Genomic DNA, 129,463 nt, shown 5'->3' on the forward strand with positions numbered 1-129,463 from the left:
GTGGACAACAGTTAGAGACTGTTCGGTAGCTCAGCTCTGTGCCCTACCTCCCTCTTTATCACCTTCTCACAAAGATAAAACAGTTAAACATTTGTGTAGGCAGTGGGAAATGGCATGCTGAGAAGTACCGCCATACCAAGGGGGGAATGCAGGGCCACAGAGAGTGGTGTGGGGACTGGGTACTGTAGGTGGTGGGGCCCAGAAGCGCAGATATGGTCACATCCCTACAAAAAGTTTGAAATATTAATTTATGGTTCCACACAGGAAGGGGGGGGGAGGGACGAATTGCTCCACCCCCGCTAACCAGGTGCAGGCAGAGGAGACTGCTGCTGTGAGGAGAAGCAGCTTCCCTGTTCCCACCTCAGCCCAACACTCGCTGCTAAGGAGAGAGGATGCTGCTGATGGATATGAGGGGGCTGCGGATCCTCCAACAAGCCTGGTTAATTTGTACCCGCTCTCCCCCTCTCGACTACCCTGGGGAGATGTATCAAGCCTTTGAGAGAAATAAAGTGGAGAAGTTGCCCAAAGCAACCAATCTGCTTATGTTATTTCATAGACTGTGCTAGATAAGTGATAGAATGACAGCGTGTCAGCTGCAATCTGTCTGAGCCAATTTAAACCCTGTGGTTGTGGTAGCAGTATACCTTTAAGAGTTATGGTATGTTAGTATCAGACATTTAGATTTAGCCTATAGGGTTCCTGGGGGGTGTGGCCTTGATGGTATATTAGGACCCTTCAATGCCCCGCCATCCAGGTAAACGGGCTTCCTGCTTGGGTTCTGCTGGAGCGGGGCTGGACGAGAGCTGCTCGGCTGGCAGTCACGTGGCCCCATTAGAGGCCAGATACTGTCGGGTACCCCTCGAAATTTGCATTCCGCTTTTGAACTTCCTGACATGGTTCGGGAGAGTTTTAAAGGAGGTTGAGTTAGGGAGAATGTCTGACCCTTTCACTTTGCCTCCTGTGGTGGACCTTGTGCTTTCTCCGGTCAGTGTCGTTCCAAAGAAGGTGCAGGGTAAATACCGGTTGATTCAACATCTTTCTTTTCCGTGCGGCAGCTCGGTCAATGACGCCATCCCGGGGGAACTGGCTAGTGTCAGGAATCAGTATTTTGATGATACCATCGGCCTGGTCCGTTCTTTCGGTGTTGCGACTTTACTAGAAAAAATCAATGTTGAGTCGGCTTTCCGCCTGTTGCCCCTGCATCCAGACTCTTTCTGTTTTATGGGTTTTCAGTTGCAGGGGGAGTATTTCATAGACAAGTGTTTGCCTATGGGATGCTCCATCTCTTGTTCCTATTTTGAATGTTTTAGTACATTCCTACCCTGGTGTGTTTCTGCCGGCACGGGGGAAGTGGGTCTGGTTCATTACTTGGACGATTTCCTCTGTATCGGTCCGGCGGGCTCCCCTCTGTGTGCACGTTTGCTTTTTTTGGTGCAGGCTTTATTTGCAGAGCTAGGTGTTCCCATTGCTCATGACAAAACAGAGGGCCCAGCCACGCGCCTTTCCTTCCTGGGTATAGAAATAGATACTGCTGTGGGTTGTTGCCGGCTTCTGGACGATAAAGTTCATAAACTGCAAGCAGCTATTGCTTCTGGGCTGCTGGCTGGGAAGGTGACGGTACGGCAAGCGCAGTCTCTCTTGGGGCTATTAAATGTTACCTGTAGGATTATTCATATGGGTAGAATTTTTTGTCGAAAATTAGAAAGGGCCACGGCGGGTTTGCGTAAATCACATAATTTCTTGCATCTGTCCGTGGAGATAAAGCGGGACCTGCAGGTTTGGTCTGTTTTTCGAGCAGATTTTAATGGAGTTACAATTTGGCCTCAGCCAGCGCGCAATAATTAGAAGTTACAGTTATTTCCTGATGCTGCTGGGTCGTCCAGTTTCGGGGCTTACCTAGATGGGACATGGTGCGTGGCTCCATGGCTGTTGGGTCGGGGAAGTTTTGACCAGGAATTTGCTTTTGCTCGAGCTTTTCCCAATCATAGTGACTGTGGAAATTTGGGGGAGTGCCGCGCAACTCTAGCATACTATACCTGGGGGTAGTACAGGCTATAAACCGTCAGCGGTCATCCTCCCTTCCGGTTTTACACCATTTTCCCGTTAATTCTGTCTGTAACACCAGCGCCAATGTGGGACTCCGCAGAGGTGAGTATAATTATATAGGTGCATGGTGTGCATTGTGGGCCCCCTGGACCCAGGGGGCCCATGTGCACTACATACACTGCACCCATTATAGATAAGCCAATGTGCCTAATGCTGGACTGTAGATAGTGCTTAACCATTTTCACCTGGCTGAATCTATGCTCACAAGATGCCACTGTGATTGGTAACATTAAGAAGAGGATGATTTCCACATTCTTATAAGCGTCCCTTGGGGAATACTTATTTATACATTATAGTGCATCTGGTTGGGTAGCTGACTACATTTTAGAGATGTGCACAGAGGCGCTGATTCAGAGCCGGATGCTCTGACAGAGCTCTCGCTCTGAATCAGGGCCGTAGTTCCTGATTTTCGAGTGGGCTCCTGGCCGCTCGCATAGCTGTGGGTGACCACAGCTTGTGATGTCAGTTGGGCCGGCCCCAGACGGTAGGCATTCCCATGGGAACGTCTCCACCTGGCCAGCCACTCCCACCAAAGGGGCGTGCTGTCACTCACCAAGGACAGCACGCCCACTTTGTAGCGAGACCCATAGCAACGGCTTGCCCGTCGCTATCCGGGTCTCACGCATGTGCACGACGGAGCCGGGTCCGTCGTGGGCATACGCACTGGCCCAACATCGACCCACTTGCGAGCAGGTCTGAATCAGGCCCAGATCCCCATGTTTTGTCAAAACCACCTTGAATTGTTTTGGTCTTTGATGTCTTTAAAATTGATCAAAACCTCTAAAATAATGCAATTTGGGCCTGTTATTGTCCCTACAGTATTATTATCTTTGATTTCATTCATGTAGAATCATATCAAGTCAATTTTGACCACCTCACAATATTGTTTTCACCAATATTGGCCAAAGGCTGCAGTGAGTTGGCTGGTTAAACTTAGCTACAAAGCAGCTGCACAAACACATGGTGTCACGCATCAGATGTATATAGGCTGCTGGAACTTGGGCCAATGGGCTAAGGGTAGCGGGTGAGTGGAAACGGGAAGGCAATATATACGTCTTCTTCATACATCTCTCCCAGGTGTTGGCGAGACCTACCCCTGGGCGCAGAGTCTAGTCCACTCCATGGTATTCACCATTGACCCCTCCAAGTGGGATGTGGGTTTTGCTGCACCAAGTGAACAGGTCGCGACCCCTGAGGCAGGTACCTGGGGAAAACACAGATAGATATGAGAGGACAATATAGGCACTGATGAGCAAGGATGGTGCTCCAAAGACTGATATGTGAGTTGCACTGGTAATCAGCACCTGGTATGGGATGCTGAATAGCGATGGTAATCAGGACTTGGTATGAGACGCTGAGTGACAATGGTAATCGATAGTTGGTATAAGCTGCTGAGTGGCGATGGTAGCCAGCATTTGGTATAAGACACTGAGAATTGATGGTAGTCAGCACTTGGAATGAGACACTGAGAATAGATGGTAATCGATAGTTGGTATGGGATGCTGAGTGGCGATGGTATTTGATAGTTGGTATAAGATGCTGAGTGGCGATGGTAGCTACCACTTGGTATAAGACACTGAAAATCAATGGTAGTCAGCACTTGGAATGAGACACTGAGAATCGATGGTAAACAATAGTTGGTTTGAGATGCTGAGTGTCGATGATAGCCAGCACTTGATATGAAACACTGGGAATCGATGGTAATCGATAGTCGGTATGAGATGCTGAGTGATGATGGTAGTCAGCACTTGGAATGAGGCCCTCCATTCGTCGTAAGCCCGATGGTCGCGACCATCATCTGGCCACTTGCAAAAGCTCTGGGTGGTCACCCACAGCTTAGCGAGCGGCCAGGAGGCCGGCTAAAAAAAAAAAGTGGCCGTCCTCATTCAGAGCGAGCGCTCGCTGAGACACTGAGAATCGATGGTAGTCAGAACTTGGTATGAAACACTGAGAATCGATAGGGATCCTAATCGCAGCGTTGCACTGAGAAATGTAGACACAGGAATACACTGAGAATTTGTAGGGATCCTAATCGCAGAGTTGCACTAAGACATGTAAGGAGAAGTAAACACAAGAATGCAGCTTGATAGCTAAATTGGTAATCAGCTTGAAGGCTGACACATGTAACACAGAGAGCCAGCTAGAGAGCTAAGCATCACATTAAAAGGAACTGTTACATGAAACACTGGAGTTCTGCAAGAGAGCTAAAGTAACACGCTGAGAATTAACATGGGACCCTGGAGGTCAGTGTGAGGGCTGAAACAACACACTGGAGATACTTTGTGGAAAAAACCCACAGAGCAAAACAATCACTGGAAAGGTTAAGTTGATCAGAAGTTTCCTGTTCCTGGAGTCAGACTTAAATACCCTTAGGTAGCGGGTCATTGGATCAGAGGATCAGCTGATTGACCGCAGGACTACCATTGGGGAATATTAGTCAGGTGATATGGACCAAAATGACTGCTCCCATGCCTGGCACCTCGGGAACCAGGACGCACAAACAAAAGCCTTGGCAGACCCTGGGGAGAATACTCAGCCACCACTCACCTCTACTCTCAGCGACTGAACATCAAAACCCAAGAATGCTGGCACGGAGGTGAATAACAGCCTATCCCAGGCCACATCCTAACACATGGCAGTTTAAAAGAATATAGCACATCTGTGAAACAGTGGCAGACATCATGGTAGTTTAATAAAGTATATGACCCTATAGAATGTTATTAATCAAGAACTAATTCTGACTAAGCCTAAACGTAAAAACCTAGTAACAAATATATTATATTTTTATTAACACAATTCTCCAACCAGCAAATCACAGGCCTCGGTCCAATAAAAATTGATAATTGTAGAAAGTAGAAACAAAGTACAAAATACATAGTAGAAATTGATAATGAATTAATAAGCTAATAACAAACTTCTACAAGCAGCAAATCACAGGCCTCAGGGCAGTGCATGTAAATAAAGGAGTAGTATTTAGATTGTGGTAGCCAGGTAAAGCATTGATTGATTATTGGTTGCAGCTATAAAGAAAAGTACATCGGAGATATGGAAAAAAAGCTTTAAAAAAATAAGCATCCAGATGTGAGTTTACAAACACACTGAATCCAACCAACAAATCGCAGGCCTCAGGACAATAGAAATTGATCATTTTAGAAAGAAAAAAGTATAGTGTACTTGTTTGTATGGATAGATTTGGTCACTTTGATGCTTTCTTTTAGATAAGAATAATGTTTAGCGCCGTAAAAGTTTGTTAGACTTATTGCATTCTATAATACTGCGTTGTCTACCTATGCTAGCAGTAAATTAGCAGCTAATGCAAAATAAAAGGTAACTAAAATTAGGCTGTACTGCTATAATGGATGATTAAGTGTTTCTGGATACTAAATAAGGATTATTAGCACATGTCCATCTAAAATGTGATCTGAAAATGATAATTGCTAATGTTATTTTCTATAAAGTAACCTGCAAATTGTGAACACATTGATTTAATTATAATTTAATTAGACCTTTAATTAATTAGACCACCCAGTTTCTACCACTGAGAGTCTTGTACAATTGCCCTTGTTTGACCTTTGACATCTACCTGATGGAAGAGTGTAGATAGATGTACATTGTTTCTTTAATCAGTCTGTCCATTTATACCAAAATGTATTTGTACTGTCACAGTATATATTAAAAAGAAAGAAATAATGTTAAATTCACTATTCTGTTTTGTTTGTTTTAATTCTCTTTGATCGGGGGGTTTTGGAATTGGTGGGAATTTTTTTATTTGTCTCAATTTTTTCTAAGAACGTATCCAGAGACCAAATAAAATATGGTCTTGCGAGATAGCGAACATCAGTGCTCCAGTAAAGTACAGTAATATACTATGCTGTAAAACACACACAATCTTGGCAAAGCCCATAATGAATAGTGGTGCACTATGGAAAATTTTCCTTGAATTCCCCGACCCACCCATATGTTGTATATTAAAAAGAACATGCACAGTTTAACAAATCAGACACTACAACGACAGGGACTGACACTTTTGTGGCTGAAATGCTTGGTTTGTGTGGGCTCCCACAAAAGAAAACAATGGGCTTAAGGCTAACAGTTTTGTTAATCATTGTCACAGTTGGAAGTTGTCATCGGCGTCCTCATCCTCACCCTCATCACTGTTGTTGTTAATATCATCATCACAATATTAGGTCATCCTCACTGGAATCCACAGAAGTCTCTATTTCTTGAAATTGGCGACAAAGGCCTTCCTCATAGAATATTTTGTTCATTTTCATGAACATCAGTTTTTGGAAGTAGCCTACTATGCTGATCGTGCATAACGATTCCTGTGTTAACTAAGTACACACTGGATGTAGTGGCGTATCTATAATGGGTGCAGGATGTGCAGTGCACATGGGCCCCTGGTTCCAGGGGGGCCCACACTGCACACCCTGCACCCATATTTTCTAATACTTACTGCTCCAAAGTCCTGTGTTGGGTGTCGCAGCCCTGCACAAAGTGCCAGGAAAATAGCCGCCGCAGCCATATTCCCGGCATTTTCATGTGCAGTGGGGAAAATGTCCAGGAAAATGGCGGGCGCACCATTTTCCTGATGACCTGCGCATGCATAATAGACTCTGGGCACAGACTAGTGCCCAGAGTCTACTGCAGTGGTCACTCTGCTGCCGGCCGCCAGAGAGAGAGGAGGGGGCCCAAGACGGGGAATGCACACGGGCCCCCTTCTCTCGGATGATGGGCAGCTTAAATAAAGCTAGTTTGTACAAGGGGCTTCACATAGTTTGTACAAGGGGCTTCACATTGTCTTTTTTTCCTCCCAGTATTCAAAAGGACTGTGTGAGATGCTAATTTGTACATTATCCTTAAAGTAATCCTCCACCATTATATTGATGTTTACTGTATCACAGTAAAGGTGTTTATATATGTAGGCATTTATTTTAAGCCTGACCAGTTGTCATAATGTTTCAATCTCAGGGCTGGATTATAGGCGGGGCGACCAGGGTGGTCGCCCAGGGGACCCCACACATCAGCAAATATTGCCCTGGACTGGGCCACTCTGGACCATCCCTGGCCGGCTCCGTGCAGCATCTCTTTGTCTCCACCTCCACAGTGGGTGCCAGGCCATGACTAATGATCGGGCGGGGCCTAATGCAGTGACATGCCTGCCCCCATCAGAAACCTTATACTGAAACAGCCAGGTAGTGTGTGTGCTTGCGCATTCTCTCTCTCCCACTGTCTTCCTCTTTCTTTGTCTCCCTCCTCTCTCTGTATCCCTTTCTCTCTTTGCATCCCTCTCTCTATCCCTCCTCCCCCTATCTCTTTTTGCCTCCATCTCACTTTCTCTCTCTCTTTGTCTCTCTCCCTCTATTCCTCCCCCCTTTGTCTCCCTCTCTCTCCTTCTCTCCCCTGTCTCTCTTTCCCTCCATCTCTCTGTCTATCCCTCTTTGTCTCTCCCTCTCTCTCTCTGACTCCCTCCTTCATTCTCCCTCTGTCCCTCCCTCTTTCCCTTTCTCGCTTTCCCTCTCTCCTCCCTCATTCTCTCTCTTTACCCATCTCCCTCTTTCTTCCTACCTCTCTCCCTCTCTCTCCCCCTCTGTCTCCCTTCCTCACTCTGTCTCTCTCCATCCTCTCTTCCTCTATCCACCCCCTCTCTCTACCTCCCTTTCCCCTTCCCTATTTCCCTCTCTCTTGCTGTTTCCCTCTGCCCCTTCCCTCTCTCACTCTCTTTCCCTCCTTCTGTAAGGTTCTGGTTTTGTTGTGGGCCCGAGGTGGTGATAGGAGTAGACACTGAAGCAGGTTTTATTGAAAATGTGGAACTTTTAATAAGTGGTTTGGTAGACATGAATATGATAAAAAAATTAAAGTCCAGATGTAGCACTAAGTGCACTTGGGAGCAGTGGTGAAGTAATGGGAGAAAGTCTAGTTAGTGACAGGAAATGGAAAATGTCCAGGTAGTAACTGGTTAATAGAGAATGTTCAGGTAGTGGCAGACAATGGGAACTGTCCAGGTAATGACTGGTTAATAGAGAAAATGTCCAGGTAATGACAGGCAGGGAAAATCAGGTGTAGTGGTTGAAATGAAGAATGCAGGCTGAGGAAGAATCATCCAGCAGAGTGTCAGTGGAGGCAAGGTGCAGGGTGAACAGCAGACTCAGGTACTCAGGCAAGGGGAAGGTAATGGAGGATGCAGGGTAGTCCAGCGGGGTTGGAGCAGGCAGGCAGGTAGCGTTTCACAGGAACAGGTGGTGAGCACAGGGAACTCTCTGAGATGTGCTGAGAAACAGGTTGCACTGGCAATGAAGTGAGGCTCTGAACCTCCCTAAATACCAAGTAATGTGCCATGACTGTACAGAGAGAGCATGTGACAAACCAGGATTGGGCGATTAGGTCACGTGACCTGAGGCAAGATGATGGCGCCCATGCCGTAGCGAAACGGAAGCACCAATAGGCCTCACCAGCCCAAAGTGACAACATGCCCGCACAGAACCATGCACAGCCAAGGCCCCTCGCCAAACACCAGCGCCACCACCAGACGCCCCCCGCCACACTGACCTCACCCGTCGACCACCATGCCGAGATACTCTGGTCATGACACCTTCCCTCTTTCCCTTTCTGTCTTTCCCTTTCTCCTGCTCTTTTCCTCTCTTCCCCTCCCTACCTTTCCCTTTCTCTCCCTCCCTCTTTCCCTCCTTTCCCACTCCCTCTCACCCACCACTCAAAATCCTGCATTTGCCCCTGGCAGTATATTAGATCATGTCTGCAATCCTGTGGTAGTCAGTTCCCAGCAGTGTAAAGGACATGATGTAGTATGCTGCAACCTTAATGGTCATTTGAGAGTCCAGAGCCAAGATAACAAATATAGTAGTGGCTGAGGGGGCCGTGGCAATTTTACTGAAGGGGCCCCCACAATTTAGTTTGCCCAGGGGGCTCCCACAAGCCTTAATCCAGCCCTGTTCACTCTGGTGTGCTGAGTTGACTCATCCTCCTCACTAGTGGGTCTTTGGAAAAGGTCAGTGTTTCCCTGGCAGCAGCTTTTGCAGGAGAAGCTGAAGCAGGTGATGTTGTGTCATATCCCACTTGAGCTGACAACTTGCTCCTATGGAGCTATATGCATCTCTTAAGATCTGTATCAGATAGAAAGACATTACAGTAAATAGAAGTAGGAACTAGCATAGTTGCCATAATGCAGTGATCCAATTGCAAAGCTTGGCAAACCTTTTAATCATTGCAGAATTAATAAAGAACTTGATCTACAAGTCCAACATACTTAGCAGAATCTCTTATTTTCATCTCCTCCTTCAGCATCTCTCGATGCTTTTCCAGTAGCTTAATTAAGGGTATGACCTGACTCAGGCTGGCAGTGTCTGAATTCACTTCATTGGTTACACTTTTAAATTATTTCAGTAGCTTGTATAACACGGGGTGTAGAAATGAGGACTCAAGACAGACAGCTACTTGGTAATGCAGAGTCTTTAATAGCAGCAGACACTGCACTTTAGCACAAATAGGCTTAGGCCTGGACACTCAGACATATAACAAACAAACAAATTAAGATAAATCTCCCAGCATACCCAGTGCTTACTGGTCAGTATGCTGCAATGGCCTGCGGCCACAATCTGCCATACTCTTTTAGCACAGCCAATCATCAGTCCCTGGCACTACAAGACTTTGGCCTTCTAAACTGCCCACTTGCTGGCATCAGTGCCCAGAGCAGTGGGCGGTTGAGAGTTTTAAACTCTTCCTATTCTCCAGTGATGTTTCCATCTGGTTTCGTGCAACTGCGAAAACCCAGATATCCAAATCTCCCTTGCTGCTACAAACTGGACAGGCTTTACTCTAGATTCCCTTGGAGGGAGCTGATCCCTCAGAAATGTAGGCAGTTCAGGTATTCTCCAGTGTACTGCATTACGGTAACATGCCGCCTCTCCCTATGTCATGGCTTGATATGTACATTTGGAAGGCTTGTTGCTGTTCCTCCAGTCACTGAAGCATATGAGGGGTGGAATTCCACCTGGTTGACGGCATGGCAAATTGAATAGTTGTTGCAGCTGCTGCAATCTTCTACATGCGGTTGCTGAATATCAAAAACTGACAGACATTTTACGGGCCACAGCCAGAATGTCCTTCACAGACCTGTAATTTTTTTAAGAAATTCTGAACCAACAAGTTTATCGTATGTGCAAAACATGGTATGTGTTGAAATTGACCCAGTTATAATGCTCGTAGAGTGTAACATGCATTATCGGAAATGACAAATCCAGAGGAGAGTCCTATACCGCTTTTACACCAACTTAAAAATCCCGGGTTGATGCATGTGCATGCGCATCATCCTGGGATTTTTGTCAGTGTAAATGGATCCACTCGGGTAGTTTGCAGGTTGATAACGGGTTGTTCCCATGTCTCCATGCAGTGTAAATGGCGCGATCCATGTCACGATGACCTGGATCGTGCCGCATGCCGCCCGATTGGCCGACTTCAGTGGCGCTTAGCGTTGACATCATTTCCAAGCATCCACTGCAACCAGAGCCGGGCCAACAAGCATGGAGCAGCGCACTCCACCCGCCCTCCTTGCCTCTGGACAGCTGCTTAGTGAGGAAAGAGGGTCGGCAAAAGGAGGGAGGGGAAGAAGTACTGCTCACCTGCACCAGAAGAGCTGGGTCAGTGCTTACTCAGCTGGTCTGTCCTGAGTCTGATCTGGGTTGGAAACAAGTTTTTCCAACAGATTGACGCCGGTACGCCAATGATACAGAGAGTAGCCTGCCTGTGAATGAGCTGGCATTGTGTGTTAGATACAACCTGTGATGGATCAATAAATTGATATCAGCAATTGCCATTCTGTGTATTACTAATCTGAGTTGCAGGTATTGGATTAGTAGTTAGAGGGTAAGTTGATTCTTGTAGTGCCATGTTAGAGGATCCAGGGGTGCCTCCAGGTGAGTTAGCTCTCAATTTAGAAATATATAAATGTACTAGGTTTATAAACCAGGTACATTAACAGGTGGTTTTTACACAGGGCTAAACAGGTACAAGGCAGTTTCTGTGCTGAATGCAGCCTGGAGCAATTAGGGTATGCTGGGTGTTGTAGTACACCAGATGATGACAGTGCCTATGTTTCTATTTTTCCATCAATACATTTTAATTGAAAAGGGGTACAGAAAAAGAAAAGGGGAAAGGCAAACAACATAAAATAAAATCAAAGACACAAAAGTAAACAGCAGACTAAATATCTGGGTCCACCTGTGGAAGCTCATTTAGCTCAAAAAGGAGAGGAGGGACTCTGTGGGTTTGAGGGAGGAGAAGGGGCACCCTTGCCTTCCATTACATATAGGTGCCAGGGGTGCCATTTCACAATGGGGGACGAAGCGGCCATAGAATACTCAACTTCTCTCGTCTCCATGGAATTGTGTTTTCATTACAACCTTGGCAAATGGAGGAGGTGACTGGGACTTCCAGTGTTGGGCTATAGTGGCCTTAGCAGATATCAGGATATGACCAAGTACATAACGGTCCAATTTAGGGACAGATATAGGATACCAATGGAGAAGAGCGAGAGAGGGGTTTAGGATGAGGGTGAGACCTATGACATGTATAAGAACAAAAAATGTATTCCCAAAAAGGGCGGAAGAGATGACAATCCCAGAATACATGGAAGATAGAACCTTCAGAGTGGCAGAGACGCCAACAAAACTTCAAGACTGTAGGCCAAATTCTATGTAACCTAGAGGGGGTCAAATATAATCTATTTAAAAGTTTTACATACATTTTGATGTGGTTAGTACATTTAGATAAAGGAAAAAAAGAAAGGTAAATAGTCTCCCACTGGAGTTGAACAGGAGTTTTGACCAACAAGGCTGTAGGAGATAGTAGATAGTACCAATGAGATGTAGCACTATGGGAGGATGGTTTAGATAATTGACTCAATATTTGGCTCTTGTGGTGTCTGGAACACAGTGGGACCTGTATTCGTCAGGGCATACCAATGTATGAGTTGACGATGGTAAAACCAAGCTGAGGGACCTAATGGATATTTTGCGCAGAGATCTGTATATGATAAAATAGAGGACAAAGTAAAAAAATCCATCAGGGACTCAATACCCAGGCTCATCCAGTAGGACATATTAAGACTAAGCAATACTTTGTCCAATGCCCGGAGAGAAATAGTTCTAGTGGGAAGAGTAAAATGAAAACGAGTTGGGAGGTTAAGATCCCAAACTTTTAAAGTATCAAGGACTGCTTTAGGCTATAGTGAAAATTGCGGTGTAAGTTGTTGGGGTAGCCATAGGAGGTCTGGGAGAGGAAATTGCCAGAGAAAAGCGTGTTCTAAGTCTACCCAGGGTTTGATAGAAGGGGGAAGGAACCAATCACATAATTGGGAAAGAGGGTCGCTTCATGATATCTGGTCAAATAACAGAGATTAAGGCCTCCCTGTGGTTTAGAACGAACCATACGGCTATACGCCATTCTAGGGGCTTTACACTTCCACACATAAGAAAGCATCAAACGGCGCATCTGATATAGTAATTTACAAGGAAATATAGGGAATGGCATGGAATAAATACATTGTCAAAGTCAAATAATTGAATATGATCACTTACAATTATTATCTGATGATATAGTCATCTATGGGGGTCATTCAGACCCGCTCGCGAGCGCAGGATGCTCGCAAGCGGGTCGATGATCCCCCACTGCGCATGCGCACGATGGAGGGAGCTCCGCCGTGCGCATGCGCTAGACCCGGCGAGCGACGGGCTCTCCATCGCTCCGGGTCTCGCACCAAAGGGAGCGTGCTGTTGATGTTGATTGACAGCACGCCCCCTTTGGTGGGCGTGCCGGGGGCATGCCTGCCAGACGGAGGCGTTCCCATGGCGTTCCCATGGGAACGCCTACCGTCTGGGTCCGGCCCCATTGACATCACTAGTGATGTCAGTGGGAGTGATTTTGGCTCTGATAGTGCCAAAATCACTCCAGGGCTTGCGGCAGCGACCATCGCGACCATCATCATGGACGCTCACATATGCTGTGGGTGGTCACCCACAGCAATGCGAGCGGCCAGGAGGCCGCTCCATTTTCATGGAGGAGGGCACTGATTCAGAGCGAGCGCTCTGGTCAGAGCGTTCGGCTCTGAATCAGGCCCAATGGTCGGATGATGTGTTACTAGGACGCTACTTTGCATCGCACAATCCAATACGCACAAATGCGAATCCACAACACACACATACAGATGCACATATGCGAATGCATACATATAAAATGGTTCCCACACATTATAGTTAATAACCAGAGTTATTAAAGGTTTTGGGCCTGATTCAGACCCACTCGCGAGCGGCTGTCCGCTCGCAAGTGGGTCGATGTTATGGACTGAGCATGCGTACGACGGAGGGAGCTCCGTCGTGCGCATGCGCCAGACGCGACGAGCGAAGGAAAGTCCTTCGCTCGTTGTGTCCGATCAAAGGGGGCGTGTTGTCAATGTTGATTGACAGCACGCCCCCTTTGGTGGGCGTGCCGGGGGCGTGCCTCCCTGATGGGGGCGTTCCCACGGGAACGCCTCCCGTCAGAAGCCGGCCCACTGACATCACTAGTGATGTCAGTGGGAGTGATTTTGGCTCTGATAGAGCCAAAATCACTCCGGAGCTTGCGGTTGAAAACCTCAACCGCAGGCTCCGGCTCGCAATTTCGATGGTCGCGATGGTCACGACCATCGCGGCCATCACAATGCACGCTCGTATAGCCTGTGGGTGGTGACCCACAGCTATACGAGCGTCCAGGAGGACGCTCCATTTTCATTCAGAGCGTGCGCTCTGCTCAGAGCGTACGGCTCTGAATGAGGGCCTTTGTTAGCTAATAATTATGATGTAATATTTACTTAAACGAGATCTAAGGTTCAGAATACAGTGGACATGTCATGTTTGGTATCATAATAAATCCCTGTTTATTTGCAGACATCCGTTTCTATCGGCAAAGAAGTCGCATCATGCGTCCGCTAGTTATGGATGATAGGGAGTTATTGAATAGAATGTTATTTCTTGTCTGTAGTGTTGTAACCAGTATTTAACCAGTTGTTTGGCTGGAAAGATACACAATGTGACTGTTGGAGAACTGATCCATACCCCTGATGACACCGTATGAAATGACTGGTTCGTGCATGCATATTACAACCCATACGCATGCGCAGTTGTGCGAACATCACTCGGAGCGAACGAGCGGCCACTTACGAGCGGCTCTGAATCAGGCCCTTAGTTTCCTCCTCAAAACCCGACCGTGTCACACACACTGAGGAGACAGAGCAGGCTTTCCTTAACCTTAAGGATAGTCTGACAAGAGCACCTGCCTTGGGAATACCAGATTATGAAAAACCCTTTGAGTTATATTGTATGGAAGCTGATGGCTGCACAGCAGGTGTCCTCACACAGAAACATGGTGATGCTAGCAGACCTGTAGCATACTACAGTGCACAATTGGACACTGTGGCAGCTCCCAACGTGTTTAAGAAGTGTAGCTGCAACTGCTCTTCTGGTAAGTAAGAGCGAGGACGTAGTATTAGGGCATGATACAACTGTCTATACACCACATGCAGTATCGGCTTTGTTAAATTCTGCCCAAACCAGACATGTCTTGTCAGCAAGGTTCATGAAATGGCAACTAGCTCTCATGGCACCTGCAAATATTACAATTAAATGGTGCAATACGTTAAATCCAGCAACGTACTTACCATATGTGCCTCGAGATGCACAAAGGGTGGAGGAAGGTGAGTGTCTGGTTGAAGGTGAGTTTTGCAGGTATACTGACACACATGATTGTATGGAATATTTGAATCAGACCTTTACTGCAGGACCAGACATACGTGACACACCATTAGAAGATGTAGATTTGATGTTTTACATAGATGGGAGTTGTCATAGACAGACAGATACAGGAGAATTATGCACAGGTTATGTTGTTGTAAATGACGAGGATGTTTTAGAAGCTGAACCACTTGGTCGACCTCACTCGGCCTAGGTGGCTGAACTGGTGGCATTAAGGAGAGCGTGTGAGTTGGCAGAAGGTAATATTTACACTGACTCTAGGTACACCTTCAGGATAGTACATGATTTTGGGGCTCTTTGGCGTCTTAGGAAATTTATGACAGCAGCAGGCACATCAGTATCACATTCACAACACATAAAAGGACTTCTGACAGCAATCCAGCTACCAAAGGCAGTAGCTGTCATCAAATGCAAAGCCCGCACATGCGAAGAAGACCCGGTGTTAATGGGCAATAACAAAACAGATGAAGCTGCAAAATGGGCAGCAGAGTTACCCCATAAATATAACAACTAACAAAGTGATGGTCTTCCAGACATTAGACACACTGAAATTAATTGAAATGCAAGATTTGTGTTCTCTACAGGAAAAGGCGGTCTGGAGATCGAAGGGATGTGGTTGGGAGTTATCTGGACTCTGGAGAGATGGACAAGGTAGGCCTGTTGCTCCCAAGGCAAACTACCCAAGCTTGGCTGAGGCAGCGCATGGTCTGACTCACCTGGGAAAAGAAGGTATGTGCAAGTTGGTCAGAGCATATTGGTGTGCACCAGGCTTTTCTTCTCAAGCTGGAAAGAGAGCAATGTCCTGTCTGATTTGTTTGAGGAAAAATGTCAGGAAGACAATACCCACCGAGCCATCCCATATCCCTCCGACAGACGGGCCTTTTCAGGTAATACAAATTGACTTTATCCAATTACCACCTTGCAGGAATCTCAAGTATGTATTAGTTTGTACTGATGTATTTTCTAATTGGGTAGAGTCATATCCAGCTGCCACTAATACTGCTGTTTTACTGCTAAGAAGATTGTTCAGGAGTTTGTATGCAGATACGCTATCCCTGGAATCATACAAAGTGATAGGGGTACTCATTTCACTGGTGATGTTTTCCAGAACATGTGTAAGCTTATGGGTATCAATAGTAGAGTTCACACCCCCTACCGACAGCAAGCCAGTGCCAAGGTGGAGAGGGTAAACGGTACTATTAAGAAAAACTGAGTAAGATCATGGCTGAAACTGGATTAGGATTGCCAGAAGCCTTACCGCTCATCCTCCATCGCATCAGAACCACACCTAGACCTCTTAATCTGTCCCCCTTTGAGATACTGTTTGGGAGGCAACCTCATCCGATTATAAGTCCACAGGATGATTTGAAGAGTAATAATGAGGTTACTGTGCAATATCTTATAAAAATTAGTAGACAGCTGAAACAATAGCAACAGAAACTGAAAATGTTATTACCTGATATGCCATAAACAAACTGTCATGATGTTGAACCTGGAGAATATGTTATGATCCAAAATTTCTTATGCTCAGGTTGTTTGACAGACCGGTGGGAAGGGCCTTACCAGGTGTTGATGAAGTACCACATCTTTGAAGGTAGCAGAAAGAGATACCTGGGTCCCTTCCACTCACTGCAGAAAGGTCAACCACCCGAAGGAAGTACAAGGCGAAGTCGAGACAGACAAGGTGGACCTATTGATTGCGAGTCTGTTCTGGGAGAACTAAAGACTGCAGTGAAAACACCTCAGCCAGAGATGCGTACAGATTACTATTCCAGCAATGAAGTGGCGATCTGTTTCTGTTTCTTTTTATTGTTCCAGGGTTTTTCTCATTCTTATTTGCTTCAGGATTTCCTATTTCTGTGATGGAGGACAGATGGCTGAGAGGGAGGCCGATAGTGATGTCGATAGAGTGGAGTCAGAGGAGAGAGCAATAGAACGATCAGGGCAACCTATGGTCAAACTCAGTTCAGGGATTGTTAAGAGATCTTTTAGCCATGGAACTTGGAGACAGTGTGAGGGGTTATTGTCTGAGGAATATTGTATTTATGAGTATTGTGGATCCCTAGTTGATGAGAAATTCATCCAAAGATGCCAGTCCAAGAGTAATCTGTATTTGGGTGGGCATCCTTTAGAGGATTACCATTCCTTAGTGGGTAAGGTCTTAAACCCTACTGAATGTTGGGTGTGCACTCACGTGCCTCAGGGACAATTTAATGTAGGATTAGTACCATTCCCATTAAATTTCTCTGAGGTCCATAGACAGGAAGTATAATATTACCAGGTCCCCTAGTTTAAAGCTGCACCAATACTTCATAGATCGGTCTTTGCTGTGTCTGACATAGGAACAAACCGAATGTGGAATCTATTGGAACATTTCCTATGGGGTATTGTCGAAATGTTATTCAGGCTGAAACGTGTCTTGAGCAGATGGGGACAATAGGCATAGGTAGTTTTGTTAAAACTCTATGTGATATTGTGCAGGATCATAATATACCATATGTCCTCCCAGATAATGTATACTATGTTTGTGGAAGAAGGGATTTTTCTTGGTTATCTCTGAGTTCCAAGGGTTTATGTTTTATAGGTAAATTGGTCCCAGAGGTAATGACCCTTTGACATGATGAAATGATTGGTATCCATAAAACCGGACCACCTCCATACATATACACACAGTATGAACATCATGACAAAAGAAATATGATCCCTGGTGAAGAACATACAGCCACACAGTTGATTAGTGAAACAACTGACTTCCAAATATTGGTAGCACTAGATCCCACCTGGATCCCAACTCTTTATTTTAGATACATCCAAGACCTGGCTAAATTAATAGACAACATCACTGAGATGTATGATGACACTTTCAGGTATACGGGTAAGGAGCTACAGGCTTATAAAAAGGAATTTGTACAACATAGGCTAGTGTTAAACTACCTTACAGCTATTACTGGTGGATATTGTGTGACTTTGGCCACCCAATTTGGTGTCAAGTGTTGCATGTATATCACCAATAATACTAGTGACCCCAAAGATGTGATTGACCAGAAAATGGATGAAATCCTACAACTGAAGTGGGAATTTTGGAAGGACCATAATACTTCCTTGTATGAGACTGAGATAAAGGTAGAGAAATGGTTCTCGTGGTTAAACCCTGTCAAATGGTTCGCTGGTCTGGGAGAGTGGGTACTCTAATGTAGTCTCAATTCCCCCCCAAACTTCCTTTATAGGTTCAATGAAGTCCCACATCCTACCAATGGTCCCCTATAGATCCGCAGATGGCGTATAAGGGTTGTTTTACCCTTTCCTGAAACGCATTATTGACGGTTCAATGACCGAGTTGTGTTATACCGTTTAGAACATTGAATACTAATTTATTATGCATGACTAAAAAGGTTAAGAATAGAATGTGATAGTTTTATGTTTGCTTTCAAAGGGTAGACTGTCAAAGTCAAATAATTGAATATGATCGCTTACAATTATTATCTGATGATATAGTCATCTATGGTCGGATGACGTGTTACTAGGATGCTACTTTGTGTCGCGCAATCCAATACGCACAAATGCGATTCCACAACACACATATACAGACGCACATATGCGAACGCATACATATAAAATGGTTCCCACACTTTATAGTTAATAACCAGAGTTATTAAAGGTTTTGTTAGCTAATAATTATGATGTAATATGTACTTAAACGAGATCTAAGGTTTAGAATACAATGGACATGTCATGTTTGGTATCATACTAAATCCCTGTTTATTTGCAGACATCCGTTTCTATCGGCAAAGAATTCGCATCATGCGTCTGCTAGTTATGGATGATAGGGAGTTTTTGAATAGAATGTTATTTCTTGTCTGCAGTGTTGTAGCCAGTTTTAACCAGTTGTTCGGCGGAAAAGATACACAATGTGACTGTTGGAGAACTGATCCATATGACCAGATTGACCAGAAGCAAGAACCAATGAGAACCTGTCAATTTGTCCCTTTGTTATCTCTGAAACCTGTAAGCTATATAGGCTGTGTCCTGACCTCAGTGTACAGACATCTTATTGCTACCGCAAACTTCTGGATTGATGACTGTATACTGGGACCAGTGCGCACGCGTATGTATGGGCTGTACTTGTAGTTTATTTACTTGCTTTTTACTCTAAATTGTGAAACTTACATCGTGCAACTCCCCTTTTACATAAATAAGTTTTGTGCTTTGGAACCACACGATTAGACTGGAAAGCAATTCTTTCTTAAGCGACTTGCACTGCAAAATAGCGACTGATAGGAAGCAATAACATCAATTTATGTAATAACATCATCTTAAACGCCGCTATACGGCCCAACCAGGAGATCTCGTGGTTCATCCAAGAAGATTATTGGGTCAAAGGGGAGCATAATTTGCACTAAAAACAGCGTTAATAGAAGAGGGGATAGAAATTCCCAAATAAGATAGAGTGCAAACCTTCCAAGTAAAAGGAAGCGTCCCTTTAAGGCTCGGAGGGACAAAGGGGGAATATTAATAGGTAATGCTTCAGTTTTCATAGCATTTAATATATAATAAGAAACTGCGCTATAATTGTCTAAAATAGTATGGAGGGGCAGCAACGAGATCTCCGGGTCGGTTACAAACAATAAAAAAATCATCTGCGAACAGACATAATTTATGAGAGGTATCATAAACAAAAAGCCCTGGAAATTCAGGATTGATGGATTTTTTAGGCCAGGGGTTCTATGGCTAGCACAAATATTAGGGGGGAAAAGGGACACCCTTGACTAGTGCTGTTAGGTATTAAAAAAGGTGAGGAGAGAAAATGTTACTGAAAACATGAGCTGAGGGGCTAGAATAAAGGGCATTAATGGATCGAACAATGTCACCCTGGAATCCATATTTAGATAATACCTGGCGCATATAGTCCCAGTGGAGTCGGTCGAACGATTTTTCAGTGTCAAGAGAGAGGAGAAATTATAATTCATGGTATGATACCCACTCTACCAAATCTAGAACCCTATGTGTATTATCTGGAGCATGACGCCCGAGAACAAAGCCCACCTGGTCAGGGTGTATCAGTTGTGGAAGTAAAGGATTCAAACTGTTACCTATCAACTTAGCATAGATTTTCACATCCGTATTAAGGAGTGCAATTGGTCTATAGTTTTTACACTCGGAGGGGTCTTTGCTGGGTTTTGGAATGATAATAATTTGTGCTTCTACCATTTTGGGTTGGAAGAACCAACATCTGAAGCATCTGTGAATAATTTTAGGAGAATTGGGGAAAGGACTTCGGTAAATACAGAGTAGAAGGAATTCATGAACCTGTCAGGGCCAGGAGTCTTACCCCTGGGTAATTGTTGAATTACCACCTGGATTTCTTCCAAGGACCAGGGGGTGTTCAGGGATGCCAGGCTATCAGCATCTAGAAAAGGAAGAGACAAATCATATAGGAAAGATGAAATAACGTCAGGAGAGGGTTGAGGAGTGGAGGAATCATCACGTAAATTATATAATTTTGCATAATAGTCCGAAAATAGATTAGCACTGTCAAGGAGGTTAAGACATTTCGAACCAGATGGAGTTAGGAGACATTTAATTCTATTACGTGCCTGGCGCCCACAAAGCTTACGTGCTAGGAGATGAGAAGCTTTATTGCTGGACGTATAAAATTATGGCAGAGATGAGCAACAGCTAGTTGCATGCACGTCATAAAGAGCTTCTGGAGCTGTGATTGCACCTCCGGGAGTTGTTTACATATTGCTCTAGTGGGGTGGGCCTGATTCTGAGACTCTAAAGACCGTAGAGTAGACTCCAAATCACTTTGTTTATGAGAGCGAGCGTTAAGTTGGGTTCCCTTCTGGATAGAAGTACCACGAAGGACTGCTTTTAAAGTGCCCCAAAATGTGAAAACAGAGGTATCAGTAGGAGAGTTAGTCTGTATATATAGCATGAGAGAGTCAGTAAAGGCCTTCAGAGTCTCAGGATCCTTCAATTGATATTCAGGGAGACGCCAAGGACGGGTAGGAGAAAACTGATGGCCTATAGCCCAAATCCATAAAACAGGGGCGTGGTAACCAAGTAATATGGAGGATTTTAATCTTTTTAGCAGATTGAAGAATTCTTTTATCCAAGAGGATAAGGTCTATTCTAGAGTAACTGTTATGGACTGAGGAGAAAAAAGTATAATCCTTCTCATCTGGTTGGTGGGTGTGCCAGGCATCATACAAATCGTACTCCGCAAGTAATTTCTTAAAAGCTAATGAGGGGCCTATGTCGTGAGGAGAGAAGGGATGGCCACGGGGAGAGGATCTGTCTATTTTGGTATCAAGAACTAATTTAAACTCACCCATCAAAATAAGTGCTCCTTGACGAACCTTAGTGATTTACTCAAAAGTGTCTTGGAGAAAAGGGACTTGACGGGAGTTAGGGGCATAAAGAGAAACTAAAGTGACAAGAGTATCCTCAATTTTTCCAATGAGAATAAGAAATCTGCCATTCCCATCCTCAATCTTTCTGTGCAATACAAATGGGGTGTTAGCATTAAACAAAATGGCAACACCATTACGTTTAGACAAACTATTAGAAGTATAGCATAAAAGGTATCTATGAACTTTAAATATGAGAGGAGCCAAGGATGAGAAGTGCGTCTCCTGTAGAGCAACAATGTCAGCTCTGTGGTGGTGAAAAGTAGAGAGAGCCAGGTGCCTCTATTGTGCTGAGAATTAAGTCCTTTGACATTTAGCGAAGAGACTTTAACCTAGATGTACATGTCACACAACAATAAAAAGAAAAAAAAATAATGCATAGAATTATAGGAGAAAAATAAAAATAAAAGACAAAAACACAGGAAAAGGACAAAAAACCCATAAGGCCCAGTATCTCGGGCCACAGTAGTTGCTGTAAGGGAACAATACGGCAAAATGGTTAACATGTGGGGGAGGACTGTGTCAAAGCCCACCCATGAGACCTATTATAACATACTGTACAGTATAAACATCAAACATTAAATCACATCCTCCATTCCTCCCAAACCAGCATATAGAGAAATAATTTCAATACATACTATAGCATGGAGACAGGCAGGAGAGGGAGAAGAAGCTAGAGAAATAAAATAGCGAAACCACTTAATATAAGTAGCATATTAGACATGGATCGTAAAGATACATTAAACCTCAAACTGGAAATACTCATAGCTGAAAAGACCAAAATATAGCGTCCATAATTAAGATCCAGAGCTAGTGATGGAAACAATGCTTTGGAGAAAGGACCTTTTCTACAAGAAAATAACTGAGAAATAGTGAATTAGCCTATAATGGTTCAATACAGAGCAGGTCCAGATTCACCCAAAAAAAGTCCTCAAAAAAACCCCAACACTGGAGAGATCCAAAGGGGAAAGACAATACAGTTTCATCCCACACAAGACCAATCCGGTTGAAGAGGGGGACCTTGGGATGATGAGGGAATAGAGACAGTGATTTCCCATTCCGGCATCAATTTGGCACCAGCTTCCAAAGATGAGATAAACGTGGAGCCATCCTTCCAACCAAGAGCTTTAGCGGGAAACCCCATCGATATTGTATATCGTTATGCCGAAGTGCTTTTGTAATAGGTTAAAAGGTTCTGCATTTATTGATAGTGTGGACTGAAAAATCAAGGAATAGTTGGAGATTGTTGAGAACTTCCACATCCTCCGCCTCACGAGCAGCCCAAAGTGTATCTTCCTTGATATGAAAGAAGTGAAGCCGCAGGAGGACATCTATTGGAGAACCTGCCGGAGCTGAGCGTGGCTTAGGGCGACGATGGATACGATCAATCAGCAAATCCCGAGCCTCTATAGAAGACAATAATTTCTGGAAGATATTTGAAGCAAAGTTCTGGAGATCATTGTTGGATACAGATTCCAGGACACCCCTGATTTTAACATTGTTTCTCCTAGATCTGTCCTCCAAATCTGCCAATTTGTCCTTAATGGAGGCCAGTTCTGTCAGGAGTGAATTATGAGATGTAAGGAGGTCGTTGTGAGAGGACACTAATTCTTGCCTTTTTGTTTCCAGGTTGTGGGGCCGGACTGTTGGCATACTTAGGTCCCATCCCTTTCCTGGAAAAGTCAGCGAAAAGGAGACGGGGCTCAATGACGCAAATAGCGCCATTTAGCCCCGTCCCCTCCATGCGTACCCATGAACTTCCCATTAAATCTTCCCATCCTGCCCACTTTCTAGGAAGTGGGCAGGATGTGGGAGATCTGCCTACGCTTCCGGGGGTGCTGGAGGACTACTCGAAAAGTCGTGAGTCTCCCACGACTTCCGGGAGTGTAGGCAATTATGATCTGTATACAATTTTGTCTCTCAAACACTCAAATCTGTGTGGGGATGTACAGTAAATCATGTGATTCAATTTGTACCTCAAAGAAAGAAACATATAGAACACAGCAAGTCTGCACGGTCAGTAACACCTTCCCACCCGGAACACAAAACTTCATGCAGACCCCAGATAGGTAGGTAATAATTGTAAACTGGATGCTGAATTCCTGAAAACCTGTTGAACAGATTGCCCTCGATGAGTGCTGTAACTACTAGACACCCTTGATTCCTGCTTGCTGTCAATCATGGGAACTGTGCACATGGGATACTGCAGCAGCTGCACTGGCTACAGTCTGTCACATGTCTGTGACTGTTGTACACAGGGCCTGATTCAGAGCTCTGAATCAGGGCATGTTTTTTTTTTTTCTCCAGCCCGCTCACAAAGCAGTGGGTGACCACCCACAGCTTGTGCGAGCGGCCTGGAGTCCGTTGCGATTATCACGACCATCGGGCTTGCGACGGGACCCTGGGGTAGGGTCTCAGCTCCTGCAAGCCCGAGTGGACTTCCTGCTCTAATAGAGCTGGAAGTCCACTACTGACTTGACATCGGCAAGTGTGTATGCACTTGCCACATGCCGGGTCCAGTTGCGGGCGATGTCATGCTGGGTACACATCGTTTAATGTATACCCAGCTTAAGAAGGGGCCTTGATTTGTTAAGGGAAGTGAGGGGAAGCTATTCCTAAATGTTGCTATGGGGCATGCAAAGTCCTACTTATGCCTCTGGGTGCAACTGTGTATAAGTGCAATGGAAACAATTGTTCTATTATTAGGCATTTTCTGGTTTAGGGATAGATGTATAAAACCTTCTAAAGAAGACAAATGGAGATGTTACCCATAGCAACCAATAAGATTATAGATAACATTTATTTAGTACATTCAATAAAATTCTAGTTATAATCTGATAGGTTGCCATGGGCAACTACTTTGCTTGTCCTCTTTAGAAGGTTTGATACTGTATATCAAATATAAAAGAGGCCAAATGCAGTACAGGTTGAGTCTCCCATATCCAAATATTCCGAAATACGGAATATTCCGAAATACGGAATATTTTCTGCATGACAGAGATAATGAAAACTTTGATTTTTTATGGTTCAATGCACACAAACTTTGTTTAAGGCACAGAATTATTAAAAATAAAGTATAAAATGACCTATGGGCTGTGTGTATAAGGTGTATATGACACATAAATGAATTTCATGTATTTACACAAACTTTGTTTGAGCCACAAAATTATTGAAAATATTGTATAAAATTACCTTCAGGCTGTGTGTATAATGTGGATATAAATCATAAATGCATTCTGTGTTTAGATTTGGGCCGTATACCTAAGACATTTCAATATGGTATGCAATTATTCCAAAATACGGAATATTCCGATATCCAAAATACCTCTGGTCCCAAGCATTTTGGATATGGGAGACTCAACCTGTATTTCCATCAATAGATGTACAGACAAGAGATGTTTTGTGCATAGGATAAAAAATCCCCCATCTTCAATTAAACTTTTACCTCACGTCCATTTAATGCTGATAAATCATGTAAATAATATTAGCAGCTTATTGTGAAAATGAATGTAAGAAAATTACTTTTATGATATGATTATATATTGAGAATCATAATGGGTTAATCTTACCAATGGCAAAAAAACAGTTTATAGATACCAATAGTCTAATATACTAATTAAGGCACAAGTAGCACATAATACAAAGCCAGGTTTATAAGATACGAGTCCATGGACTGCTTTAAAAACAGCCCATTGAAGGACAGATTATTTCGCGAAGCTTCTCTATCAAGTGAAACCTTGTAGCAAGAGACTCTTTAATTAATAACATTATGCATTATGGTGATGATTGCTAAAGAATGAATATACAGATAATAGAATAAAATGACTGCTGTCTTGGTAAAATGCCATGTGATTTCTCCAATGTGAATGGCATTGAGGCCAGGCTTTTAAACGGTGGTTTTTCTTATTATCAGGAAAGAGATGAATGTAGGTCGCAGAGTACTAAGAGTTTCCTTAGCACACAGCTGTGGTGCGCTGCTCTGTGCTCTGTCACTGGCCTTTACACATACACTCAGAATTATTATATTTTATTATGACAGAAATATATTTTATTTACAGTAACGTAACAACAGCAATGCAGCATTTTTGAATACTCTCCATTACAAACAGATGGATATCTTTAATTATAATAGACAAAAGTGTGGTCAGCACCTTTTCTAACCCAAAATAGTATCCAACTCAGTTTTAAAAATGTTATATCACATTTATTGCATATATACAATAAGTATGAGAGACAAAATGTATAAAACACAATCCAGTACACTGTATGTCTGTACAACATAAGCTAAAATAAATCAAGAATCTTCACAAATGTGTAAAATATAGCAGTAATTGGTATATACAATACCCTATGGATGTAGTGCGTAGCAGCAGCTGGATATCCTATAACGTTTTTTACCTTTCGTATCTCATACTTATTGTATTCATGCAATTAATTTGTTTATCATTTTTAAAACTGAGGGGGATATTCAATTAGTTTCGCACCCGCGATACTTTTCCAACTGCCACACTTTTCGCCTACTTCGCGTGTCTTGTACGCGGAAACTTTTCGTTTGCACCCCTGCTATTCATCGTATTCAATTCCAAAGGACGCGAAAGCGTGTCCCGGCGTAACTCAAACATGCGAAAAGTGCTGTCAGTTTCTTTGCAAAAGTGGTCTTTGTATAAGTGGTGAAGAATAGCATTTAGCAGTTTTTTGTGGAGAAAATAACTATTCCCAGCAAATTTGGGGTACTTGAAAATGGGTGCAGCATGGTTAAAATTGCTACAGTGATGTCTTAAAAAGCGTTAAAAAGGCATCTTCAGCAAGCACCTGTAATCCTAAAAATACCTCCCCCATACTTGCAGACCCCACCAAAGTCTATTTCTCTAGTTTTTAAGTTTGTACCCCAACTTTGTACTTTTTCTCCCCCTTTTTCAAAGTGTTTTTTTTGGGTGTTCCTCTTTTTTTTTTTGCATTTTTAATAGGAGCAGATGAGGCAGGAATACAAAATTAATGTGATGCAATACATAATTCATACACATTACAATAAATGGGCAGAAAGTGTAGATAATAAGTGCCAATTTGTTTAAAGCCTTTTAAATGCAAATCGAACAAGATGCAAATATGAAAAGTACATACTACAGTAATAAACATTCCCCTTCCCAAACAGAATGGAAACATTCTATATTTAAAAAAAAAAAAAAAAAATGTTCAGTGCACTGTAGTACTACCATTCTATTGGAGCTGTAGCAGTTATAATACATTAGCATAATTGCATGTATCCTACATGCATCCGTATTTTAAGCTCGCAACCTGCCCCAGTGTATGAGTTCCTGCAAGTCATTACTGTGCTTTGACCCATCCTCTTTGGCACAAGGAGCTGTAAGTGAAAAATGCAGCTGAGTTGGCAAAAGACAAGCCTAGCAATAAGAAGCTATTTTCATTGGGCTAGCAGAGACATACATTTATAGTTTGCAGCTGACCTTCTTAGGGGGCATAAAAATAATTACAGGTGTCTTCTACTGTATATATTATGCTATCTAGATTTGGTAGCAAAATTATCTCACGACAACAGTACTTTAAACCTCATCTGGCAAACAATTTGTGACAAATGCTGTGCATAATGCAGCAACAAATAATTATATTACAGCATTTATCAGGCGAGTACTGTAGCACACTGCTGGTTCTCTTAAGGGAAAAGATTGTTAATAACGCTTTACGGTAGTAATGCGTGCTGCATTATAGCTGAATTTTTCTGCACTGATAGGAGGTGAAAGTGTCATTAACAGCCAGGAATGTCTGACACATAGGGCCAAATGTAATAGGGTGAGAGTTTAGAAAATGTGAGAGTTTAGCAGTAAACTCTAACATTGGTCGAGTTTTATATACAAAATGGGAAAACATCTGGATGAGAGTTTAAATGGTGAGAGTTTTTTGAGTCTGAAAAACAAGCGAGTTTAAAAAGTGTGAGCAAATCTTACATTTTCTAAACTCTCACCCTATTACATTTGGCCCCTAATGTGTTTCCTGACCCCTTCAGTGCTAAGAATGAGTGGGAATATACAGTACCTCAGAAGTGATAAGAAATGAGGCATTAAATAATATCAACCTTATAGAATGTAAGCTCTTTTGAGCAGGGCCCTCTATCCCCTTGTGCTTCTCCCTACTGTAATTTAATTTATCTATTACTCCCCACTAGAGCAACTAACACTTGGCTACTTATGTGGGCGTAAAGGTCTCTAATATAGCAATGTTTATTATACATGTCCATGTCCTGCTTTGTATTGTAAGTCACTGGTTACTTATTTGTTTATGTACTTTGTAAGGCGCTGCGGAACACTTGTGGCACCATATAAATAAATGATAATAATAAAAATGTGTGACCCCCCCCCATACATTATTATTGGTCCTGTTTAAAAAAATCTAACCATTTTATCAAATTAATATTACTCCACAAAATTAAGATTAATCACAATTAAGGATAGTCACCTAGTACTTTACATCAAGAAACTGTAGAGGGAACACTTGTCATTTACTTTTGTATATCTCAGTAAATATAAAAATGTGTATATTCTGGAGCCGGCACTCCACTCTTTTTAGATATCAGTCTGGCAGCTGTGCATGGAGTGCTAGAAGGAGGCACCACTCATCTTCCCCTCACAGCATTCACTGGCTGCCTGACTTCCATACACAGACTCTCTACTCCTCCAATCAGCACTGTGGATGCTCGGGGGTGTTCCTTGAGTCCTGCCAGGCCCTTCACCATTAGAAAACTGCACATCTCAACTTGTGCGCATATAACCTTCTCCACCCATGCATCCCAATCTGTGTCAGTGATGAGAGAGCCGGAGGACAGAGATGAAAGGAGAGGGACACAAATTAGACTAGAGAGAGAAGGGGGAAGACAGAAGAAAGACAGGCAGATAGGGGTAGGGGATAGCAGAGATGGAGAGGCTAGAGAAGACCTGTCATCACTTGCAGCCAGTGATGTCCCCATCACACTCCCCCACACACTGGGCCTCATTCAGAGGCGGTCGGAGGATGCAAGCGGTCGCTCAGAAACTGGGCGGCCACTTGCATCCTGACCGCCCGCCTCTGTTGCGGTCGTTAGGCTGTGGGTTAACACCCACAGCTCTAACGACCGCTCGGGGGATGGTCGCGATGGTCAGAGACCATTGCGACCATCGGGGCTTACGACGAGACTCTAGGGTAGGGTCTCACTTGTCGTAAGCCCCGGTCTCACGCATGTCGGTCGCAGCGGGTCTCACGCATGCGCACGAGGGAGCCGTGCGGTCGTAGACCGTACAGCCGCCTCTGAATAAGGTCCACAATGTGTATGTCATAAAAGCAAAGGAAAAGTTGTTGTTTTATGTGCCCTGGCTTCTGCCTGTTGGCATCATTGATTGTCAGTACACATGTGAGAGGCTGATATAAGATGTGTCAGTACACATGTGAGAGGCTGAGATAAGATGTGTCAGTACACATGTGAGAGGCTGATATAAGGTGTGTCAGTACACATGTGAGAGGCTGATATAAGATGTGTCAGTACACATGTGAGAGGCTGATATAAGGTGTGTCAGTTGCTATTCTCAAGGGTAAATTCACTAAGAATCCAGTTTGGACGAGGTTGCATTCTCGTGTGTTTTACCTGTTTTTATAACTCGCAAATTTATAAATGCCAAAGTTGGGTGAACAAGCAGGAAATGAACAGGCAAACACGTGCGAATACAAAAATACATCGAAATACACCATCGAACTAACTCGCAAGTACTATTCATGGGAAGCAATAGAACTTGCGAATTTACCAAGAATCTTGTTTTCAAACTTACATGTAAAATTTGCAAACTCACACCAAAATACACTTTCCAAATAGTCTGCCTCCTGACCTGCGGGTTTGCATGTGTTCACAGGTGTTTCAACTTTCAATTAGTATGGGAACTCAATGATGATGCCTATAAGAGGGGACTAAATTTGATGCATTGATTTGTGTGAATCAAACATGGCTGAATATCCTAGTACTGCTGTACACTGCTCATGGCTGGGATTTCAGACACTCTACCACCAGTCTGGGTGGACCCAGGAGTAAGAAACTGAAAAGACTCAGAGGTGTTTGAACCTGAACGCATTGGCCTATGGCAAGGTCATACCGATGTTCAGGCAGAACTTTAACAACATATTCCATTTGTATGTCCAAGTCAAACTGGACCTAGACCCTGACACGGTACATTCCAACTCTGTCTGCATAAGCTTCTGGCTGAGTTGCACTTTCTGGCGCATGTTAATTTTCAGTCTGTCACGTGTTCAGTTCTCAGAATATCCCAGTCAACATTCTCACGGTACCTAACTCAGGTAATCACGGCATTTCAGCTGCTAATGGATACTTACATCTGCTTCCCTAGCCAGGAGTCACAGTGGCATGCAGTCACGGTAGCTTTTTATAGCATTGTGGGCATGCCCAATATCCTGAGGGCTATTGACTGCTCACATTTTCAGCTGAGATTACCTAGGGGCAGGGCACATGTCTACCTCAATAGGCATCATGCTCATTCGACAAACGTGCAGGTGGTGGGATTGCATGACCTCCTGCCAGGAGCGTAACTAGGTAATTAAAGGCTCCATAGCAAAAGCTTGTAAAGGCCCCTATGTACCACCCAATGATGAAAAATGTATACAACACATATAACTTTTTCATGGAAGATGGCCCCCCTAAGCTCTGGGCTCCATAGCAGCTGCACCCCTTGCACCTATGGTACGCCCATGCCTCCTGCACAATGGCCATGTTCTCCTCCACAGAAAATCCACATCACTGGTGTCTGTACTGCTGATTAGGGCCTCTTGAGCAGCACCTTCCTCCACCTCACTCTCTCCTCTACCCTGGACATATTCCTGTCTCCTGTCCCCCTCCCTACACAAACACAAAACACAAGCAAAAAAGACAAACTAACACAAACCTCCACTGCTACTACCCACACACACACACGCACACACACACACACACACACACACACACACACACACACACACACACACACACACACACACACACACACACACACACACACACACAAACACTGACAGGACAAAAGCAAAAACACAATCAAGACAGAAAAATAAGGCAAACAGATGAATAACAAGACAACAAATAAGCACAAAACAACTTTCACAGACCAAGCAACAATCAATTCCACTAGCCAAAATCTCTCCAACACCACTAAACACACTCCTCAATGTCCCTCTGCAAACATCAACCAACAAAACCCTCAAAGTTTGGGCAATTTGGGGTGTTTTTATATGCTTGGGAAGTGTGTTCATGACATGTGACTGCTTCAACCAACACGTTTCTAGGTTGATAGATGCATTCTTGTGCGTGATATAAAAACAAACTTCCATGCTCATGTTTATTGTCACCTGTGTTGAGTCTCACATGTGTTTGGGACAAAATTCACACTAAAAAACTTATTTGCCTTCACCATCAGAAATAGGATTTAGCCAAACTCGAATCTTGTAAATTTGCGAGTTTAGTCTGGGAAATCCTGTGGGTGTTCGCGCGAACCTGCTCGAGTTTATTCTCACCAAACTCGATTCTTAGAAAATTTACCCCTTAGTCTCTCACTACTTCGGCATCAGGCCTGTTGAGAAACATTGTGATTACTGGCTGTAAGTACTGTGCTAATGTTGTTTTGTGGGAGGGTTGCTAGATCCCTCCACTCTAAGGGCGGGATGTACTAACCGTGTGGTGTACATCCCGCCAATCACAACACCGATACTAATCGCATAGCTGTTGCGATAAGAGCTGCCCTTTGCGAAGCTGCCGCCGCTGGGTGAGGGGGTCTCCTCTGGTATCCTCCCCTCCAAGCTCCGGGAGCTTCCTGCTGGTGACTTCTACAGGAAGTCCCAGGCTCCCCCTCCTACCTTTTAGTGGCCAATTCCTGGTACCCCTGGCTGTTTGGTATTAGTGTTTTAGAAAGGCTAAAAATAGCCCCTATATTTAAATATTACTAGTGTGTACCCCCTTTCAATTCATAAAGAATAAATGTTCCCCTATATTTTTAATTACTTATATGAGTACCCTCAGTGAAGTATACATGCCGCTTATTTTTCACTAGTTGGATACCTGGCGTTGCCCGGGTTGAAGACTGGACCTTGAAGTCTATCTGCAGCCTTCACTTTTGACATTGTCCTCAGGTGTAACACCATTCCATTGATCCTGAAAAGGACTCCAATGTTTGCTAACATGGTTTCAGTCCTGAAAAGAACCTATCTATGCATTTATATAGATTATTTAGACACTGTTACCTCAACACTGAGGTATAAGCAATGTTGTTTGTTTTTCCATCAAGAGCCAGAATAAAAAGGCTGTTGGAAGCCCTCACTCTTGAACATACCACATACAACTGCCCATGGGAAAAGCAAGGAGTTTGCAGGTCATTACCTGCTACATTCAAAGACTGACCTTGTGCCTTATTGATGGTCATTGCAAAAGAGAGTCGGATTGGAAATTGCAATCTCTTGAATTCAAATGGCGTGTCTGTTGGTATGTGGGATGTGAGGAATGAACACATCCTCTCCACAGTACCACATACTGTTTATGATAGTGGCTTCAATGTGATGGGCTTTGAGAGTTATTATGCAAAGTCTTGTACCACTGCAAAGATTTGGATCATCCAGTTTCTAAGCAGCATGATTGGGACACCGAACTTCAAAAGTAATTTGTGCAGAGGCATTCCTGGTGGTTTCTGGCAGTTTAGAAATTCAGTTGTATAATGCACAGCTTGGTCTGGGTGAGTGACAGTGCCATTTGATCTAAAATTGACATATTAACCTGGCAGTTCCTGTAATATTGTCTCACTGATTTTGTTTACTATTTTATTCTTTGGTGCCGTAACAATGCAATTTAGGAGTAAATGACAGTGGAGGCAGGCGTATTCTCTGACTATTTGGAATGGAGTATATCAGGAGCAGAGTAACTTACAGGACAGAAATCAGTATAGCTTCTCAAATTACTGTGGTTTCAGAAATCAGTGCAGAACAGAAATCACTGCAGAACAGACATCATTGCCAAGCAGATATCTCTGCAGACCAACATTGGAGACCATGGCATATATGCTTGGTGGAAATGAGTAACTGTCAGTGCAGGGGCAGTGTGACAGTTGATCCTCTGACTCACTGCTCTTCCGCTGGAGCTCTGCCTGCCCCCCACTGGTATATATCAGGCTGTGCCTTCAGATCAGTGCAGTTTTAGGCACTGGAAGACATCCTGAGCGAACTTGGCTTAACTAAAATCAGAGACTCTGCAGCCTACTTGGTGGGTACCATGTAGACCTCCATGGCCCTGATGGATTTCAAACATAGCCAAAAACCTAATCCTGGTCAAGCTACACCACCATGCCAAATTTGGTGGAGCTAGGTACAAAACTTTGGCCGCGCCAAATTAGTAATTTTTTAATTCCCCCCTCCCCATCATCACATAGTAAATTATTATTATTTTTTTATTATTTTAGAGCAGTGTGTGACTCTCAACCCTGAGGTTTTCCTAACAGGTCATACAATATATATTTATATTGTATTTTATCATTAGTGTTCTCGGTGGGAACATTGGTTTTTTACATTTTTGCAGCGAGCTTGCGCCAGTGTGTGCTCTTAAATTTTGTTTTATTGTATTCCTAACAGGTCATGTTTTGAGGATTTCCGTCTATGGAAGCAGGTGGGATAATTTTGTTTATGTTCAAAACATAGCGCGCCATATCAGGCTTTGTACCTGGAAAGTTCTCACACACTTATTATATTATACTTGTTATGAGTACTTTCTCTCTTTTTTTTTAAAGATTATTCTTAAGGCTCATACACACTAGATGAAGTGTGAATTCACTGATTTTGGACGCATGCATACACACTTGCCGATGCCGACAACGAGGAACGACGGGGGAGGGGGGGAGTGGGGCTATGCATGGCATCATTCACGATATCCCCAGATTAAGCTTCATGTTCAGACAACTGGGGATATCATTAACGACCATCGGGAGCGCGCATCGTTCGTCGGTAAGTGCATATATACACTGTACGATATATCGCTCAACGATATCATTATCGTTCATATTGTTCACAATTATCGTCCAGTGTGTATGCGGCCTTAAACAAAACACTTATACAATTGTGTATATCTATGGCATATTCCAAAGACTGAAATGTTTGTGCACATAAAAAGAAACCAAAAAGTTTATTTTTAGACTTTTACATTTTGGGTCTACACACATTAAGGACCTCATTCAGAGTCGGTCGTTGCAGCCGCACGGTTGTACGCCACCGATGTTCGCTAAACTGCGCATGCGTAAAATTAGCAATGCGCGTACGCAAACTAGCTATTGCGATCAGAAATTGCTCTCTCCTTCAACTTGGCCAGGTTGTTAGTTTGAGTGACAGGATGAGGCGTTTGTGGGTGGTAACAGGGGAAGGTGCTTGTGAACGGGGGAGTGGAGATCCGAACGCAGGCGTGCCTGACTATGCAAACGGCGTTTTATTGGAGTGCATAATTAACTAAGTAGTGTCATGGCACACATGTGACATGGGAGGTTTTTACACTGACTTGATCGTAGTGCTTAAGAGAGGGTATGGTCAACCTTAAAGTCTACGACCAGCTCTGATGGTTCCCGATGGTCTCGATTAATTCTTATATGCCCGGAGATGACGTGTAATGGGAATGAGAAGGGGGCGTATTTTTAGTCTTACGGCCGCATCCTCCCCTCGCTCGTCCAGCTAACGATCCCATCTTAACGACGCAACTTGCGAACACTTCATTTGCATATCCGGGCCCTTTTACCTTACGACCGTGCGGCTGCAACGACCGACTCTGAATAAGGTCCTAAGTCCTTGATTCATAGTAGCTCTGCTCAATCAAGCGGTTAAACAGTCTAGTCTTGCACTGTACATCTGCTCGAGCAGAAGGTGCCTGAGCTTGGATATGTATCTGGTAGCACAAAACATACATTTGCTGTTCCATCACAGTATGCTGTACATTTTAGCAAAGTCTTTCACACGTTGTAACTGTTATTATCATAAATAGCAGCTTAGTTTCATCCAGGGAGTAACTAGGTATTTGTAAGCCCCATAGCAAATTTTTGTAAGGGCCGCTATGTACCACCCAATGGTGAAATATGTATATTGCACATGTAACTTTGACAAGGAAGATGGGCCCTGGGCCCCATAGCAGCTACACCCCTTGCACCTATGGTAGTTATGCCCATGGTTTCATCACATTCTGGTTTCTTCCAATGGTCGACTCATGAAATCTTGGATGGCTTGGTGCAAGGGTAACCACTTATTTATTGACATCTTCAGTGCTGTGATCCAACTGGTAAAAGAAACATGATTGGTATTGTTAAAGTATAATGTAATTGAATGGTATTTTACCTATGTAACATCTGTGCTGTTAGTAACAATGATACCAGTCATGCCCCATGCATACTGGTCCTGCCCACAGGTGTGTGTCTTGGATACCCCTATCTAGAAATCCTGTGCTTTCTCTGGGCCCCTGCCATCCCCTTATCACATTTTATGCTCCCAACTCTCCCTGTTATATCACTTACAGTATTAAGGATATTCACCCTCAGATCCACTTCTCCCCCTTTATTCCTTTGTCACACATTTTAATCTCACTCACACTACAGCTCCATGCATGTAAAGAGATAGAGCACATGCTCGGCCATTGATTGTCTCTGATGACATCACTGGTTCTCTGCACAGCCTCCTTCCATCCACCTGGCAATGTGTGAGGATGAGAAGCAACCTCCTGACCCCTCCTCCATTGGTCACCAAAATAAAATAATAGATGATGGAGGAGGGTAGAGACAATGAAGGCCTCCCCAGGCAGTGTAATGTAGGCCTGGCCTGGAGGACATATGCTTCCATGCCCCGGGCCCAGCCTGTCCCTGGCTGTACTCCCTGCTACCATGGTAGTTCTGCCACAAGATATTATATACTGTACATATAACAAATGTGCTTTAACTCAGAGGTATTAATCAGCTATCAGCTTGAATCACTAATGTAAAATGAATCAAAAAATATAAGCAAGATTATGTTATGAGTTAGAGCACATTGGGTTTGATGTACCAAGCCGTGAAAGGAGTGGAGATGTGGACCAGTGGAGAAGTTGCCAATAGCAACCAATCAGCTTTGACCTATCACTTTATAGATTGTTCTTGATAATTGCTACCTCCAAGATGATTGGTTGCTATGGGAAACTTCTCCACTGGTTCACATCTCCATGCTTTTCACTGCTTGAACATCTACCCCATTGTGCTATATGTACCCATTTGCTTACTAAGCCTGAATATAAGGAAATGATAAGTATACCGTTTGTTTTCAGCTGCATTTCCTGCACTGAGATAGAATGTTTTAAATTCCTCAGATGGAGGTCTAAGTTCAATTATGCAGCGTCTAGTGTTTAGGGACTGTTCACTGACAGTGTATCCTTGCAAGTAGATTCCACCTGCAAATAAGATAGAGAACACTGATCAATGAAACATTAAGTAATAATATATTTGCAATGTAACAAAATGCTATGCCCCTACCTGTAAGCGTATTCAAGTGCAATGATCTAAAATAAACTCAAGTTTAAAATAGTATTCGCCATTTTCTTGGTCGACTTCTACCTACAAATTATATATTTAGGTGTCGCTATATATAAAAGCATTATATATGTGCTATAAACAAGATTTAAAAAAAAATACAAGGAATTATACATATGTATTTCTCACATATTAAAATGCAATTAATTCTTAGGGGTATATTTACTAAAGTGAGAGTTTTTAGAAGTGAAGGTGTTGCCCTTAGCAACCAATCAGATTCTAGCTATTATCTTATAGAAGGTGCTAGTTACATGTTAAGTAAAATCTAATTGGTTGCTATGGGCAACATCTCCATTTCTAAAAACTCTTACTTTAGTAAATATACCCCTTAGTATATTGTTTTGAAAGTTGTTTTTACAATTACTGGTTTAGACATTTTCATTCTTTAAATGTAATGATTACATTTTATTTTTTAGAGATGTGCACAGACCCCATGTTTTGGCAAAACCACCCTCAAGTGTTTCAGTTCAGATTCAGTTTTGAGTTGCTTTAACATTGATAAAAACAGCTAAAATAATGTCATTTAGACCTGTGTACATGCAATCCAAAACCGAGATTCGGTTTTAAATCCGAGTTCAAAATTTACAGCAGACCCAAGCCGGGTATCTGTTCTACTCAGAATCCCAAAAATTATCCGAGGTGGGACTCGATTCGACTTGGAACCCCTAAGTTCGGGTGTGTACGATTTTCAGGAAAACCGAACCGCCAATCTTCAATTTTCTTGACAACTTTTTTATTTTGAATCAAATAGAAACTGGTAAAACCTATAATAACATGCAATATCACAGGCGGATGCCATAGTCACACGTGCTGACATTAGGGGCACTGTGTCACAAATGATCTGGATTTCATTCATTCCAGATAATCTCTTTTATGCAGGAAACACCATTGATCACGTCACTGTATTTTCCTGAGTGTTATCAGGGTCCTGCTGTGATGCGTGTGGGTAGAGATACAAAGGACACTGTTTCCCAGATGTGTTTAATTATCACCAGATGTGTCCTCCCTCCCCATTGCTCTTCCATTAGAGAAATTTGTGTAGCCCTGGTTGAGAATCGCTGATCTAGAGCAATAGTGCGTCATTGTTCTGTGACCTCCAGGTGTCAGTATATCATTGTTCTGTGACCTCCAGGTGTCAGTATATCATTGTTCTGTGACCTCCAGGTGTCAGTATATCATTGTTCTGTGACCTCCAGGTGTCATTATACCATTGTTATGTGAGCCCAGGGGACAGTGTGTCATTGTTCTGTGAGCCCAGGTGTCAGTATACCATTGTTCTGTGAGCCCAGGGGACAGTATATCATTGTTCTGTGAGCCCAGGAGACAGTATATCATTGTTCTGTGAGCCCAGGAGACAGTGTGTCATTGTTCTGTGACCCCAGGTGTCAGTATATCATTGTTCTGTGACCTCCAGGTGTCAGTATATCATTGTTCTGTGACCTCCAGGTGTCAGTATATCATTGTTCTGTGACCTCCAGGTGTCATTATACCATTGTTATGTGAGCCCAGGGGACAGTGTGTCATTGTTCTGTGAGCCCAGGTGTCAGTATACCATTGTTCTGTGAGCCCAGGGGACAGTATATCATTGTTCTGTGAGCCCAGGAGACAGTATATCATTGTTCTGTGAGCCCAGGAGACAGTGTGTCATTGTTCTGTGACCCCAGGTGTCAGTATACTATTGTTCTGTGACCTCCATGTATCATTATACCATTGTTCTGTGAGCCCAGGGGACAGTATAGCATTGTTCTGTGACCCCAGGTGTCAGTATACCATTGTTCTGTGAGCCCAGGGGACAGTATATCATTGTTCTGTGAGCCCAGGAGACAGTATATCATTGTTCTGTGAGCCCAGGAGACAGTGTGTCATTGTTCTGTGACCCCAGGTGTCAGTATACTATTGTTCTGTGACCTCCTTGTATCATTATACCATTGTTCTGTGAGCCCAGGGGACAGTATACCATTGTTCTGTGACCCCAGGTGTCAGTATACCATTGTTCTGTGACCTCCAGGTATCATTATAACATTGTTCTGTGAGCCCAGGTGTCAGTATACCATTGTTCTGTGACCCCAGGTGTCAGTATACCATTGTTCTGTGACCCCAGGTGTCAGTATACCATTGTTCTGTGACCTCCAGGTATCATTATACCATTGTTCTGTGAGCCCAGGGGACAGAGTGTCATTGTCCTGTGACCCCAGGTGTCAGTATACCATTGTTCTGTGACCCCAGGTGTCAGTATATCATTGTTCTGTGACCCTAGATGTCAGTATATCATTGTTCTGTGACCCCAGGGGACAGTTTGTCATTGTCCTGTGAACCCAGGTGTCAATATACCATTGTTCTGTGAGTCTAAGTGTCAATATACCATTGTTCTTTGAGCCCAGGTGTCAATATACCATTGTTCTGTGAGTCTAGGTATCAATATACCATTGTTCTGTGAGCCCAGGTGTCAATATACCATTGTTCTGTGAGTCTAGGTGTCAAAATTCCATTGTTCTGTGAGCTCAGGTGTCAGTATACCATTATCCTTTGCCCCGAGGGGTCAGTGTATCATTTTTATAGTCATATAGAAGCGCTTGTAGCCATGTATAGCTGGTGCATATAATATTATTTGTTTTAACATATATAAGTACACTCTAATACAACGGACATTTGTTAAGCAGACCTGCAATGTTTGAAAGACAATTCATTCAATACGTAAAAACAAGCAAAATGTATATAGCTCTTTCTGTGAAAATATGTGTGCTTGAAAGTTCCCCGTAACTGACAATGCGATTTGTTTAAGGAGCAGCAGCGTGTAGTCACTCGTCCTACCTTACCTTAGCTGCGGTATCTTCCGTTAACAGCCTCGGTCTCCGGTAATGGTTGATACGGAGTCAGCTGTGTGTAACCTACGTTGGACTGACGCTTACTACTTCACTCGCCAGGACAGCGTCCTATCCTCGGCTCTTAGCAGAGAGCCGCCACGTCTTTCACTACGGGATTTATAAGTCTCGATACCTAGCGCTCACTTCTGTGGTGACGTCACGCTTCCACCAATGCGTTTCATCATGTACGTTTTTCAAGGTGCCTGAATAGTGAACTTTATCTTCTTTTATTCCTGTGGGACTGCTTTGATTGGCTGATTTGCTTTGTAGATTTAATTGTCTCAGATCCCACTCCGTTGGTTTAAATAAAGTTATGTGTATTTAATTAATGTAAAAATGGAAAATAAAAATGGTGTACTGTATTTGACAATGTGTATAATAAAAACAGATGCAAAGCTAAAATAAAATAAAAAATAGAATAAACTAAAAAATATGAATATAAACACAGATTGCTAAAATAACTTCTTGCTTAGAATTATCAGCAGAATGAAACATTGTATTAAAATTATTGTCAGGTCCATTTATTCTTAACAAGTACGGGAGAATACAGTCACAGTGTTAATTTCTCTATTTATGAATATAAGCAGAACTGAAATCCTACAGTTATTTAAGTACCTGATGTGTTGTTTTTAAAGGAGATATAAATGAAGGTTGGTGAAATGTACCATCGGTTAAAAATACCAGACAATTAAAAGAACCAATTGTTAAAAGAAATAACAGATCTGTTGCATTTAAAAGATCTGTGTAAATAATAAGGAATATGTATGTAAGTATTAGAACTAATTACTTATACCTTTAGAAAGGCTCCCAAATCAAAATCTAAGTTTAAACCTTTCAGGTGCAGAGTTCCCATTTTAAATGTCCACTCTGTCTCTGATTTTTAAATCTTATCTTGATACTGTCCCCCTCTCCAATCTCTTTAAATTTTTCTAATCGCCATACATTTCATTCCTCTTTGGTTTTTCTTATGATGTAATAGGAAGTGATTAGAAACGCTGTGTGTTGTTAATCCTTTTTTTATATTATTTACATGTTCTCCACCTCTTGTTTTCAATTTTCTAATAGTGCGGCTTATGTATTGGAGGCTGCAGGGACACTCCAGTAAGTACACAACACCTTCTGTATTGCAGTTCAAATGCTGTCTGATTTAGAATTCTTTGTTCTTTGCATTTGAACAAAAGCCAGTTGTTGGTTTTGTGGTGCTGTTACCGGTTTCTTTGCAGGCTTTACAATTTAAACAATAGTGAAATCCTTTCTGATTAGAAATGAGGTTGATTCTTTCTGGAGGTACACAGCCTGCAGTGAGGATGTTCTGCAGTTTGTGCTCTCTTGTAAATGATCCTGGGTTAAGGTGTAATTAGGTCTTTTAGTTCTGGGTCCAATTCCAGTAAATGCTAGTGTATTTTTAAGCTTGTTTCAAGACCTTTTGTGTAGCTGTTGTACTGGGTGATAAAAAGGGTTTTCATTGGGCTTTGTTCTTTTTTCTTATTGTATTGTAGCAGATCTTCTCTTTGAATTTTTTCAACTTTATTCAAGCTGTTTTCTATTGGTTTTTCCAGATAGTCCCTTTCAAAAAATCTTTGTTTAAGGAACACACTCTGTTCTTCAAAGACTTTATTACTTGTGCAATTTCTTCTGACTCATTGGGACTGTCCCCCTGGAATATTTCCAATCCATTTAGAGTGGTGGTTACTGGAGGAAAGGAGGTAATTATTGCAGTCTATCTTTTTAAAAAAGGTGCAAGTGTGTATTCTGTTGTCCTCTATATAGATTTCTAGATCTAGGAATTTTATTGTACTTTTGCTATTGTTGTGGGTGAACTTCAGATTTAATTGGTTATTATCCAAATAGGCGACAAACTGTATCAGTGAATCTTCATCTCCATCCCAAATAAAAATGACATAATCTATGAATCTCTTCCAATGTTTGAGATGGTTCTGAAATGGGTTGTTCTGCCATATATTCTCATCTTCCCATTTGGCAATGAAGAGGTTCGCGTAACTGGGTGCAAATCGACTGCCCATTGCGGTTCCAGTTGTTTGTTTATAAAAATGATTTTGATGCCAAAAATAATTATGGTCTAAAATGAATTCCATACTGCTCATTAAAATGTTAATTTGCTGATTCGGGAGATTGGAGAGGTGGTTAAGGTAATGATATGTATCGGTATGGCGGATACAGGTATACAGTGATTTGACGTCGCATGTTACTAAGAAGAAGGATTCTTTCCATACGATGCTGCTTAAGTGTTGTAACACAGATGTAGTATCCTTAATATAACTATTTTGTTGAATTACCAGTGGTTGCAAGAACACATCCACCTATCCTGTTCTGGGAACCTAGGGATCAGTGTACCATTGTTCTGTGGAGTTAATGTGTCATTGTTCTGGGGACCCAGGGGTGAGTGGATCATTGTTCTGTGACCCCAAGGGACAGTGTATAATTTTCCTGGGGCCCAGGTGTCAGTGTATAATTGTTCTGGGGGCCAAAGTGTCAGTGTACCATTGTCTGTGACTCCAGGGGTCAGTGTGTCATTTTCTTGTGGCCCAGGTGTCAGTGTACACAGGGTCAGATTAAGACTTTTAGAGGCCCTAAGCACTTAAACTAAATTGTTTCCCCCATTTATATTTTGTTCTCCCCCCCAAAAAACAAGAAAAGTTATCGCCAATATTCTCGTCAATGCCTTTAAAAACCTCCAAATTTGGAGAAGAATGATCATGTGAGCCTTGGTGGACCGAGTGGCAGTTTACCAGTTACCAGATTCTAACTTTGTTGTATTCCCAAGATCAAGGTATATCAATAACCTCTATTATTACTATATTATTATTATTTTTATTATTGTATATAGCCCCTTTTTGTGGAACCTGGTTCAGCTTAGGGGTGTGCACCGGCCACTTTTCGTGTTTTGTGTTTTGGTTTTGGATCTGGATCTTTCTTCGTGTTTTGGATCTGGATTGGTTTTGCCAAAACCACCCTTCCGTGTTTTGGGTTCTGGGTTTTGTGTTTTGGATCTGTATTTTTTTGAAAAAAAGCATAAAAACAGCTAAAATCACAGAATTTGTAGGTTTTTCTGCTCCTATGCTATTATTAACCTCAATAACCTTAATTTCCACTCATTTCCAGTCTATTCTGAACACCTCACACCTCACAATAGTGTTTTTATGTCCAAAAGGTTGCACCGAGGTAGCTGGATGACTATGCTAAGCGACACGAGTGGGCGGCACAAACACGTGACCCATCTAGGAGTGACACTGCAGTGGCAGACAGGATGGCAGTTAGAAAAACTAGGCCCCAAACTGTACATAATGCAAAGAAAAAAAGAGGTGCAAGATGGAATTGTCCTTGGGCCCTCCCACCCACCCTTATGTTGTATAAACAGGACATGCACACTTTAACAAATCAATAATTTCAGCGCCAGGGTCTGCCACACAACTGTGGCTGAAATGATTGGTTCGTTTGGGCCCCCACAAAACAAGCTGGCAATTAATGTGTCCCTGCACAAACTGGCTCTACGGAGGCAAGATGTCATCCTCATCCTCCTCATCCACCGATTCCTCACCCTCTTCAGTGTGTACATCCTCATCCTCACAAAGTATTAACTCGTCCCCACTTGAATCCACCACCACAGGTCCCTCTGTACGTTCTGGAGGCTGGTCTCCCTGGAAGAGCTGATAATTCATTTTGATGAACATCATCTTCTCCACATTCTGTGGAAGCAACCTCCTACGCCTTTCGCTGACAAGGTTCCCGGCTGCACTAAACACTCTTTCGGAGTACACACTGGAGGGGGGGCAACTCAGGTAAAATAGAGCCAGTTTGTACAGGGGCCTCCAAATTGCCTCTTTTTCCTGCCAGTACAGGTATGGACTGTCTGACATGCCTACTTGGATGCTGTCACCGATGTAATCCTCCACCATTCTGTCAATGGTGACAGTATCATATGCAGTGACAGTAGACATGTCAGAAATTGTTGCCAGGTCCTTCAGTCCGGACCAGATGTCCAAACTTGGTCCTGCCTGCCCTGCATCACCGCCAGCGGGTTGCTTAGGATACCTAAGTTTTTTCCTGGCAGCCCCAGTTGCGGGAGAAAATGAAGAAGGAGCCGTTGACGTGTCACATTCCGCTTCAGCTGACAGTGTGTTCACCAGCAGGTCTTTGCACCTCTGCAGGCTTGTGTCGGCCGGAAAGAGAGACACCACATAGGCTTTAAACCTAGGATCGAGCACGGTGGCCAAAATGTAGTGGTCTGATTTCAACAGATTGACCACCCTGGAATCCTGGCAAAGCGAATGAAGGGCTTCATCCACAAGTCCCACATGCCGAGCGGAATCGCTCCGTCTTAGCTCCTCCTTCACTTTCTCCAGCTGCTTCTGCAAAAGCCTGATGAGGGGAATGACCTGACTCAAGCTGGCAGTGTCTGAACTGACTTCACGTGTGGCAAGTTCGAAGGGCTGAAGAACCTTGCACAACACGGAAATCATTCTCCACTGCGCTTGAGTCAGGTGCATACCCCCTCCTTTGCCTATGTCATAGGTGGATGTATAGGCTTGTATGGCCTTTTGCTGCTCCTCCATCCTCTGAAGCATATAGAGGGTTGAGTTCCACCGCGTCACAACCTCTTGCTTCAGGTGATGGCGGGGCAGGTTCAAGAGTGTTTGCTGGCGCTCCAGTCTTCGGCACGCAGTCGCTGAATGGCGAAAGTGGCCAGAAATTTTTCGGGCCACCCAAAGCGTCTCCTGCACGCCCCTGTCGCTTTTCAGAAAATTCTGCACCACCAAGTTTATTGTGTGAACAAAACATGGGACGTGCTGGAATTTGCCCAGATGTAATGCCCGCACAATATTGGTGGCGTTGTCAGATATCACAAATCCCCAGGAGAGTCTAAGTGGGGTAAGCCACTGGGCGATGATTTCCCTCAGTTTCTCTAAGAGGTTGTCGGCGGTGTGCCTCTTACTGAAACCGGTGATACACAGCGTAGCCTGCCTTGTAACGAGCTGGCGTTTCTGAGATGCTGCTACTGGTGACGCTGCTGCTGTTGCTGCGTAAGGTGATACATCTACCCAGTGGGCTGTCACAGTCATATAGTCCTTAGTCTGCCCTGTTCCACTTGTCCACATGTCCGTGGTTAAGTGGACATTGTGTACAACGGCATTTTTCAGGACACTGAGGACACTTTTTCTGACGTTTCTGTACAGTCTCGGTATCGCCTGCCTAGTGAAGTGGAATCTAGACGGGATTTGGAACCGGGGACACACTACCTCCATCAATTGTCTAAATCCCACTGCACTAATGGCGGATACCGGACGCACGTCTAACACCAACATAGCAGTCAAGGCCTCAGTTATACGTTTTGCTTCAGGATGACTGCTGTCGTACTTCATCCTCCTCGCTAAGGACTGTTGGAGGGTCAATTGTTTAGTAAAAGTAGTGGTGTTTCTACTTCCTCTCTGGGATGATGAACGACTCCCAGCAGCAGCAGCAACAGCAGCAGCGGCAGCAGTAGGCGTAGCAATGCAGGATCCTCCGGAGGAATCCCGGATAGGAGAGTCAGTCATGCCAGTGATATGGCCTGCAGGACTACTTCCGATCCTGACTAAGGAGGAAATTGACGAGGAGGGAGTTGACGGTGTGGTTTGCAGGCGCTTGGATACAACAGGACAACGGGATTTAGGTGTCCCTGGACTGCTTACGGTCTGAGCCAAAGTTTCTGAACTTGACAGTAACTTTTTATGAACGCGCTGCAGGTGCCGTATAAGGGAGGATGTTCCTAGGTGGTTGACGTCCCTACCCCTACTTATTTCACCTTTACATATGGTACATATGGCAAGACAGTTGTTGTCCGGATTTGGATAGAAATATTGCCAGACCAAAGAGGTGGAATGTTTGGTCTTCTGCCCAGGCATGACCGTGATGGGCTTTTTCATCCCACGGACAACAACTGTCTCCCCCGGAGCCTGATTTAAACAAACCACATCACCATCAGAATCCTCCTCGCCAACTTCCTCCTCAGCGCCAGCTACACCAGTATCCTCATCCTGTTGTACTTCAACAGTGACATCTTCAATTTGCATATCAGCAAGTGGACTGTGGGTGCTCCTTTCAGCACTTGCAGGGGGCGTGCAAATGGTGGAAAGAGCCACCTCTTCCCGTCCAGTGCTGGGAAGGTCAGGCATCGCAACCACCACCACACTTGGACTCTCCTTGGGGATTTGTGATATCTTCTTAGAAAGCACAGTTCTTCGCTGTGCTTTTGCCAGCTTAACTCTTTTGATTTTTTTAGTGGGAGGAGTGCTTCCATCGTCATGTGAAGCTGAACCACTAGTCATGAACATACTAGGGATCGACCTTAGCCGTTCCTTGCCACTCCGTGTCGTAAATGGCATATTGGCAAGTTTACGTTTCTCTTCAGCTGATTTAAATGTCTTTTTCAAGGTCATTTTCCTGAACTTTGCCATTTGGGATTGTATGTGCCCTCTACTATGACATTGGGCATCGGCCTTGGCAGACGACGTTGATGGCATGTTATCGTCTATGTCATGACTAGTGGCAGCAGCTTCAGCACTAGGAGGAAGTGGTTCTTGATCTTTCTCTATTTTATTTTTATCGGAGAAAGTTTGGTCCTCCATTTATGTTATATCGATTTGATATATACGTGCGGCTAAACACAGAAAATAATTTTTTTTTTGGTTTGGACTGGAGTGTACTTTGTGGGTTACAGCACCCTTTAACGGTCAAGCCAGCCGGCCCTTTACTTATGACACAGGCGCACTCTTGGCACTACTTTGTTGATGCACGTGCGGCTACTGCGCACACAATTCACAAACACAGAAAATAATTTTTTTTTGGTTTGGACTGGAGTGTACTTTGGGGGTTACAGCACCCTTTAACGGTCAAGCCAGCCGGCCCTTTACTTATGACACAGGCGCACGCTTGGCACTACTTTGTTGATGCACGTGCGGCTACTGCGCACACAATTCACAAACACAGAAAATAATTTTTTTTTGGTTTGGACTGGAGTGTACTTTCGGGGGTTACAGCACCCTTTAACGGTCAAGCCAGCCGGCCCTTTACTTATGACACAGGCGCACTCTTGGCACTACTTTGTTGATGCACGTGCGGCTACTGCGCACACAATTCACAAACACAGAAAATAATTTTTTTTTAGGTTTGGACTGGAGTGTACTTTCGGGGGTTACAGCACCCTTAACGGTCAAGCCAGCCGGCCCTTTACTTATGACACAGGCGCACGCTTGGCACTACTTTGTTGATGCACGTGCGGCTACTGCGCACACAATTCACAAACACAGAAAATAATTTTTTTTTGGTTTGGACTGGAGTGTACTTTCGGAGGTTACAGCACCCTTTAACGGTCAAGCCAGCCGGCCCTTTACTTATGACACAGGCGCACGCTTGGCACTACTTTGTTGATGCACGTGCGGCTACTGCGCACACAATTCACAAACACAGAAAATAATTTTTTTTTAGGTTTGGACTGGAGTGTACTTTCGGGGGTTACAGCACCCTTAACGGTCAAGCCAGCCGGCCCTTTACTTATGACACAGGCGCACGCTTGGCACTACTTTGTTGATGCACGTGCGGCTACTGTGCACACAATTCACAAACACAGAAAATAATTTTTTTTTTGGTTTGGACTGGAGTGTACTTTCGGGGGTTACAGCACCCTTAACGGTCAAGCCAGCCGGCCCTTTACTTATGACACAGGCGCACGCTTGGCACTACTTTGTTGATGCACGTGCGGCTACTGCGCACACAATTCACAAACACAGAAAATAATTTTTTTTTTGGTTTGGACTGGAGTGTACTTTCGGGGGTTACAGCACCCTTAACGGTCAAGCCAGCCGGCCCTTTACTTATGACACAGGCGCACGTTTGGCACTACTTTGTTGATGCACGTGCGGCTACTGCGCACACAATTCACAAACACAGAAAATAATTTTTTTTTTGGTTTGGACTGGAGTGTACTTTCGGGGGTTACAGCACCCTTAACGGTCAAGCCAGCCGGCCCTTTACTTATGACACAGGCGCACGCTTGGCACTACTTTGTTGATGCACGTGCGGCTACTGCGCACACAATTCACAAACACAGAAAATAATTTTTTTTTTGGTTTGGACTGGAGTGTACTTTCGGGGGTTACAGCACCCTTAACGGTCAAGCCAGCCGGCCCTTTACTTATGACACAGGCGCACGCTTGGCACTACTTTGTTGATGCACGTGCGGCTACTGCGCACACAATTCACAAACACAGAAAATAATTTTTTTTTAGGTTTGGACTGGAGTGTACTTTCAGGGGTTACAGCACCCTTAACGGTCAAGCCAGCCGGCCCTTTACTTATGACACAGGCGCACGCTTGGCACTACTTTGTTGATGCACGTGCGGCTACTGCGCACACAATTCACAAACACAGAAAATAATTTTTTTTTGGTTTGGACTGGAGTGTACTTTCGGGGGTTACAGCACCCTTTAACGGTCAAGCCAGCTGGCCCTTTACTTATGACACAGGCGCACGCTTGGCACTACTTTGTTGATGCACGTGCGGCTACTGCGCACACAATTCACAAACACAGAAAATAATTTTTTTTTAGGTTTGGACTGGAGTGTACTTTCGGGGGTTACAGCACCCTTAACGGTCAAGCCAGCCGGCCCTTTACTTATGACACAGGCGCACGCTTGGCACTACTTTGTTGATGCACGTGCGGCTACTGCGCACACAATTCACAAACACAGAAAATAATTTTTTTTTTGGTTTGGACTGGAGTGTACTTTCGGGGGTTACAGCACCCTTAACGGTCAAGCCAGCCGGCCCTTTACTTATGACACAGGCGCACGCTTGGCACTACTTTGTTGATGCACGTGCGGCTACTGCGCACACAATTCACAAACACAGAAAATAATTTTTTTGTGGGTTTGGACTGGAGTGTACTTTCGGGGGTTACAGCACCCTTAACGGTCAAGCCAGCCGGCCCTTTACTTATGACACAGGCGCACGTTTGGCACTACTTTGTTGATGCACGTGCGGCTACTGCGCACACAATTCACAAACACAGAAAATAATTTTTTTTTTGGTTTGGACTGGAGTGTACTTTCGGGGGTTACAGCACCCTTAACGATCAAGCCAGCCGGCCCTTTACTTATGACACAGGCGCACGCTTGGCACTACTTTGTTGATGCACGTGCGGCTACTGCGCACACAATTCACAAACACAGAAAATAATTTTTTTTTTGGTTTGGACTGGAGTGTACTTTCGGGGGTTACAGCACCCTTAACGGTCAAGCCAGCCGGCCCTTTACTTATGACACAGGCGCACGCTTGGCACTACTTTGTTGATGCACGTGCGGCTACTGCGCACACAATTCACAAACACAGAAAATAATTTTTTTTTGGTTTGGACTGGAGTGTACTTTCGGGGGTTACAGCACCCTTTAACGGTCAAGCCAGCCGGCCCTTTACTTATGACACAGGCGCACGCTTGGCACTACTTTGTTGATGCACGTGCGGCTACTGCGCACACAATTCACAAACACAGAAAATATATTATTTTTTTAGCACTTGGGGGGAGCACCCCTGATGGACAGAGCACCCCCTGGACAACACTACAGCACCCCTTTAGGACTGGGACACTGCACAGGACTTTGGAGTGGACACAGCCCCTATGGAGAACTGACTGCACAACACAGTCCAGCCAGCCCCTATGGACTTTGAAGTAGTGGACACAGCCCCTATTAACAACAGCAGCACAGCACAACACAGCCAGCCCCTATGGACTTTGAAGTAGTGGACAACAGCAGCACTACACTACACTACACTACACAGCACTAACTCCCACCCTCCCTCTTCACTGTCCACAGCCGAGTGAGAAAATGGCGCTGACGCGGGTACCTTATATAGGATCCAAAACCCGCGAGACTCGGAAGGCGGGATGATGACGTTTTGCCTCGATGTCAGATCCGAGTCAGGCGGGAAAAGTCGAGCCTGACTCGGATCGGACTCGGATCGGGGGGGCTCGGGGGGGTTCGGATTTCAGAAATCCGAACCCGCTCACCCCTAGTTCAGCTGCACCATTTGCAGCCCTGAGTGTACCAGCCCTGAGTGTTCCATTGCTCTATGTTCCCAGGTGTCAGTGTAACATTGTTCTGTGACCCCAGGTGTCAGTGTTCCATTGCTCTATGACCCCAGAAGTCAGTGTGTCATTGTTCTGGGACCCCAGGGGTCAGTGCAATGTTGGACTGGAACATGAAGGGCCTACCAGGGAATTTAATGGCAGGAGGTTCCTGTTCATTTTACAAAGACATCCTCACCCAGAAAGGATCACTGCTCGGGAGCTCCCACATATTCAACTACAATCTGCAGCAGTTGGACCATCCCTTCAAAATGATGTTGGTGAATTATGTTGTTGATGCTTTGTATTTGTACATGGTCTTAAACCTACATTTTCATATATAAAATTCAAAACATTGGCAACATCTCCGTTTCTAAATACTCTCACTTTAGTCAATTTACCCCAAAGTATCAGTCATAGCTGACAGCCGACCAGTACTCAGTAACCTGCAGTTACTCATAGTGAAATTCAATAGAATATAGCAAAATAACATATTAATCAGCCACAGTGATCAAATATACTGAATATCACCCCTGATGCAATCATGTAACATTCACAGCTATGGTAGTGGGCAGAGCTCTGAAGTAGGAGGGCCCATCTGGGCTTTACCCGGTAGGGCCAGCACCCAGCAGAGCCAGTCCGACCCAAGACTAATGTCTGTGTCTGGCTTCTGCTACCCTGTGCCAGTTAAGTTTATGTTGATGTAATGTACATGGCCATGTCACTCATTCTGTAGTTATAATTAACGTCAAGCATTATAAAATCATACATTGTGATTTAATCAGTGCCATCTCCTGCTCTCTCCATTGTGCTCCTCCTGGCCTTTTCCACTCAGCGGCACCACACCTCCCCCTCACCTCCTCCCTTGGTACTCTTCACTCCCCGACCTTTCCTACCTGTTCTTTTCGCTCTCCGAGTAGATAATTACTAACCTATTACTTCTCCTCTATCCTCTCCAGTATTCCCACAGTGTTGCAGGCTGACATTGTGATGGTATAAAGCTAATTTATTAGAGTTTGGGCAAGTATCTTAAATCCTCAGGGGCTGCCTGCATACAAAGGTGTCCCACCTTCAAAACAATATCAATAAACAATTATTGCGGGGCTCCCTTCCGATGTGTTGATCATATATGAATCTCACATACTCATGTCAAATCTATATTCTATATTGCAATGTCATTCCATAAAGTTATAAAGTTCCGGATTGTCACTTATCTGATGTTCACTGTCATGCCTTCAGCATAGAGTTTGTTATGTTGCACTAATTCACATTAGCAGCCCCACCTAGTGGTCAGGACAGCAGCAGTTTAAATCTGATCTATTTTGTCCTTCTTAACATTCCATAGCAGTCTAGCAATGCATTCTGGACTAAAGGAGCTGTAAGCAGCCATTTTCCTTTTCACATGGTCCCAGACAGTCAACATTACATATGCTCAACCTGGTACAGCATCCGATGGTGAGTTCTAAGCTTCAACTGTGCCATCAAATTGTAGATCTGCTTAGTCAGTAATGCATGTTAGCTGTACTATGTGACATTGCAGCCTGTACTTTGCATACTGTATGTTTCATGTTGTTTGCCTATCCCATGTTATGTATATGTTTGCCTTGAATTCCCATGTACATATAGTAATCGCTTTGTATTGTTTGTTTACAGTTTTACCATTACTTATCATAATATCATCACTCATTATCATCACACACGTGCACACTTGTTTATACGCATCGATCTGTGTACATCCACGCAAGTTCCTCTATCAAATAATAAACTCAGTTCTTCAGATCACATCTGACTGGATTATTGGAAGATAGAGTATTGGTTATGCTGGCTGCTCCAAATTTGTCAGACACTTAGGGCTTTATTCAGAGGCGGCTGTACGGTCTACGACCGCACGGCCACCTCGATGTTTGTCTACTGCGCATGCGCACGAGGGAGCCGGCTCCTTCATGCGCATGCGTGAGACCCGCTACGACCGACAGCGCCGGTCGTAGCGGGTCTCTTTCCAAAGGGGGCGAGCTGTCGTTGTTGATTGACAGCTCGCCCCGTTTGGAAGGCGGGCCGGGGGGGTGGCAGCCCAAACGGAGGCGTTCCCATGGGAACGCCTGCCATTTGGGGGAGGCCCCACTGACATCACTAGTGATGTCAGTGGAGAGCTTCCGGCTCTGACAGAGCCAGAAGCTCTCCGGGGCTTACGACAAGTGAGACCCTACACTAGGGTCTCGTCGTAAGCCCCGATGGTCGCGATGGTCAATGACCATCACCCTAGCGGTCGTTAGAGCTGTGGGTGTTAACCCACAGCCTAACGACCGAAACAGAGGCGGCCGGTCAGGATGCAAGCAGCCGCCCAGTTTCTGAGCGATCGCTTGCATCCTCCAACCGCCTCTGAATGAGGGCCTTAGTGCGGGGCAGTACATTCACATTCAATAGTAGCTGATAATGATAACAAAGACCTTATCCTAGAAGGCCCTGCAAGTCTCTAGTGGTGGCCAAAGGAGCACGTGCAGGCAGCGATACCCAGATGTGTCAGGATCGCAGTTTGCTGATGGCTGCAGACACAGGTATTTAAACCTCTAATAGCGAGTAAAATGTTTTATACTCTTGAAAAATTCCCGCCGACAGGACAAAACACGTTGGGAACACGCCATCTATATGGTTACATAGATACAATGCCAGTGACAAACTGTATACATTGCTTTTATATTGCTGTATTACTGGATATGCTTGTCACCATTTGTTATTAGTAAAACACATGTTAGCAGCTGCGATAGCTGTAATATGGTAATGCAGCAGGAAGCGTCACGCCTCCTGCATGCATTACTTATCTTAGCTGCGTCCAAGGACGCAGCATCGGATAAAATGCGATACAATTGGCCGGCTGAGTGACCCAAGCCGGCCACTGCAGTTACAATGAAGAGGCCAGGTAATATCTGTCAGCCGACGGAGATCCTGGCCTCTTCCCTCCCCTCCAAAAGTGGCGACGCACCTCCGTTTTAGGAAATGGAGACCTTCGCCACCCCCACCCCACCCACAAACAGCAGCAGACTGTCAATCACTAACAGTCTGCTGCCACTCTGCGTGCGATCATGCAGGACCTGTACTGCACATGCGCAGTATGGATCGGTGCCTGCCCAGATTCTCGACCATCGGGAATCTGCGTTCAGCTGTACACTAATTTGCACTACTGAATAAGGCCCATAATGTGAATACTCTTAGACTGCACATACATTATTTGGCCACTCACACCGCAGAAGATGGAAAGAGGGGAGACCAGCATAGAGGAACGAGACTGGTGAGTAAATACAGTTTATACTCCCACCTGTATGCATATAGTGTAGTTTGAGTCTGATACTGTCCCTATCCCATTTTATGAGGTACTGTGGTATGGTGTGAGAATTGGACTTTACATAAAGTTGGAGTGATCTCTTGGTGGACCCAATTGTGCAGTACAAAGAACTGAACTAGTCAGAACTTGTAATAATCCACATATGAAATTTGTGACTGTGACATTCCAGGAAATATACTTTATGCTAATTCTCACTAACTGAGGGAAAGGTCTTCATTACCATTGTCAGCTACTATTAGAAGGAGTGGACATCGGATAGTGACAATCCGGAACTTTGTACCTTCATGGAATGACAATGCAATATAGAATATAGCCTTAACATGAGCATGTGAGATTCATATATGAACGTAACATAGAAGGTAGTGATGCATTATTATTTCATTTATTGACATTGTGATGCTGTTGGTCGTGGGCAGCTTTGCAGCAGTTAGCAGATCACATTGGACACCGCCCCTATAAGCAGGGGGCGAGACTCTCAGGCAACAGGTCCCACTTGAAGCTCTACCTGGTTCCTCGCTGTGCCAGTCCAAAGCCTGGTCACTGTGTCAGCGTTCTGGGGCCCAGGTGTCAGCGTACCATTGTTCTATGACCACAGGGGTCAGTGCATAACTGAAAATCAGGGGACCCCAATAATATTTTGAATATTAAAATAATTATCGTTAATATTTTAGATTTAACAAATACATTACCTAAAGCACTTTTTGAGCGAATACTAGAGTAAAAATACAAGCATCCATCTTTCAGGATGCAGTAATGCTGGATCCAAAAATCTTTGTTTCTGTCTAGTTGATGTAGAAGACCCAGACACTCAGGGTTTTTGATAGCAAGTGGAGGAAGGCTGATATTGTGTATGGTCACATCAACCCACACATGGTTCTATAAAGAAAAACAAAGCAGCATTGTCAGTATGAAAAGAACAGTAAAGGCAAAATGTGAAGACATTTATATGACAATGCCATATATCTTTCATGAAATAAGGAATCGCTTACTGTATATTTTCCCTCCCCCTTCCACCAATAGTAACCCCTGCCAAAGTACAAGAGCTAAAAAAAACAAAAGTGAAAGCTCAGGAGTCAGTAGTTATGTTTATGGAACAGCATCGGCTGCAGTGGAATTGGTATGAAATACCGGCGGCTGAATTCAAATCCCGATGCCGGAAGCCCGAACACTGACGATCCCAACAGGGGAGGCAAATATACTATCCCTACCCCTCTCCCCCCTAATCCTAACCCTCCCTCTTTGGTGCCTAACCCTAACCTCCCCCCCTAGTGCCTAACCCTAACCCCCCCTTACCGCACCCTAAACCTAACCCTCCCGGGGGGGGTGCCTAACCCTAACCTCCCCCCGGGGGTGCCTAACCCTAACCTCTCCCCGTGGGGGTCCTAACCCTAACCCCACCTACCCATAGCCTACCCCTAACCCTCCCCAGGGGATGCCTAACCCTAATCTCCCCCCTGGGGGTGCCTAAACCTAACCCCTTATCTCAGAGGAAACTGCGATACTTACCGGTGTCCGGACGTTTTGGATTCTGGCATTTGGGATGCCGACACCTGTATCCTGATCTCCTTCGGGATATTGGCGTCGGCATTTTGCCAGGTGGAGGGATTCCGGCGTCGGTATTTCGGTTGCCGGCATCCCGTCTGCCGGCATCCCACTGCGGTGACCTATTAGTGATAATCATTGTAATAATTACATTATATGTAATACCTGGAAGCTGCATTACAACCTAGGACAATGTTTACCTAAGGTAGCCCTTCTTCCCTAGCCGCTTCTCTCACTGCTCCGGCCTAGAGACTGCAGCCTGTGATTGTTCTTCCCACTCACATATTCCCCTTTGGTATGCAGTCAGAATGTTGACATTGAGAATACAGACACCTACAGAATGTCAACTTTCAACATGTTGACATTCACAATGTTGATACTAACATAATGTTGACACTGTCGGAATGTCGACACAATGTATTAATATCCTTCTCCAGAAGTATATAAATACATTAGAAGGACAACTAAGATGGTGCATGGCCTACATCACAGAACTTACCTGGAAAGACTAAAAGATCTTAATATGTATAGTTTGGGGCAGAGAAGGGAAAGGGGGGACATGATAGAAACATTCAAATATATCATGGGTTTTAACAAGGCACAGGAGGGAACCATTCTTCAAAGGAAGAGACGTAGTAGAACACGAGGACATGCACTAAAAATGGAGGGAGGTAGGTTCAAAGGAAATTTGAGGAAATATGACTTCTCGGAAAGGGTAGTGGATAAGCGGGATAGCCTCCCATCAGAGGTGGTAGAGGCTAACAATGTAGAGCAATTGAAAACATGCTTGGGACAGACATCAGGATATCCTTACTAAGGACTAGGGGCCATATTTATAAACGAACAAAAATACCAGCAGCACTACTATTCATTTAGTATCACTGTGATACAAACGAAAATGCCACTAGTATTTATTAATACTTTCCCCCGTCCGGGGAGGTCCCGCGAAGTCCATCGAAATCCTCGTCCTCGACGAGGTCCTCCGCTGGGCTGCTAGCACCCTAACGCTGCCAGCAACGGGGCTCCAGCGTTATGCGCATGTGCGACGTTCCGTCTGCGCATGTGCATGACACAGGGACCCGGCACTGCCTGGAGGGCTTTGCTGAAGCCGGAAAGGCACCACCGGGTCTACATTGCCGGCAATGGGAACTGCATCGATCTTGCCATCTAAAAGATGGTGAGAGCGATGCTGTGAAAACAGTGGTAATCTTAGATTATTGCTGTTTATTAAATACAGAAAGGTGGCATAACCCCTTTAGCGAGCGCTAAAGGGGTTATGTTTCATTAGTAAATGGAGCCCTTATTTATCAATGAGTTTTATAATTCACAACGAGCGATAATACTCATTGTGTATGATAATGGTGCTCCCAACTGTCATCTGTTTGATGGGTCAAGTGGTTTTTATCTGTCCTCAAATTCTTTGTTTCTATCATGCCAGTGTTGACATTCCTGTGGATGTTGACTAAATATACCTCCCCTTCCCTTTATGGCCATTTAATGTTAGTTAACATAAGTAATTTGCAAGTTCTATATTACCGAACTGGCAGAGCCCTGGGAAGACCATTGCCTTAAGGGGGCCCTCTAGCTGGTAATGCAGCCTTAAGGCAACAATATTAAGAAATGAAAGCAGAGTTTATGCTTTTGTTTTAGATTATTACCTGGTTAAGAGGATGCACTGCTTTATCCATTGCCTCCAGCCACCTAACACACAATAGAAGGGTAAGATCACTGGATACAGTCAAATCAGCTCTTAAATACACATATCATTTAAGTTATAATAACATACTTGAATATTCATAAAAATATAGAAAACGTCACATTAGACTCCCAAGATGATAAACTACCTTTTCATCTCCTGATTAGATGTTGCACAAAAGTAGAATATGCGGCTTCCAGATTGTGGGACACATCTAAAAACAAATGGTTTCCCCAGAGTGGTATCAACGCCAATTTCAGAGCCTTCTAACTTTGTCACTTCAAGAGGCTGACACCTCCCTTCATCCTGTGCAGAGGAGACCAGAAAGGCGGTGCTGTTACTCCTATTTGTAGACTCACGGTAGCAGTGGCGGTTCCAGGGGTGGGCTGCAGCGCAGTCCAAAATTCAAACAGGGGATTCACACCAACTGCCAATGAGACCCGGCCATCTATGTTTGGCAGCGTGTGAAATGGCAGTTGGTGTGGCTCCCCTATTTGAATTTTGGACTGTGCTGCAGCCCCACCCCTGGAGCCGCCGATGCACGGTAGTTAGGGTTAGAACATGGAACATAAAGCAGAATTCCAACCAGTCAACACTCTCAGCACCAAATGCAGAATGAGGCGAATAATCAGTTATATAGGGGGAGATGACTCAAACCTTATAGTGAAGAAATTGCCCATAGCACCCAATGAGCTTCTAACTGTCATTTTATAGACTGTGCTAGATAAATGCTAGCAATAAGCTGACTGGTTGCTATGAGCAACTTCTCCACTTAATCCCTCTCGAAGGTTTGATACATCTCCCCCATAGAGAGATAACTTAGTGCATTCTTGCAAGCAGAAACGTTTTGTGCATCTGTTGCACTTTTGTATATAGCATTATGGGCCTGATTCAGCAGTGAACACAATGGTGAATACGGACGCAGATCACTGCACGTGCGCCACAATCGCACTGCCATTACAGGTGCACAGAGGAATCCAGGCTGACATGCTGTTGGCATTTGGGGGTGTTGATGAAAGGGGGAGTGGTTGTAAAAACACAGGCGTGTCTACGTTTGGACGCTGTTTCATGGGAGTGCATACATTAGCCACTGAGATGGCATACGCAGTATGAGAGACCTCTGCGTGTGAGGAGACTTGCAGTGTTTGCAACTGTACGTCGATGGTACCGATGTTTACGCAGAAAAACGTCATTTGGCGAATATGAGAAAGCAGCAGTGGATGTCTTTATGGTGGCTGGGCTTTGCCAGGCATTAGCATATTTTCTGTAGGCGATTGCAGTTGGCTCTGCTGCTGATTCAGGCCCATAGTATGCTGAAAGGTGTTGTTGTAGTTTGCTACAGATGTGAAAATGATAACAAATGCCGTACACCTGTGTGTGTACCTAAAGGAGGCAGATGAAACAAGAATGACCTGACCATTGCTTCTGCTGTTAGAGATTAGGATTTCCCTCAGTAGTTGCTTGATCACAGAGGCATGTGACATGTACACAAGCAGAGGTTTAAACATAAGCCTATTGCTGGGCTAAGCTGTTTACATAAAATGCTTCGGCTTACACCATGGAAGCTGGAGTCAGAAGCAGGACAGGGCATTGTATATTTTGTTGTTTTGCTCTGTTTCTTTCTGTTTGTTCACTTTACAGAAAGCATTGAAGTAAATGCTAATAACCTTATTGAACTATTTGAGAATGGTGGACAATATTTAATGTTGGAAACATTTTAACTAATGATTATGCAGAACATCTAGTGATTTGATATATAAACAAATCATGCTTTGTTGTAACATTAGAAACAACGTTATATAAAATGAAAAGCACTGTCTGTCCCATGAGGATGTCTGGGATATATTTACTAAGGTGCCAGTTTTTAGAAGTGGTTTTGTTGCCCATAGCAACCAATCAGATTCTACTTAACATTTATCTAGCACCTTCTAGAAGGTAATAGCTAGAATCTGATTGGTTGCTATGGGCAACAAAACCACTTCTAAAATCCCGCACCTTAGTAAATATACCCCGTCTGTCTCTTGGAACTCCAATCCATATAAAACCAGATTATTTAAAAAATAAGATGTATTAATACTTCGGCTATACACTATGCTTAACAGCATATACTGAACTTGGAGAATGTCTACGCCTGCTGTAGTGAGATCAGGGGTATCAGGCACTGAGAATACAGTGTTCGCCTGTGTATTATTGTATGTACTGCAATTGCTTTTATGCCAATGTTTATGTGTATATATTGTAAGATATTGTATAATATTGTATGTATTATTGTTCTATAGGAGTTGGGTCTTTTCATTTTCCGCTGGCTTACATCTGGCCTGGATAGACAAGCTGGAACCAGGTTGCCCATGTTGACCGCAATCAGGTAACTTCTGGGGGAGGATGTAACCTTGTCAGTGGCATCATAGTCCACTGATTCGGAAGGATGGCAAGGATCGGCCACAAGGAAGAAGGATGGCAAGGATCGGCCACAAGGAAGAAGGAGTGGCAAGGATCGGCCACGAAGAAGAAGGATGGCAAGAATCGGCCACAAGGAAAAATGGAGTGGCAAGGATTGGCCACAAGGAAGAAGGGTAGCAAGGATCGGCCACAAGGAAGAAGGATGCCAAGGATCGGCCACAAGGAAGAAGGGTGGCAAGGATCGGCCACAAGGAAGAAGAGTGGCAAGGATCCACCACAAGGAAGAAGAGTGGCAAGGATCGGCCAGAAGGAAGAAGGGTGGCAAGGATCGGCCACAAGGAAGAAGAAATGGCAAGGATTGGCCACAAAGAAGAAGGAGTGGCATGGATTGGCCACAAAGAAGAAGGAGTGGCAAGGATCGACCACAAGGAAGAAGGAGTGGCAAAGATCGGCCACAAGGAAGAAGGATGGCAAGGATCGGCGACAAGGAAGAATCAGTGGTAAGTGGACCAAGAAGCCTCCACAGACTTTACTACTTTGTGCACCTACCAAAAGTGTGAATAAATTGTGTTTAGCCTAGTAGAGGAATGAAGAGCGTGGATGGGATTGCACATCAAAGGGAGTGTGATAGAGATGCTTGTGAGAGATAGCAGTGTGTGTAATATACATTTACTCTCTGCTATTTTTTTGTGCTGTGATGCAATACATTTGCCATTTCCAGCCAATATTTTTCCTAGGTGATTTATTTAGCTGATGTTGGAAGGCCAGAGGTCACACATAAGGTCTGACCTATGGGCACATCAGTAAGCTGACAAGGGTAAATGTGCTAAACATTTCCCTGGTATCCTCCCACTCACACACTACAGGCCTCATTTATAGCTGCAATCTATCTGTGTGGTTGGCATGACATTTGCTGCACTGTGCATGCGCATTACTTGCCCATTACATGATGTAGGGGTGTTTATGTACAAGTGTGCCATAACCACGCCCTTTACAGATGTGTACTATTTACAGCTGAAAGTATCTTCAGATGAACATTTAGGAGACTATCTGTTTGTGATATTATTGTGAATGCTTGCATTTGCCAGGGTGCTGTCTTTGCAAATGCAGAATGTGGCTGGATCAAATCAGATCAAGTGTGATCTATGGGCCTGACTCAGCAGAGGATGGAATTGCAGAGCCTCACATATCAGCTTTGCAATTCCGTCCTTACTAAAATGCAAATGTACAGGAGGTGTATGACACCTCGCGATGTTGGGCGTCGCTGGCCAGCTAAGTAAGCCTCATTTTATGCCCAAGCTGACTGGCATGCAAAGCCAGAAATCAGCATCCATGGACACTGATCCTGGCCTTGCCACTCCCTTCCCACCAGGTAAACGGTATATAGGGGCCTGCGCACGTACAGATTCTTGATATTTGGAATCTGCATTCAGCAGTGTATGCAGCTGAATCAGGCCTTATATGCACTACTAGCTTAAGGGGATATTCCATTAGCCGCAGGGTTCCACATGTATTTTGACTGTAAAATGTTATTATGATTTGTTTTAATCCTTATGTGAATTTAAGATCCTTGAACCTTAAAACTTGTATTCAAATTATGAACTTAATACTGCATTCATCTACCTAGATTACTTACATTAGTAACAAACTTGCTAAATAAAGTCCCATGTTCACCTGGTGGGGAATCATAATAATGGGTTTCTAGCAGACTTTTCTAAAAACGTCAGAATATGTATTATAGATCAGTACACAGTGCTCATCTTGTATCTTTTCTATGACTGTAAACCACAATCTGCTGAAACGTCATAGTTCCAAACGCCACCATGTGGACACATATAGAATTTAAAAATGTCAGGTATTTTAATACTTTAACATATTTTCTCAAGTGCCCCACTTATTTTTCTTGATGATCACAATCTTGAACTTAAATTTGATAACCACCTTCTTTATGTGTATATTGTAAATATTAAAATATATACAGTATAAATTCTAATGTGAATCTCTAGATGGGTAATGTTTCTTATTTTAATTTTAATACACTCAACAAGACAACATGTTTTTGTAACAAACATAGCAATACTAACAGTATGACATTGCGTATCTACTATTTTACCTTTTTATGCTTGTAATAGTGTAGACTCCCATCATGCTTGAGAACAAACCACCTCTTCCTCCATCCTTTCAACAATCCTGAGTGGGTGCGCTTATGTAAGTAGCCACGGCATGTGGGCCGAGGGGTATTGGGAAATCGGCTAATGTCTGATCCAACTACCAGAGTCAAAACATCTTGACCTAAAGTATAATTATTAGAATGCCCATATGTTATAGTTCAGATATTACTGCCTACAGGGTGACAAAACTATACTAAAGGAGCATAAATACATTTATTACACAGAACCTATTGTCTAGAACTTACTCATATTTCTCTTAAAGCACCTGAAATATACTGTATAACAGTTATATCATGATATACTTTTTTACTGCCTTCCCTCTTATAAAGCTAAATCACTTACCCTGCTTTATACCAAATATTATCTGAACAATAGCACATTAAATTGTACATTTCATTTCTGTTTATCAGAACATCATTTATATGTACAACTACTGTACATTGTTTTTATGACAAAAGTATTTGAAGGAAAATAACATATAGGTTCTAGTTTGATTGGCATAAACAAACAAAGTGGGCGTACAGTAAAGCGGGACAATAATTCAGTCTATTTTTATGCTGGATCTATAAAACGTTATAGAAACTAATAAAATCTGTTATATTTCCACTATGCAAAAAAACATGTTGTTGTTTAAATTTATAGCACAAAAACAACAAACAGATACTCATGGTTATAATTCTCTGTTTGTTTGTAATAATAATCTTATAATATGTAATTATAGAATGTACAAGCTGTATTTATGTTGATTTACCCCTGGTAAAAAAATTATGTTTCAGTTAATCTTTATGTTAGCAGACAATGGGCCTGATTCAGTACAGATCGCAACTGCGATTGCAATAGCGATTACGCACGCAGTCTCACTGCAAAGACATGCTAATCCTCTGTGATCGCTATGCTGCCGCAGCACAACATAAGGTCGCCCACCTTACTTTACAAACATCTGTAATACTTAGCAAGACAGCGATCCCATTGGTAGCATCGAGTACCATCACAGCCTCATGCACACTTGCACAAGCTCTGACCTCAGGAATTGCTAACCTCATCCCACGCTGTGAGTACACAAGCTGCGCATATTGCATTGCAGTGGATAATTAATGCACGCTCCTGCAACAGTGTTCAAACACACTGGCACGCCTACGTTTCTCCGACCACCCCCCATCACCACCCCAAAACGGTATCACCCAATCACTCTGCGATGGGTCTGCATAGTCTCTGCGATCGCAGTCCCGATAATAGTGTTGGGTTTGCGCACTGTGATGCAGATGCAGTACGCAAAAAAATGTCCGATTGCGCACGTAAACGCAGTTGCGATCCTTGCTGAATTAGGCCCAATGTTGAGACATACATCTTTCTGCACACTTTATAAAAATTTATAAAAAATGTTGTTTTTGGAGGTTATTTTACTTATTTCTATAAAAATAATATTAAAATTAACAAAAAAAAAAAAAAATGTTTTTTTTTTTTAAATGGTAAGGTATATTTCAAATGAATTACATTTAGAAAGTTTCTTATACATTTTCTAGAAAAAAAAAAAAAAATATGGAAAGAGGTTGAAAATGTCAGCAAATCTGATTCATGAAGTTCTTATAGGGCAGAAAGATGACGGATTTTCTAAGGCTTACATAGTATAGTGAATAGTATCACCAATCTTTGGGAAGGAAGTGGTGGACACAATTCCAAAGCAACAATACTATAAATTAATTCTAATAAGATGTAAAGTTTATACAATGATGATTAGCTTTGTACCCTGTGTGTCATGCCAAGTTCAGAAATCCATTGAAACATACAATTTTACCAGTGGTGCACACAACACATGTGGACAGCTAAAAACAGTACACTGACTGTACATATGTTAGGGTCAGCTACTACAATCATTGCCAGCCATGCATTATTACAGGAATATGTGTGACCTTTGGAGAATGCCATATATCATGAACTGAATTTGCTGATGGGAATCAAATTAGTAAAACAAAACCCCCTAGATCTTATAATCACAAAGGTTTCCCTAAATGCTTTCTTCCTAATAATATAAACTCATGTAATTGCTTTATTTCCTTAAATGCAATAGCATGAAAACCTACATATACAGTAATTAGCTTTATGAGGATACTGGCTGGAAGGGAGGTAGCAAATCATTACTTGATTTGTTATAAAGCATAAATTATTACAGTGCAATGCACACAAAATCTAATTCATATTTGACAAACTTTATATTTACTAACACAGTTGTAACATTCATATTTGTAACATTAATTACAGACCCTCCAGAATGACCCACTAAACCTAGAACAAAATGTTCAACTACTAAACTAAATGTACTATTGTCGTTATCTGTGCTAGCAGAGTCAGATCCTCTAGATGCAGACTAGGCTCCCACCTATGTCCCAGTGAGCACTGATGGGCCTGGCTTGCTCTAACCACAAATTGCCTGAGTCTGTTTGGGGTCTGGGCCTACCGGGGAGGTGTATTCACAATGAGGAGGGGCCACGTCCACTCACACTTGGTCCTACCTCCTAGTACTGAGGACCAACACATCTTTTAGTGGCCCTGGGTGCTGAATACAACTTTCTCATTTAGCAGAGTACTGCAATAGTAAATAACTTGGGTAGCACGTTAGAGCATTTTGTATAGGGTAGAATGTATAGGGTATATAATAAAGTTCCTGCTGGCTTCAAATAGCTTGTTCAGCCCTAAACGTAAGTCTGGACATGATTTATTTTCTGGACAAAGATTCATATGATGCACTGTATGGTGCTGGAACAGAATGTGGGAAGCAGAAAGGAAAGGGTGAAAATAATCTAATTTGGGGCCAATTGTAGTAGTTCACAGTCTGATTTAATCTTCTAAATCAAGCTAGGACAACCTGTGACTCTCCACAGAACATGCTGGGGCTTGTAGTTTGATAACACTTGGGGGCAGATTCAATTAGCTGCATGGTTTATCACGTGGCTGCAGCACTGCCTGAGCGATCATTATTGCCACTGCCCAGCACGGTAAGCCCCAGAGTGTACACTTAGGAGCTGTGAGGAAAAAAGCCACATTACGTGCACCCTCTTGGGCTTACCGTGTGGGGTAACTCCATACCTTCGGGCACTAATGCCAGGAGCTCTCGGTAAACACTCGTTAGCCATAGGCTTACTGTGCATGGAAATTAGCATATAATTGTATAACCCAGGAGCCGCAGTCGCATAGTAACGCTAATTTAATCTTCACTCTGATAAACAACAGGGTATTTAGACCTGTTCTGAATATATCAAAATATAGCTTTAAATAGTGTCACCCCTGAGGCTGGTTATGTTATGTTTCTGACCATTACAACGACTGAAATTGTAAAGGAGGAGGGGAAAAACCTCATGTCAATATTCTCTCAAAATCTCCCTCCTCCTAGTGTGGACATGGGAAGTGCACTCGCTCACCCTCTAATTCTTTCCTAATGTGGCTGTAAAGCTGAGAGATAATCTTATAAGTCTAATACTCAACATCGCAATTCTTACTAAAATGTGAACTGCACCAACATCCAAAATAATGCAAATATTAATTCACTCCTTCACTAGGTTACATGGGTGTAACTACCATAGGTGCAAGGGGTGCAGCTGCTATGGGGCCCAGTGCTTAGGGGGGGCCCACTTGTCAAAGTTACATGTGTTATACACATTTTTCATTTGGGTGGTACATATGGGGCCCTTACAAACTTTTGCTATGGGATCTTCCAATACCTAGTTACACCTGGTTCCTAGTGAGTTAATAGGATACATTATCATGGATATTGGTTAAGCCTAACATTTGTGGGCCACAAAATGGTTGCCTATAAGGTGTGATTTATTTGAAATATAAAACTAAAATTTAATTTTTCCCATACAGTACTAGTTGTAAAAATTTTGATCAAATATTATCAGAATGAACATATATGACTTAAAAGTTTATTAAAGGCCATTTATGAACTAGAAAACGTTAAGGTCCTCAGTATATATATATTTTATGTTTCTCAATTAGTAGTGTGACTGTTTGTGGGACTGCAGTCTGTCAGATGTATTTGCATTTTATAAAACATCTCAGCGTCCAATGCTGGCTCCCCACCCCCTAAACCTGTGACATCATGACGCCACGCCTATAAGGCATGGGCTGCGAGCTCTGGGTTTTGTGGTCGTAAACCCAGTCGATGTTGGTCAATTTAGATCAATTTTAAATCAATCTAAATCGACCTTTAGTAAATTTACCCCAAAATATCCCATTGAAATATCCCTCCTCACTCTAATTACAGCCCATTTTGCTTCTCCCTTTTGCCTCTAAAATACCTGAGCGACTTGTCTACAACCATCTCATCTGCTACCTCTCTGAGAAATCTATCCTTGATGCTCTCCAATCTGGCTTCCACCTCCTCTACTCCACTGAAACTGCCCTGGTCAAAGTCACCAATGATCTTCTCTTGGCCAAGTCCAAGGGCCACTTCTCCCTTCTTATCCTCCTGGACTTCACTGCAGCCTTTGACACTCTAGATCACCCTCTTCTATTGCACACTCTTCAGACCACAGGTTTCTCTGACATCGTCCTTTCTTGGTTCAACTCCTGCCTTGCCAATCCCTCCTTCTCTGTCTCTATCTCTGTTTCCACCTCCCCCCATCCATCCTTCCTGTGGGTGTCCCCCAGACTTCTGTCCTTGGCCCTCTACTATTTTCTCTGTAGACCTCACTGAGTGAACTCATCAGTTCCTTTAGCCTCCAGTATCACCTCTATGCTGATGACACTCAACTCTACATCTTCTCTCCTGATCTCTCCCCTTCCCTTCTCTCTCAGGTGTCTAGTTGTCTCTATGGTGGGGAGTTTGACTTGGGCGGTACACCTGTCAAACCGTAACGCATGTGTCCTAAGGCGAGCTCAGGGAGGACAGAAACCTCACGTGGAGCAGAAGGGATATCTGAGCGTTTTCTCAAACTCAACATGGCCACAAGTGAACTCATTGTCTTCTATCTATCTAGAGTCTCCTCCCCTCCTGACCTCTCTATCCATTGTCAATGACACCTCTATCTCCTTTGTTTCCCAACTTTGCTGGGAGTCACTCTTGACTCTTCCCTCTCCTTCACCCCCCACATTCAATCTCTTGCCCTATCCTGTAGTTTTCAGCTCCGCAACATTGCTCAAATCAGACCCTTCCTCTCCCAGGATGCCACCAAATTCATTGTCCACTCACTGGTCATCTCTCGCCTTGACTACTGTAACCTTCTGCTCACTGTACTCATCTGCTCCTATCTTGCTTCGCTCCAGTCTATACTTAACGCTGCAGCTAGACATATCTTCCTCTCCCACTGCTCCACATCTGCCTCCCCTCTCTACAAAGCCCTTCACTGGCTCCCCTTCAGAATCCTTTACAAATTCCTAAATACCACGTACAAGGGCTTCTCCAACTCCACAGCTCTCTACATCTCCAACCTCATTTCGATACACACTCCCTCTCACTCTCTCCGGATGGCCAATGACCGCTGCCTTTCCTGTTCATAAAAGCATATCCGTCCTCCACGTCACCACGTAGTCTACCTCTTAACTCCCCTTACACTGGCTCACTGCTTATATCTTCCGTTTGTCTCCCCCTTCTCTTTAGAATGTAAGCTCCACGAGAGGGCCTTCCTCCCTCCTGTTCTCGTCACCTACTTCTCTTGCAGACCTGCCACACATCCTCCTTGGACTCTCTGCCCCTGGACCCAAATCATCTGTTTTTGTTTTTTCAGGCGAAGAAGACCCGTCATTTGCACCCACGCTGACAGCTACAGGTTTCAGCTGACTCTGTGTATGTCAATTGCACACATTGGATCAGTGGCTGTGTTGAGATTTGTAGTGCTATTTGTACTGTACTGTTTTACTCTGTATTGTCTTATTATTTTGCTATCTGTATGGGGCTGAGGAACACTTGTGGCGCCCTAAATATTAAATGTAATAAATAATAATAATAATATAAATAATAATAAATTAATCAATGCCGCAAGATGAATGCTTTCTCTGATTACATGTAAAAGTGAAGTCGTTTGTTGGGGCTTAAATGGCAATGCATTTCTCTAAATTCACAATCTCCATTCTTTGATTTTTAAACACATAAACTGCATTTGGCATGTTTCTGCCATCTTGGCTCTCACTCATGAAAATGGCACATTGACATAAGACAGAACGCATAAAATAAACAAACTGCATAATGTCTAGTTCATAAATTACCCCATTATGTTTATGAAATAAATGTTATTCATATATTTTTTGTGTTTTTAATTAATATAAAAAAGAGTACACTCTGGTACAAAGGCAAACCATACAGTGTTTATTGTTATATGCAAGTACAGTACATATCTACTGCATACACACATGGAGTGCAGTGTTGTGTTACAGTATTTATACATTAGCTAGATCAGGGGATTGTATACTAGCTGCAGTAGGCTTCAGCAGCCGACACTTGGAGGAGAGGTGTTTGGAGGACAAGAATATAAACCACGGAAATTCTCCAGTCTTACCATGATTAATGTCGAAAGTAAAGAATTGTTGTATATTTCCTATTTTGGGGCCATACATGGGGGAAACACGTTTTGTGAGCACAGCCAACACAGTTCTGTAGCTGCAACCTTTCTCTGATAGAAAAAAGGAATGTATTATTAACATTGCTAGCCTACTAATTTCATCTAACATTCTGTGTTTTGCAATCAAAATTAAAGGGCTATTCCACCTTCAGAATTTATTAACCTACGTATATTCATCTTTGTTATTAACTACTACTACTACTACTATTATTATTGTTTTATTATAACATACGATTTTTGTTGTTGTTGACATGCTCATTTGCAAGTTTAGTAAATACTGTGATTTATCGCACTAGTTTACATATTTTTAGATATGAATGTATAAAATCAGGCAGTGTTGTTATGCCTGGAGTTTCGCACAAAGCTTCTTCATTGATTCAGTTATAGGACTGTAGACAACCGGGCACATCTGTGTAGTATCATAAACCAGAGCAAATCAATTATCAAGACTTATTTACAGTATATAAGTATATGATTGAACGCACTTGAGAAAGCTATCAAGGAAAAGCAAAGCATTTAAAGTATTTAGTAGAAGTCACATTTGGCCAGCCTTGTACAAGCCAATACATTAAAGTTACATGATGACAGACAAACCCTTTAATGTTGTCTAAAAATACACTGATTCCCAAGATCAAATGGAGTTAAAGATATAAACTTCCGTATGTGAGTTGTGCTCAAGACATGCAAATATCTGTCATTAAGCTAATGACTTAATTAATCAATTAATTAAGTAATTGGCTTAATTAATAATGTCAATTGTTTGGCTATGTGTGCAGATATTCGTTGTTCAAATTTTAACACTGCCATTGTAATATGCTGTCATTTTAAGGTTGCAATTATGCTAAGTGACTACATTTTGTGCTCTTAGTATAATAGGAATTATTTTGATTGTGAATGTTTTCAATACTATTGCATACTAATAGTAATACTTAGTAATCAGAGTACACATTTTTATTTGTGCATTCAGCATGTGACATTAAGCTCTCTAGGGGCTCTATTTACTACAATTCGCATATTGAATGCGGATTGTAGTGTGATATTACCGAGTGAATTCGCATTGCGAATTCAGGCAATATCACAGGGATTTACTATAAATCCCTTGCAGGGACAGAGCTTGTGACAAAGCTCTGTCCCTGCGGATCCCATCCGCACTCTAGTCGCGGTATTTTCAGAAAAAATACCGCGACTAATAGCCCGCGCATGCACCGACCCACCGTCGCTGCTACCCCCCCACCGATGCTAAGCCCCGCCCCCCATGATCGCAGACCCCCGCGACCCCCCCCTCCCTTCATTACACTTACCTGCATCCTCCTGGTCTCCGGTGATCTTCTCCGGGCTTCCCGATCAGGTGATCTCCCATACTGCACTGGGACCCGATCACCTGATGACCGGGCCGCAGTGCACTATGGGAGACCAGCTGACCGGAGGGGAGTCATCACCGGAGGCCCGATCACCGGTCCCTGGATTCAGGTAAGTAAAGAAAAAATGTTTCAATTTTTTTTTTCTTTTTTTTACAGCAATCAGCTTGCAGTCTGTTTAGACCACACAGCTGATTATTGGTACCGGCTCCCGCCTCTGCTCTCCCCGTTAGAGCAGAGTCAGAGCCTGGTAACCGGGGGAGACCCTGGATAACGCCACCTCCAGGTGGCGTTATTATCACAGAGCTTCCCCCGTTATTTTTTTACAATTTATTTTTAGTAACTCTGGTCGGATCACATTTCCCATTACAATTATGGGAAATGCGATCTGCTTTACTAAAAATAAGTGATACTAGGGGTTGGAGTAGAATTTTACTAATTCTACTCCAATTGCCCTGTAATAACTACAGGTGAAACTAAAATAATGTGAAAAGGGTGTGAAAACACCCTTTTTCACTTTATTTTAGTAAAAATAATGTTAATAAATAGAGCCCTAGGTAACATAACGTAATTCTTAAAAAAAAAAAAAATTATCTATTTGTTTTTTAAATAACGTGATTGCTTATTTAAAATAAAATTAAGTGAGGGTTGTAAAAGAAAAAAATATATAAATGCAAGGTACATGAAACAAGGTGTATACTAATATGTAATATAATATTGTGCTAGTCAGTGGATGCACAGATTTATACATTTAATGATCCAATTTCATGGATCCATATCTGGTTTGGCCACACATGAGGATGTCCAAATTGGACAGATCTGGCCATTCAACCTTGGCTCAATTAGTACAAATACTGTACATACCGATAGTGGTAACAAGCATCAAGTACCAGCATGCGGGGCATTAAGGGCCCGCTGGTACCTGTAGTTCACCTGCAAAATAAATATTAAAATAAACACAAGACACACACATGTCTTCTCTCAGCCAATGAACGGTTCCCACTTCAATGGTGACTTCAATGGTGAGAACCGCTAGGTTACTAAACGTTACCTAGCAGTTCTCACCATTAAAGTCATTGGTGTCAACCGTTCTTTGCTGAGAGAGGCTCACCTCTCTCAGCCAATGAACGCTCAACCCAGGCATTTTTATAGAGAAATGCCGCGGCTGAGCTGTCATTCGGGAAGTGCCATTCTTAGAGGACGATACTGAGTTCGTGGGTTGGGACTTTTTTGTTTTTTTTGTTTTAAGAAGATGGTGGATGCCTACATGGATCGAAGAGGACGTGATCTACGCTAGGAATAGGTGAGTATGTACTTTTTTTTTACAGGTGTCATGGATTCTACTGGACAAGGGGAAGTGATTGGCTACAGGGATTCTAGGTGTGTATGTGCGAATGTGACTGCGCATGTATGTTTTAATAAAATTTATATTGTCACGGTGAGTAAGTCTTGTATTTATTCTAATATTTCTTTTGCAGGTGAACTACAGGTACCAGCGGACCCTTAATGCCTTAGTTCATCTATCTTTTACACCACACTTGTCAAGTGACGGCCACATCGTGCAGGTCTGAACGACATATCATTTGCATTTCAGTAGTGCGTACACACTGCATGATAAGAGGGGAATCGTTAACAAGATTGACAGATCTTCCTGCATGTACAAAAGAGCTGAAGATGCGACCAATGACTTGCGGGAACTCGCATCGGGATCGTGATAGTCTAGCTCTGGTATTTCTTTGTTTCGAGATCGTGATAGAGTGTACACACTGGACGATATGAATGATTGTCGTTCCGATACGTTAGAATCGGCCAAATCATTAAAGATATCGTCTAGTGTGTAGGGGCCTTTAGAAGCAGGTTGGCTGGTACTTTATCTCTCTCCAATGTTTGATACATCTCCCTGTTAGTATTTTTAGTACACAATAAATATGAATTAAAATTAAAGATTATATGTTATGGAAGGAATAAGCCAAGCCTGATTATTATTTTTTAAACACAATCTAAGGTTCAGATTGGTTTAGGATTCAGCAGAATAATTTTGTAGCCATATTTGGATGAACCCTATGACACGGATTTGGGGATTTACTACATTATTTAGGCAAATTTCAGCCACATAACAAAATCTGCTACATATTTTTGTTACTATATTACATGACACAGCATTTAGCTACAGATTGGATGACGGACCTCAGAGCTTTCTTATGGTTCCCAACAGTGCAAGCAAACACAAAGTAACTGCATCCCTTGTCGTGGTGGTACTGTAGTTCCACAACTAGTTACATTTCTGTATTTCATTAAGATATGGTCCATGAGGGTATGTTAATAATTCTGTGCTCTACCAGTGAAAAACCTGGGTTGAAAATATATGCTACATACTAACAGCATTAAATAGTTAGGACACAGAAATAAACTAATTGTTGATATAATACTGCATGAATAAAGTAATGTATAGCCAAAAATGTTTTTCTCCAGTCAGAAATTGAGTTGTTGAAAACACTGGCATCACAAGAGGAGTACGGGGGCAGCGGGCCGCACCCGGGTGTCACCAGCCGAGGGGTGACACCAAAGTGCTAGCTCCCCCACAGTGACAGGCACTCGGCTCCTAACACAGTGAGGGAGCTGGCACTTCACACAGGCTGGTCCCCGGGGGCAGCCTGCACCTCCGACACGATTTAAACAAAAAGCGGGGTTTTTTGGGGGGCCACGAGGCAACGCCCCCACATGCGAGGCCACGCCCACCCTTGAAGCCACGCCCCCTTATTTTCCGGCACGCTGAATACAGGCTCCCCGTCCCTGCCCGCACTGGGTGCAGCGTGAGGTAGGGACTCCACTGGTTGAAAAGAGGAAAGTAAAGTGTGGAAGAGCTCAGATTATTGTTCATCTACACTGACTATAATACAGTATTAGCAACTTCACATGCTCTCTATACCTGCCCAGCCCAGTAAGAGGCCTATTCATTATCCCTTATGGGACCTTTACACAGCGAAAACACAATTCTGATTCAAATAAAAAAATGTATATCAGTGCAGCTTAAAAGTAAAATAAGTCAGCACTGATTACCCCAAAACAAATAGAAATAAATATATATTCTTTTCCAGCGCTGTTAAAAATCTGAAACCAACAGTGGCAGTACTCCCAGAGACAATGGAGTCATTTGCCGCCGGGCGTCAGCCCTGAAGGGGGCACCCGGCTCCATTGTCCCCGGGAGCTGCATGGAGAAGGAGCGCCGCTGACCGGCGCTCCACCTCCATTGGCGTAACTACGGAGGGTGCTGAGTGTGTTACCAGCGGGCGCCCGGCTCCTATTGAAACTCCCGGCGGCAGCCGGAGGACGGAGCTCCCTCCGTCTTCCGGGTCCCGCAGTGAACTATGGGAGTGACGTCATAACGTTACTCCCATAGTGCCGAGGAGCGGACGCCGGGGACGGAGCTCAGGAGTGAGCTCCGTCTTCCGGGTCCCGCAGTGTACTATGGGAGTGACGTAATGACGTCACTCCCATAGTGCCGAGGGATGGACGGCAGCAGCACTGGAGCGGGTAAGGTAAGTGTTTTTTTTTTTTGTGTGTGTGTGTGCGGTGGGGGCCATCACTACTGGGGGCAACTACAGGGGCAACTACAGGGGCCTGCTACTGGGGGCAACTACAGGGGCCTACTACTGGGGGCAACTACAGGGGACTACTACTGGGGGCAACTACAGGGGCCTACTACTGGGGGCAACTACAGGGGCTCACTACTGGGGGCAACTACAGGGGCCTCACTACTGGGGGTAACTACAGGGGCCTCACTACTGGGGGCAACTACAAGGGGCCTCACTACTGGGGGCAACTACCGGGGGCTCACTACTGGATGTACTCCATAGGGGGACCATTGCTGGGGAGCACTACATAGGCGGACCACTACTGGGGGCATTATTTAAAAGGAACTGCATAAGGGGGGCGGCGGCAGCTGGGGCTGGCATAGGTGCTGGGGGGTGGTACATTTTAGTTTGGGGGGGGCACCAACATTTATCTTGCCTCCGGGCACCTGGGATGAAGTTACGCCACTGGCAACCAATGTATACATTCTGTGGACAAAATGAATCCTTGAAATGTGTGAGATTGAAGATATTCCTTCTTCCAAAGAAGGAAGGGTCCACGCCACCCTCAGAATAGTCATCCTTACTTGATAAAGGATTTTAGAGGGCTTTCTTCTTTTCTTTTGTGATTCTGTCCCAAACTTCTATATAATGAAGTCTCAGAGTTAAAGATATAGGTCCGTATTCAGTTAGTCACAATTAAAAAATTTACTGTGTGTTAATCGTCCATTAATTGTACTTAATACATGTACGTGTGCTCCTGTTTGACGTACAATTCAATTAGAAAATGCTTATTCCGGAGTTTGCGCTGTAATTCTTTTTGGTAATACCCGCGTTAAGTGTAGCTGAAAATGGGGAAATCAGCCTGTACCCCCAAAAATGCAAACTATCAATATATAACAGTAGAAGTCTGTAAGTGGCCAAAAGTAAAGTATTTGGGGTTCTTAAAATGTGCCAATTGGCTGTTTAATGCAATTTTCAAAAACAGTGAAAAAATTATAGAAAACAAGTGTTTTTCTGCAAAGTAAATGCTCTAGATAAATTTGGGGTGCATAAAAATGTCTGTGAGTAGATATTTTTAAGCCACTGTAAATAAATAAATATATATTCTTTTCCAGCGCTGTTAAAAATCTGAAACCAACAGTGGCGGTACTCCCAGAGACAATGGAGTCATTTGCCGCCGGGCGTCAGCCCTGAAGGGGGCACCCGGCTCCATTGTCCCCGGGAGCTGCATGGAGAGGGAGCGCCGCTGACCGGCGCTCCACCTCCATTGGCGTAACTACGGAGGGTGCTGAGTGTGTTACCAGCGGGCGCCCGGCTCCTATTGAAACTCCCGGCGGCAGCCGGAGGACGGAGCTCCCTCCGTCTTCCGGGTCCCGCAGTGTACTATGGGAGTGACGTCATAACATTACTCCCATAGTGCCGAGGAGCGGACGCCGGGGACGGAGCTCAGGAGTGAGCTCCGTCTTCCGGGTCCCGCAGTGTACTATGGGAGTGACGTAATGACGTCACTCCCATAGTGCCGAGGGATGGACGGCAGCAGCACTGGAGCGGGTAAGGTAAGTGTTTTTTTTTTTGTGTGTGTGTGGGGTGGGGGCCATCACTACTTGGGGCAACTACAGGGGCCTACTACTGGGGGCAACTACAGGGGGCAACTACAGGGGCCTGCTACTGGGGGCAACTACAGGGGCCTACTACTGGGGGCAACTACAGGGGACTACTACTGGGGGCAACTACAGGGGCTCACTACTGGGGGCAACTACAGGGGCCTGCTACTGGGGGCAACTACAGGGGCTCACCACTGGGGGCAACTACAGGGGCCTACTACAGGGGCTCACTACTGGGGGCAACTACAGGGGCTCACTACTGGGGGTAACTACAGGGGCCTCACTACTGGGGGTAACTACAGGGGACTCACTACTGGGGGCAACTACAGGGGCAACTTCAGGGTGCTCACTACTGGGGCAACTACAGGGGCCTCACTACTGGGGGCAGCTACAGGGGCCTCACTACTGGGGGTAACTACAGGGGCCTCACTACTGGGGGCAACTCCAGGGTGCTCACTACTGGGGCAACTACAGGGGGCTCAAAACTGGGGGCAACTACAAGGAGCCTCACTACTGGGGGCAACTACAGGGGGATCACTACTGGGGGCAACTACAAGGGGCCTCACTACTGGGGGCAACTACCGGGGGCTCACTACTGGATGTACTCCATAGGGGGACCATTACTGGGGAGCACTACATAGGCGGACCACTACTGGGGGCATTATTTAAAAGGAACTGCATAAGGGGGGCGGCGGCAGCTGGGGCTGGCATAGGTGCTGGGGGGTGGTACATTTTAGTTTGGGGGGGGGCACCAACATTTATCTTGCCTCCGGGCACCTGGGATGAAGTTACGCCACTGGAAACCAATGTATACATTCTGTGGACAAAATGAATCCTTGAAATGTGTGAGATTGAAGATATTCCTTCTTCCAAAGAAGGAAGGGTCCACGCCACCCTCAGAATAGTCATCCTTACTTGATAAAGGATTTTAGAGGGCTTTCTTCTTTTCTTTTGTGATTCTGTCCCAAACTTCTATATAATGAAGTCTCAGAGTTAAAGATATAGGTCCGTATTCAGTTAGTCACAATTAAAAAATTTACTGTGTGTTAATCGTCCATTAATTGTACTTAATACATGTACGTGTGCTCCTGTTTGACGTACAATTCAATTAGAAAATACTTATTCCGGAGTTTGCGCTGTAATTCTTTTTGGTAATACCCGCGTTAAGTGTAGCTGAAAATGGGGAAATCAGCCTGTACCCCCAAAAATGCAAACTATCATTATATAACAGTAGAAGTCTGTAAGTGGCCAAAAGTAAAGTATTTGGGGTTCTTAAAATGTGCCAATTGGCTGTTTAATGCAATTTTCAAAAACAGTGAAAAAATTATAGAAAACAAGTGTTTTTCTGCAAAGTAAATGCTCTAGATAAATTTGGGGTGCATAAAAATGTCTGTGAGTAGATATTTTTAAGCCACTGTAAATAAATACAAAAAATAAAAACACCTGTAACTCCAATCTGCAAGCTTAAAAACTTTTGTTCCATTCATACAGCACCCCCTTATACCTGTCCAACATCCTGTCTCACGTTAGATAGCCACGCCCTTGCCGGGCTATCATGTATTCAAACCTTGATGTACGTGAGCTTTGCTATTAGTGAAATACTTTTAAATACTATTCTCACGACTGCGCTCTCCTTATCATTTATATATATTATATATATATATATATACATAAATACTGTATATATAAAATCAACAGCATAAAGTCCTAGCTCAGTGTTCTCCAACCGGTAGCTCAAGTCTTAATTTTGGTAGCTCACCTAACTGCAGCACTGGCGAGTAAACTAGGAGCAAATTACCTCTGACGTGTGCTCCCCTGTGGTTTCAACGCCATGGGTGGAGCCACAGGGAAGCACATCAGGTGATTTCCGCAGCCTCTATAGAAATCACCTGATGTGCTTCCCCGTGGTTCCACCCACAGCATCTATGCTATGGCAGGGCAAGTGACTCCCACCCAGCCCTACCGGAAAATCACACAGCAGACCTGCCTATACAGTATCTTTTGCTCCTCTACTGCACGTACCTCTTTGGAGCCGGTAATTAACAGTGAAATGTGTCTGTGCTTACATTTTATTTACAAACTACAACAATATCACTAATAATTAAATGCATTTTTATTTTCTATAAAACACTTTTTTTTTCATTTTCATTAAATGACCTTCAATTGTTCGGTTATTAGCCAGATTTTTTTTCTACAATTTTAGTAGCTCTTCAGGAGGTTTCATTTTACTATAGTAGCTCACACCTCAATTAAGGTTGGCGACCACTGTCCTAGCTTGTGCGAATAGTTTGTGCAAACTGATGCCATCTTCCAATAGTCCCTGATGGCCTGCTCCTTCCTATCGGAATGGAGCTGCGGAATGCCAAGAGGGATCTGAAAGGTCCCCCCACTTCCAGTGGCCCTCGCTGTGTGCATGCATGAAGTCAGTTCATGCTTCAGCACACTGCCGGACAGTGTAAACTTTCACCCTCAGTAATTTACGGTGAAAGTGTCAGAGACAGGAATCGCTGGACAGCTGCTTTTCAGACCAGCTGCCCTACAACTGGAGCAATGCTGAATTGTTCTGGCACTTTTGTATCCAATGTCACATCTCGCGGTGCATTGGATACCTAATTATCAGAGCCCAAATGTGATATACAGTTCACAATATGTCTAGAGGATTCAATAAAATGTAATGAGAACACTTATGCAATGCTTACCTTGCCTTGCCAAACACGCAGCTTCAGAATGAGGAATACTAGTAACATCAGTTCCATTAACAGCCATTACTATATCTCCCACCTGCAATCCTGCTTCTTCGGCTGCACCATCTGTTAGATATTACATTGATGTGAAAAATAAATGATTTAGGAAAAATAAATTAAAACAAACAACATCCCTAAAACATGAAAATACAAATAGACGTTTGTCATATGTATGAATTGTCTGATTGTGCATCAGCAGTTGAAGCTGTAATCACCCTGTTCTGTAGCAAATTTACAGAGTGGCCTCATACACATCTTGCAGCAACGGATGTACACTGATATAACAAGGACCTGCTCTGACACTGCAACTTAATGTTGAAGAGTTGTTTAGAGTAAATGCACTAACATTAGTTTTGTGCATTTTTAACATTTTACACCCCTCTCCCCTGTATTTCACAAAACATATACTTGAACTGTTTGGTTTTTGAAAATCACTAGAAAGCAATTTTCTATGATAAAAAAGTGCAGAATATTAATGGAAAATGGGGAGTAAGAGGCAAGACCGGCCGGTGAAGGAGTAAGGTGGGAGAGACGTGTGGTGAGGTAAATGGCTGGGGAGGCACTGGCTAGTATCAGAGCCAGATTTACACACACATATATGCAGGGGCGCCGAGAGGGGGGCGGAGCGGGTACAGATTACCCGGGCCCGGGCTTCCTGAGGGACCCGGTAGGGGCCCGGGTCCGACGCCGCCCCCCCTCCCTCACAGCAGCCCAGCACACAGCGTGTGCTGAGCTGCAGTTGGAGACTGCTCATGGCTGCTGAGCAGCAGCCACAGCAGTCTCCTATGCCTGTGCGGGGGAGGGATCACACTGATCGCACCCCCCCTGGCTTTGCGCCGGGTTGAGGGGGCTCAGAGCGCCCCCTCCCCGGCGCGCAGTGCCACTTTGCGCCGCTGCAAAGCTTATTTATTTTTTTCCCGGCAAGGGGGCGTGGCTACACCTCCTGAGATTAGGCCACGCCCCCTATTACCGGGGCCCGCCTTGGCTCTTGGCGGCCCTGCATATATGAACCCGAGGGTTCATGTGGGCATTATACAGAGGTGCAGCAGTATATAGTGCTGGAAATTTGGTATGTTTTGATCAGGGATGTGCGGAAAAGGTAGACAGGGGAGGCAGTGCCTCACCTGCCATACACTTTTTACTCCAGAGTTTTGACTATAAAAATGATTAGAATAATACATAAGAATATATAGTAGGACCCACCCCCTCAAGCCAACGAATAATGGGTCTTACTATATATTCAAGTCATTTATATAAACATAGAAATGCCCCATAGCCTCAGTCACAGTGGAAATATCTTTTCACCAGCCTGACTAACCAAACATGAGTTTATTAACTGTTTGAACTATGGACCTCATTCAAAGCCGCTCGCAAAAAGCGAGCGCTCGCTCTGAATGGGGCGGGCGCTTTTTTTTTTTTTAGCCAGCCTCCTGTCCGCTCACTAAGCTGTGGGTGACTACCCACAGCTTTTGGGAGCGGCCAGGTGATGGTCGCGATGGTCGCGACCATCGGGCTTGCGACGAGACCCTTGTGGTAGGGTCTCATCTGCCGCAAGCCCCAGTGAGCTTCTGGCTCTAATAGAGCCGGAAGCTCACTACTGACATCACTCATGATGTCAGTAGGGCCACCCTCAAACGGCAGGCGTTCCTTCAGGAACGCCTCCGTTTGTCCAGCCATCCCCACTCTCCGCCTAAAAAACGGGGCGAGCTGCCGATCAACATCGACAGCTGCCCTGTTTGTAGCGAGCACCGGAGCGAGTGAATTTATCACTCGCTCCCGGGCTTGCGGACGCGCGGCGCGTGCGCAGTGCCCCACCATCGACCCGCTTGCGAGTGCATAGTGCTTGCCAGCAGGTCTGAATGAGGGCCTATGTGTTTATCCTGGTTTCCATATGTTGTCTAGTTTTGTCAACTACAACTTCTATAGTGGAGCATCCTTTCTGGTTTTAAAAATAATTAGAATGTTATTTATTTATAATCCCATCATACATCTGCCATCTCGCTGACTTTGATTGCGTTTTCAAAAATACAGAGAACCCTTCCCTAAACTGGTATTATTTTCATCCTGAATATTTTCAGTTCTTAAGAAAACTCAGTACCTGCCGGATGTCTGTTTCTGCCTGCACTCCATTAATTACTAACACAAGAACATTGTGAAATAGAAAATAACAGTTAAATGCAAAAATTATTCTAATGACATTAGAAAATAACGTCCTGGTCACAAAGTTGCTTATGTTGACGATAAATAAGGTGCTTACTTGTATCAACTTCTGTAACCAGGATAGGCTTTGAAAATTGAATTCGAAATCCCCAAGGGTAGTCTCCTGTACCTTTTGCAATTCTCACAGTACGTTCACGAACTATTCAAAAAAGAATAAATATTCAGAGTGTATTTCATCTGCTGCCACAACTGAGAACAGAAGCCAACTTGAATTCTAAGTGTATTTATCTGATTTATACAAGTCATCTGCTTTGGATTTGAATTGTAGATGAATTACAATTATTTAGTACAATTCTAAAATGTGGACATGAAAAAATCATGAAATATAAATAATAGTAAATAGATAAATAATAGAAAAAGAGTCATGAACTGCATCTTCAGCTTATTTTATTTATTTTAAATAAGATGTGATAATGTATGTACAGTAGGTTTTATTTCTCTTAAAATGAAACCATCACAGTGAATTAACATTTGAGCTATACGTGAAAAATCAGTTTACAGGATTATCTTGGTTTCTGTATTAATTAAACTAAAATGTGAATAATTTATTTCAATAATGGGAAAGGCTATATGCAATTTAAAATATACTAACAAGTGTGATAATTGGTGGGTGTAGACATGCAAGTCCTCGATTCAGAACTACTCCATCTGCTAAGTTGCTTGGGCAACACATAAACATCTGGGCAAACATGATCAAATGATTACAATCAGCTAATCACGAGAGAGGGGCTGGCTTTGCTGGTGTCTTTTGATTGGCTCCCTGCTCCATACAGTGAAGTGAGCCCTGTCTCAGATTCTGGTGACAATTGCAGCCTTGCTGTGTATTGCTAAAGCCTGTGTTCTTGTTCAGATTAACTTCTGGTGTGTTTCCTGCTGCCTGCCCTGACCTCTGCCAGAATGCTGACCTTGTCTGCGAGCTACCTGTCTGATCTCAGCCTGCATATTTAGCTCTGCGCTGGCACTCCTGTGACTTATTTCCGCAATTTTTTAATATGGAGAATCTGCATACTTGTTGCCACATATCATTATATTAGTGAGTCCTATTCTTGCTGTTATCTCCTTGCAGGACCTCTTTATCAATTACTTCAGTCTCCAATATGTCCTGAGTCAGAACTGGTATGAGTTCTTGCAGTACTACCACATGTTAGGTCCTGGGGTAACTGAGTACCACTGAACATTCGCACTCTATAGGAAGGGGGCTGCTATAGGTGGAAGTCACATGTAGTCAGTTATAGGAGACTGAATCCAATTTCTGAAATTTGACATTAAAACGAGTAACCAATACTTTAATTGCAGTCTCTATAGCCTAATGTTTACTTTATATTCTGTTTAGTCTGCACAGAGTTTGGGGGCATTTAGCATATCCTGTTAACTCATTGATTGCTTTGTGTTAACATTTTAGTGTCGACGTGTTAAATGTCAACCTTTTGATTGTGTTAGCCATTTAACTCTGTTGATCTAAATATCTATAGAATGATGGTTGCTCTAATGACCATGTTGATCTAGTTACTATCGTTTTTCAGAACCAGTCAACTTTATGGTGTCGACCTTCTAAATGTCAACCTTTATACTGTCGACCTATATACCACACCTGTTACTTACTTGCCACTGATCTAGGCCTTTTACTGAGACACCTTGGACTATTGTCCGGGCTGCAATCATCTCCTCTAAATATCCACGATGCTGAATGAAAGCTCTCTGTATATAATCCTTTATCCTTATTGTCTGTACGTGATCCTAAATCCACTGAACGAGTTTCTTCTGAGTTCCCTGGAAAACATGTAGACAAACCTCTATATTTCAGAGAGAGTAAAATATCTCTAAATATGTCTATATTTGCCCATATATAGAGAGGTACCCATCTCTGCCGTCAGACCTGCCTTATCCATATGTTTTCTCTGATACCCGTTATCACCAACAGTACGCATCATCACTGGCCTTATGCTAGGTACTAAAAATACATCGGGATAACTCTGCATAGCCTGCAATTCCGTTAGCACGCCCTCACTGAACATTGCCTACGTGAGTGTGACCCGTTACAGCCCAGCTACACCCCTTCAGCCACAAGTAAAGATGCTACTGAATTGTGCATGACTCTGAATCACCAGAACTTGCATATGCTCAGCTCAGGCGGATGTGCAATGTGAGATCAAGAAATATACATACTGCAAATGGACTTCCCTCTGTATCAGCCACAGTGGCATTTGGAGTCCAGGGCAAGATGAAAAATGGAGCTCCCATCCTATGTGTGTGTGTTGAAATAGTGGGCGTGGCCACGTGCCACAAGGGACGTGGCTGCTGGAAAATGGGGTTGTGTCAACATGACACACCAACATTTCTCGTCACTCTGGGAACATTCCTTTCCATTCCATATGCACCTTAATGCCCCCAGTAGTAGTACCCCTCTTGCAATGCCCACTGTAGTAGTGCCCTTTATGCAATGTCCCCAGTAGCAGTGCCCGTTATGCAGTGCCCCATGTAGTAGTGCCCCAGTAGTGTCCCTATTACAGTGCCCCCAGTAGTGCACCTTTACACAGTGCCCCCAGTAGTGCCCCTTATACAGTGCCCCCTTATACAGAAAACAACAAGAAGCAATACTTACCTCAATCCCTGCTACTGCGCCTGCCACCATCTGCTCCTCCATCCTTCCGGTCTGCTCGGCACTATGAGAGAGACGTCATGACATCTCTCCCTTCACCCACTGCGGGAGCCGGAAGGTGGAGCTCATGAGTGAGCTCCAGCCCGGCTTTGGCTGTGGGGTGCAGCAGCCAATGAGAGTCTGTCTGACTCTCATTGGCTGCTAAAACAAACACACTGCCGTGGGGTAGTATGAGTGAACTGTCTGGCGCTGGTGGCGGTGTATTAGTTTTACAGTGCAGTGCGGATCGCCCTCAATGAGGTCCGCACTACACTAACTGAAACGGACCTGGACCGCGGCTGGCAGCGCGCAGCCAGTCGGACGGAGCCCAGGGCACGAGCTCTGGCCGACCCACCCTAGTTACACCACTGATCAGCCATCCCTACAGCATGAAATAATGCAATGAGTGCTTCCATATAACGCCATTATATTGTACTGATCTTAACATTCAGAAATGATGCAGACAACGTTGAGATTGACTCACACCAAAAATGACCATGCAGGTGTGTGCCCACTGGCCCATTCACTTGCACTATTTTATTTGATTATCAGCAATAAACCGCATTTCCAAGGATTTAAGAATGGGTGTTGTTATTAATACCTGTGTATATGTAATTAAATAAAGTATAATAAAACAAAAACTATTAAACAAGTAAAACAAAAAACAAATAAAAACTATTAAAAAATACTGTAAATATACAGCAGTGTCTTGGAAATACAAAGTCACACTTTAAGATATAACATCAAAATATAGTGTTGATATGTTTTGTAAAATTAAATATATTTGTCATTCAATTTATGTCATTGAAAAGGGCTCGGTATGTTTTGTCAACATTCACAATATTGACATTCAAGAAAAATGTTGACACTGAAAATGTCAACATGTTCGAAATGGTACGTAATATTGACACCAAGTTTTCATTCTAACCCCAAACCCCTAAAATATCTGTTGTATACATTTTTACTGTGTCGACATACAGGAAATGCGGCCGCATTTTGATTGTGTCAACATTTTGATAGTGTCATCAAGTAATGTACTTATATATGGAATCGGTATGAATGACCACCGGACGAGAGCCCGGCGGCCAAACAGCGCAGATCCCGATGGAGGTAAGTAAAGTACCTAACCCTCCCCTCTCCCCCTCCTAACCCTAACCCTCCTTTATAGTTGCCTAACCCTAACCTTCCACCCCAGTGCCTAACCCTAATCTCCCCCCAGGGGTGCCTAACCCTAACCCCCCCTCCCCGCACCCTAAACCTAACCCTCCCGGGGTTGTGCCTAACCCTAACCTCCCCCCAGGGGTGCCTAACCCTAACCCGCCTTCCTGTAGCCTAATCCTAACCCTCACCAGGGGGTGCCTAACCCCAAGTCTCCCCGGGGGTCCCTAAACCTAACCCCCCCATCCCCAGCTACGTGGATACTTACCCCCGGCGTTGGACGTTCGGTCTGGCGTCCTGTCGGGGTCCTGGAGTCAGGATTTACATAGTCATCTGTATTTCGATGCCTATGCTGGGATAACACTGTCGGGATTGTGACAGATGATGATAAGAGTGCCAGTAAGGCACATATTTCTTCATGACAAGGCTGGAAACCCACCGATTAACAAAAAACTATGACCTCCAGTTTAACAATCCATTAAACTATCTAGGACAAAAATATAAATATTGCACTTGTGGCCATTCTAAATGTATTAAGTGTCCATTGAAAATAATGACAGAATTATGTGTATGCCATATGTAGAGCAGTTAAACTATATATATTACCTCACTGTACTTACTTTCTTTGAACAGATTGCACTATTTGTCTATATGAGCCATCAACAGCTCTAGGTAACTGCACAAGTCACAAATAAATAGACAGTTACATACTGTAAGCAGCAAAGACATTAGTTATAATATGTGTTACATATACTCCGGTGAAGCTGTAAATTACAGTAGTTTACAGCTAAATGAGAGGTTCCTGCAGCTTGTAGGTCATTGAACTGGCTACATAATAACAGACGTTCTTCAGTTTCCTTAAACACAATACGAGATCTTCAACAAAAGCGCATCTCCAGCTGCAGCCACTTTTCTTTATATAAGACAGCTCAACTTTTCTGTCACACAATACTAAGAAAAAACAAAAATAATAAGAATGTAGCAGCATTGCTTTTATTATTATTATTATTATTATCCTTTATTTATATGGCGCCACAAGTGTTCCGCAGCGCCTTACATAGTACATAGAACTAATAGGTGAACAAGAAACAAGTAACTTACAGTACATTACAGTGCAGGACAAGGACACGACTTATATACATTGCTGAAATAGTGATTAAAGCACTCACAATAAGCTGCCGGGAGTTGGCAGTCCCGTGTTAGGTGCCCTAATGGGGAGTAGAGAGTAGAAGAAAATGTACAGAGAAGCACATGAGGGAAGAGGTCCCTGCTCATGAGAGCTTACATTCTAAGGGGAGGGACAGACTGACAGGCGTGACACAGAAGGGGAAGATAGGATGGAAAGAGCATGAGGTGGGTTAGGATGAGTGCTGAAAGGTCTTGATGAAGTAGTGGGTCTTTAGAGCCCGTTTGAAGATTTGTAGAGAGGTGGAGAGTCTGATAGGGAGAGGGAGAGCATTCCAAAGGTAGGGAGCAGCACGGGCAAAATCTCGGATGCGGGAGTGGGAAGAAGTAATCAGTTGGCAAGAGAGGCGGCATGCATTAGTTGACCGAAGTGGGCGGGTGGGAGTGTGAAGGGAGAGAAGGTCAGAAATGTATGCGGGAGAGGATTTGGTGAGGGCTTTGTAGGCGAATGTAAGAACCTTGAATTGGCATCTGAAGGGAAAGGGGAGCCAGTGTAGGGCTTGAAGGAGAGGGGAAGCAGATGTAGAACGTCTGGAGAGGAAGATGAGCCGAGCAGCAGCATTGAGAACAGATTGTAGTGGAGAGAGGTGAGAGACTGGGAGGCCAGCTAGGAGAAGGTTACAGTAGTCCAATCTGGATATGACCAGTGAGTGGATGAGGGTTTTAGTGGCATCCTGGGTGCGGAAGGGTCTAATCCTGGAGATATTTTTTAGGTGAAAACGGCAGGACTGCGAGAGATGCTGAATGTGCGGTTTAAAGGAGAGGGAGGAGTCTAGGATAACTCCAAGACAACGCACTTTGGGGCTAGAGGAGATAGTTGTGCCATCAATAGATAATGAAATTGTGGAAAGTGATGTAGTGGAAGAGGGTGGGAAGATGATCAGCTCAGTCTTAGACATGTTAAGTTTAAGAAAGCGCTGGGACTTTTCCTGTTCAGACTTCTATTGTTCCTTTAAAGCAACATCCACATTGCAATCGAACCACAAAAAAGTTATATTTATATACAGTATGTATAAAAAAAATGAATTGAAGGACAGTCAATATAAAATTTTCCATTCACCATTATAAGAAAAACAGTCACTGTTGTCATATAGATACAGTATATAATAAAAAAATGTCCTTTATTAAAACGGTATGCCTTTGGCATCCCGGCGGTCTGGATGCCGATGCTCCTTTTACCAGCACCAAAATCCCGGCGCTGGTCAGAAGCCCGTGCTGCTGCGACTGCCGGGATGCCGAAGGTAAGTATCGGGGTGTTAGGGGGGTTAGGTTTAGGGTTAGGCATTAGAGGGAGGGTTAGGGTTAGGCACTAAGGGGGGAGGGTCAGGGTTAGGCACCAGGGAGGGGGAGGTTAGGGTTAGGCACTGAGGGGGGAGGGTTAGAGTTAGGCACCAGGGAGGGAGAGGTTAGGGTTAGACACTAAGGGGGGAGGGTTAGAGTTAGGCACCAGGGAGGGAGAGGTTAGGGTTAGGCACTAGGGGGGAAGGGTTAGGGTTAGGCATGAAACAGGGGGGGTTAGGGTAGGGATTAGGGGGAGGGTTAGCATGCCGTTTTGGGATGACGGAGTCGGAATTCTAACAGCCGGGTTCCGAGTGCCGGCATCTGATACCGCTTCCATTAAAACGATTTCCTCATAAAACATGTATGAGTTTCATAGTAGCCAGTTTCTGCATTAGTCAGAAAAAAGATGATTTGTGGAGCTCACCGGACCTTCTAGGTAGCCTATTTCATGTGGTAGATTATACCAGCTTACAGATAAATGTTACCCTGGAACCTTCATAGGACTGTAGCCGGTATTCACCAGTCCGTAGGTAGCTGTTCTGTTCCCCCAGGACTCCCGTGAGGCTGAGACCATTGGTTTTCCTTCAGCGTGGTTCTTGGCGTACAACATGCCACTGACTGTGCTGCTCACCCGGTTCAACAATTCAACACCCAGCACTCCTTTCTATTAAAAGACACTATCGCCTCAACCTGCTACTGACGCATTTCTACCCTGGATCGGGACTTTATCAAGGCACCTGTTCTTCAGTTTCCTGCTCAAGGCACTGGTTCTTCAGTTTCCTGCTCAAGGCACCGGTTCTTCAGTTTCAGTGCAGGGGTGCCGGCAGCGGTGGTGCCGGCAGCGGGGGTTGCTGCCAGTGGGGGTGCCGGTGGTGTCGGCAGCGGGGGGTGCTGGCAGTGTCAGGCGGCAGGGGATGGCGGTCGCCATCTTCTTCTTCAGTGTTAAGTTTCAATGGGCTTAACGCTGATTGGCTGAGAGTTCTGACAGACAGCTCTCTCAGCCAATCAGAGTTAAGCCCGCTCAATACAAAACCTCGCAACTCCACAGCGGGGTCGCAAGGTTTTGCCTCGGGTGGTGGATCCGGGGCAGGCAGGGAGATCCGAGCGTTGCTCGGATCGCCCCGGTTCCCCGAAATTCGGGTGGATTCGGATCTCTGAGATTCTAACCCACTCATCTCTAGTTAAAATATTTACACAAAAACATAATATATGCGAGCAGCAATAAAAATACGCACCTATCAGCGTCAGTGGTGCATTTCCAATTAGCGAATCAGAGCGGTTCACTCGCGCCGTTGACTGTCATCATCGTCATCATGCATTTACACCAGCAGTCACCAGTGTCAGAACCGCACATATTTGCATAATCACATCTGCGTGTGTTGTTTTCAGGACATGCACAGAATGAATTTAAGTAATTTATGCAACACAATCTGACATAGTTCTCATTGGGGATATATTACATGAAGTCACTCACATCTATTTACTTTACTCAATTGAAATTTTAATTTAGACTACAACAGGGATAAAGATTCCAATTTGCTTTTAAGGGCCATATTCAGTTAGGTGCGAAAATCCATTTTCGGCAATAAAGTTTCGCGAGTGACGTAATTTCGCCATGCGAAAAGTTTCCTCCATATTCAATTCCGTAGACTTTTCACCGGTGCGGAAACTCAATGCAATGGAACCTGTGAAAAAGTTTCGCCTATGAATAGGTGTTGAAAAAAAGTGCAGAATTGGGGTTTTGGGGTGCAAACTTGCGGGAACCACCCTGCACCCTTGGGACAGTCCCCCAAAGATAAACTGCGTCAAAAAATAAAAAAAAATACTTTAGATCACCACAAAAAAGTACTTTCATTTTGGGGCCAAAAAGTCCAAAGTTGGGAGACAAATTTCTAAACTAGCGAAATAGACTATAGTGGGATCCCCAAGTATGCCCCAGGTGTTTTCAAGTTTGCAGGTGGACGTGGCAGGTGGATTTTTTAAGTTTTTTAAAACTTCAGTTTAGCAACTTTAAAATATGCTTTAACCCATTTTCTTGTACCCCACAATTGCTGGGACTACTTATTTTCTGCAAAAAAACCCCTTCTAAATGCTATTCTTCACCACTTCTGCAAAGACGCTAATTAGCAGCTATTGAGAGCTTTTAAGTACCCCAAATACATTCAGCAGGGCTATTCGGGGGTATCTATAGTGATCCACAATGTCAGTGCATCTTTTGGGGGGGGTGTCAGGCTGTTTTCCCCAAATCTGACAGCACTTTTTGCCTGGGATAAGCGGGGACGCACGCAATACTTTTCCACATGGAAATCCAGCGATGACGGCGAAAAGTCCGGCATGTGAAACGTACGGGACTTTTCACTCCTGATTGAATATGCCCCTAAGAGGGAAAAGTTTAAGTTGTGTTTTCTTTTTATTTAATTAAATTTTGTATATAAAATGCATATATTTATTAATACCTTGAAAACATTGTCTTTTGTATACATAGCACTACATTACGATACTATATGGAGTACAAATAGAGTAAGGTAACTACTATGTAACATTGGGCAAAAGAGGTTGGTGTATTTACACAACACTATTACATAGGGAGAGGCATTTACTACTAAAAATGTCATGCTGCAACTTCACGCCATTGTGGGGCGTAAACACGGGCATCAAGTGGAGGGGGCGGGTACTAATTACCTGGGCCCAGGACTGCTACAGGATAACAAATGTCCCCCTTTGCAGAGCATGGCGCCGCTTCCTGGTGCTGCACATTGCGTTTTCCATAGAGTGTGTGGTCACACCTCCCAGATTTGGCTACGTCCCTTTAGTACCTTCAGCTGCCTTAATTGCTCTGGGCGTAAGTATTTACAGCCTGATGTAAGGCTGATGCAAATTATACTGTTGTTGAGCTGGATGCATATTGAGATGCCTCCAACTCAGCAAATGTACGTAAATAGGTTTTTATTATGTGCATCTTTTGTCTTGTTTGTATTCAGAGCACTAATGTGCTAACTCAGACTATTGATTGCTGAGTAAGTGCCTGATTCAGCAAGGACCGCAATTGCAAAGCTGCACGCAGGCTATAGATATATGATGTATGCATGCAGGCTATAGCTATATGATGTATGCACGCAGGCTATAGATATATGATGTATGCACTCAGGCTATAGATATATGATTTATGCACGCAGGCAGCTTTGCAATGGTGATCTTTGCAATTATTATAATGCAGCAGGTGGCATCACGCTTCCTGTGCATTACTTATCCGAGCTGCGTTGTCCAACACAACATCGGATACTCTGCGGACCATCGCAGATTAGAGTAAGAGGCCAGGAAATCTCCATTACCCATTAGAGATTCTGGCCTCTATCCTCCCCCCAACGGCGTGCACTGTTGAATTAGGCCCCATGTTATTAGGATAATATGTTTCAATTTGTTTCCTGCTAATATAAAAGTGCTTAAAATGCTGAAACGTGCGATTTAAATACAGATATAAAACAACACTAACCTGACTCTTCATTGATAGTGGCAATTGAGCTTCCTCCTATTGAATTACAGTTCTTGGTTTCTTTAAACTGTTTCCTTTTCTTAGCCCAGCGGTCTGACCCTTCGTCTTGTGGACTGTCGCAGCCTCCTGGTTCCTTTAGCGCCAAATCTTTAGGCAGTTTCAGGTGTTTGGTGAATGTTTCTGATTTTATTTGAAAAAATATCAAATCAGTTTCTCACATTAAATGACATTATGGGGTAAATTTACTAAAGTGAGAGTTTTCAGAAGCGAGTTTTAAAAGTGTTGTTGCCCATAGCAACCAATCAGATTCTAGCTATTATCTTCTAGGAGGTGCTAGTTAAATGTTAAGTAGAATCTGATTGGTTGCTATGGGCAACAACACTTATAAAACTCACTTCTAAAAACTCTCACTTTAGTAAATTTACCCCTATAAATCTAGAGTGACGCTGTGTACTGCAATAGGACAATACGTAGGAAGAGAAGTTTTTCTTCTGAGAAATCTCCCAGGCAGATATATCCATAGCCCTTGAATACAGATGTATTGTCATGTAACTAATATTGGGACTGGACATAACTTAGATAGCGCGACTTTGATTGATATATTAGTGACTAAATAAAACTTTTGAGAAGATATCACAACAGGTGATAAATAAGGTGTCACAAGCTGCCATTTTATAGAATTGTATAGAATACTGTGCCTGTGACTCCTTATTATCACACCTCATCACTGGATGTTTTTTTCTCTCTAACATATGCAAAGCCATATCCATCCCTAAGAATAATTATAATGGGACACATCTATATATGCTTTGGATACAGTAGGGTCCGTTCATCGTCCCCTAATTGTGGATTTTCAATTGTTTTACATATTTTTCTCATACTTTAATGTCATCCCCATTCATTATTATAGTAACACAGGAGATATCACTTCTGCAGACACAATCATTTCTACACTCCCCATACTTTCTGTTGTTTGGTTTGTTCTTAATGCTTTTGTTGTAGTGTAGATAACACTTTTTTTTGTTATTTAAATAACACTATATAAAATGTAGGTATATATTATGTAGTATTATATAGTGTTGTTCTGAACCTACGCTAGTGCAGGTAAAGATGCCATGCACCGCCACCCTCACCACCACCACCATACTTATTCATCCTTCCGGTAAAAGCAGCGGGTCGCTGATAGTTGCTGATGGTGGCAGGGCTGAGCGGTTCTGATATAATCTCATCATATAAGTCCCTCCCCATAAATCCACAAAATGCAGCATTATGCCGCAAGGGGGCGGGGCTCAGTCTCAAAGGAAAATAAAACTGTCTATCAGGGTGGGTTTTTGCATGCACCGTTGCACAGAGTTGCAACATTTGCTGTCTTCTATCTTTGTAAAGTGAGGCTAAACTAATACGTTCATATTTTAACACACTTCAGTATCTGCAGTTAATTGTATTTGTTTTTGATGTTACACAATGCCCCCTCCCCTTGATCCAACTTTTTCATTGGCTGAGCCAAATTCAGTAAACACTAGTTTCTATTGTATTGATAGGCTTTACTCTACTTCAGACCCTTAAATAGCTAACAGTCTAATAATACACCTGTTATCAGGGCCTGCTCCATGTGGAGTATCTCCCTGTGCCATTATTGTTTGGCGCCCCAAGCCCCCCAGCGCATGGCGAAGCTGCGCTCGACCCAAAAAGGGGTGTGGTCTTATTTACATAGACCACGCCCCTAGATGATGCCATTTTGGGGCCTGTCAGCAGCTGGGTTGCCCACAGCCATCTCCCTGCACTGAATGGACACATGCGAACGGCATCCATTTATCTTCACAGGCACCGCTGCTCTCGGCTTAGCAAAGCTGCGGCAGTACGTGGCCCCAACCTCCTGACCACCCGCGGGCCGAAGTGGAACAGCGGGACGGTGCCCGAAAAATGGTACTGTCCTGCTGAAATCAAGATAGTTGGGAGGACTGTACCTCTTTGGAGTGGTGCCCCTGTTCGACCACACTGGTTGCACACCCCTAGAGCCGGAAAAGTTGGAAATTATGAAAACAAATTTTTGCTAATTATTAGTTTTCAAGTGTGTTTAAATATTGGGTTGAGCTCAGTACATCTTTATACAGTGCTACTTTTTAAACAGCTCTTTTATACAAATACATTTACAACACATGGTTGCAGTTTGAAATGTTTCTCTAGTTGATTGTAGTAAAATAATTATATTTAACCAACACTAACTGCAATTTATTAAGACTGTACAAAACAAAAGAAAATGAAAAATGATTATAAATTACCTTTTTTATTCACCTTCTCTTTTGGAATTTCTATTTTCTCCAAATATTCTTCTACTTTTTCAGCATATTTGGGAGAATTGTCTTCAGTGTCTGACATTGGGATGCTGGGAATCTGACGGGATATTGATTCAAAAGAAGTCCCGGGGATGGCACTATCTGAGCTATTTCTTGGTGAGGTACTGTTGCTTTCCTCCTGCTCAGGACACTTCTCATTTATTTCTTTCAGACATGTATCGTCAGGCATGTTGCTTTGGTCTTCCGTTGGTAGAAAAGGGTCAAATATCTTAGATGTCTGTGAAGAAATATCCTTGTATGCCAGTGGACTATGGTCTTCGAATGAACTAAGAATTTTGTTCTCTACATCTGCCTCTTCAACGTCAAATACAGGTGTCAATACTGAGTCTCTTTGTATCATGGAAGATTTAAACTCTTTTAGAGGTTCTCGTTGCAACCTTGAAGTTGTTGAATCACTTTCACCTTGGATTAGTACTCTTTGGTCCAGGTCTCCTGTTACAACAGTAACTACTGATCCTCGCCTCTTTCTGGTTGTACTCTCCATTTCTGAAGCGTTTGGCTGGCTCATAGCTTTTGCATGTACATCAGACTGGAATGTCTGTTGGAGACATTCAACAGATACTCGACTGTTGCTGTTTTTCCCTAGGATATAATCTCTTGAGGTACTCCGGGATGGAGGACTCACTTGAATTGAAAAGCTTTTGTTTTGTAATTCTGCTACATCAAATACTTCAGTATGATTATCACTGTCTAACATGTCTTCATCAAAGCCACTCTCAGTATAGTCTACACGCTCTTCAGCATGTTTCAATAGATCCTCTAAAGCCTCATCTTCATCCATATTTTTCTTTTTAACACTTATTTGCTGTGGAGAATATAAAGAATACACATCTGAGTTCCTAGATGGAGACAGAACCTCAGAGTGGTTGCTGAGAGAATGTACTTGAGCAACATGTGAAATGGTCTTTTTATGTTCAGATGGTATGGGGTTATTATTATCTACTTCCGCTTTACCCTTACTTCCATATCTTGTAGATAATGCAGAAGGTTGTGGTTGTCCAGGCATGACAATGGGAATATGTGCTTGAATTCCTTGAGCCACTGAGTTTGACGTACCCATGTCCAAAAAAGATTGCCTTACATGACTGAAATTAACAAGTGGATCAGAATTCATTTGTGGAAATGTTTTCCATCTCACTGCTTTGGCATCAAAGGAACAATCACTTTTTTTCAAACGGCAGCATTTTGATGGATCCAGATTAATTTCCTGATAGGAGATAAATGGAGCATGGCTAATACTGTCTTTATTTGGCTTAATTGGTTCCTTTGTGCATTGCTTACAGCTTCTCAAGTACTCCAAAGGACAATTCTCCTCTAACTTAACTACATGTTCTGCTGGGCAAGCCTCATCCTTTAATTGTCTTGGCTCAGTTTCCAACTCAGTCCAATATGATGATATTGGAGATGTAGAATATGGTTCTTTTATGGAACTTTCAAGAAGTAAGGCCTCGTCTTCTGTATTCGTAAATACACCTTTGTCATCAGCAAACTCTTCAGGTGGAGGAGGCACATCTACATGCCACTCAGGACATCCATACTTTGTACAAAATTCTTTACTCTCATTAAGACTAAAATCAGACACAGGGTACGAACTCCATGATCCTCCTGTTGATCGGTAATCATTGGTTTTAGTAAAACCCCTTCCAAATATATCTTCTGCTTTATTTTGTACATTATCAGCTTCTATGTGAACCATTAGATTCTGGCTGACTGCTTTATATCTTACTTTAATACTTTCTCCTATTATCTCTAATTTTATTACAGGTTTGTCACAACTTTGCTCTTTGGGTGCTGAATTGTCTGTTTCCTTCCTAGAATCTCCCAGAAAATCCCATTCCTGGTCATCATTGAGTTTACTTTGTTGGTGTTGCCTGTCATGGTAACTACGACTCTTCTTAAGACTTTTTCCATTCGTTATTTCAACACAAGTTGTGCAGTTTTTTGATATTCCTTTGTTTATTTCCAAATTTAGATGAAGACAGTCGGATGTGACTTGTGCTGTAAAATCTCCACTGTCATCTGCATGTTCAGTATCATGGTGGAGATCATTATTATCCACCTGAGACATTGCAGATGTATCACGCAAAATGACTTTTACAACATTCTCTGTTTTGTCAGGTGTTGATGGACTTGATGTTATTTTACTGTCCATTGATCTGTGTTGAGCATCATGTTCTTTCCCGTTCCCGTTTCCTTCATAGTTCTGACATTGTCCCTGTGCTTCACTAGAGGCGGTACATGAATGAGAATGAGAATTTACTTGCTTATTTTCGCTGTCCTTAGAATTCAGATCGATTTTCTGATTAAATGATTTTCTATGGCAACGGCAAACAAATGGCACATGTTCATCTAAAAAAACAAGCACAAAATATTACAGCTGATTATTTAGCATAGACCATGCATGTTTCTCTTGTGATGTTTCTCAATGACTAAAGCACAACAGTCCACCGTTAATAGCTGATATGAGTTGTGGGACTTTTTTTTAAGGTTGGATAGTTGCAGCTATTTTTTTATATTTTCTAAAAAAATATAACAAAGTTATAGCACACAGTAGGAATATCGGGGCACTTAAGTTTGCATAGTATAGAAATTACTGTAGATACAGTTTGCAGGGCAACAATATTGACAAGGTGGACGGGCACATTTTTAGTAGCTGCTGGGGAAGTCTGCATACTGAATACATTTGAACTCCACAAAAGGACTTGACAAGTATTTCAAGAGAAAAACTAAAATTATTTTTTTATTCAAATCTTACATTCTTCACTGTCTGAGCTCCTTCTGTTCTTGTTTTTTCTTCTTTTTCTGCTCATTACTTCTTGTGGAAGTTTCTATTGTTCTATCTGCATGACATAAAAAATAATGCTGCAAATCAGTATTGTAATAAGTTATATATGTATATATGTATACACTACACGCACACGATATTATTTTAGATGCATCTTATGCTAAACTGCTAGTTATTGTAGCCAGCATTGCAAGGTTTTTTTCCCTCTGTTTCTCATCTCTGTATCCCCCTCATCTACCTGTGTCTCATCTCTGTCCTCCTCACCTCCCCCGCAATCTTTCTTTCTTATTTCTATCCTCCTCAACCGATCATCTCTGGCCCCTTCACATCTCCCTGTCTCTCATCTTTGTCAATCTACCTCCACTTCTCCCCATATCTCATCTCTGTCTCCGTCACCCCCCATTTCCATGTCTCTCATATCTGTCCCCCTTAGCCCCATCTCCATGGCACTCATCTCTGTCCCCCTCACCTCCGTCTACCTGTCTCATCCCTGTCCCCCTCACACCTTGTCTCCCTGTCTCTGATCTCTGTCCCCCAGTCCTCCTCCCTATATACCTGTCTCTCGTTTCAGTCTCTCTCCCCCCACGTCTTCTTGTATCTCATCTCTGTTACCACCCCACACTCATACATCTATCATCCTTGCCCCCCTGGCTGCAGGCACTGACAAGAGGGGCCAGTCCTTCCCTACAGTAACAGCAATGGGGAGAATACAGAAGTGAAGTTGTGTCTGGAAGTCTGTCAGCCAATGAGAGCTGTGAGGGGAGGTTGGAGGTGGGGCCTCCCTGCACCTAGACACATGCTGAAGTAGGTTATATAATAGATATACATATATACAGTGGTTGAAGTGGGAATTTCGAAGTGTGGGTATGGAAAATTGAATTGAATGGCTGGGGGCCTGGGGTACACCTAGAACCCTATAAGCTTTAAGGATTTTGAAATTAATTCTAGATACTTTTTAACACTATAGTATAAAAAAAAACATATTGGATTATATAAAGTTATCCAACCTGTGTTCCCTACCTCCATTGTGTTCATCCACCTCTTCCCCATGTTTTATTTCACATTTCCTAATGTCCTTCCCTTACTTACGCCCTGCGCTTCTCATGCCCTCTATCCCTCTTTAACCCTGCACTTTTCACTCCCTCCATCTATTTCTCATCCCTGCACCTCTTCCTCCCTCCTTTCCTCTATTACCCTTACACCACTCCTTCCCTCGCTCACCCTTTGCACCTCTTGCCCCTTCCTTCTATCTCTCACCCCTGCACTTCTCACTACCTCCTTCTTTCTATCACCCCTACACCTCTTCTTCCCTTTCTCACCTTTGCACCTCTCACTACCTCCTTCTATTTCTCACCCTTGCACCGCTTACTCCCTCCCTTTCTCACCCTTTGCACCGCTTACTCAGTCCTTCCCTGTCTCACCTTTGCACCTCTCACTAACTCCTTTTATTTCTCGCCTCTGCACCTCTCATTCCCTCCTTCCCTTTCTCACCCTTGCACCGCTTGCTCCCTCCTTCCCTTTCTCACCTTTGCATCTCTCACTCCCTCCTTCTATTTCTCACTCTTGCACCGCTTGCTCCCTCCTTCCCTTTCTCACTTTTGCACCTCTCACTCCCTCCTTCTATTTCTCACTCTTGCACCACTTGCTCCCTCCTTCCCATTCTCACCTTTGCACCTCTCACTACCTCCTTCTATTTCTCACCCTTGCACCGCTTACTCCCTCCCTCCCTTTCTCGCCCTTGCACCGCTTGCTCCCTCCTTCCCTTTCTCACCTTTGCATCTCTCACTCCCTCCTTCTATTTCTCACTCTTGCACCGCTTGCTCCCTCCTTCCCTTTCTCACTTTTGCACCTCTCACTCCCTCCTTCTATTTCTCACTCTTGCACCACTTGCTCCCTCCTTCCCTTTCTCACCTTTGCATCTCTCACTACCTGCCTTCTATTTCTCACCCTTGCACCGCTTACTCCCTCCTTCCCTTTCTCACCTTTGCACCTCTCACTACCTCCTTCTATTTCTCACCCTTGCACCACTTACTCCCTCCTTCCCTTTCTCACCTCTGCACCTCTCACTCCCTCCTTCTATTTCTCACCCTTGCACCGCTTACTCCCTCCTTCCCTTTCTCACCTTTGCACCTCTCACTACCTCCTTCTATTTCTCACCACTGCACCGCTTACTCCCTCCTTCCCTTTCTCACCCTTTAGACCGCTTACTCCCTCCTTCCCTTTCTCACCTCTGCACCTCTCACTCCCTCCTTCGATTTCTCACCCTTGCACCGCTTACTCCCTCCTTCCCTTTCTCACATTTGCACCTCTCACTACCTCCTTCTATTTCTCACCCTTGCACCTCTTACTCACTCCTTCTATTTCTCACCTTTGTACCTCTTACTCCCTCCTTCTATTTCTCACCCTTGCACCGTTTACTCCCTCCTTCCCTTTCTCACCCTTGCACCGCTTACTCCCTCCTTCTATCTCTCACCCTTGCACCTCTTACTCCCTCCTTCCCTTTCTCACCCTTGAACCGCTTACTCCCTCCTTCTATCTCTCACCCTTGCACCGCTTACTCCCTCCTTCTATCTCTCACCCTTGCACCGCTTGCTCCCTCCTTCCCTTTCTCACCCTTGCACCGCTTACTCCCTCCATCCCCTTCTCACCCTTGCACCGCTTACTCCCTCCTTCTATCTCTCACCCTTGCACCGCTTGCTCCCTCGTTCCCTTTCTCACCCTTTGTACCGCTTACTCCCTCCTTCTGTTTCTCACCCTTGTACCGCTTGCTCCCTCCTTCTATTTCTCACCTTTGCACCTCTCACTCCCTCCTTCTATTTCTCACCCTTGTACCGCTTGCTCCCTCCTTCTATTTCTCACCACTGCACCTCTCACTACCTCCTTCTATTTCTCACCTTTGCTCCTCTCACTCCCTCCTTCTATTTCTCACCCTTGCACCGCTTGCTCCCTCCTTCTATTTCTCACCTCTGCACCTCTCACTACCTCCTTCTATTTCTCACCCTTGCACCTCTTACTCTCTCCTTCCCTTTCTCACCCTTGCACCGCTTACTCCCTCCTTCTATCTCTCACCCTTGCACCACTTGCTCCCTCCTTCCCTTTCTCACCCTTGTACCGCTTGCTCCCTCCTTCTATTTCTCACCTCTGCACCTCTAACTCCCTCCTTCCCTTTCTCACCCTTTGCACCTCTCACTCCCTCCTTCTATTTCTCACCCTTGCACTGTTTGCTCCCTCCTTCTATTTCTCACCACTGCACCTCTCACTACCTCCTTCTATTTCTCACCTCTGCACCTCACACTACCTCCTTCTATTTCTCACCACTGCACCTCTCACTACCTCCTTCTATTTCTCACCTCTGCACCTCTCACTACCTCCTTCTATTTCTCACCCTTGTACTGCTTGCTCCCTCCTTCCCTTTCTCACCCTTGCACCTCTCACTCCCTCCATCTATTTCTCACCATTGTACCGCTTGCTCCCTCCTTCCCTTTCTCACCCTTTGTACCTCTCACTACCTCCTTCTATTTCTCACCTCTGCACCTCTCACTCCCTCCTTCTATTTCTCACCCTTGCACCACTTGCCCCCTCCTTCCCTTTCTAACCCTTTGCACCTCTCACTACCTCCTTCTATTTCTCACCCTTGCACTTCTTACTCACACCTTCCCTTTCTCACCTTTGTACCTCTTACTCCCTCCTTCCCTTTCTCACCCTTGCACCGCTTACTCCCTCCTTCTATCTCTCACCCTTGCACCTCTTACTCCCTCCTTCCCTTTCTCACCCTTGCACCGCTTACTCCCTCCTTCTATCTCTCACCCTTGCACCGCTTACTCCCTCCTTCTATTTCTCACCCTTTCACCTCTTACTCCCTCCTTCCCTTTCTCACCCTTGCACTGCTTACTCCCTCCTTCTATCTCTCACCCATGCACCGTTTGCTCCCTCCGTCCCTTTCTCACCCTTTGTACTGCTTACTCCCTCCTTCTGTTTCTCACCCTTGTACCGCTTGCTCCCTCCTTCTATTTCTCACCTTTGCACCTCTCACTCCCTCCTTCTATTTCTCACCACTGCACCTCTCACTACCTCCTTCTATTTCTCACCTTTGCACCTCTCACTACCTCCTTCTATTTCTCACCCTTGCATCGCTTACTTCCTCCTTCCCTTTCTCACCATTGCACCTCTCACTACCGCCTTCTATTTCTCACCCTTGCACCTCTTACTCACTCCTTCCCTTTCTCACCTTTGCACCTCTTACTCCCTCCTTCTATTTCTCACCCTTGCACCTCTTACTTCCTCCTTCCCTTTCTCACCATTGCACTGCTTACTCCCTCCTTCTGTTTCTCACCCTTGCACCTCTTGCTCACTCCTTCCCTTTCTCACCTTTGCACCTTTTACTCCCTCCTTCTATCTCTCACCCTTGCACCGCTTACTCCCTCCTTCTATTTCTCACCCTTGCACCTCTTACTCCCTCCTTCCCTTTATCACACTTGCACCGCTTACTCCCTCCTTCTATCTCTCACCCTTGCACCACTTGCTCCCTCCTTCCCTTTCTCACCCTTGTACCGCTTGCCCCCTCCTTCTATTTCTCACCTCTACACCTCTCACTCCCTCCTTCCCTTTCTCACCCTTTGCACCTCTCACTCCCTCCTTCTATTTCTCACCCTTGCACCTCTCACTCCCTCCTTCTATTTCTCACTCTTGCACCGCTTGCTCCCTCCTTCTATTTCTCACCACTGCACCTCTCACTACCTCCTTCTATTTCTCACTTCTGCACCTCTCACTACCTCCTTCTATTTCTCACCACTGCACCTCTCACTACCTCCTTCTATTTCTCACCTCTGCACCTCTCACTACCTCCTTCTATTTCTCACCCTTGTACCGCTAGCTCCCTCCTTCCCTTTCTCACCCTTGCACCTCTCACTCCCTCCATCTATTTCTCACCATTGTATCGCTTGCTCGCTCCTTCCCTTTCTCACCCTTTGCACCTCTCACTCCCTCCTTCTATTTCTCACCCTTGCACCGCTTGCTCCCTCCTTCTATTTCTCACCTCTACACCTCTCACTACCTCCTTCTATTTCTCACCCTTGCACCGCTTACTCCCTCCCTCCCTTTCTCACCCTTTACACCTCTCACTACCTCCTTTTATTTATCGCCTCTGCACCTCTCACTCCCTCCTTCCCTTTCTCACCCTTGCACCGCTTACTCCCTCCTTCTATTTCTCACCCTTGCACCTCTTACTCCCTCCTTCCCTTTCTCACCCTTGCACCGCTTACTCCCTCCTTCTATCTCTCACCCTTGCACCGCTTACTCCCTCCTTCTATCTCTCTCCCTTGCACTTCTTACTCCCTCCTTCCCTTTCTCACCCTTGCACCGCTTACTCCCTCCTTCTATCTCTCACCCTTGCACTGCTTGCTCCCTCCTTCCCTTTCTCAACCTTTGTACTGCTTACTCCCTCCTTCTGTTTCTCACCCTTGTACCGCTTGCTCCCTCCTTCTATTTCTCACCTTTGCACCGCTTGCTCCCTCCTTCCCTTTCTCACCCTTTGTACCGCTTGCTCCCTCCTTCTATTTCTCACCTTTGCACCGCTTGCTCCCTCCTTCCCTTTCTCACCCTTTGCACCTCTCACTCCCTCCTTCTATTTCTCACCCTTGCACCGCTTACTCCCTCCTTCTATTTCTCACCACTGCACCTCTCACTACCTCCTTCTATTTCTCACCTTTGCACCTCTCGCTCCCTCCTTCTATTTCTCACCCTTGCACCGCTTGCTCCCTCCTTCTATTTCTCACCTCTGCACCTCTCACTACCTCCTTCTATTTCTCACCCTTGCACCGCTTACTCCCTCCCTCCCTTTCTCACCCTTTGCACCGCTTACTCCCTTCTTCCCTTTCTCACCTTTGCACCTCTCACTACCTCCTTTTATTTCTCACCTCTGCACCTCTCACTCCCTCCTTCCCTTTCTCACCCTTGCACCGCTTACTCCCTCCTTCTATTTCTCACCCTTGCACCTCTTACTCCCTCCTTCTATCTCTCACCCTTGCACTTCTTACTCCCTCCTTCCCTTTCTCACCCTTGCACCGCTTACTCCCTCCTTCTGTTTCTCACCCTTGTACCGCTTGCTCCCTCCTTCTATTTCTCACCTTTGCACCGCTAGCTCCCACCTTCCCTTTCTCACCCTTTGTACCGCTTGCTCCCTCCTTCCCTTTCTCACCCTTTGCACCTCTCACTCCCTCCTTCTATTTCTCACCCTTGCACCGCTTACTCCCTCCTTCTATTTCTCACCACTGCACCTCTCCCTCCTTCTATTTCTCACCCTTGCACCGCTTGCTCCCTCCTTCTATTTCTCACCTCTGCACCTCTCACTACCTCCTTCTATTTCTCACCTTTGCACCTCTCACTACCTCCTTCTATTTATCACCCTTGCACCGCTTACTCCCTCCTTCCCTTTCTCACTTTTGCACCTCTCACTACCTCCTTCTATTTTTCACCCTTGCACCTCTTACTCCCTCCTTCCCTTTCTCACCCTTGCACTGCTTACTCCCTCCTTCTGTTTCTCACCCTTGCACCTCTTGCTCACTCCTTCCCTTTCTCACCTTTGCACCGCTTACTCCCTCCTTCTATCTCTCACCCTTGCACCTCTCACTACCTCCTTCTATTTCTCACCCTTGCACCTCTTACTCCCTCCTTCCCTTTCTCACCCTTGCACTGCTTACTCCCTCCTTCTGTTTCTCACCCTTGCACCTCTTGCTCACTCCTTCCCTTTCTCACCTTTGTACCGCTTACTCCCTCCTTCTATTTCTCACCCTTGTACCGCTTTCTCCCTCCTTCTATTTCTCACCTTTGCACCGCTTGCTCCCTCCTTCGCTTTCTCACCCTTTGTACCGCTTGCTCCCTCCTTCTATTTCTCACCTTTGCACCGCTTGCTCCCTCCTTCCCTTTCTCACCCTTTGCACCTCTCAGTCCCTTCTTCTATTTCTCACCCTTGCACCGCTTACTCCCTCCTTCTATTTCTCACCACTGCACCTCTCACTCCCTCCTTCTATTTCTCACCTCTGCACCTCTCACTACCTCCTTCTATTTTTCACCTTTGCACCTCTCACTACCTCCTTCTATTTCTCACCCTTGCACCGCTTACTCCCTCCTTCCCTTTCTCACCTTTGCACCGCTTACTCCCTCCTTCTATCTCTCACCCTTGCACCGCTTACTCCCTCCTTCTATTTCTCACCCTTGCACTTCTTACTCCCTCCTTCCCTTTCTCTCCCTTGCACCGCTTACTCCCTCCTTCTATCTCTCACCCTTGCACCACTTGCTCCCTCCTTCCCTTTCTCACCCTTGCACCGCTTACTCCCTTCTTCTATTTCTCACCCTTGCACCGCTTGCCCCCTCCTTCCCTTTCTAACCTCCTTCCCTTTCTCACCCTTCGCACCTCTCACTGCCTCCTTCTATTTCTCACCTTTGTACCGCTTGCTCCCTCCCTTTCTCGCCTCTGCACCTCTCACTACCTCCTATTTCTCACCCTTGTACCGCTTGCTCCCTCCTTCTCTTTCTCACCCTCTGCACCTCTCACTCCCTCCTATTTCTCACCCTTGTACCGCTTGCTCCCTCCTTCCCTTCTCGCCTCTGCACCTCTCACTCCCTCCCCATAGTACATAAATACATATATACAAATTGTGTTTTTTGTTTCATTGGACTATTTTTTAAATACTGTCTACAGCATGAAACTTAGAAACATTTGTGGTGATTTCCAAGATGGATTTACTAAATTTATCTTTTACTTGGTTCTAAATACATTACTGTAACATCAGGGATTTTGCACTATCCTATAAATTTTGGGAGGTTTGAAACCGGTGCTGTATAGTTTGATTTCCATTTACTAGATCATGTGATTTGAATATCGACCTGTATATCATTAAAGTGCTTTTTTATCACTATTTCTGTAACTCAACTCTCAGTAAATAACCCCTCTTTGAAAACATGGGCTGGACTGGGCTGAACTGGCAGTGTAATGTGTCAATGAGGAAAATAAGATGGGATGAAATGAAGCAAGATTTTCTTCCCCAACACAATGTATGAGCAATTGTTAATTATATAGTTAGTAATTATATAGTCAAGGTTGCCACTCTCTATTATGGTTAAATTATGTCCTAAAACTGGGGTTGGCAACCTTCACCAGTGTTATCAGTGTGCCAGTTCTGCATTAATATAATTAGATTTCGTATATACAGTACTGTGCAAAAGCTTTAGGCAGGTGTGGAAAAAATGCTGCAAAGTAAGAATCCTTTCAAAAATAGAAGTGTTAATAGTTTATTTTTTATCAATCAACAAAATGCAAAGTGAATGAACAGAAGATAAATCTAATCAATATTTGGTGTGACCACCCTTTGCCTTCAACATAGCATCAATTCTTCTAGGTACACTTGCACAAAGTTAGGGATTTTGTAGGATTATAGGGCCTGATTCAGTAAGGATCGCTACTGCGAATGCAAATGCGATTACGCACACAGTTCAAATGCTATAGTATGCTAATCCATTGCAATCGCAATGCCAGCGCAGCACAAAATAAGGACGCCCACTTTACCTTACACACATCTGTAATGTTTAGCAAGACTGTGAAAACATCGGTGTAATTGAGTACCATCGCAGCCTCACGCACACTTGCACAAGGTCTGACCTTTCTCAGGAATTGCTAACTTCAGCGCATGCTATGACTCCACAAGCTACGTAAGGCATGGGAGTGGATAATTTATGCACACCCCTGCAACAGCGTTCAAACGCACTGCCACGCCTGCGTTTTTCCAACTACTCCCGTCACCACCCACAAACAGCACTTCCTGTCAATCGCTCCGCGATGGGTCTGCGTAGTCAATGCGATCTCAGTCTTGATAGCAGTGGCCAGTTTGCGCACACACACTGCGATGCATATGCATGCGCAGTACGCAACAATTGGCCGATTGCGTGAGTATTAGCAACTGCGATCCAAGCTGAATCAGGCCCATAATCAGGTTTAACCAATCATACCAAACAGGTGTTAATGACCATATTTTCATATGTAGGTTGAAACACAGTCATTAACTGAAACAGAAACACCTGTGTAGGAGGCTTAAACCTGGGTGAGGAACAGCCAAAACCTACTGCAAAGGTGAGAGTATGGAAGAGAGTTTCATGTCACAGGTCTAGGAGTTTGAACAGAAAAGGGGGTGCTCAATAGTATTCAAATGAAAACAATTGTAATAATAATAGTCATGCACATCTAATTTTCCAATAATAATAAGTATATCACCAAACAGCCGATCCCTGGGATTTCAGCAATACTGATTCCTCCTGGCCTCTTGGTATCTCCAGTGTCGGACTGGGGCATGAAGGGCTGACCAGGGGAAGCAACCACAGAGACCTACTAAGTGGCGTGGCCAGTAGCTGAAAGGGGTGTGGACATCCAATCAGAGAAGAGAGAACCTACTTGGCAGCAGGGAAGGGGGTTGTCGGCATAATAAATTTTTGTGTAGGGGACCCCACAACCTAGTTACCCCAGGGCCTCAACACAAGCCTTAATCTGGCCCTGTCTATGCTCATGGGCACAAATTATTGAATTTAATTGCTGTATTGCTAATCTTTTCTTTTATTATATTTTGGGGAGACACAATGATGGTGCATGTCCCCAAAATATAATACTAAGGATTAACAAAAGAGCAATTAAATTCAATAGTTTGTGTCAGCGAGACGTAGTTGGCATCCTGGTATTCAGAATCCTGACGAGTCAGAATGCCGTCAATGTCTAACGGTAAGTATGAGGGTTAGGATTAGTCTGCAAGAGGGGATGATTAAGATTAGGCTGCGGGGGGGAGGGTGTTAGGTTGCAGAAGGGTGAATTAGGGTTTGGCTGCGAGAGGGGTGGGATAGGGTTAGGATTAGGGTATGGGTTAGCCTAAAAATACTTACAGAAATTCGCCAGCATTTTCACAGTCAGGATCCCGCTGCCAACATTCTGACCGCCGGAAATTCCAAATGCCGGGATGCCGTACCCAACCTGTGTCAGCAAGTATAGACACTGCACAGTGCAGTAGTGTGCTCCAACCTGGGGGTCCCCCTGAAAGAGGAGGACACGCGTGACCAGCATTGTGTTCACGCTACAAAGTTCAAAAGTGAACTTTTCCCTATGTGTGCAATGTGTGGTGTGCATTGTCACACATTGTCCCCCGCATTCTGCCCCATAGCAGCCAGTATGAAACGTAACAGACGCCATTACGTGTGTGTACTCCCCTGCACTTGTCCTGTGAATGCTGCCTTCCTGTCACTTTCCCTTTATTTTTTATTTTGACATCTATTTCACATTAAGGAGCCTATGTACTAATAATCGTGGAACTGCCGCAATTACTAAGCATTCGTATTTTGGCAGATATTTTCATTTATAATGATAATATCCCCATTATGTATAAAGGGGAACTTGCAGGGACAACGACTTCGGTAACCACTGTCCCTGCGAGTTACATCCCTGGCATTTTATTGAAGCCTTTCACGTTTGTGAAAGACTTTTCTTGGGGAAGATGTCACTGCACATGTGCACAGTGTCAGTTTCTGCCGCCGGTCGGAGGCTGCAGGAGAGGGATCAGAAGATCTCTCTCCTGCTTGTGAGCCTCCATAAGCTTAAAGCAGTTTACACCATCTGAAGATAGTGTAAACTAACAAGGCCAAACTCTGAAAAGAGTAGCTTTTCGGAGCTTGGTACATAGGGCTCAGATAGTAATCCCCATTGATAATAATGGGGATTACGATCTGCAGTGCTAATTAGCACTTTGCCAGAGATTTCTGTGAAATCTCCTGCTTTGTGCTATTAGTACATAACAACAATTCATAAAATTATGCAGAAACTGCAGTTTCTATAGATGTGTCCTCATACATCTAGCCTCCTTGAGCGTTACACAGACCTTCTTATCGTGACAAGCCGTGTCGTGACTCGGCAGTGCCGAGCATCTTTTTGTGTGACTTTTTATCGTCATATGCGTCTTACTCACACAGTTATGTGAATAACTAGCACAAGCTGCTTCTGCTAATTAAAATGATATGCAGCATGCCTATGTTCTCTGTGCGTCTGCAGGTGTATCTGCATGCAAAATGTTACGTTACAGTGTTACAATGCATTTGAAGGTAAAAAGTTGCACGAAAGATGCTCAGCGCTTCTGAGGCACATGGAGCTCCCACGTTACGTGTGGCGTGACTTGTAGCGTATGGAGGATAGATGTATGTGGACACATCTGTACATCATTTTATCAAAGCTTGATACACAGGCCCCTAAAGAACATCTAATCTACAGTACTCTGTCTCCTACATGAAATGCAGCCAGAAACCTATAAAAAAATTGCAAGTAACTCAGTCAATATTTATCAAAAGCTAATAAAACAGTTACAAAATACTTATTAGTATACACCAAAAGTATAACATATATACTCATTCGGATAACTTTCAAGTTGTTGGGAAATAAGCATGTGTTTGGTATCGTAAACTAATATCATACTTATTACCTGTAAGGCCTTATTGAATTTATCAGTTAGAAATGTTTCATACATACAAAGAATCTAATCTAGATCTACAAAAAGTGTCTGACATTAAAAATTTAGATGAAATCATAGTAAAAAAATCAGACACTAAACTGTTATTCTATATTACAATACATAAATTGAACATGCACTTTAAAGAGCTGACCCACATTAACACTTGCTAAAGCTGACAAAAACATAGGGTTCCCAGTTAGTATTTCCAGAACATAGACAATTTTAAAAATAATAATTGAATTTGAAATGTATAATATAATCTAAATAGTGTACTTGAAATGCTCAGATACTTACAGCAAATGCTTTTATAACAATTCAGAATATTAAAAATCTGTTCAAAGTAAAGATATTGTATGGGATATACTGTATAAATAAATTGTATTATCCATGACAGATTATTCAAATCATGTCATTTTATATATTACATCAACATTTAAATAGTAAAAGAATAATATAAATATTTTTTTAATGTTAATAAAGTAAATGAAAAATAATAATTGACATTCCAATGTAGTATAATCATAAATGCAACATTTGAAAAATATATCTAACAAATTATATATGAAGAGAATGTTAGAATTCAAATTATTCTATGCATTTATGTGTTAGGCAAAATTTGATAATTATATGCTGATAATTATATAAATAACCTAAGTACAGTAACAGTAACTTATCAGTATAATATTTTATGAACTTTTACTAAATAAAAAGTACAGATCCAGTTAATAATTGTACGATGTGTTATATACATCTTTCCCATAACTAAAAACAACTATATAGTACATAACTATTTACAAAAAGTAGAGGTAAAATTGAATAAAAGCTAATGCTATTAAATTAGTTCCATAAAGAAAATACATGGGCATAGGATATTATGCATGGTAAATATATAGTTACTCACCTAAAATGCTTTTGTGAACATTTCTGGTACTTGTAATTAAAACTATTCAATCTGTAAAGGAGGAACATGGTACATGCCCTGCGATCAGCTATGTCCAGCTTCTTTTCACTACTATTTTTGTCAGATAAGCTCAGAATCTGATTATCACCTGTAATCCAAAGTAGAACATAAATAGTCTCCCTTCTTTAATCAGCCTAGCAACATTGTTCATTGGTGTACAGGGTTTAAAAACATGATATCCCGGACCCAAACACATGCATCAATTTTGTAATTATTTTTTCTTTTATATAATGCAAATTTTGTAAATAAATTTTAATTCTATAATGAGCTTTCCTGAAAGCATACCTACATATATTGACCTTTGTACATTGCTGTTATCTAATGCATGCTAGGGATGAACCTAAACATGTGTGCGGTAAATGTATCAGTCAATACTTTCAATTAAAACAACACTAAATACAAAGCTGTGCTTTCAGCAATGCAGCCGGTAGACACGCAACCTTTGACATGCTAAACCCTGTCTAGCCATAGCCCATTTATAAAGGACATCCTATAGCTTTATCAGTGCTGAATCAGGCTATAATATATTGTCTGTATCCCCACTAGAGATTTACTCTCATCATTTTTTTATTTACTCAGTTCATTTTTCTTAGCTGATAAAAAACATGTGTTATATTTTTATTACATTCTAGAAAACCTTTAAGGAGAACTGTACATAAGGACAGTAGAATGTGAATTATCCGAAAGCCTATTATCCAAAAATGATCTACAAGAACCAAATATTTTTTTTTATATATGAGTTTCTGAAACTGATTGCTGACTAATGTTGCTAGAAATGATTTAGCAGCTCTTGCATCGCAGCCATTTTACTGACACTCACTTTGTGTTATCCACTGCATTTTGTAGTAAGTAGTGTGTGGAAGCGTGCTTTACTGTAATTTATACATTTGCGTTATGGGACTGTTCTGCATGTTTGTATTCAGTATGGCTGGCAGATGCAATTGGAATGTTTTATTAGGCTAATTAACTTGAAGAACAAAATGATCAATTTACTTAATTTGTTTTAAAGATTTTCAATATGGCAAAAGCAATGTTTACAATAAATAACATTTATATATAATTTAATACAAGTAATTAATATTTATTATTTATTTACAGTTATTTTATTCATGTACCAGTCGAGCTAACAATCTATGGGCCTGATTCAGGGATGTACGTTCATCCGAGGAGGAACGTACATCTCCGATAGTTAGGGGCCTACGCCTGCACAGGACCCGTTCTGTGCATGTGCAAATCTGGTACTGCAATCTCGCTCGCTCGTCCCCAAGCCGCAGCATGAAAGACATGCTGCGGCGTTTGGAGGGGCGTGTCTGGTCGCCATTCCCAGAAACAGAGGCATGTTGTCTCCTTTTTTTGGTAGGGACGAGGCCAGGGTCTGCGTCGGTGGACGCAGCTTCCTGGCTACTTGCGTGACCAGGCACCAACCAGGCTGCGGCAAGCTTCAGCTCCCGCAGCCTGACCAAAGGAGCAAGTCGCGATGGTGATCCCAGCCTGCGACATCGGTTGCAGTGCTGAAATTGCAAATGCAGCAAAGAGTTGTCTGACACCTCCTTCTGTATTTGTATCTGAGATCGATGTATTTGCACTGCCGCTTGTGTGCGGCTCTGCAAATCCGTCCATCTCTGAATCAGGCCCTATATTCACTACTATATTCACACACACACGCACACGCACGCACACACACACACGCACGCACGCATGCACGCACACACACACACACACACACCTACACATACACTAGGTCAGATCTCTAGATAGCTCCAACCGAAGAAAACCACTCAAGTGGTGGCAGCCATTATTCACTGGAAGTAGTGTACCTCACCCAACGTATTTTGACACACTGCGTATTTGCCAAGGAAATTTAGCATTGGATGCAAGTGTATTGGTAAATCATTATTTTCTGTTTTTCTATTTCCATATTATGGATCAAGAATGAAGACACTATTTTGTTGCATATTTGGGGAGTCTTTATTAAATTAAAATTTTATTTTTATATTTTTGTGTTTATTTAGTTTTACTATATATGTAAAATGGACAGTAATTTTATGGATCTCTATCTATAATTTGACCAAAGAGTTATAGGTCCCAAAACTATAAACAGTTTACAAGTTAGATTTATTATTTATTTTTAACTGTTCTGCTATATACCAAGTGCAAACATGCTAACAAATTATTAGTTTAGGAGAAAGTTGGGGTTGGGCCAGGATTAGTAAAACAGATTTTGGAGGTTGGCAGACTTTTAGGGGTTTGGGGCAAATTTTTTCACAACATTATGCAAAATGCATGAATGTAGCACACACTACATGGCACAGTCTAGATATGAAGGAGGGTAGTTATTAAAAATATATTATTTATTTGTTTCTATTAATGTCTAAATTATCTATTTACTCCTTTATGAAAAAATATTCTTATACATTTTTTACACTCTGGGAAGAAGAGCAGTTGATGGTTCTCTCCTGCGCAGTTACATGATTACGTTCCCGTATTAACAGGCTCTAACCACATACTGTATATGCATAATGCTAAGACTTCCCCAACACTCCTATGTACCATCTTCACAACTAAAGGCTGGTACACACTAGACCAGTGGTCTCCAACCTTAACTGGGGTGGGAACTACATCAGAAAAATGAGACGTCTGGAAGAGCCACATTTTATTTTTGAATACTAAAAGCTGGTTAATAACCACATTTTTCATAGAACAACAATGCATGTATTAATACAGTGATAAATATCACTGTATTAATAAATGCATTTTTGTTTTTCTATGAAAAATTTGGTTACTAGCTAGTTTTTAGTATTCAAAAATAAAATGTGGAGAGCTGGCTGGATGGATTGTGCCGGCAGAACAGTGGATTAATAGGCCCCACACCCCCTTTCAAAGTGCTCTGTCACTTCTATTGTGCAGCCGTGGGGGGTAGGAGCGGGCCCCCAGGCCTGTGACAACAAGGGTTTTGCAGTGTTTTCCACAGAAATCTTTTCCAGACGGGTGGGGGCCTTCGAAATTATGTGCACATCGGGAAAAGGGGTATCTCTCTTACCATTCCAGTGCCCCCAGGCTGATGTAGTGCCCCGATGCAATGCCTCCAGGCTAGTCCCTTATGCAGTGCCCCCAGGCTGGCCCTTTATGCAGTGCCCCTTATACAGTGCCCCCAAGCATATAGTGCCCCCAGACTGGCCCTTTATGCAGTGCCCCCAGACTGGTCCCAGCCCCAGCCTAGAACTTACCTGAACATGCTCGGCGCTCCCACTCCCTTGCTCTGACTGGATCTAACTAGATCCAGCAGGCACACAGGGCAGGCTCCTCACATCACGGGTGATGTCATGGCGTCATGCGCACAGTGCATCACTGGGAACGCTTGCCTCGGAAGCGATCGGAGGCTTCTTTAGCCTCCAGTCGCTTCAGAGGCCAGCGTTCCACAGCGGGGGTTGGAGGCAAGGATGACCGGGAATGCGGCGGGGGAAAGTGCCGGGTGGTACTCTGTTTCTGTGCCCGCAGAAAACAGCTTGGGGAGAACACAGGACTCGAGCCACTGTCCTTACTGCCACGAGCTACTGGTGGCTCGCGAGCGACGGGTTGGCGACCGCTGCACTAGACGATGTCTAGTGTGTACCAACCTCATCAGTGACAGCACCTGGTGGGGTGTTGGCATCGGCAAGTGCGTAGACACTTGCTGATGCCGGCAGTGACGAAGTGATGGCGGGGGCCATGCTTCATTCGGCAGAATGGTCCTTGCTAACAGTGTCGCCAGTCGGACCTGCATGCAGGTCCGACGGGCAACATTATTAACAAGGGCCATGCTGCGGAAGCGCACATTGTCAGCAACATAGCGGGTACACACTAGACGATGTGCCCGATATCTCGTCCAATCCAGCCGTATCAGATGAGTTATCGTCTAGTTTGTACCTGGAGTTAGAAAATGGCAGGTGATGTAATCATGACATCATCTCCAGACAATGAGGGCCTGATGTAATTTACTTGCAATTTACACCAAAAAAAGTAGGCATGCATTAAAAATATACGTAATTGGAGGTAGCTCTGCATAATACGCAAAATGTATGTTTCTCATCATTTATGCAGACTTCGTAAACTAAGCAGTGTACTGTGGTGGGTAAACCAAGGATCGTGGCTGCCTTCATGTAACAAGGAGGAACCCTTCTGGACCCCTGGACTTAAGTGAGACATAAAATGGATAAAGAGGGCATGTGGGATTTATTATTTATTTTTTTTCCTTTTCTTTTTAACTTCATTTGTCCTCGACCTGGCAGCCATGGATATGCTGGTTCTTTTAGTACTATAACAGCATACCCAACCCTTTAAAGGTACTAAGGGAATTTTGTATGTGTGTAGTGTGCCAGGGAAAAATTATGATTTTTTTTCTACTTTTAAACACATAAACCCAACACCCAGCGCTCATTACATTAGGAATAATGGAGGTTTTTCAAAGTGGAGCTTTGATGGGCATGATTTAAAAGGGCAATAGTAATACACACAAAATCAGGCTAGTTTTGCGTGTATTACTATTACCCTTTTAAATTCAGCCATCAAGGCACCGAGAATCAGCGGTCTTGAATAACTGATCTTTAGTAAATATAACCCCTTGCCTTAGCCACCATATTGTATTGTCATGTTAACCAATAGGTGAGAAAGCATGTTCCCCAGAAGAAGCGCACAGCTTAGGATCTGTATTTGGAAGTCGATATATAAAATAATTTCCTACTGCAGATATAGATTAAACATTAACACTATGAACAAATGCAAAATATGGTCACAATGGCATGATGGAGCATGTCACACTGCGCAATATTTGCTATTTGACTATAACTCTGACAGTTCTCCACAGTGTGCAGAGAGGGTGGCATTATCACAGAGTCCCCGTACACCTTAGACAATATTGCTCCATTGGCACATATTACTCTCTGTAGAAAAGGGTTATAAATAATATGTCTGTAAAATGTTTCATACAGTCTACCAAAGAATACAATAATAACATTGGTAACAGATTATCTTTGATCCTTAGTACAGACAGTCTGGCATTATTAATCAAAATTGACATGTAACAGGGTCATGCACAGCAAATAAGACTGCTACATTAAATTGATATATCAGGTTAAGTTGACATTTAGGTATGTGATTATTTGAGAGATGTTTGTACTGTTTATAAGAGGCACCAGAAGTGGAGTTATACATCGCTGCTACTGGGAGACAGAGAAAATACAGAATTATCAGAGTTTGAAATTGCTTGAAGTTAATATAAGTGCAGTAAACGGATTATTGTGCAATATAACAGCTAACTTGAATTTTTTTTACCTTTGTTATCCTATGCTTTATATAGCTAAATAATTTGTTTTATTATTGTGGAAACGTTTTTTACTGGCCTTGCCTTACAAATATGTGAGAAAACTAGTCGATTGGAGACTAGCGTTGATACAGGACAATTTAATAAAGAGCAAAACAGGTGGCTGTCGGGGAGCAGGACTGTAGTACTGAGCACAATAAATGCTCTTATATTCCCGAAAAATCCCGTTTACAAGGCATGGGTAACATATACTTTAAACTGTCACAAAATGTAATGACTAATGGCCTGATTCAGCAAAATTTGCAACTGCAAATACGCACACAATTGGTCGATTGTTGCATTCTGCGCATGCATCGAAGTGGCTACACAGACCAATCACAGAGTGATTGACAGGAAGTACCGTTTGGGGGTGGTGACAGGGGGTTGGTCGGCGAAATGCAGTGCACTTGAACCCCGTTGCAGGGGCGTGCATAAATTATCCACTGCGGTGCTATATGCAGCTTGTGTCCTCACTGTGTGCGACAAGGTTAGCAATTCCTGAGTAAGTACAGAGTTTGTGCAAGTGAGGCTGCGATCGTACTTGATGTTACCGATGGTTTTGCAGTCTTGCTAAGTATTACGGAGGTGTGTAAAGTAAGGTGGGCGTTCTTATGTTGTAATGCAAAGACATAGAGATCGCAGAGGATTAGCATATCTTCGCAGTGAGACTGCGTGTGTAATCGCTATTGCAATCGCAGTTGCGATCCATACTGAAGGCTTGATTCAGCAAGGACCGCAATTGCAAAGCTGCACGCAGGCAGCTTTGCAGTTGTGATCCTTGCAATTATGGCAATGCAGCAGGAGGCATCATGTTACGTCCAACGCAGCATCAGATACTCTGCGGATCATCGGCCTGAGGCGGAGATCCTTGCCTCTTCCCTCCCCACAAACGGCGGCGACATACCACCGTTTCAGGAAACGGAGGGCATTGCCTCCCCCTTCCCGTCCCCAAACGGCAGCAGGCTGTCAATCACTGACAGTCTGCTGCCAGTATCTGTGCGGGCTCACAGACCCGTTCTGCAAATGCTGAATTGCGTACACTGCTAAATTAGGCCCTGAATCAGGCCCAAAGAGAACACTGAGATGTAAATCCGGATGCCCCAACAGACAGAAGCTAAAAACCTGGGTTATATATATCTCCCCTTGACAGCATAAGATCCAATAATTTGTGCAAAAAAAAAATCAACGTCAATGCAATTGAATCAAATAGTCCATAAAATGACAAATTCTTAAACAGATTTGTAGACACCTCTCCTGAGTGGAGACTGGCAGCCAGTCTTCAGAACGAGTTGTACTCCCGGTGAGTGAAATCTGTAAAAGTTGAAGAGAGGCGCCTACTAGGTGTAGTATTTTAAATAATATGGTGTGACACATCAAACAACATTACACAAATAGTGATATACTCGTTCCAGAGCTAAGATTCAAAAAGCAAATAGTGCAATAATGTCTAAAAAGTATTTTTTTTAGAACAAAGACAATAGGGGATTAAAAAGGCATATATATAAAATAAAGTTAGACAAACAAGCTTATCTGTAGAGACCTCAATAGGGTGTCTGGAAGGAACCTTTACTGTATGATAGAAGACGACCTGTGGAACCTAGTTAGGCCTGTACAGATAAGCTTGTGTGCTTTTTTAATCCAATATTGTCTTTGTGCTACAAATAAATGTTTTAGAAACTACTCACACTACTCAACACAAATGTTATAATGACCACTTCCTGGTGTGTTCCAGTTGGTATTGGGGACAGATGTGTCACCCTAGAGCTAACCGGAGCTCAGAACCTCAGCTGCCATAATCTACCTACTCCAGGGATTTTAGTGCTGGAAAGCAGCTCCAGAACATCAGACTGACACCCTCCTCCCGGCTAGAGCGTGGATACCACCTTGGGGCTCTAACGATGGATTTCAGACATCTGCTACATCTGGATCCTAGCTCCTTCTCTGGGCTGCAACCTCAATCATATTGGAGCTGTTGTAACTTGCACAACCATGGCCCTGTCCAATCTAGACCTGAAGTCCGGCCTGATCCCTCCGGCCTCCTTTACTACAATATCCAGCAACCAATCCTCCAATGACCTGCATCACCTACCATCCATCCGCTCTAGCCTTACCTATTCTCTTGTAGCATCTACTTACAACAAGCCTCCTGCAATCAATGCTCCACCAGCTCCTGTAACTACAGTCTACCCTCAAGCAACCAACCCACGACATGTGACACGTCTACTACACTCCCTTCACACTCCCACTACACTCCCATGACATGCCCACTACACTCCCATGACACGCTCACTACACTCCCATGACATGCCCACAAGACACTACAGAACCAAAACACAGAAATTCAGGGAAAGACAGATATGGCTGAGATCCATCCAACCTAGAATCAGCCCCATGGGCTCACATTGCCCCAACTACAAGAAAGATGCCCAATAGAAGAAATTACTATTTTGTATGATGTTAATGGTGCATTTAAGAATTTAACATGTATTTTATATATTCCCCACTATATATATCTCTACATATTGTTTATCGTAACATTAAAAGGCAATGGTGGATTTGCTTGGATAAGATAATAGTAATGGTAGTGGGACACCTGTATTTCCACCCCCTCCCCCCCAAGAATAAGCACCCACCAGACCACCATATTGGACAGCCATGTAAAATGGCGGGCCACAATGTTCATCAGAAGAAGCCCATGGATAATAACCTATAGTTGGAGATCAACATATGGAATTATATTGCAACACTTTGCAACTATACAGGAAACATTAACACTTTGGACAGGTGCTAAATACATTCACAATGGCACAATGGACAAATTTTATGTTATTTCACTATACCCACGTCAGTTCTCCATAGCTACTGAGGGGGGCAGGGTTAGCACCAGCTCATCTTCCACATCTGGACAGGGATGGTGATAGCAACATTTTAGACAATATCAGCACAGTTTACTCTTTCTCACAGGATAAGGTTATAAATATGTCTATAAACCTGCTTTATTCATTCTACTAAAGAATACAATAATAACATTGGTAACAGATTATCTTTGATCCTTAGTACAGACAGTCTGACATTATTAATCAGGATTGACATGTAAGAGGGTCATGCACAGCAAATAAGACTGCTACAGTAAATGTTAAGTTGACATTTCAGTATGTGATCATGTGCACAACTAGAGGATTAGAAGGTCTGTTACATAAGAGAGATGTTTGTGTACTGTGTATAAGAGGCAGCAGAGCTACACATGGCTGCTACTGGGAGAGAGAGATGACACAATTATCAGTGCTTTGTAATTCTCAGCAGTCATTACAGATGCAGTTACTGGGTGATATAACAGGGAAATGTAAACAATTTATCTTTCGTTTTTTATACTTTATACATAAAAATGATTCACAGTTTATACAAGACACATAAATTCCAGCAACCTATATATTACTATAACATGTATTTCTGAACTTTTATGTTAGATCAAGTTGGGGCTATACAAATTCAGGGTGTACTAATAATAATAATACTCCATGCATTACTGATCCGAGCTGCGTCCTAGGCTGCAGCACCAGATCATTTGCCATACCATCGGCCGGCTGAGTTACCATGGGGTCACACAAGCCGGCTGTTGCAGATGCACAAAAGAAGCCAGGAAATTTCCGTCAGCCAACAAAGATCCTGGCCTCTCCGCCCCCCCCCAATGGTGGCGACATGCCCTCGTTTTGGGAAACGGAGGTCGTCACCACCCACTCCCCCAGTCACTGACAGCCTGTTGCCGCACTGCGTGCGGGATGACAGACCCGTACTGCACATGTGTAGTACAGGTCCTAGGCATGTGCAGATTCCCAACCAACACATGCTACAGATATTGATTTCATGCAGTTATCTACCCACTCTGAATTTCTGAGAGGCTCGAGAATTTGGGGGCTCTCTCCTGGCTACCAGAAAAGAAGGCTACTCTCCCGCATCCTTCCCACTGTTTCATTGTTACTGAAACTATTGACTGTTGACAATATAACTTTTTGTTTTGCAGTAAATTTTTTACCCTTTGCTCTGCTACAATAGAGACACATGAACACTTTAAGTAATGCAAATAGATGGCCGAGACTTTTATAATGTAGCAGCCTCACTAATGAATTAAGGACTAACAGTTGAAGACATAATCTGCCAATTAGTAACAGCTCGCTAGTGTTGCCGACTTAATTACCAACAATGCATCCCCCCAGCACCCATTTATATACACTTCCTGATAGCTGCATACATGTATGTGTCCAGACATACCTTACTCTTACATTACATGAACATGCCCTTACTCTACAGATTAAATTATATATATATATATATATATATATGTAAAAAAAATTGAAATAGCCAAGTCTGCAAGAACTCCTTTGTGCATCCAGGTATTGCACTCATCATTTACACAATGGAGTCACATTATTATGACCACCAGCTAATAGCCAGAGTGACCGCCGTGTGCAGCTCAGACAGCAGCTAGACGGGCTGGGAGTGACTCAATAAGGTGCTGGTAGGTTGGCACAGGTACCTGGAGCCATGCTGACTACAGTCCATCCCACAGCTGCTGGAGGGTGCATGGTGGAGTTTTCATAGAGCAAACACAACGATCGAGGTGGTCCCACAGATGCTCAATTTGGGATCAAGTCCCGGCAATTAGGGGGCCAGGGAAGTACTTGGAAGTCTTGGTCATGCTCATCCAACCACTGTCGGACATTTCTAGCCATGTGACATGTCGCATTGTATTGCTGGAAGATTCCATCCGCCTCAGGAAAGACAATCAGCATGTATGGGTGTACGTGCTCTGCAAGGATGGATTCATAACCATATCGGTTGAGGGTGCCTTCCACATGGATAAGTTAGCCCAGAGAATGCCATGAAAACATTCCCCAGACCATAACACTGCCACCACCAGCTTGTGTTCTTCCAGCAATGGTTGCAGGGTGTTTGTTCTCCGATGTTTCTTGCCTGACACGCCAATGTCCATCCGTTCGATGAAGCAGAAAATGTGACTCATCGGAGAAGGCAATCCTTCGCCAATCAGCGGAGGTCCAATTCCGATACAGGCGTGAAAATGTAAGCCTTTTCCGCTGATACACCTTCATTAGCATAGGTGCAGTGACCATCCGTTTGCTTCGAAGCCCCATACGCAGCAGGGTTTGCTGAACTGTCGTTTTAGACACGTCTGGTGGCCCCCAGGTTTATTTTGACCGTGAACTGCTCCACTGTAGTGTGTCGGTCGACCTTCGTAGCCGACGTTCAATCAATGGCATGTGGTGCTCCACAGTTTACACATCGGTTATTCGCAATGGTGCCATTTGTCCAGTCACGATATACCTTCACCACAGTAGCACACAAACAGTTCACAAACTGCACTGTTTCAGAAGTAGAGACAGCAATGAGTGATATGTGTGCCAACGGCCTATCGCACACCTTTTATACACACAAAGCCAGCACATGGCACGTGACGTACTTCATGGACTACGTGCTGCCGACGTCAAATGTAGGAGGTGGTCATAATAATGTGACTCAGCTGTGTACATCCATGGCCAAAAGTTTTGAGAATGACACAAGTATTGGTTTTTACAAAATTTGCTGCTTCAGTTGTCAGATGTTACTATGGAATACTGAAGTAAAATTACAAGCATTTTATAAGTGTCAAAGGCTTTTATTGACAATTACATTAAGTTTATGAAAAGAGTCAATATTTGCAGTGTTGACCCTTCTTTTTCAAGACCTCTGCAATTCGCCCTGGCATGCTCTCAATCAACTTCTGGGCCACATACTGACTGATGGTTATCCATTCTTGCCTAATCAATGCTTGGAGTTTGTCAGAATTGTGGATTTTTGTTTGTCCACCTGCATCTTGTGCATTGACCACAAGTTCTCAATGTGATTAAGGTCTGGGGAGTTTCTTGGCCATGGACTCAAAATTTCAATGTTTTGTTCCCCGAGCCACTTACTGTAGTTATCACTTTTGCCTTATGGCAAGGTGTTCCATCATGCTGGAAAAGGCATTGTTCATCACTAAACTGTTCTTTGATGGTTGGGAGAAGTTGCTCTTGGAGGATGTTTTGGTACCATTCTTTATTCATGTTTTTGCTCTGAGGCAAAATTGTGAGTGATCCCACTCCCTTGGCTGAGAACCAACCCCACACCTGAATGGTCTCAGGATGCTTTTATAAAAAAATTGAAATAAAAAATACAGAGATTACCCATCAGATCCCACGCATGTTGCGAACCATACGCATGCGCAGATGTGCGATTCTCGGCAAGAGCGTGCGAGAGCAGCTTAGTGTCCGGGTCTGAATGAGCTCCTTAATGCATTACATCCTCAAGCTCAAAAGCACATTTCTAGTGCAAGGTATAATAGATTCAGTAGGGACAAGGTTTCTATATAACTAAATAAAATTTAGACCATTAGTATCTTGGCATGTCAGCTTTTATTACAAGTAAGTCACTAATTGGACTTACCACTTATTTGCAGTCGGAAGGAGTTTTACATATTAACAATGCAGTGCGAGAGACAAAGAAGTACTTGGATGAATGCAGTACATATTTATTTATAATTGGTAATATAATGTCCAATCTTAACACACTAAAGTAAAAACTTTTAGAATGACTGACTATAAACACTATTTATTTATTTATTTTTAATTAAGAACTTATACATTCTCGGACATGCTTTTGGCAAAAGGTTAGTGGGCAATTAATTAATTAACTGTATTGCACAAAAATCATTATGTTAGTAACGTGACATATGAAAGTAATCAATGAACATGCAAGAATGAGGATATTCAGTATCGTGTCATGTATAAGAGACCTGTGCCATCTCATGGCAGCAGCCTGATATTACATCCTCTACTATTGAACAGTGATTCCATCCACTGTATGAGACACATTTATGTGTCAGTACTAAGCTGGATGTTAACTAACATTTTAATAAAGATGTATCTTTAAAATGGAAATGACAATACAGAGAGAAGATAGGTGAATTGACACAAACACACATATCCAGCATATATACCCTTAGGAATCCATTCATTAGAGACCAATAGAGTTGCTATGTATCTCACTGGAGTATGGAGGTAAAGGTTACAGGGCCTGATTCAGCAAGAATCGCAAATGCAAAGCTGCATGCAGGCAGCTTTGCAATTTTCATCCTTGCAATAATACAAATGCAGCAGGAGGTGTATGACACACCCTGTATGACACACCCTGCTGCACTGTGACGGAGTTCTCAGGCTGGGATTACCATCACGACCATCGGTGGTCGATAGTCAGTATGGTGGATGGCGCGGGGCAGCCACTCACACTCACAGAATGGGTCCTGCGCATGCGTACAGTCCTGATAATCTGCGTTCTGCAGACTGCTGAATCACACCCACAGTGCCCGAGATTTTTCCTCAGCTGTGATGATCTGCAGCAATTATCTAAATCTACAAGTCCCGTCAGCCCCCTCTGCCTGGGGCTGGACTGTACAGGAGACCTACTGCAGTTCTCCTGAACCCAGCTGCTCTAAAGAAGAAAAGTTGTGCTGGAAGGTGGAGCTGCCATTAAATGATCCACCATCTGTCTCCATTGATGGTTCCATCAGTGCTTTACTGTACATCGATGGAAGTAAACCCATCAACCTCAAACCATTGAAGGTTGAAACTGTTGACGGGCATCCCTGCTTTATATCATGGGAAGGCAGTGGGCAATCAGGGAAGGGGTAGTGATTAAATGATACAAAGAGGAGTGGGGCTACGCAACGTGCACCGGCAAAAAAAACAAACAAGCAAGCATATTGTTGTTCAGAGGATCGATGGTGCTACCATGTTTAATTGATGTGGCGTCTTTGTACGCAAATGCGGCTGCAGCATTTGCATATTTTTCCAGTACCAATGCGTACGTAAACAGTCGCAATGGTATTAGCATCCACCTCTGAATCAGGCCCTTAGTTAGGTCATTGCCAATGAGGTGTTTTTAGATTATTATAGCTCCTCGGTTATGTACTTCAATCTAGTTCTTGTTTGTAGTTAATTGGGAGGGGAGTCCCCATTTTATTATTAGGTTCCACACTTTCCGAGGAATTCCAGCCCTCAGTTGACCAGTTTTGGGCTGGTTAATGTGATGGCAGGTGGACCCCCACGCTGTGTGTCCCCCTGCTATGGTATTAGTGCCCCGGCTGGTTCAGGCTGTTGCTGGTTATTGGGAAATAGGGGGAACCCCATGCAGTTTTGGTACTATTTTCCAGTACCAGCCCAGACTTAGAGGTCATCAACAGCTTATAAATTTGGGAGGGAAGGAGGCCCTACACATTTTTTAATTGAATCCTTTAATTACATTTTAACCTAAAGAAACCTGAACAGATCATAGTGATCTTGGCAGTGCTTTTCCCAAACTCGCTTGCCACAGACAGGTATATTGTTTGCATAGGTTTGCCGTTGTTTTGCCATCGAGTTTTGGTGGGTTTTAATTAGTAAATCTCCGGTTTGCATAGTACATCTATGTAAAAGTATAGATTGTATATCCGATGTTTTGAAGTTGGGTTTTTGGTCAGTTTTTCCGTCAGTTTTGCCTTTAGTAAATATGCGGTTTTGGTCGGTTTGCAAAATCGATGGAAAATCGACCAAAACCATAAAACCGACCCAGGTCTCAATTCAATCGAGAATTTGTGGCACTATTTGAAAATTGCAGTCCACCAAATGTCATCCAACCAACCTTAACAACGTGGAGCAAATCTGCAAGGAATACTAGGCAAAAATCAGGTGTGTAAATCTGGTAGAACATACCCAACAGACTGTAATTGCAGCAAAAGTGTCAAGGTTGGGAATTCTGGATGGCCTGGAGAGAGCCTGATACCTGCTTACAGGTTGTACGGGAGGTTTGGATTAGAGATGGTTGTATATAACGCTTCCTCATAGATGTAATAATAATAGTATGTATGCAGCAGGACAGTATTACTAAGAAAGCGCATGGAGTAAACACTAGGTTAGTACTATAGTAATACCGGAGTCGAACTGGAACTAGACAGAACAGGTAATGAAGTTGGATTGGGACCAAACTTGAGTATACACAGGGACCGGAGTAGGACCGGACTTGGAGCACAGACTGGAGCCGTAGTGAGACCAGACTTAGGACCTCATTCAGAGTCGGTCGAAGCGGCCGCACGGTCGTATGCCACCGAAGTTCGCTATACTGCGCATGCGTAAAGTTAGCAATGCGCGTGCGCAAACTAGCCGCTACGATCACAAATTTCTCTCTCCTTGAACACAGCCAGGTCGGTAGTTTGAGTGACAGATTGAGACGTTTGTGGGTGGTAACAGGGGAAGGTGCTTGAAAACGGGAGAGTGGAGATCTGAACGCAGGCGTACCTAATTATGCGAACTGCGTTTTATGGGAGTGCATACGGTTTATGGGAGTGCATAATTAACAAAGTAGCGTCATGGCACATGTGACATGAGATGTTTTTACACTGACATGATCGTAGAGCTTAAGAGAGGGTATGGTCAACCTTAAGCTCTACGACCAGTTCCGATGGTTCCCGATGGTCTCGATTAATCCTTATATGCCCGGAGATGACGTGCAATGCGTACGAGAAGGGGGCGTATTTTTTTTCATTCCGGCCGCTTCCTCCCCTTGGTCGGCCAGCTACCGATCCGAACTTAGGGACGCAACTTGCGAGGGAATCATTTGCATATCCGGCCCCTTTTCCCGTACGACCGCTTCGACCGACTCTGAATGAGGTCCTTAGTGTATACACTGGAGTCGGAGAGAGAACGGACCTGGAATACAGACTGGAGCCAGAGTGGGACCGGAGCTTAGAGTATACACAGGAGCCGGAGTGGGATCGGACTGGGGTATGTACTAGACCGGCATAGGGCCAAATTTGGAGCACAGACTGAAGCCAGAGTGGCCAGACTTAGGGCCTGATTCAGAGTTGGGAATAGAGTAATAAAGAGCAAGTAACTGTGTATCTTGGTCAAAACTATGCATTGCAGGTGGGGCAGATGTAAAATGTGAAGAGAGATTAGATTTGGGAGGGGAGTGGCCAAACTGACATCTACAGGGCCAAAACTAGGATATCTGTCACCTGGTGCAAGGCAGCAATTTTGCTCCCCCTCCCTTCCTGTACCTGAAGTTTGTCCTTGCTTCTCCATAAGGCAGTGCACTACTGAGACGTCCTTGGTATAGTGACTTACATTATTCCACACACCATAATGCCCATTACACATTATGCCACACACTGTAATGCCTATTACAAAAGTGCCACTTACATATTTTCCCGACACCATTTTATACCCCACAGTAAGGCTTCTAATTACTTTAAAATTACCTGCTCATTGTCAGGGGTTACATGCTCATTGCCATGGGGTTACATGCTCGTTGCCATGGAGTTACATGCTCGTTGCAAGGGGTTACATGCTCGTTGCCAAGAGGTTTGTGCTTCTTGCCATGGGCGTTTATGCTCGTTGCCAGGGGGTTTATGCTCATTGCCATGGGTTACATGCTCGTTGGCAGGGGTTACGCTCGTTGCTATGAAGTTTATGCTTCTTGCCAAGGGGGTTACATGCTCGTTGCCAGGGGTTACATGCTCGTTGCCATGGGGTTATGCTCGTTGCCATGAGGTTTATGCTTCTTGCCATGGGGGTTACATGCTCATTGCCATGGGGTTTATGCTTCTTGCCATGGGGGTTTATGCTCGTTGCCAGGGGATTTCATGGGAGAAGATGCATTTTCTCCCAGCAGCGCCAGCGTTCCCGGTGCCGGGAACGCTGTGTCCATTGCGCTGGCCTAACAGACACTAGAAGTCAGGTAGGACCTCTAGCATCTGTCTCCTCCTAGGCGGCGGCCATTTTTGGATGGCCGTTTTCAGCAAAGTCCATGCGGACGGCTAGTCTGGATTGAATTTGCTGAAAACGGTCATCCAAAAATGGCCGCCGCCAAGAAGGAGACAGACACTAGAGGGCCAGTAAGGACCTCTAGTATTTGTCTCCTCTTTGGCGGTGGCCATTTTTGGATGGCCGTTTTCTGAGTCTGCAGCCCCCAAGCCACCTCGAGTCAGCTTTTTTCACCCCCTGCAATCTGGCACCCGGTGCACGTGCACCTCTAGCCCCCCCCTAGTTGCGGCCCTGACATCTACATTGCAGTGTAAAAATAAAGTTTTCCAGCATTTGTGGGCTACATGCAATAGCAGCCAGTATTTACCCCACATGCAAAATGTTTTATGTATTACACCCCTTGCATTGCATCATGGTTTGTCTAGGTAGGTGCACACTTACTTGCAATTTCTTGCTCTATTCCCAACTCTGAATCAGACCCTTAGAGCAGTGGTTCCCAAACTGTGCGTGCTGTCACCGGGGTGCCACGGCCAGAAGGAAGTTGGTGTCAGGTTTTTTTTTCCAGTGCATTGCTGTTGGAGCCGGAGCTGAGACATGGTGGGGGCGGCGATTAGGCGCTATCATCGGGGTGCCACGGCCGGATGGAAGCTGCTGTATTTTTTTTTCAGTGCATCGCGATTGGAACCCAAGCCAGAGCGGAAGCTGCGGTTAGAGTTGATCGCTGGGCTGCCTGTGTTGACACTGCGGCTGGAGGAGCTGAGGTAACAGCCGTGGCGCTGGAGCTCTGTAGTAAAGGTAAGTAAAGTTGGTTCCTGTGGAAACTATAGGAGGGGGGGGGGGGTGGCTGCAATGCTGCACTGAAAAGCATTGAGGAGGGGGCTGCACAGGGAGACACATGGAGGGGCTGCAAAGAAGACACATGGAGGGGGCTGTCCCACCCTAAATACTAATTATGTAATTTTGACCCAACTACTTGGGTTAAAAAGAAACCGCTCAGTAATACATTTGGCTTAGGGGTGCCCTTGCAAAATCAAGGAGACTCTAAGGGTGTCTTGAACTGAAAAAGTTTGGGAACCACTGCCTTAGAGTATACACTGGAGGCAGAGTAGGACCAGACTTTAAGCACAGGTTGGAGCCAGAGTAGGACCAGAATTAGAATATACACTGGAGCACGGGTAGGTCCACACTTGAAGCACAGGTTATAGCCAGAGTGGGACTGAATTTAGAATAGACAATGGAGGCAAAGTAGGACTGAACTTAGGACCTGATTCAGCAAGCAAAGCAATGTTGCGTTCGCACGCCCGGCTGCATGCGGCACAGCAGTGACTAATTTGTGCATGCCCCTGCAATGGCGTTGCAATGCACTGGCACGCCTGCGTTTGCCCGACCGCTACCCTGTCACCACTCACAAACGGCACTTGTCAATCACTCTGCTTTGGGTCTGCGTGGCTTTTGCACGCGCAGTTTCCAGCGCAGTTGGTAGTATGCACACACGCATTGTGATGCATGCGCAGTGCGAAAACATTGACCGAGTGCGTGCGTTCTCTCACTTGCATTGCTTGGTGAATCAGGCCCTTAGAGCACAGACTGGAGCCGGAGTGGGACTGGACTTGGAATACACACTGAGCCGGAGTCTGCAATGAGTCTAAGACAACAAGCCAGGAGGACAGCCTAAGTCATGTACCAGCGATGAAGCTCAGACACAGAGTACTGTCAGGGCAGCATACTTATACACTGATTCTCGTAGGGATTGGCTGATGCGTTCAGGTGCACACCCGATTGGCTTTCAATGGAGAACAGCTGACCAATATGGCGGCACCCAGTGTCCAGAGTCGTCGAAAGCACCACCAGACTCTGAGCCCCCTGAGACCACCACCACACTGGAAGCCCATCAGCAACGCCATCAGCTGGCAGGGCCCACCACAGCAGCGCTCAGTGTCCAGAGCCGGCAGGAATGCTGCCAGAGCACCAGGCCCCTGAGACCACCACCATGCTGAGGACCTGTCAACAGTGCACTCTGAGAGCCCCAGGTCAGGCCCCACACCAAGACAGAGCAGCATGACCCCGAGGGTAAGGACGGTTCCTGACAGTACCCCCTCCTCCAAGGATGGCCTCCGAACGGCCTTTGGGTTTAGAAGGATTCTTCTTGTGGAAGGCTTTAACAAGCTGAGGGGCGTGAACATCTGCAGAAACAATCCAGGCATTTTTTCCCGGACCATAGCCCTTCCAGTCAATATAGCAGATGACCAAACGATGATAACAAGAATTTGCTCAATTTCAAACTCCACTCGTCTGCGATTCTTGATTTTAGGAGTCTTCGGTGTTGGGGACTGGAACCGAATCAGAACCAGTGGTTGAAGAAGAGTTATATGGAATGAGTTGGGTATCTTCAAATGTGATGGTAACTCCAGTTTGTAGGCCACAGGATTCAATAAACGAGAAATCATAAATGGCCTAATATAAACGAGGAGCAAACTTTATACTAGGAACTCTTAAGCCGAATATTTCAGGTAGAGAGCCAAACATGGTCTACAGGTTTCAAGGAAGGAATAGCTTGACGTTTCAGATCTGCAAACTACTTGCAGTTAATGGAAACTTTCTTAAGAGAAGAATGTACATTACTGAAAATGCTGGCAAAAAATTGAAGTGTACTGGCAGCCGCAGCTTAACGACCACCCACAGCTTAACGACCGACCAGGTTGATGGTCACGATGGTGATCACCATCGCGACCATCGGGGCTTACGACCAGACCCTAAGGTTGGGTCTGGGCACTCGTAAGCCCCAGGGAGCTTTCTGCTCTGATGGAGCAGGAAGCTCCCCACTGATATCACTGATGATTAAGGAACGCCTCCGTTTTGGAAACCACCCCCCCCGGCCCGCCTACCAAACGGGGCAAGCTGTCGATCAACATCGACAGCTGCCCCTTTGGTAATGCGTTCCGGAGCGACAGTTTCTCTGTCGCTCCGGGGCTTGCGCATGCGCAGGACTAACCATCGAATCGGTTACGAGCGCATCGGGGCTTGCGACCGACTCTGAATGAGATCCACAATCTTAAGTACAACAATGCTAAAAGGTGTCAATTTGATCATTAGTGTGTGTTTCTATCTTTAGAGAGGATATTACGACTCTTTGATGTAATGCATTGTCTGTATTGGGCATAAAACACATTTAGGGGTCCATTCACTAACATGATTTATCAAAGCCGACGATCATCAGAGGCTTTGACTAATAGTTTTGGAACGGCACAGAAATAAATACTAAACCAGCAAAGTAGCATTTATTTCTGTTGATACTTTAAATCCATTGGTCAAAGCTGCCGATGATTGGCGTCTTTGACAAACCGTGGTTTATTAAATCTACTAAATCTATTAGTAACCTCTAGATTTGCAATAATGCATCAATACTGGTATTTATAAATGCCCAGATCTAAATGGCAGGCCAACATATGTACTAATACACAGAGCTTTCATTCTTACTCCACAGGTGGGATAGAGGCAAAAAAAACCCCTAGTCCTGGATCACTACACTGCGCTATAACAGCTACACATAACAGAGGTCATCACCATACCTGATGCTTTCATTTCTGCCTGCCTGCGCTTTCCACACCTCAAGAAAGGGATGTAGTTATGAGAAGCTCCGGTCTCAATCCCGACAAGGAAATCCCAGCAAGGGATTTAACATAGGCGTCTAAATACCAACGCCTATGTTAATGCCGATGCCGTAACCCCGAGAGGACGCTGGACCGATCGTCCTCAGCCGCGGTAAGTATACACTTAGCCGGGGATGGGGGGGTTAGGTTTAGGCACTCCCGAGGGGACTTAGGGTTAGGCACAATCCCTGTGGAAGATTAGGGTTAGGCTAGGGGAAAGGGGGGTTTGATTTAGGCACTTGGGGGGGAGGTTAGGCACCCCCTCGAGAGGGCTAGGTTTATGATGTGGGGAAGGGGGGGGTTTGGTGTAGGCACTAACAGGGGGAGGTTAGAGTTATGCACTAGGGGGGAGGTTAGGCACCCCTAAGGGAGGACTAGGGTCAGGGGAGGGTGAGGGGTAGGGATTTCCTGACACAGGGAAATCCTGTGTCAGGATTTCCAACCATCGAGGTGCAGCAGTCGGGATTTGAACCGCCGGGATACTGTCCGGTGGTCATTCTCATTCGGTATGATATACTGGCGGTGGCAGCCCGATCGTCCTAAAGGTAAGTAAAATCTAACCTAATTTAACCCCCTAACCCTCCTTTAGGGTGCCTAACCCTAATCCCCCCTCTAAGTGCCTAAACCTAAACCCCCTCTTCCCCGCCGCATAAACCTAAGTCCTCCGAGGGGGTGCCTAGCCCTAACCTCCCCCCTGTGCCTAACCCTAACCTCGCCCCTGTGCCTAACCCTAATCCCCCCTCTTAGTACCTAAGTCCTCCGAGGGGGTGCCTAACCCTAACCTTCCGGGGGGGTGCCTAACCCTAAGTCCCCCCGGGAGCCCTAAACCTAACCCTCCCGCCCCCCGCGGCTGTCCGCGCCCTACAAAAGTGCATCATCTGAAAGGGAATCTGTATGTATTGCCGGCTGTCGGGATGCCTCCTGTCAAAATACCAACAGCAGCATGCTGATGGTTGGTATCCCGACAGGAGTCAGGTAAGTATACTCACCTTCCCCCCTTATCCCCCTAACCCTCCCTTCTTGTAGCCGCCACCCTCACCGTTAGTGCCTAAACCTAAATCTCCCCCCTTCATGCCTAACCCTAGCCTCCCCCAGTGGTGCCTAACCCTAACCCCCACCCCTCCTAGGGGTGCCTAACGCTAACCCCGCTATGGAACCTAAACCTAACCCTCCCCCCCGACGGCTAACAGCTAAGACACCCCGGACTTACCGGGTTCGGGCTGGTGTCTGTGTTCCGGTGTCAGGATTAAGGTAGGCGTCAGTATTTCGACACCTATCTTAAATGCCGTGTCGGACTTCCAACGTCGGGATTCAGACCGGCGGCATGCCGCCTGCTAACTACATCCCTCTGAAAGGCCTGCACGAACAGGCTTGGCCTGCCATCTTCAAGCTGCAGCTTAAGTATGTGAGATAAAGCCTGGAGTTGTAACAGAAGTTTCAGCTGCATTTGGACTTTGGGCTACTCTCTAGCCTTAAATTAAACACTTTTTTTCAAGCAGTGCACCTCAGGAATGCTACTACTCCACCCTCCTGCAACTTCCCCTCATAATTCTACTCATCATTGCATAACCTTCTGCGAGCACTGCACCTCAGGAATGCTACTACTCCACCCTCCTGCAACTTCCCCTCATAATTCTACCCATCATTGCATAACCTTCTGCGAGCACTGCACCTCAGGAATGCTGCTACTCCACCCTCCCGCAACTTCCCCTCATTATTCTACCCATCATTGCATAACCTTATGTGAGCACTGCACCTCAGGAACGCTGCTACTACACCCTCCCGCAACTTCCCCTCATTATTCTACCCATCATTGCATAACCTTCTGCGAGCACTGCACCTCAGGAATGCTGCTACTCCACCCTCCCGCAACTTCCCCTCATTATTCTACCCATCATTGCATAACCTTATGTGAGCACTGCACCTCAGGAACGCTGCTACTACACCCTCCCGCAACTTCCCCTCATTATTCTACCCATCATTGCATAACCTTCTGCGAGCACTGCACCTCAGGAATGCTGCTACTCCACCCTCCCGCAACTTCCCCTCATTATTCTACCCATCATTGCATAACCTTATGTGAGCACTGCACCTCAGGAACGCTGCTACTACACCCTCCCGCAACTTCCCCTCATTATTCTACCCATCATTGCATAACCTTATATGAGCAGTGCACCTCAGGAATGCTACTACTCCACCCTCCTGCAACTTCCCCTCATTATTCTATCCATCATTACATAACCTTATGTGATACTATTTTTTTGCAATTTGTCCTCTCATTTTTTTTATTGTCTCCTTTGTTATTATTCTATTGTTACCATGAACTTCTACCTGCGATATGCTGACTGCTCTCCTTATCACCACAACATGGTCCCTTTCCTGTTAATATCTATATTTTTTCCCCCTGTAATCACCCACTGTATGTTGTACTTCTACTAATTGCACATCTTGCCAACTGTAACTGTGCTCCGTCTGGTACTTTCATGGGCCGGATGAACCACATATGCAGCTATTCATGCAGTATGTATCGTATTAGACATTTTTTGTTTAACCATATATATCTTTGTTGAATGTATTGTTTATCTCACATATTGTAACCTATGTAGTGCGCCCAAGATGGCTGCCTCGCCTGGAACCTTCGTGAGGATAAATAATACTTGGAATTTATTATCCAATATGGCTACATCAACCCTGTATTATGTACATTGGTTTCTGTATTTCCTGTAAATCCATCAAAAATGGTCAACAGGTCAAGCTAGTTACATATAAAATGGACAAGAAGCAAAACATTAATGTCACAGCCAGAGTAATTATCATACTATTTTATTAATATATGATATGTATTCATTATCTAAAAGTACTGTACAATTACACTACTATTATTTGTGCGCTTATAACAAGACAGATTAAAACAAAAATTTGTTTCCATTTTGGATTAATAAAGGATTCCATGCAATTCTTAAAATTTGGCAAAAAAAATCTCCCACCTTCCTATTTAGCAAACCCATTCAGAACGTACCTGCAGGGCTTATAACCTGGGGCTTGAGTGTAAACTCTTGCAGAAGTAGATTGCGGTCGCGGCATATGCCGCGAAAGGGCGCCAATTCATTGTGGGAGTGTTTTCAATTAGTATAGGTATATATATCTGCTATTGTAATGAGGTCACCATGCTTCTGAAAAAGGACGTGAAGTCCGAAAAGCTTTAAGCTGGTGATGAACTGATGCTTGTATGTTTTTTTGGGTACCGCTGCTGCCATCTTGTACTGCTACCTTAAGGAGGAGAGAGATTCCTGGGAGCCTCAACTTGATTCTATCTGGGATGGTAACATACGGATTAAAGGAGTGACTAGATACCTATATGTATACCCTTGTGGTGATATGTTTTTAAAGTTCTATTAAGATGTTTGTCAGAATAAATTCATCCCTATTTGTGAAATTTTGGGCCTGATTCAGAGCCGCTCGTAAGCGGACGCTCGTTCGCTCCGAGCGATGTTTGCCCAACTGCGCATGCATACGGATCGTAATACGCATGCGTGAACCAGTCAGTGTGGCCGAAAATCGTTTGTTCGCTAAATAGCGAATGCCTGCTATTTTGAGTGACAGAATGAGGCGTATGTGGGTGGTAACAGGGGAAGGTGTTTGAAAACGGGGAGTGGAGATCCGAACGCAGGCGTGCTTAAAGGTAAAAACGGGCGTTTTAAGGGTGTGCATAATTAATACAGCAGCGTCATTGACCACGTCACTGGGTTATTTTATAGCCAGAACTGCTCGCAAGATTGTGGTAGCAAAAACCAACCACAAGAATAGCGAGCAGTTCATAAGCTGGTCGATGTACTCGATTAATCTAATAAATAGCGGACATGACGTAGGATGCGAGCGGCCAGGGGGCGTATTTTTTAAAAAAACTACCGCAAGTTTTGTTCGCTCGTTCAGACATAGAGGCGTGAACAGACCGCAAAGAGCAAACGGTTCATTTGAATAGCCACCCCTATTTTCTGGACGAACGACCGCAAATAGCGTCCGGCTCTGAATCAGGCCCTTTATCTATTTGACTGGAGTATTCCAACTTATATGAAGAAGAGACACACCCATAAAAGAGATTGAAGAGACTTCATGTAGTTACTTAGATGTAACTAAATGAAGGAAT

General features: G+C 44.0%; 1 protein-coding gene across 2 annotated transcripts; it reads right to left on the minus strand.

The window, feature by feature from the left end:
• Positions 1-33,532: 33,532 nt before the first annotated feature.
• On the minus strand, positions 33,533-93,032 carry LOC148518082 (uncharacterized). Of its 2 annotated transcripts, XM_088477715.1 has the most exons (13): positions 92,978-93,032; positions 90,148-92,571; positions 87,866-88,078; positions 79,713-79,880; positions 78,148-78,249; positions 75,846-75,956; positions 66,547-66,660; positions 59,998-60,176; positions 55,633-55,790; positions 55,447-55,489; positions 52,936-53,122; positions 35,648-35,783; positions 33,533-34,646 (listed from the first exon to the last, which is right to left on the minus strand). In XM_088477715.1, exons 1-13 carry the CDS (start codon positions 93,030-93,032, stop codon positions 34,547-34,549), a joined length of 3,990 nt encoding a protein of 1,329 aa, XP_088333841.1. In that variant the 3' UTR covers positions 33,533-34,546. The 2 variants fall into 2 exon arrangements, with proteins under 2 accessions (XP_088333841.1, XP_088333842.1); XM_088477716.1 differs by lacking the exon at positions 66,547-66,660.
• Between the last annotated feature and the right edge of the window lie 36,431 nt (positions 93,033-129,463).

The sequence above is a fragment of the Taudactylus pleione genome, unplaced genomic scaffold (assembly GCF_031769625.1).
Source record: "Taudactylus pleione unplaced genomic scaffold, aTauple2 ptg000202l, whole genome shotgun sequence".
NCBI lineage: Eukaryota > Metazoa > Chordata > Amphibia > Anura > Myobatrachidae > Taudactylus > Taudactylus pleione.

Bases quoted from the DNA above. Each gene is read 5' to 3' on its own strand.
- LOC148518082 (XM_088477715.1), bottom strand. From the start codon at position 93,032: ATGAGCAGAAAAAGAAGAAAAAACAAGAACAGAAGGAGCTCAGACAGT. The intron at 55,490-55,632 runs GTAGTTTATCAT...ATTGTGTGTTAG, and splicing joins TCTAATCAGGAGATGAAAAG to GTGGCTGGAGGCAATGGATA. The intron at 35,784-52,935 runs GTAATGTATTTG...TCTTATTTGCAG, and splicing joins TCGCTCAAAAAGTGCTTTAG to GTGGAATCTACTTGCAAGGA.